Below are 144,179 nucleotides of genomic sequence, written 5' to 3' on the forward strand. Positions count from 1 at the left end.
AGCAATCCTTGAAGGGAAATTGCAGATGTAGGTGCATAGTGGGTAGTGTTAGCAAGTTACTGTATGACCCACAAGTCTGTCCCGGTTTCTCAGTGATTAGATAGGATGTCCATGGTTTCAGCCCTATAATGTCCCAGGACAGTTTTTTCTTACCTGGGAACAGCGTTTACAACGCATGCTTTAGATCTTTTGCCATTATAACGCAGTCGTTACAATGACCGCGTTGTGCTACGTGAACCATTACACCGCAAGTCGTTACATTGACTTTCTGTAGGGGGCAGAAGGTGTTGGATTTACAATCCAACACCTTCCCTGCTGTTGCACAAACTGGAGTAGGATTAGTAAATTATACTATTCCTAAATCCAGCCCGCCCCCTACAGCAAGTCGTTGTAATGGCTTGCCATGTAACGGTTTGCATTGTAACAACGTGGTCGTTGTAAAGACTGCGTCGTAAGGGCATGCAATCTAAAGCATGCGTTGTAAAGAGATATATTCTTCGTTACCTTCTCTGATGCAGCGAGACTCTGGTATGATGTGCTTCCTAGATGCACTGCTTGCATGTGGTCTTACCTTCTCTCCTAGCTCTGCCGGTGGAGCCTCAGATGCTGTGGATGTTCAGCAAGGGTGACTGCAATCTTCCCAGGTGAAATTCAGACTCAAACCCAATCCTCTACTGAAACGCTGATGAGAGCCTACCCACAGGTCACTGGGTAGCCCCTACAGGCCCCTGGCAGGTCTAAGGGCATGGGCAGGGGTGGCCGGCACAGCTTGTGGGCAGGGTGGGCGAGGTGGCGGGGAGGGAGGAATGCGGGCTGCTTTAAAACAGAAAACGTACCTTGCAGCTGCTGCCGGGTCCCACATTCTCTCTCCTGCTCACCTGTGTCCGACTCCAGGTCAGAACAGGAAGAAGGCTGCCAGGCTCCCAACCCTAAGCCAATCACAACACTTCAATGTAGCATTGTGATTGGTTTGAGTGCCGTGACACGGCGCTCAGCCAGTGGCTAGAGGGGTGGGCATGTTCTCCATGCAGGCTGTAAAGCAGCCTGCACGGAGAATAGGGGAGTGCGCATGACTAGCCAACCAAACAGTCATTGCTAACACAAATGTTCTACCACTCCTCCCCTGCAGCTCCGCCCACCACCTCATGTACTGCCGCAGCTTAAGGAAAAAATAAAATGATAATAACATTCCGTTATTATCATTTTATTTTTTCCTTGCTTTGCTGCTCCTGGTAGTGAGGCAACGCTCCTCCGCCTTAGTGGAAGAGCCGCCACTGGGCACGGGTGGCACCAGCATCACGATTTCCAGAGGTACAGCGTGATTCTTAATTCTGGGAGGGGGTTGTGCTTCTTTTTGTGCATGCAGTATGTCAGATTTAGAGGGGGAAGCAGGGAAGCATACCCTAGCGATTGAACTGACTTCTGCAATGCCCCTCCTAGTCGGGGGTGACCATGGGCAGCAGTCACACTTAGGATCTTCATTACAGCACCCCAAGGCAAATCTAGAGAATGCAGGAAGACCTACTACATCCCTAAAGTCAGCTCCTGCAATTAGGCCTAGGCAGTAAATTCCTTTCCGCTCGCAGAATTTTCGGAATGTGGGTAATTTTGCGTTCCGCAGAGAACCCAAAATTGGCCAAAATTCTGCGTTCCGTGACTTCGCAAATTTTTTTACTTGTTTGCGTTCTCAAAATGCGTGTTCACAAGATATTTCCCCCCGAGCACGCAAACAGCAATTGCGAACAGGAAAAAAGCATCGCGAACAAGCAATTCCGCGTGTTCGTGGAATTTTTGTGTGTTCCCAGAGATTTTTTACCGTTTCTCGGAGATTTGCGTAATACGATTACGCAAATTCCGCCCACCCCTACTTGCAACCTCATTCCTGGTTGGCGATGACCATGGCAGGAAGTCAAGAATTGCAGAACATAGCAAAGATGGGATTCTGTGAGACCCACTCCTGCACTTGGGTCAGCTTCAGGGATGTCCCTCCAGGCAGGTCACTTTTCTGGGCAGTTCCCTTTTCCAGGTCACTGCAACAGTCCTTCTCCTTGGAGTATATTCCTGCAGTAGAGATGCCCCTCACTTCCTTCTGTTGGCAGACCCGGTAGACTATTCTCCAAGGCAGACCCAAAGCTCTCCTCTAGCAAGTAGCTGTAGACTTTCGGGTAATGCTTCCTCATCTCTGGGATACTGGCTGTCCACCTCACCAGCCCTGTCAAGAGTATTCCTGACATTCTATGGAGTGTCAACTCTTCGGTCAGTGAGAGATTGTTGAAGCATGTGATGGAGTTTCAACCCTTCTCATATAGTTATTTTCCAGACAGAGAATGTTGATTTCACTCTTACAGTTTTTGAACCACTTTGAAGCAGGCTTCTAAGTCCATGTATCCCTCCAGTCCAGAGCAGGCACTATCTTTGTCTTCAGGGGATGTTCTCACAGCAGGGAGTAATGACAGGTATTTTCAGGGAGAGCAACTAAAACTAAAGCAAAATGAGGAGTGAAGCCCTTTAGACTGTGGTTACTGCACCTCTGGGAGAGATAAAAGGGAAGCCAGGACCAAGGGGTTCATTTTTCACTAAAACGGAGACAGATTGGTTTGTCTTGCGCTCCAAAGGAGACCACTGGCTCCATCTCCACAGATCACTCATTTATTCGCTATCCTCCCAAACCCTAATGTCTGGAGCTCTACAAATGCTTCAGTAATCCCAGCAGCACATTTGTCTGATCTGGGGGTGGCTAACTCGCCTCCATCCTGTGCAATGCTTTGCCTGAGTAAATTGAGAATGGGCACTACTGGTCTCATGACAACATGCTCCATGCCATACAGATTCACCAGTCACATAATACTCTTTGCACACATACCATACACTCAGAATGCCCGCGAAGGGTCTGCTCATGGCACTTTAGGCGACTTCTGGAGAAAAAGGTTGGTACGCTTTTTACTCATCACTAGGGATCGGAAAAGGCTGGTCTGATCCTAGAGATTCAAAAACAGTATGTTGCCTCCACCGCTAAGCACCTATAACCTGGCCCAAAGACAGAACTTTGTTGTAACAAGCATTGACAAAGCAAATAGGTCTCGCTTTTGTAAACTATTGACTTGCTAAGCTGTGCAGCTTAATCTTTAGCCAAGTTTCATAGCATCCCGATGCTGTCTGGAATGCCTAAAAAATAAAAAAAGGTATTTGATGCAGCTTCTTTTTGTTTCTTTAAGTTACCGATCCTAGTTAAGATCGGTATTTTAAAAAAAAAGTGTGAACGCTTTTTACTTTAAGCCATTGAGAGGGAAGCAACACAGAAGCAGAAACAACAAGGAAGGCATGGGTGGGAGAAAGCAACACCAAGGTGGAAGCAACACAGAGAGCACTGTTGAGGGAGATGGAAGCAATACAGAGGTCATGGGTGAAACAAGAAACACAGTAAGCACAGGTGGGGGAGGGCACCTATGGAAGAAAAACAAACAGGCCAGAGGGAGCTTGCGGTAGGTCACTGGTGAAATTCTCCCATGAGGTAGGTCCCTTGGGGTAATTCTCTCATGGATGACCACGCTAAAATTTAGCGTTTCACTGTTTCCCTCGAGAAGGTGAGGACATCCCCCACATTGGGTCAGTTATTCAACAGCCTGCAGGTACACCTTTTAGTGTACTTAGTGTTTGGACACTGTTTGTCTCAATTCCTGCCCCAAACACTGTGTAGATTAGTTATTTTTTCGTCCTGATGGATTGCCCCAGATCACTTCTCTTGACTATATGACGGCATGAAGCATGTTGGCCTTATCATAACTCCCCAGTGATCATTATTTCCGCTGGTGACACCACGTTTATGATAAGAGAGGCATACTCACAAATTAAAATTTGATTTGAGACTTGCCTTGTCTTTTTTAATTCACCACTCACAATACCAACACCCACGTTTGTCAATCTACACAAAGGGCCCCTAACTTGCACTTCATATCACAGCTTTGGAAAAAGATCTCCGATAGTGAGCCCCTTGAGGGGGCCCGTCGGGCATTGCATCGCCGACCTGACAAGGAGCAAGCCCCATGATGAAGCATGGCTCCTGCAAGGGTGTGTGAGAGCCCAATTTCCAAAAAGGAACCTTTCCCCACCTAGTGGCCCCCTTTTCCCTACCTTAGGAACAGCATACCTCATATTTCAAGAATTACGGTGGAGCATGTATCCTGGACCTTTATGCACTCTAGGGGGCATATTACCAACAACTAGCGATAATTATCGCTATGTTGGCTTAGCGGCAATATTTTTATCGCCGAACTGCGGCGATTTTTATCGCTTAGGAACCTTGTTATTATCAAGGCTTATCTCCTAAGCGATAAAAATCGGCCGAAATGCATGAATATCGCTGAAAAGTCAGCGATATTCATGCATTACCGAGCTAATGCTCTTAGCCATGTTATCCACCTCCCATTGGATAACATGGCTAAGAACTGCTCAGGGGCAGGTGTTAGCTTTTGGAGATAATCGCGATTTGCGCGAATATCTCCAAAAGTTGGTAATAGGAGATAGCGATGTTAGCGACTGTTTCCAGTCGCTAACATCTTGGCACGCCCACTTTGCATGTCATTAGTGATAAATTTCACTGACATGCAAAGCGGGGCCCAAGATGGTCGCTATCTCCTACTAGCTGTCGCTAACTGGTGTTAGCGATAGCTAGGTAATAGGGAGATAATTTTATCTCCGCTTTCTTGGCTTATAAAGCCAAAAAAGCGGAGATAAACCCCCTTGATAATACGCCCCATGGTCCCTTATTCTTGTGACGGGTTGGAATCCAACCCATAGCTATTGCAAGTAGTTAGACATTAAAAAAAATCTTCCATCACATTTTTGTGGGTTTAATGCATTATTAGCAATACATCACCAGCAGACATTGGCATGCCCAACTTCTTAAATCAATAACCTAGTGATGTGAGTTATTTGTTAGCCATACTTCGTTTAATCTCTCCTTTTTAGAGTGTGCTTCTACTGCTTTCTTTTTGAGAATATTTGCAAAAGTCATGTAACTATTAGAGGGCAAAAGTCAAAGCGTGGAAATTGGAAGGGATAAGGGAAAGTACTAGACGATTTTTTTTATTTCTCTGTTCTTCTAACAGAAGGAACAAAACATAATGACGCTTTTGCATTCCAACAGGCAACCTGGGACCCCGAAGTAACTGCCGGCTTCACAGTGAGGTCATCCGTGTTGAAATAGCGCACTGAACTCAGCTCGTATATTTTATCGCTGTCTTCTCCGCGGGCTTCAAGTACTTTTTCTTCTGTGAATGGCCACAGCCTGATTTACTGGGATTCTGAAGAATAGATTTTATATCAAAACTTACCAAAAGATCACCTGCGCCTCGCTTGATTGGTTTAGCCTGATTAATGGGATAGCTAGACATCTTAATGTGCAAGCATTTGGGCTAGCAATTGGTTTTATTACTGGTAGTAAAATTTAGCAAGAGTCTACATAGGAGATTCTAAAGCAGAAACAATTGAATGAGAGGCGTATATATCTTATGAAAAGAATAAAAACCTGCAGGCTATTGAGTACTGTACATTAATGGAGTTTGTAAAACGGAATTAAACATTTCAATGTGATCTTTTTTTCACATCGCCTTACAGCAAAATCTTATTTCTAGGTTTCACCCGAGACAGTGCTTGAGCTGTTGCTTGTTAGACTATTTTGTTACTTATAAGGAGCTAAGAGGCCACCAATTGCTTATCATAGGTTGGCTTCATTGTCACTCTCATTTACACTATGTTGGCGCATGCAGCATTTACTACCGCTTCCTGTGTTTGCCCCGCCCCTGGAGCATGGCCAACATACCTTTGTCCTTTCACTGCTCCTTTAATAGGGTGCTACTTTTTTAGGTTTTGCCTCGCGAAAAGATGCGCTTTGCGCATCTTTTTTGCGCAGGCAAAAACCTAATGAGAACTGTAGTGTGGGTTTGGGTCGGCCCTCGTCATTCATTGGCTGGCTCCATAAATGGAGCCTAGCCATTGGACGAGGGGCCTGTCCGTCAATGCCGGAGGAGACACGGGGGCGTTCCCGAGATTCTTTGGCTTTTGGCTACGTCAGCCGAAAGCCTCTTCTCGGGAACGCCCCCGAATCTGGTCCGGGATTGAGGGCACCCGCCGGGAAAGGGCATGAAGGTCAAACCAAGCTGCAGGGAGGTATCGCCGGCAGCCCGTCATCCGAGGAGATGGTTGGCTGCAGGGAAAGTAGGAGGCATGAAGATTATACCGTGCTTACTTTGAGCAGCTGAGCTGGTTGCAGGGGTCCACCAGCGCTCGTATGTGAAAACCCGCACTTATTATTGTTTTAACACCAGCCTCCATCCAAAATAAGAGAGAGAAATGGGGTGAAGACTGATAAAGAAAATGACGGTAAAACGCTGACAAAGGGAGAAAGCAGGGATTAAAAAAACCCATGCATGAGTGAAATAAATGGGCAGGACATGTATGGTGGTTCATGAAAGAGATATGAGGTGGAATCAAGGTTAGACAGCCTTGGTGTTTTACCTGTCGCCCACCCAAAATTGCGTGTGCAGAGTGCAGAGTGAAGATTCAGAGTGCAGAGTGGAGATTCAGATTCCAGAGTGCAGAGTGCAGAGTGCAGAGTGGAGCTTCAGAGTGGAGCTTCAGAGTGGAGCTTCAGAGTGCAGAGTGGACCTTCAGAGTGGAGCTTCAGAGTGGAGCTTCAGAGTGGAGCTTCAGGCCTCAGAGTGCAGAGTGGAGCTTCAGAGTGGAGCTTCAGAGTGGAGCTTCAGAGTGGAGATTCAGAGTGGAGCTTCAGAGTGGAGCTTCAGAGTGGAGATTCAGAGTGGAGCTTCAGAGTGCAGATTCAGAGTGGAGCTTCAGGGTGCAGATTCAGAGTGGAGCTTCAGAGTGCAGATTCAGAGTGGAGCTTCAGAGTGGAGCTTCAGAGTGGAGCTTCAGAGTGGAGCTTCAGAGTGCAGAGTGGAGCTTCAGAGTGGAGCTTCAGAGTGGAGCTTCAGAGTGGAGCTTCACAGTGGAGCTTCAGAGTGCAGAGTGGAGCTTCAGAGTGGAGCTTCAGAGTGCAGAGTGGAGCTTCAAAGTGGAGCTTCAGAGTGCAGAGTGGAGCTTCAGAGTGGAGGTTCAGAGTGCAGAGTGGAGCTTCAGAGTGGAGCTTCAGAGTGCAGAGAGGAGCTTCAGAGTGGAGCTTCAGAGTGGAGCTTCAGAGTGGAGCTTCAGAGTGCAGAGTGGAGCTTCAGAGTGGAGCTTCAGAGTGCAGAGTGGAGCTTCAGAGTGGAGCTTCAGAGTGCAGAGTGGAGCTTCAGAGTGGAGCTTCAGAGTGGAGCTTCAGAGTGGAGCTTCAGAGTGGAGCTTCAGAGTGCAGAGTGGAGCTTCAGAGTGGAGCTTCAGAGTGGAGCTTCGGAGTGCAGAGTGGAGCTTCAGAGTGGAGCTTCAGAGTGGAGCTTCAGAGTGCAGAGTGGAGCTTCAGAGTGGAGCTTCAGAGTGGAGCTTCAGAGTGGAGCTTCAGAGTGGAGCTTCAGAGTGGAGCTTCCGAGTGGAGCTTCAGAGTGGAGCTTCAGAGTGGAGCTTCAGAGTGCAGAGTGGAGCTTCAGAATGGAGCTTCAGAGTGGAGCTTCAGAGTGGAGCTTCAGAGTGCAGAGTGGAGCTTCAAAGTGGAGCTTCAGAGTGCAGAGTGGAGCTTCAGAGTGGAGCTTCAGAGTGGAGCTTCAGAGTGGAGCTTCAGAGTGCAGAGTGGAGCTTCAGAGTGGAGCTTCAGAGTGCAGAGTGGAGCTTCAGAGTGGAGCTTCAGAGTGCAGAGTGGAGCTTCAGAGTGGAGCTTCAGAGTGCAGAGTGGAGCTTCAGAGTGGAGCTTCAGAGTGCAGAGTGGAGCTTCAGAGTGGAGCTTCAGAGTGGAGCTTCAGAGTGCAGAGTGGAGCTTCAGAGTGGAGCTTCAGAGTGGAGCTTCAGAGTGGAGCTTCAGAGTGGAGCTTCAGAGTGGAGCTTCAGAGTGGAGCTTCAGAGTGGAGCTTCAGAGTGGAGCTTCAGAGTGCAGAGTGGAGCTTCAGAGTGGAGCTTCAGAGTGCAGAGTGGAGCTTCAGAGTGGAGCTTCAGAGTGGAGCTTCAGAGTGGAGCTTCAGAGTGCAGAGTGGAGCTTCAGAGTGGAGCTTCAGAGTGGAGCTTCAGAGTGGAGCTTCAGAGTGCAGAGTAGAGCTTCAGAGTAGAGCTTCAGAGTAGAGCTTCAGAGTGGAGCTTCAGAGTGGAGCTTCAGAGTGGAGCTTCAGAGTGGAGCTTCAGAGTGGAGCTTCAGAGTGCAGAGTGGAGCTTCAGAGTGGAGCTTCAGAGTGGAGCTTCAGAGTGGAGCTTCAGAGTGGAGCTTCAGAGTGGAGCTTCAGAGTGCAGAGTGGAGCTTCAGAGTGCAGAGTGGAGCTTCAGAGTGGAGCTTCAGAGTGGAGCTTCAGAGTGCAGAGTGGAGCTTCAGAGTGGAGCTTCAGAGTGGAGCTTCAGAGTGCAGAGTGGAGCTTCAGAGTGGAGCTTCAGAGTGGAGCTTCACAGTGGAGCTTCACAGTGGAGCTTCAGAGTGCAGAGTGGAGCTTCAGAGTGGAGCTTCAGAGTGCAGAGTGGAGCTTCAGAGTGGAGCTTCAGAGTGCAGAGAGGAGCTTCAGAGTGGAGCTTCAGAGTGGAGCTTCAGAGTGGAGCTTCAGAGTGGAGCTTCAGAGTGCAGAGTGGAGCTTCAGAGTGGAGCTTCAGAGTGCAGAGTGGAGCCTCAGAGTGGAGCTTCAGAGTGCAGAGTGGAGCCTCAGAGTGGAGCTTCAGAGTGCAGAGTGGAGCTTCAGAGTGGAGCTTCAGAGTGGAGCTTCAGAGTGGAGCTTCAGAGTGCAGAGTGGAGCTTCAGAGTGGAGCTTCAGAGTGGAGCTTCAGAGTGCAGAGTGGAGCTTCAGAGTGGAGCTTCAGAGTGGAGCTTCAGAGTGGAGCTTCAGAGTGGAGCTTCAGAGTGCAGAGCGGAGCTTCAGAGTGGAGCTTCAGAGTGGAGCTTCAGAGTGGAGCTTCAGAGTGGAGCTTCAGAGTGGAGCTTCAAAGTGCAGAGTGGAGCTTCAGAGTGGAGCTTCAGAGTGCAGAGTGGAGCTTCAGAGTGGAGCTTCAGAGTGGAGCTTCAGAGTGCAGAGTGGAGCTTCAGAGTGGAGCTTCAGAGTGGAGCTTCAGAGTGCAGAGTGGAGCTTCAGAGTGGAGCTTCAGAGTGGAGCTTCAGAGTAGAGCTTCAGAGTGCAGAGTAGAGCTTCAGAGTAGAGCTTCAGAGTAGAGCTTCAGAGTAGAGCTTCAGAGTGGAGCTTCAGAGTGGAGCTTCAGAGTGGAGCTTCAGAGTGGAGCTTCAGAGTGGAGCTTCAGAGTGGAGCTTCAGAGTGCAGAGTGGAGCTTCAGAGTGGAGCTTCACAGTGGAGCTTCAGAGTGCAGAGTGGAGCTTCAGAGTGGAGCTTCAGAGTGCAGAGTGGAGCTTCAGAGTGGAGCTTCAGAGTGCAGAGTGGAGCTTCAGAGTGGAGCTTCAGAGTGCAGAGAGGAGCTTCAGAGTGGAGCTTCAGAGTGGAGCTTCAGAGTGCAGAGTGGAGCTTCAGAGTGCAGAGTGGAGCTTCAGAGTGCAGAGTGGAGATTCAGAGTGCAGAGTGGAGATTCAGAGTGGAGCTTCAGAGTGCAGCTTCAGAGTGGAGCTTCAGAGTGGAGCTTCAGAGTGCAGAGTGGAGCTTCAGAGTGCAGAGTGGAGCTTCAGAGTGCAGAGTGGAGCTTCAGAGTGCAGAGTGGAGCTTCAGAGTGCAGAGTGGAGCTTCAGAGTGGAGCTTCAGAGTGCAGAGTGGAGCTTCAGAGTGGAGCTTCAGAGTGCAGAGTGGAGCTTCAGAGTGGAGCTGCAGAGTGGAGCTTCAATGTGCAGATTCAGAGTGGAGCTTCAGAGTGCAGATTCAGAGTGGAGCTTCAGAGTGCAGAGTGGAGCTTCAGAGTGGAGCTTCAGAGTGCAGAGTGGAGCTTCAGAGTGCAGAGTGGAGCTTCAGAGTGGAGCTTCAGAGTGCAGAGTGGAGCTTCAGAGTGGAGCTTCAGAGTGGAGCTTCAGAGTGCAGAGTGGAGCTTCAGAGTGGAGCTTCAGAGTGGAGCTTCAGAGTGCAGAGTGGAGCTTCAGAGTGCAGAGTGGAGCTTCAGAGTGCAGAGTGGAGCTTCAGAGTGGAGCTTCAGAGTGCAGAGTGGAGCTTCAGAGTGGAGCTTCAGAGTGGAGCTTCAGAGTGGAGCTTCAGAGTGGAGCTTCAGAGCAGAGCTTCAGAGTGGAGCTTCAGAGTGCAGAGTGGAGCTTCAGAGTGGATCTTCAGAGTGGAGCTTCAGAGTGCAGAGTGGAGCTTCAGAGTGCAGAGTGGAGCTTCAGAGTGGAGCTTCAGAGTGGAGCTTCAGAGTGCAGAGTGGAGCTTCAGAGTGCAGAGTGGAGCTTCAGAGTGCAGAGTGGAGCTTCAGAGTGGAGCTTCAGAGTGGAGCTTCAAAGTGGAGCTTCAGAGTGGAGCTTCAGAGTGGAGCTGCAGAGTGGAGCTTCAGAGTGGAGCTTCAGAGTGGAGCTTCAGAGTGGAGCTTCAGAGTGGAGCTTCAGAGTGGAGCTTCAGAGTGCAGAGTAGAGCTTCAGAGTGGAGCTTCAGAGTGGAGCTTCAGAGTGGAGCTTCAGAGTGCAGAGTGGAGCTTCAGAGTGGAGCTTCAGAGTGGAGCTTCAGAGTGGAGCTTCAGAGTGGAGCTTCAGAGTGGAGCTTCAGAGTGCAGAGTGGAGCTTCAGAGTGGAGCTTCAGAGTGCAGAGTGGAGCTTCAGAGTGGAGCTTCAGAGTGCAGAGTGGAGCTTCAGAGTGGAGCTTCAGAGTGCAGAGTGGAGCTTCAGAGTGCAGATTCAGAGTGGAGCTTCAGAGTGCAGAGTGGAGCTTCAGAGTGGAGCTTCAGAGTGCAGAGTGGAGCTTCAGAGTGGAGCTTCAGAGTGCAGAGTGGAGCTTCAGAGCGGAGCTTCAGAGCGGAGCTTCAGAGCGGAGCTTCAGAGTGGAGCTTCAGAGCGGAGGTTCAGAGCGGAGCTTCGGAGCGGAGCTTCAGAGCGGAGCTTCAGAGTGGAGCTTCAGAGTTCAGAGTGGAGCTTCAGAGTGGAGCTTCAGAGCGGAGCTTCAGAGTGGAGCTTCAGAGTGCAGAGTGGAGCTTCAGAGTGGAGCTTCAGAGTGGAGCTTCAAAGTGGAGCTTCAGAGTGGAGCTTCAGAGTGGAGCTTCAGAGTGGAGCTTCAGAGTGGAGCTTCAGAGTGGAGCTTCAGAGTGGAGCTTCAGAGTGCAGAGTGGAGCTTCAGAGTGCAGAGTGGAGCTTCAGAGTGGAGCTTCAGAGTGCAGAGTGGAGCTTCAGAGTAGAGCTTCAGAGTGCAGAGTGGAGCTTCAGAGTGGAGCTTCAGAGTGCAGAGTGGAGCTTCAGAGTGCAGATTCAGAGTGGAGCTTCAGAGTGCAGAGTGGAGCTTCAGAGTGGAGCTTCAGAGTGCAGAGTGGAGCTTCAGAGTGCAGATTCAGAGTAGAGCTTCAGAGTGCAGAGTGGAGCTTCAGAGTGGAGCTTCAGAGTGCAGAGTGGAGCTTCAGAGTGGAGCTTCAGAGTGCAGAGTGGAGCTTCAGAGTGCAGAGTGGAGCTTCAGAGTGGAGCTTCAGAGTGCAGAGCGGAGAGTGGAGCTTCAGAGTGGAGCTTCAGAGTGGAGCTTCAGAGTGGAGCTTCAGAGTGGAGCTTCAGAGTGCAGAGTGGAGCTTCAGAGTGGAGCTTCAGAGTGGAGCTTCAGAGTGGAGCTTCAGAGTGGAGCTTCAGAGTGCAGAGTGGAGCTTCAGAGTGGAGCTTCAGAGTGGAGCTTCACAGTGGAGCTTCACAGTGGAGCTTCAGAGTGCACAGTGGAGCTTCAGAGTGGAGCTTCAGAGTGCAGAGTGGAGCTTCAGAGTGGAGCTTCAGAGTGCAGAGAGGAGCTTCAGAGTGGAGCTTCAGAGTGGAGCTTCAGAGTGGAGCTTCAGAGTGGAGCTTCAGAGTGCAGAGTGGAGCTTCAGAGTGGAGCTTCAGAGTGCAGAGTGGAGCCTCAGAGTGGAGCTTCAGAGTGCAGAGTGGAGCCTCAGAGTGGAGCTTCAGAGTGCAGAGTGGAGCTTCAGAGTGGAGCTTCAGAGTGGAGCTTCAGAGTGGAGCTTCAGAGTGGAGCTTCAGAGTGCAGAGTGGAGCTTCAGAGTGGAGCTTCAGAGTGGAGCTTCAGAGTGCAGAGTGGAGCTTCAGAGTGGAGCTTCAGAGTGGAGCTTCAGAGTGGAGCTTCAGAGTGGAGCTTCAGAGTGCAGAGCGGAGCTTCAGAGTGGAGCTTCAGAGTGGAGCTTCAGAGTGGAGCTTCAGAGTGGAGCTTCAGAGTGGAGCTTCAAAGTGCAGAGTGGAGCTTCAGAGTGGAGCTTCAGAGTGCAGAGTGGAGCTTCAGAGTGGAGCTTCAGAGTGGAGCTTCAGAGTGCAGAGTGGAGCTTCAGAGTGGAGCTTCAGAGTGGAGCTTCAGAGTGCAGAGTGGAGCTTCAGAGTGGAGCTTCAGAGTGGAGCTTCAGAGTGGAGCTTCAGAGTGCAGAGTAGAGCTTCAGAGTAGAGCTTCAGAGTAGAGCTTCAGAGTAGAGCTTCAGAGTGGAGCTTCAGAGTGGAGCTTCAGAGTGGAGCTTCAGAGTGGAGCTTCAGAGTGGAGCTTCAAAGTGGAGCTTCAGAGTGGAGCTTCAGAGTGGAGCTTCAGAGTGCAGAGTGGAGCTTCAGAGTGGAGCTTCACAGTGGAGCTTCAGAGTGCAGAGTGGAGCTTCAGAGTGGAGCTTCAGAGTGCAGAGTGGAGCTTCAGAGTGGAGCTTCAGAGTGCAGAGTGGAGCTTCAGAGTGGAGCTTCAGAGTGCAGAGAGGAGCTTCAGAGTGGAGCTTCAGAGTGGAGCTTCAGAGTGCAGAGTGGAGCTTCAGAGTGCAGAGTGGAGCTTCAGAGTGCAGAGTGGAGATTCAGAGTGCAGAGTGGAGATTCAGAGTGGAGCTTCAGAGTGCAGCTTCAGAGTGGAGCTTCAGAGTGGAGCTTCAGAGTGCAGAGTGGAGCTTCAGAGTGCAGAGTGGAGCTTCAGAGTGCAGAGTGGAGCTTCAGAGTGCAGAGTGGAGCTTCAGAGTGGAGCTTCAGAGTGCAGAGTGGAGCTTCAGAGTGGAGCTTCAGAGTGCAGAGTGGAGCTTCAGAGTGGAGCTGCAGAGTGGAGCTTCAGAGTGCAGATTCAGAGTGGAGCTTCAGAGTGCAGATTCAGAGTGGAGCTTCAGAGTGCAGAGTGGAGCTTCAGAGTGGAGCTTCAGAGTGCAGAGTGGAGCTTCAGAGTGCAGAGTGGAGCTTCAGAGTGGAGCTTCAGAGTGCAGAGTGGAGCTTCAGAGTGGAGCTTCAGAGTGGAGCTTCAGAGTGCAGAGTGGAGCTTCAGAGTGGAGCTTCAGAGTGGAGCTTCAGAGTGCAGAGTGGAGCTTCAGAGTGCAGAGTGGAGCTTCAGAGTGCAGAGTGGAGCTTCAGAGTGGAGCTTCAGAGTGCAGAGTGGAGCTTCAGAGTGGAGCTTCAGAGTGGAGCTTCAGAGTGGAGCTTCAGAGTGGAGCTTCAGAGCAGAGCTTCAGAGTGGAGCTTCAGAGTGCAGAGTGGAGCTTCAGAGTGGATCTTCAGAGTGGAGCTTCAGAGTGCAGAGTGGAGCTTCAGAGTGCAGAGTGGAGCTTCAGAGTGGAGCTTCAGAGTGGAGCTTCAGAGTGCAGAGTGGAGCTTCAGAGTGCAGAGTGGAGCTTCAGAGTGCAGAGTGGAGCTTCAGAGTGGAGCTTCAGAGTGGAGCTTCAAAGTGGAGCTTCAGAGTGGAGCTTCAGAGTGGAGCTGCAGAGTGGAGCTTCAGAGTGGAGCTTCAGAGTGGAGCTTCAGAGTGGAGCTTCAGAGTGGAGCTTCAGAGTGGAGCTTCAGAGTGCAGAGTAGAGCTTCAGAGTGGAGCTTCAGAGTGGAGCTTCAGAGTGGAGCTTCAGAGTGCAGAGCGGAGCTTCAGAGTGGAGCTTCAGAGTGGAGCTTCAGAGTGGAGCTTCAGAGTGGAGCTTCAGAGTGGAGCTTCAGAGTGCAGAGTGGAGCTTCAGAGTGGAGCTTCAGAGTGCAGAGTGGAGCTTCAGAGTGGAGCTTCAGAGTGCAGAGTGGAGCTTCAGAGTGGAGCTTCAGAGTGCAGAGTGGAGCTTCAGAGTGCAGATTCAGAGTGGAGCTTCAGAGTGCAGAGTGGAGCTTCAGAGTGGAGCTTCAGAGTGCAGAGTGGAGCTTCAGAGTGGAGCTTCAGAGTGCAGAGTGGAGCTTCAGAGTGGAGCTTCAGAGTGCAGAGTGGAGCTTCAGAGCGGAGCTTCAGAGCGGAGCTTCAGAGCGGAGCTTCAGAGTGGAGCTTCAGAGCGGAGCTTCAGAGCGGAGCTTCGGAGCGGAGCTTCGGAGCGGAGCTTCAGAGTGGAGCTTCAGAGTGCAGAGTGGAGCTTCAGAGTGGAGCTTCAGAGTGGAGCTTCAGAGCGGAGCTTCAGAGTGGAGCTTCAGAGTGCAGAGTGGAGCTTCAGAGTGGAGCTTCAGAGTGGAGCTTCAAAGTGGAGCTTCAGAGTGGAGCTTCAGAGTGGAGCTTCAGAGTGGAGCTTCAGAGTGGAGCTTCAGAGTGGAGCTTCAGAGTGGAGCTTCAGAGTGGAGCTTCAGAGTGCAGAGTGGAGCTTCAGAGTGCAGAGTGGAGCTTCAGAGTGGAGCTTCAGAGTGCAGAGTGGAGCTTCAGAGTAGAGCTTCAGAGTGCAGAGTGGAGCTTCAGAGTGGAGCTTCAGAGTGCAGAGTGGAGCTTCAGAGTGCAGATTCAGAGTGGAGCTTCAGAGTGCAGAGTGGAGCTTCAGAGTGGAGCTTCAGAGTGCAGAGTGGAGCTTCAGAGTGCAGATTCAGAGTAGAGCTTCAGAGTGCAGAGTGGAGCTTCAGAGTGGAGCTTCAGAGTGCAGAGCGGAGCTTCAGAGCGGAGCTTCAGAGCGGAGCTTCAGAGCGGAGCTTCAGAGTGGAGCTTCAGAGTGGAGCTTCAGAGTGGAGCTTCAGAGTGGAGCTTCAGAGCGGAGCTTCAGAGCGGAGCTTCAGAGTGCAGAGTGGAGCTTCAGAGTGGAGCTTCAGAGTGGAGCTTCAGAGTGGAGCTTCAGAGTGGAGCTTCAAAGTGGAGCTTCAGAGTGGAGCTTCAGAGTGGAGCTTCAGAGTGGAGCTTCAGAGTGGAGCTTCAGAGTGGAGCTTCAGAGTGGAGCTTCAGAGTGCAGAGTAGAGCTTCAGAGTGGAGCTTCAGAGTGCAGAGTAGAGCTTCAGAGTGGAGCTTCAGAGTGGAGCTTCAGAGTGGAGCTTCAGAGTGGAGCTTCAGAGTGGAGATTCAGAGTGGAGATTCAGAGTGGAGAGTGGAGCTTCAGAGTGGAGATTCAGAGTGGAGAGTGGAGCTTCAGAGTGGAGATTCAGAGTGGAGAGTGGAGCTTCAGAGTTGAGATTCAGAGTGCAGAGTGGAGCTTCAGAGTGCAGAGTGGAGCTTCAGAGTGCAGAGTGGAGCTTCAGAGTGCAGAGTGGAGATTCAGAGTGCAGAGTGGAGATTCAGAGTGCAGAGTGGAGATTCAGAGTGGAGCTTCAGAGTGCAGAGTGGAGATTCAGAGTGGAGCTTCAGAGTGCAGAGTGGAGATTCAGAGTGGAGCTTCAGAGTGCAGAGTGGAGCTTCAGAGTGCAGAGTGGAGATTCAGAGTGCAGAGTGGAGATTCAGAGTGCAGATTCAGAGTGCAGAGTGCAGATTCAGAGTGGAGCTTCAGAGTTCAGATTCAGAGTGGAGCTTCAGAGTGCAGAGTGGAGCTTCAGAGTGCAGATTCAGAGTGGAGCTTCAGAGTTCAGATTCAGAGTGGAGCTTCAGAGTGCAGAGTGGAGCTTCAGAGTGGAGCTTCAGAGTGCAGCTTCAGAGTGCAGCTTCAGAGTGCAGCTTCAGAGTGCAGCTTCAGAGTGCAGCTTCAGAGTGCAGCTTCAGAGTGCAGCTTCAGAGTGGAGCTTCAGAGTGGAGCTTCAGAGTGGAGCTTCAGAGTGCAGAGTGGAGCTTCAGAGTGCAGAGTGGAGCTTCAGAGTGCAGAGTGGAGCTTCAGAGTGAAGAGTGGAGCTTCAGAATGCAGAGTGGAGCTTCAGAGTGTCAAGAGCAATGCCAATAGCTCTAACTTTAACAAAGGCAAAACCATTGCATTGTAAATGCTTGTTCTTCTTGATTAAGCACTCCACTAGAGCGCATCGCCTGCCCTCTGTGTTGTAGCCTCTCCTGTCTCACTTCATTCCCCCAATCCACTCTCGATGTTGCTTGCAGTCCTGCACACCCTTCCTTTGTGTTGATTCTCTCCCTTCCTCCATCAGTGTTGCTTTCCCTTCTCCTCCCTCCTTCTGTGTTGCTTCACCTCTGTTTTGAGACTCTACACTCACCCCACTATTTTTTTCTTTTTGTTTACCGATCCAACTCGGATCCGCAAACAAAATGGAAAAGAAATGCTTGCGTCATTTGTAGGCGTGCACATCCTGCAATCATGCACTTAGAGAATGATGGCAGGTCGCGTGTCAGACTTTTTTTCTTTGCATTGTGTTAAAAGCCATGCAGCACAGTATCTTAGTGCCAATAGGTCCCAAAGGCAACACAGAGCGCCTGGATACCCTCAAAGGTGATTAGGGCGCTATAAAAACACACATAACATAGAGGTGAGTTTATGAAACTCCAGCTTAGCCGCATATTTACTGACACAAAATGGACTGTCACATAAACAACACTGAAATAGAAAAAGACAGTTGATCAGAAACATAGTTTTTTTCCACAGTCACTGACAAGATGTCTGTTAGTAGGACGAAGACCCTAAAATCATACTATCTATAAAAAAAAAACATTATACAGTCGACATAAATACACTTTTTAATTTTGGTGACACACTTGGTGCAATAGCCTACAGTCCAAATATGTGATAAAAAGATTGATAGTCCTTTAGATATTTTGTTTAAGAAGGCTTTTTAAAAAATATTGTATGTGTGGTGATGACATTAAATCATCTGGCATGATCATTTTTATTTTGTTGCAACTGCAGGGCAATATTGTGGTGGTGCCAAGACCCAGTCTGAGCCTTTGGGCAGGTGTATGAGCTGTAGTGTCCTTCTGGAAATGTTCTAGTTGTTTTACTCTGTAACCCTACACTGTACACCCACCCACCACTGGTGTCACGAGTCAGGTGACCCAGTCAATAAATGGGGCGGAGCGCACGTGCTCTTGGCCATTTGTACCAGCCGACTATCCTGGTGTCTGTGTCTCCATTCATTATCCTAATGAGGGCCTAGGGCCCGACATCACATTGGCGACGAGGCAGGTACTTTTCCCGCATGTGCAGCTGCCTCTTTGCAGTTGGCGAGGGGGAGAGCTGCTCGTGCTAGGGGCACCCCCTTCCAGCTGGCGCAAAACGTGCCCAGCGGCCCGCGGGGCATGCCACCAGCTCTTGGGGCGAAGTTACGGCGACCGGGTGCCCACCCAGTCACTGCCTGCCGCCCTGGGATCCCGGCGAAGCCCCGAGGAAAAGGGAGGAGATAAGCGGACCGACCGGAGCCCACCCGCGTCGGCCGCAACTGTGACCCCCCAACTGTGAGGTGATCCACGCAGAGCCCACCCGCGTGGCTGCAGAGGCCCGCCGACCGAAGGTGAGCCCACGTCGGGGAGAAGCGATTCCCGCGAGATGAGGCCTGCGGAGCCCACCCCGCACACATGGCCGAAAGAGAACCCGTAGTGGTGTGAGTCCCGCAGCGGCTGGTAGCAGCTTTTGACCCCCACCCTGCTTGGCGCGTGAACTGGAGGCTGGGGGAAAGCAAAGCAAGGACCACGGGGAAGAGAAGAGGCGGACGAAGGTGCTGCTGCCTGGAGAGAGATCAGGTCGGGGGGAGGAGCAACCTCTGGTGTCCGTGCCTCCCTCCCCCTCCCGGAATCCAGCACAAGTCGGCCGCTCAGCAAATGGCGGCGTATGCATGGAGCGGAGCCCACCTGCACACTATTGTGCCACCGATACGGCTCTGAACAATGCCAGAAATCTCCGGCTGCAGCAAATGCCCCCAAGAGCGCCAATAGCCTGCCCGAAATAGTATGTGTACCTCCGCCACCCCAGCGCGGCGTGAGGGATGAGCCAACGGTGGTGGGGCGAGGCCTGATAAGGACAGACTCTGCCACATGATGCGTGGCGCTCCGCCAGAAGATTCAACCTGCACCAGCCCTATATGTCCCAAGGCCGAGCACTGGCCGAGTGCTGCGGTGCTGGGAAAGTTGTAGCCCAGAGGGGAAGGAATACGGAGCAGCTGTCCCAGTCCCCTCAGGACCATGCGCGCTCCCTGGCACACCGGTTGACATATGCATAAAATAAAACAAAAAAACAATAAGAAAAGAGCTTACCTGTAAAAGCTCTGCACGGACCCCAGCCTCAAGCAGGAAAGACTGGAAACAAAGCAGCACGACCCCAGCAAGCTGCACTCACCAAGAGTGGCAGGTCTTTTCTGTTTCCTTTCCCTCTACCCCCAACAAGGTTTCTTGCCCTGAGCAACAAGCAGCACCACGGAGCCGGAACCTAACGAGGTTGGTTCCTGAAAGAAGAACTATGAGCAACCTTGCCATCTAGTGGCCGTATGGACCAAAACAGCCAGGGAAAGGACTCCAGTTAAAAGAACAAGCCTTTGACAAACCAGCAAAGGGAATCCAATGTAAGGTAAGCCGGCAGCAACGCGGGCTGAAGACTGCAGTCCACACTAGGTGTTAAAACAATGAAGAACCCCAGCAAAGGATAACAGACTGCCCAACGCGGCGAGCAAGTGCACTGTAGCACAGAGACAATAAAGACTGCCACCAGTCCAGGGGAAGCGCCCTTTGCCCAGCACAAAGCCACAACAGTACACAGAGGGTGATGACTACAAACCCATTGTCAGTGCACAGCAACGCAGGACACATACAGCAGCACAAGCTTGGCGTATGGACGCCACACAGCGGCAAGAAAGCCCCTCCAGCAGCGCGCAGGAGAGCGTGCCCAAAAGAGGAGGTCTGAGGAGCGGTAACATAACCCTCCTGAGACAGCGAAGCACAGGAAGAGCGCAGACAAAAGAGCACCAACGCAGAAGCACTGCAACTGAAGCAAATGGCAATCCCAAGGATCACGGACAGCATGAAGACTCAAGAAGGTAAAGCCGACCACCCAGTCTGGTCGCAAGAAGGTAAAGCCGACCACCCAGTCTGGTCGCAAGAAGGTAAAGTTGACCACCCAGTTTGGCCGCAAGAAGGTAAAGCTGACCACCCAGTCTGGTTGCAAGGAGGTAAAGCCAACCACACAGTCTGGTCGCAAGAAGGTAAAGCTGACCACCCAGTCTGGTCGCAAGGAAGATGAAGTCGCAAGAAAGATCGTCTATGAAGAAAAGAAGAATGACCACCCAGTCTGGTCACAAGGAAGAGAAAGCCAGATAATCGCCTAGGAAGAAAAGGAGGATGTAACCAGCCAGATGGTCGCCAGCGAGGAGAGACCTGGCAGGAGTTCTGCTCAGAATGAAGAAGACGTCTGTGAACTGAGTGACCAAGAGAGCGTTCGGAAGAGGACCCGAAGAGACGGACGCAACACCTACAAGAATCAGAAGCAACAGGAAGCAAGAGAGAAGATAGCAACGACCGGTCCAGTCAGAATAGCAGAAGACAGTGTCCAAGAACAAGGACAAGACCAGAGGGAAGCAGGCGGAGTGCACGCTGCTTGGAAAAGCCTGGTCAGGAAGACAAAGACAGCAAGATGACCGGACTGCGTCGCGAAAAGGAAGATAGAGAAGGAGTGGCACAACGCCATGAAGGAAGGAGAAGAAGAAAGGGGTCATGTGGCACGACGCCATCAAGAACAACAACATCCAGAAAGGTGAGGAGAGGTGTGACAAGTCTACACACCCACCAGAAGAAGAGGTGACACGCACCACAACACCGCGTTCAGTGACTCACATGTCCAGGAGAACATTGATGACACTAGGAACAGAACAGGCATCTACAAACAAGTCCCCCGACGACTGGTCGACTGCAGGAGAGTACAGGCTGGACCATTGGAAACACCTACCTTTGGGATTGAGCGGAAGATTGGATGCGGAGAGCGCTCAGACATCCGGCAGAAGGAGAACTGACCACTCCACACCAGCCCGTGGATATCCAAGGGGCAAAGGCATCAGGGACACCGGTGGCAGAGGGTCCCGACAAGAGAGATGGATCCGTCGCCGTCTATCCTGCACGTCCTGGGAAGAAGAGGAACTTGTGCAGAAAGGCAAGAGTCAACAATCACCCTCCAGGTGGAGCTACGGACTGCGAGGTAGTAGTCTCATCGCCTCCTCCATTCACACCCAGACTGTGGAAGTTGGAGCAACGCTGCAGAGAACACCCAGCCCAGAGGAAACCTGAAGAAGAGGGCCTCCGGGACATCTTGTGGCAGGAGAACACCAGCAAGAGGGGTGTCCTAGTGAGAAGGATGTCCTTCAACCACTCCCTTCTTTGCAGCGTGAAGCAAAGCTGCCTACCATGAAGAAACCAGACTGACTAGTAGAAGAAAACATCCTTCAAGTCTACAAGCTAGTCATCCTGTTCGGCGTCACCCCAAAAGCAAGATCAAGGGACGGAAGAACACACCTCCATGGTGCAAATCCAGAAGAGCGGGCCCATCGAGAACCAGGACGTCGAGCCCAAGAGAACTAACATTTCAGCGGAAGAGCCTCCTTCTAAGTTCACGATATTGCATATTTATGTTTTTCCTCCCACAGGTTCGGACTTTGCTTTTCCACAATTCTTATTAAAGTTTGGGAGGAATGTAGTGTCCTGCTGGACCCGATCTAGTTGTTTTACTCTGTAACCCTACACTGTACACACACCCACCACTGGTGTCACGAGTCAGGTGACCCAGTCAATAAATGGGGCGGAGCGCACGTGCTCTTGGCCTTTTGTACCAGCCGACTATCCTGGTGTCTGTGTCTCCATTCATTATCCTAATGAGGGCCTAGGGCCCGACATCACAGGGGCGACAAGTGCAGACTGGGGCTGTGCACCTATTTCACTAGTAAAATGTGCTCTCTCCAGAGCCCAGGCCAGCGTGCTAACTTTGCAAATTAGACCAGGTGTTGCAGACAGTGCAGCATGGAAAAATGGTGCAAAAGATCTGCTTTGTGATTCTGTATTGCTCTGTCTACAGCCTCTCTGCCAAGGTGCTCAATATGAGGTAACAGTAATACCACAGTCTAAATTACTGATACCATAGGGTACGATAATTATAGGGTGTGCTAATACAACACTATTAAGGGATATCCCCTATGCACTCGTGAAATAGGTTGGTGCGGTAATTTCTGCAGGGTTTTTTCCCACACTCAGGACTACTCACCACATGCATACTGCCAGGTTTTCCACTAGAGAAGTTTATTTATAAAAACCTCGGAAGGTGAAGTTTTAAAACACATTTTTTTATAAGTGATCACACAGAATTTCTTGCTTTCCCCTGCCTCTGAATTACCAAAAAACGGAAACAGAGCCTACTTGGCGGAGTAAGTAGGATGGTGAGGATGCTGCAGACCTCATCATTTTATTAATAAATGGCCACATAGCCCCGTCTGGGAGCCCACAATGATAAGGATTTGTACCCCAACACTCCAGAAAACATATCTTCCCTGGAAATAATGCTCCGGTGCTTCCTAGACAAGCCATGTTTCTGTAGCAATGGGATAATATGTTTTACCGTGCAGGGATGGAAGTTCACAGCCTTGACCATAGAGTTACCTGTGGTGTAGAGAAAACATACTTGCAAAATATGTATTCCCCAGTACCTATCTCTATGTATTGAGCTGGTGGCATTGCCCAAAGGCTATGGCCCGGAGAAGGTAAGGGAAATATTAATTGTATCTCTGGTTATTAGTATCTCAGCTTTAGAGTCACCCTCCCCCATCCCTGTGCCACTTTAAATATGTTCAAGGAATATGTTTAAACTCATTCTAGTTAGAATATGCTTTAAAGAAAATGTTTCATGTTACTTGTTACTTTGCTTTATGCAACTTGAACATTTTTTTTAGCCTAAAGATGAATCAACATTGAATTATAATGTTTATTGTTTTCGTTTTTTTTGTAGAAAACAATGCTTTATTTTATGAGATTGTAGTGACATTTCTTAATAGAAAGAATGCCTTTTAACTGAACTTAGCAGTGCAAGCAGTTCCTATGCTTTATATTTCTAGTTTGAACATCACATGTAAAGTCTGTTTTTGGGAAAGTTTTGTATATATCAATGAGTCTGAAACGGTACCTTCCCCATCTTCACTTGATTCAATGTGGTACAGCCCTTACAGTACCGGCTGAGCGACAGGTACTGTTTCCCTGCAAGCGAAACAACACTTGCCTGAAACAAGCATCTGCCTTAACCATGCATGAGTGGTTAGAACAGACAGCAGTCTAGATGTCCGGATGGCCGAGGAGAGGAACACGAAGCTCTGGACGCAGACAGGTTAGGAAGGGGGAGGGGTTTTAGGGCTCAGGGCGGGGGAGATCAGGGTAGTTTTAAGTGCTGGGTTGTAGGGCTCACATACATCCCTCTCGTGGGGCTTATTAACACACACTCTCTGAGCAAACATGCACAGGAAGTCAACAATCTAATCATTGACAACAAGCTTTTTTGTTTGGTTTAAGAATTTTTTATTAAGTTTTCATAATCTTTATTTCGGTACATTAGAACCATAAAAGATACATAAAAACATCAACTAATATTTTTACAAACTAAAAATAGTGATACAACGAACAATTTATACAAAAGAAGCACGGGTGGGGGGTATCTAATCCTTACATTTTAAAACATTACCTTAAATAAGTTAAAAAGGCAGCAAGAATAAAAAAGAAATACATATGATATTCGAGGTTAGAATCCAAAGCCAATCAAGAATTCCAATGTTATTAAAACGTTAACGATTAATATATATTCACTTAATAATTCATAAAGAAGTGCAATTAAGAGTATCATCTCATATGGGATACGATATTGTTTTAAACAATTGCCTTGCAATACAAAAATTCTCTAATGTTTCAGTCCCACTTTTGTTCGTACAAAATTAGTTGCTAGCAAAAACCTGCTAATGCCAAAGACAGTAACCTGTCTAGTATCCATTTTTAAAATCCTCTCTGCCTCTTTGTATGATCTCACTCCTAGATTTAAACAGAGCGGTTGATCCATCTATTCCTAGCTACAACATAGGCAGGACAAAAGAAAAGGATATGCGGCTCACCTTCTTTGGCTGTACCTGAGCAGAAGGTGCATAAATCATCTGTCTTTTCAATGTGATTATTTGACCACCTTGCTACAATTGTATTTATGTTCAAAACACCATATCTATATTTCAGGTATAATGTTTGAGAAAGTGGGGTTTAAACCTCGTCCAAAAACTGCTCAAAGTAGGCACTATCTTTAAACAGAAGGAACTTACTCGTTAGAGTTCCATCCACTCGTTCATTTAACACACTGTATTCAATGTATGCCCAGAATGAAGATTTCAAAACCTTTTTCGAGTCTTGTGTTAATTAGGATGGATCATCCCAAAACTACGATAGGCCAATCCTTTTCAACCATAGACAAACATGGCTTAGCCATGTGATGCTGTTATTCTGATCCAATTCCATTATTTCTTTTAAGCTGGCCTTATAGTCTAACAACTCCGGTGTCGACCAAAGTCTTACCCAAAATATCAATTGTCTCAGAATCGCATGATGATCAATACGTTTCATGTTCAGATCGAGAATAATTGGTATTAGTGGTGTGCGAACGGGCAATCTTAGAAATGGTCTATAAAATTTGTTTTCGGCAACCTCGAAGACCTTTTCGCGCAAGGTTCCCCATAATTCAGCTCCATATAACGCTGCGGATTTTTACGTTTTGAGGAACGACAAGTAAAACAAAAGAAACAAAAGAAAGAAATAAATAACAACATTCTCTGAACAAATAAATATATTGCAAATGATATATGAATCTATAATAAGAAGAGGAAATGCTAACAGCAAGAGAAACAAAGTGAAGGAAAGAAAAGGAAAAAGAACTAAATAAAGAGGAAAATAAGAGGGATGGGAAACTAAACAGATGTAGGTGCATGTAAAGAGAGGTAGGAAGTAAAGGGCAGTCAAAGAAGATCTGATTTCATTTTCTATGCAAAAGTGGAAGAAGAGACAGTAGTAATTCTATGTTCATCACAGATAAAATTCCACCAAATAACAGAAGATAGTTTACAATTATCTTTCCAGTGCAACAGAATAACTTTAAACGCTAATGCAACAAATAGGTCAAACAATAAAGATATAGGATTTCCAACATCTAAATTGGGTGAAGATGAACTAAAGAACACATTTTTTAAGTGATAGTGGTATATCACAGTTAAAAACTTTCATACATATAGACCAAATAGAACGCCAAAAGGCCAAAACATTAGAACAATCATACATTTGATGCTTCAAAGTACCATTAAATTCAGATCAGGACCAGCATAGGGGAGAAGAGGAAGGGGAGAACTTGGATATACAAAGAGGGGTAATCACTGCTCTGTTATAAATAAAGTATAGCGACTGAGTAACACGCGCAGCGTTTTTTTAATAACTTAGACCATAGCTTATCCCAATCAGAAATAGAAACTGTGACAGATAGATCAGCTTCCCAAGCCAATTCGGTAGAAGATTTAGGTCTGTCAGTAACATGTAATGATAGTAATGTTTAGATATGTGTTGCTGTAGGCTTATGTTCATGAGAAATGTTATATAATGGTGTAGAAGGAGTAAGTGAAGTAGAAACAGTAGAATAATCAAAAGTATTTAATTGAGACTGTAAAGCTGTTGAAATTAATGTATATTCTTGAAGGAATGTGTCGGGTAAATGATACTGAGATTGTAGATCAGAAAAGGGAATAACAGAGTTGTGGAGAATGAGTTGATGGACAAAAATAATTCCCTTATATTTCCAATGTTTGTAGTAAAATGATTTCCTTTTATATTTAATGTATTTGTTGTACCAAATAGTGGAGGATAAAAAACATTGAAATGGGTCAAGGCCCTCCACGAATATGTTATATAGTAGGTTTTGGGAGTATTTTAAAATTGGATGATTAGATATGAAGGTACAATTAGCCATGTAAATTACATTACGAAACGAAAAATCTTTTAATAGGGAGTGTTCAAAAGTAATCCATCTTGGTATAGGGGTATCAACAAATTCATATGAGAGAGCAAAAAATTGTCTAATTAAGAATGCAGAATGGTAGGCTTTACAATCAGGAAACCGCACACCTCCCTCGGATTTAGGACGTTGAAGTTTTGAAAGGGAAATACGAGGGTGTTTTTATTCCATAAGAATTTTGTGCAAATGGAATTGATTCGTGAGAAAAATGAGAGGGGGATTCGAAAGGGCAACATAGATAAAGTATAAAGGATATGAGGAACAATCATCATTTTATTGGTGCCAAGCCTACCCCACCAGGACAAATGGAGAGGTGACCAGGAAAGTAAAAGAGATTGAATCTTAGTGAGTAATGCATGAAACGTGTGCTAAATAGTGATATGTAAGGTATCAGAGAACCAAATACCAAGGTATTTGATTTTGGTGGGGCACCAAGTGAAGTTAGTATCTTTGAACATATATTGATAACATAAGGTGTTCAATGGCAGTACCTCTGTCTTTGAGAAGTTCAACCTATATCCAGAAATACTGGAATACAAGTGAACCTCATCCAAAAAAGGAGGGAGGGAGGTAGGAGATCAGACATATATACTAATATATCATCAGCATACGTTGACATCTTAGTTTCTAAAGAGTTATATGTGAGACCAGAGATAAGCTTATTAACACGAATGCATTCAAGGAAGGATTCAAGGCATAAAACAAATAATAAGGGAGATAATGGACAACCCTGACATGTACCTCTGGGAAGGGGAAAAATTTAGAGAAACGATTATTTACAAAGATGCTACCTCGGGATAAGAATATAATAATTTTATATAAGAAATGAAGGTTGGGCCAAATCCAAACCATTGAAGTGTTCTGAACATAAACTGCCAATTAATTCAGTCGAAAGCCGTTTCGGCATCTAGGGAGAGTGCCGCCAAAGGGGATTTAATTTTTTTGCCAAGGGAAATGACATTAGCAAATATTCGAGCGTTATCAGCAGCCAGTTGACCTTTAATAAACCCGTTTGATCAGTTTTAACCAATAACGGGTAAATGGTTTTAAGACGAGGGGCAAGAATTTGAGCAAATATCTTACAATCATAGTTGATTAATGATATGGGGCGGTAGTTTTTACATAGGGAATGATCCTTATCAGGCTTGGGAATAAGAACAATCAGGGCTTCCATAAAAGAGCCAGAAGCTTTGAATTCTGCAATAAAAGAATTAAAAAGGACCAAGAGTTTGGGAGTGAAGATAGTGGAAAAAGCAGAATAAAATTCAACAGAGGCCGTCAGTTCCAGGTGCTTTTGACGTTTTCAGAGACGTAATAGCAGCAGTTATCTCCTGTAAAGTGACATCCCTCTCCAATAGATCAAATTCATCAGATAAGGTAGGAGGAGTGGGAAGACTAGAAAATAAGGAATCTAAATTTTGAGGAGAAGGATGCGTATCATCGGAATATAAGGAAAGGTAATATTCATGAAACATATTAGCGATGTCACCATCCGATGAAGCGAGAACATTGGTGGATTCATTTAAAAAAGGTCCTATCTTTTTGTGTTCATATTTAATTCTTAGGTAATTAGCCAACATTCTACCAGCTTTGTTTTGACCCCCATGATATTTAGATTTAATTTTAAGAAGAAAATTACAAGCGTCAACAGTAGCCAATTTATTAAGTTCAGACTTGGCCGTAATAAATTTATGAAGGGCAGAAGGGGATTTAGAGGTAAAGAATGTGTGTTCCAATAGTTTTAAGTGTTGTAATAATGCTGTGTACTTATTTCGATTAGTTTTCTTTTTCTTTGCAACATAGGAAATAGTGAAAGCACGAAAAGAGACCTTAAAGACATCCCAATTATTGGAAATAGAGGTGTCAGATGGGTTATTAAGCATGAAAAATAAATTAATAAACTTAGTAGCCTCAGCAATAAAAAGGGTATCGGACAGCAAATAATTATTAATCTTCCAGCGACTAAATTTAGGGGAAGTTAAGGAGAGATCTAAGACAGAGAGAACAGGTGCATGATTGGAGATGAAAATAGATCCGATTTCAGAAGACAAAAGTGAAGGGAGAAGGGATTTGCCAACCAAAATATAATCAATCTTGGAACGGGTTTGATGAACAATTGAAAAAAAAGTAAATTCAAGGGAGTCAGGGTTACAAGTTTTCCAAGTATCATATAATGAACGAGAGGCATTGGCTGATGAACAGGCTTTGTGGGATTTATCTGGATTAAATGTACACGTGGATAGTCTGTCAGAAAAAGGGTCTATCCACTGATTAAAGTCACCAGCAATAATAATGTTTGAGCAATTAATGGAAGAGAGTAAAATCTTGATAGAATTCCAAAAATCAGGGTCAGGTCTGACTGGGCCATAAATATTCAAGAGGACTAACTCTTTGTTATGTATGATTACTTTAGCCATTACCCATCGTCCATCAGCATCATTTTGTGTAGAAACAATATGAACATGTAATGACTTCTGAAACAATATCGCCACACCTCCCTTACTTCCAGATGAAGGAGAAAACACAACCTGACCCACCCATTATCGTTTTAACTTGAGCGATTCTGATTCATTACAATGCGTTTCCTGAATAAAAGAAACCTGAGCATTTAATTTTGATAGATGAGAGAGTATCTTTTGTCTCTTGATGGGGTGTCCCAGACCACGAATATTCCATGTGACAAAATTACACATATTGGAGGGTTGGGAAGGTATTACACGGAGGAGATGACACATTGCAATGGAACAGCTGAAAGGAAAACATCATAATCTAAGACGGAAGTAAAAAAAATCATAAAACAATAAACAGCACAAATAGACACATGCAACACCTGTAATATTATCGAACAAGAGAAGCGAATAAAAAAGAATGATAAACAAGCATTGGAAATGCAATAGGTCTCGCATTAGAAAAGTTGGAGTTATTGGTATTGTAAATGACATATGTTATTTATTTGTTGGTTTTTAAATTTGCTAAATTGATGGCTTTGTCATTTACAATGCCAATAGTTATAACTTTTGCGAATGTGACACCTATAGCATTTGGAATGCAACATGTTTTGTATTTACGTGACTTAGATGGCAGCTCTTGTCGTTAGGCCACATCTCTAGAGAGCAGGAGAGTGCAGCAGGGGAGAGAAGCACAGCAAAGCATTAGGTCTTGCATTAGGAAAGTTTGAGCTATTGGTATTGTAAAGGACACATTTTTTTATTTATGTGCTTGTTTTGAAAATAGCGAATTAATATCTTTGTTATTTACAATGCCAATAGTTTTATCTTTTGCAAATGTGACACCTATTGTAACACAATATGTGTTGTGAGGGTGAGTGAGGGTGAGGGGTTGAGGGTGAGGGGTTGAGGGTGAGTGAGGGTGAGGGGTTGAGGGTGAGTGAGGGTGAGGTGTTGAGGGTGAGTGAGGGTGAGTGAGGCTGAGTGAGGGTGAGGGGTTGAGGGTGAGGGGTCGAGGGTGAGTGAGGGTGAGGGGTTGAGGGTGAGTGAGGGTGAGGGTGAGTGAGGGTGAGGGGTTGAGGGTGAGTGAGGGTGAGTGAGGGTGAGGTGTTGAGGGTGAGTGAGGGTGAGGGTGAGGCTGAGGGGTTGAGGGTGAGTGAGGGTGAGTGAGAGTGAGGGTGAGTGAGGGGTTGAGGGTGAGGGGTTGAGGGTGAGTGAGGGTGAGGGGTTGAGGGTGAGTGAGGGTGAGTGAGGGCGAGTGAGGGTGAGTGAGGGTGAGTGAGTGATGGTGAGGGTGAGGGGTTGAGGGTGAGTGAGGGTGAGGGGTTGAGGGTGAGTGAGGGTGAGGGGTTGAGGGTGAGGGTGAGTGAGGGTGAGGGATTGAGGGTGAGGGGTTGAGGGTGAGTGAGGGTGAGGGTGAGTGAGTGTGAGGGTGAGGCGTTGAGGGTGAGTGAGGGTGAGGGGTTGAGGGTGAGTGAGGGTGAGTGAGGATGAGGGGTTGAGGGTGGGTGAGGGTGAGTGAGGTTGAGGGTGAGTGAGGGTGAGTGAGGGTGAGGGTGAGTGAGGGTGAGGGTGAGGGTGTGTGAGGGTGAGTGAGGGTGAGGGTGAGTGTGAGTGAGGGTGAGGGTGAGGGGTTGAGGGTGAGTGAGGGTGAGGGGTTGAGGGTGAGTGAGGGTGAGTGAGGGTGAGGGGTTGAGGGTGAGTGAGGGTGAGGGTGAGTTAGGGTGAGGGGTTGAGGGTGGGTGAGGGTGAGGGAGGGTGAGGGTGAGGGGTTGAGGGTGAGTGAGGGTGAGTAGAGTGAGGGTGAGTGAGGGGTTGAGGGTGAGGTGTTGAGGGTGAGTGAAGGTGAGGTGTTGAGGGTGAGTGAGGGTGAGAGGTTGAGGGTGAGTTAGGGTGAGGGTGAGTGAGGGTGAGTGAGGGTGAGTGAGGGCGAGTGAGTGTGAGTGAGGGTGAAAAGAGGGTGAGTGATGGTGTGGGTGAGGGGTTGAGGTGAGTGAGGGTGAGGGGTTGATGGTGAGTGAGGGTGAGGGGTTGAGGGTGAGTGAGGGTGAGGGTGAGGGAGGGTGAGGGATTGAGGGTGAGGGGTTGAGGGTGAGTGAGGGTGAGGGTGAGTGAGGGTGAGGGGTTGAGGGTGAGTGAGGGTGAGGGGTTGAGGGTGAGTGAGGGTGACGGTGAGTGAGGATGAGGGGTTGAGGGTGGGTGAGGGTGAGTGAGGTTTGAGGGTGAGTGAGGGTGAGGGTGAGTGAGGGTGAGGGTGAGTGAGGGTGAGGGTGAGTGATGGTGAGGGATGAGTGAGGGTGAGGGTGGGAGTGAGGGTGAGGGAGGGTGAGGGTGAGGGTTGATGAGAGAGGGTGAGGGGTTGAGGGTGAGTGAGGGTGAGGGTGAGTTATTAAGGTGAGGGGATTGAGGGTGGGTGAGGGTGAGTGAGGGTGAGGGTGAGGGGTTGAGGGTGAGTGAGGATGAGTGAGAGTGAGGGTGATTGAGGGGTTGAGGGTGAGGGTTGAGGGCGAGTGAGGGTGAGGGGTTGAGGGTGAGTGAGGGTGAGGGTGAGTGAGGGTGAGTGTGAGTGGTGAGGTTGAGTGAGGGTGAGTGAGGGTGAGTGAGGGTGATGAGGGTGAGGGTGAGTGAGGGTGAGTGAGGGTGAGGGTGAGTGAGGGTGAGGGTGAGTGAGGGTGAGGGGTTGAGGGTGAGTGAGGGTGAGTGAGGGTGAGGGGTTGAGGGATGAGGGTGAGGGGTTGAGGGTGAGTGAGGGTGAGGGGTTGAGGGTGAGTGAGGGTGAGGGATTGAGGGTGAGTGAGGATGAGTGTGGGGTTGAGGGTGAGGGGTTGAGGGTGAGTGAGGGTGAAGGGTTGAGGGTGTGATGAGGGTGAGGTGTTGAGGGTGAGTGAGGGTGAGGGTGGGTGGCGTGAGGGTGAGTGGGGTGAGGGTGAGGGGTTGAGGGTGAGTGAGGGTGAGGGGTTGAGGGTAGTGAGGGGTTGAGGGGAGTGAGGGGGGAGTGAGGGTGAGTGAGGGTGAGGGGTTGAGGGTGAGGGGTTTGAGGGTGGGTGAGGGTGAGGGGTTGAGGGTGAGTGAGGGTGAGGGGTTGAGGGTGAGTGAGGGTGAGTGAGGGTGAGGGTGAGTGAGGGTGTGATCATTGCAAGTCTTTTTCTTTCATGTGTTAATGTTTATTTTAATGTAATGTGTGTTTGTGTTTTTGTATGTGTATTGGTATTATAATTGTTTTAGTGAATGTTTTTAAACTGTGTTTTATTTGTGTTATGTTAAACTGTGTACGCTATGTATTCCCTTTACGTTTATTACGTAAGGAGGTTAGCGTTCTAGTTTCTGTTTGATGGTGATGTAATGTTTAGCGTGACGTAATTTTTGCGTTTGACGTGCGTCAACGGGGCGTTTTCCAGATTGGTGTGAATGTTCGTGCGGTAAAGGCGTGTTCTTCCTCGTTGTTGTTGCTGCGTCGTTTGACAGGTAAGATCTAAATTTTTTAACATTTAGTACATGAATTTGAATGTATTATTACTTGTGTGTATATACTTATTAGTAGTAGTGTTTTATTACGATGTATGATTGTTTTATTTGTATTGCGACTTGTGTATTTTCTACCGTTGACTTAGAATATACTTTTGTACTGTTGTAAAAGATAGATGCTGTAATAATTGTAATGTTTATAAATGTTACATATAGCAATGTATATTTTTGTATGTGTTATGTGTTTTAAATTGCGAACGTTGTAATATTTTTGGTATGTACTTGTTTATTATATTTGGCAATACTAGAATTTTTTGAATGGGAAAGTTTTGATTATGTATATAAGTAGTATATTTGTATGTGTATTCCTTTTATTATGTATTTTTTGTATGTATTGCTTTTTGATGTTTTGCATATGTGCGAGTTGGTGCAACATACTGTTTTTATTGGCTAAAATCCCTTTTTATAAAGCTGTTGAGTGTATTGTATTTTTATTGGCATTTTCCTTTATTTATGTTTTTTTATTAATATCCATTTGTAATGAATTTATTAAATATATTATTTGTCGAAAGTGCTACGATCGACAGGTAATTACTATTTTATTTTCATATTATTAACCTCATAGATGCTATTAAACATTCCTCCTCAGTGCTGCGCTGTCCATTGGAACTAGTGCTGAATGGACGTCCAATGGTCGTGCGCAGCACTGGGGAGGTAGTGCTGCCGTCGGCCAATGCACCGAGGCAGCACTTAAGGGGCTACACAGTGCCTTTGTGAGTTGTTACACTTTTGTCTATGAATTTGCTTTTTGTGATGTGAATCTAATTATTGTTTTGGGTCTTGCTTTGCTCGCACTTGGTTTCTGTCCAACTCCTTTCTTTAGAGTGTGTTTTTTATGTTATCAATGGCTGCTATTTAGTTCTTTTTTTTGCCATGCATTGAGTTCCGTTTCGCCGTACGTGTTTTTCGGTCGCACTTGCCTTGTGTCTGGCATTTTTCTTATTTATGCTATTACTGGCTCGTCTTTAAGTTGACTGTTCGCCATGCATTGACTAATGTTTGCTAGTGTCTTCCTGGTATGCAGTTCCTGTAGTTTCGTTTCGCCTGAGCTCGCACTCTGATGTTTATTTTTTCTCCGACTTGGCTTGTTTTTGTGTGGCTTGTTTTTGTGTGGTTTTGACCCGTATGTGACTTGTTTCGCTGCTATGCTTTGGCCTTTTTGTTTTTTTTATTGTTTTAGTTAAACGTATTATGTATGCACTGTTTATGTTCTCTTTGTGTGTTGTTTTTTTTTCTCTACATTTCAGTGAATGAGCTGCTACGATCGACAGGTAATTACTATTTTATTTTCATATTATTAAAGAGTGCCTTTGTGAGTTGTTACACTTTTGTTTATGAATTTGCTTTTTGTGATATGAATCTAATTATTGTTTGGGGTTTTGCTTTGCTCGCACTTGGTTTCTGTCCGGCTCCTTTCTTTAGAGTGTGTTTTTTCATGTTATCAATGGCTGCTATTTAGTTCGTTTTTTTGCCATGCATTGAGTTATGTTTGCGAGTGTCGTTTTGGTATGCGGGTCCTGTAGTGTACTTCCGTCTGAACTCGCCTCCTGTAAAAAAATATTTTTATGTTGCTGTTGGCTATTTTTGTTTTGCGTTTCGCCGTACGTGTTTTGTTTCGCCGCTTTGCATTGTCCTTTTGTCGTTCACATTGAAGTATTTTTATTGGTAGTATGTATGCACTGTTTATGTTCTGTTTCTGTGACGTTTGTCTGGTGAGTAATGTTGTAGTGCTGATGAGTGTTGGGGATGAGTGGTGCAGTGTCGTTGTAGAGTGTTGTCCAATGATTACCACCACAGTATAACTCTGCACCACAACAGTAGCACTGATCCTAACAACGGCATCACTGAGGTCCATTAATGCAACACGCAGCAATAGCACATTATCATTCTGCACCCCCACTGTACCATTGAGCAACATCAGATCATCACTCTGCCCCACTAGAGCCGTATTTAGCACACCCACAGTCTCATTTATACATACTACTGCAGTACTGTACAGCACCAAAGCATGCTTGTATAGCTGTAATTGTGTGTGCTACGTTAAAAAATGGTTAGAAAGCGTGCACTTACGGCCGGTGGTGTGTGTGACTGTTGAAAGCGTGGACTGATGCCTGTTTGTGTGGGTGTATGCCTGGTGAAAGGATGCACTGATGACTGTTGTGTGTGTACGCCTGGTGAAAGCGTCCATTGATAGCTGTTGGTGTGTGTGCCTGTTAAAAGCGTACATGTTTTGATTGTATGACGTTTGTCTGCTGAGTAATGCTGTAGTGGTGATGAGTGGTGTTGTGGTGGTAAGTGTGTGTGTGTGGTTGTAGTGTGATAGTGTGTTGTTGTTGAATGATGCTGTTGTGGTGGTGTAGAGTGATGTTGGTGTGTTGCTGAGTGATGTTAGTGTGGTGCTTAGTAATGCTGTTGTTGTGAAGTGTTGTTCTGTGCTAGTGATGAGTGGTGCTGTGTTGGTGTTCAATAATTACCACCACAGCATAACTCAGCACCACAACAGTTGCACTTCTCCCAACAACGGCATCACTGATGTCCACCAATGCAACACGCAGCAATACCACCTGCACCCCCACAGTACCATTGAGCAACAACACAGCATCACTCTGCACCACCACAGCCGTATTTAGCACACCAACAGTCTCATTCATACATACTACTGCAGTACTGATGACTGTTGTGTATGTTCGCCTGGTGAAAGCGTCCATTGATAGCTGTTGGTGTGTGTGCCTGTTAAAAGCGTACATGTTTTGATTGTATGACGTTTGTCTGCTGAGTAATGCTGTAGTGGTGATGAGTGGTGCTGTGGTGGTAAGTGTTTGTGTGTGGTTGTAGTGTGATAGTGTGATAGTGTGTTGTTGTTGAATGATGCTGTTGTGGTGGTGTAGAGTGATGTTTGTGTGTTGCTGAGTGATGTTAGTGTGGCGCTTAGTAATGCTGTTGTTGTGATGTGTTGTTCTGTGCTGGTGATGAGTGGTGCTGTGTTGGTGTTCAATGATTACCACCACAGCATAACTCAGCACCACAACAATTGCACTTCTCCCAACAACGTCATCACTGATGTCCACCAATGCAACACAGCAATACCACTTTATCATTCTGCACCCCCACAGTACCATTGAGCAGCAACACAGCATCACTCTGCACCACCACATCCGTATTTCGCACACCAACAGTCTCATTCATACATACTACTGCAGTACTGATGACTGTTGTGTGTGTATCGTGAGCATTGCTGAGGATGCGGCCCTTGAATGTGTCTGTGGGTAGTTTTAAATGCTGGAATTGTTGTTGCTGTGTGTGTACGTGTTGTAAATACAGAACTTTGCTGCGGATGCGTCCCTTAATGTGTGTGTGGCTACTTTTAAATCCTGTAATCGTTGTTCTTGGTGTGTGTGTACGTGTTGTAGAATGAGAAAGATGGTGGTTATCCCAATGAAGGCAACATAGGAAATCTTTCAATGAAGGCAACATAGGAAATCTTTAGTCTGTGCAAGCGTAGACGTACAATCCCCCAATTTTACATACCACGCTCTAGAGGGAGGCTGTGAAATATTAGGCATGGTATGTAAACTATAGGAGTTTTGTTAAAAAAGCATCACGTTTCCAGTGTTAGTATTTTCTTTCAGTGTTTTTTTTTTTTTTTTGGTTTGTTGGGGTTCTCGGGCTAACACCCGGCTCGCATCCTGCTGTTCAAAATTAGCACATCCCAAAAGCAACTTGACAAGTGATTACAATCTTGACGACGGCGCTTAAAGTACTCTAGCATCCTGTATTTTTGTTGACGAAAGCCTTGGAGTCTGTGGCCTGTGTGTTTATGTAAATGGAATTGAAGAGTGGTCCGAGCAGGTCCGACGTATTGTTGGGGGTTAGGGCGGGTTGCGAGGACTGTTTAGTCTCGTGGATGTGATAGAGGCTCTGTGATGTCACGCTGTGTAGAGGGAGGGGGAGGGAAATAGTAGGCCCGCTGAATGGGACTGAGTCTGTGTCTTTTATTTCGTTTATAATTATGTCAAAATATTAAATGTTTTTTAGGTGCAATGCTATAGATACAATCGCTAATTTTTGCGTAGCACGCTGTAAAGGGAGGGGGGGGAAATAGTAGGACCGCTGAATGGGAGTGAGTCTGTGTCTTTTATTTCGTTTATAATCATGTCAAAATATTAATTTTTTTTTAGGTGCAATGCTATAGATACAATCGCTAATTTTTGCGTAGCACGCTGTAGAGGGAGGGGGGGGGAATAGTAGGCCTGCTGATTGGGGAATGTACACGGCGATGTAGCTTGTAATTCGTCTGTGATTATTTGTTTTTGTCGACGATTTCAGTTTCAAGTCTTTCGTTTATTGTGTTGTGAGAGCCTGGCTGTGTGCAGGGACAGAGAGGGGAGGTGCTGGCGTCTGGGGAGGGGGAGTGGAATTGCGAGCCTGGCTGTGTCCGGGAAGAGAGAGGGGAGGTGCTGGCGTTTGTGGGTTGGGGAAGAGATGTCGAAGGCTGTAGAAAAGTTTGTTAACAAATAAGTATGTTTCATTGTCCCAAAAAAGATTTGTTTAGGTTAGAGTTCAAGAGGAAAATCATTTCTGCTGGGCAATAGGTCTTGTTATTGGTAAGACTTTCGTGTGGCAGACAGTTTCACGGAAGACAAGCAGTGCTAGAGTGGTGGGAGAGAGAGTGGGGAGGGGGCGGATCGGGAGGGGCGTCGTGAGGGGGAGTGGAATTGCGAGCCTGGCTGTGTCCGGGAAGAGAGAGGGGAGGTGCTGGCGTTTGTGGGTTGGGGAAGAGATGTCGAAGGCTGTAGAAAAGTTTGTTAACAAATAAGTATGTTTCATTGTCCCAAAAAAGATTTGTGCAGGTTAGAGTTCAAGACGAAAATCATTTCTGCTGGGCAATAGGTCTTGTTATTGGTAAGACTTTCGTGTGGCAGACAGTTTCACGGAAGACAAGCAGTGCTAGACTGGTGGGAGAGAGAGTGGGGAGGGGGCGGATCGGGAGGGGCGTCGTAAGGGGGAGTGGAATTGCGAGCCTGGCTGTGTCCGGGAAGAGAGAGGGGAGGTGCTGGCGTTTGTGGGTTGGGGAAGAGATGTCGAAGGCTGTAGAAAAGTTTGTTAACAAATAAGTATGTTTCATTGTCCCAAAAAAGATTTGTGCAGGTTAGAGTTCAAGACGAAAATCATTTCTGCTGGGCAACAGGTCTTGTTATTGGTAAGACTTTCGTGTGGCAGACAGTTTCACGGAAGACAAGCAGTGCTAGAGTGGTGGGAGAGAGAGTGGGGAGGGGACGGATCGGGAGGGTCGTCGTGAGGGGGAGTGGAATTGCGAGCCTGGCTGTGTCCGGGAAGAGAGAGGGGAGGTGCTGGCGTTTGTGGGTTGGGGAACAGATGTCGAAGGCTGTAGAAGAAATGCGACACGGCAGGCAGGGGAGGGGGCGGAGCGGGGGTGTGGGAGGGATGCGCCTGAGGGGAAAAACATGCAAGGCAGGCGGCTGCAGGCAGGCATTTATTTTCAAAACGTTTTTTATGCAACATAACTTTGCCTTTAAACACTAAATACATAATATTACTCTTATACTGTAATGGTATGTGTCTTTGTTAGCAGCGGGGAGAGGTGCGCCAAGGCAGGCAGGGGATGAGAGTAGGAGAAGGAGGGGGGAGGAGAGTAGGGGAGGCACGGCCTAGCGGCCGTGCAATCAAGAAGTGAGGGGGCGGAGCTGGGGGAGGCTGTGACAGAGAGAGTAGGCAAGGCAAGCGGCTGGGGGCATGTGCACGCGCTTTTAAGCTCATTGCGCATGCGCATTGAGCTTAAATTTCTCGTGCACTGCAAGGAATCGCCACGATTCCTTGCAAGTTGGTTAAAGAGTGGATAAGCCCCCATAGTCTCGCAAGCTCGATGCGCATGCGCATCGACAGGCGAGACCTAAAAAAGAAAAAAGGGAGAAGAAATAGAAGAAAAAGAAGGTAGATCAAGGAGAGAGTTCCAGATCTAAGAGCAAACAGCAAGAATTGAAGCATGGGGCGCAACTGCACAGACAGAAGATGGAACAACAGAAGAGAACAAAATAAAAATAGAATAGCTAACAGCCATAGTGAGAAAAGAAACAGTTACAAGAAATTCAGCGATGCTGGGAAGAGCCAGCAGCAGAGGTCGGAGAAAGCCTGTGAAGGAAAGATCTCAATTTAGTCGGATCATCAAAAGATTGTATAGAGCCCTCATGAGTTATTTTACAAAAACAAGGCTGAAGAATGCCATAACGAATGTTTAACTGCCTCATTAGGAGGCGGAGGGCCAAAAACTCCTTTCTCCGTGCATTAGTGGCATTGGAAACATCCTGTGACAGATAGATGGTATGGCTGGACCATATGAGACGATGTTTTGCTTTAGCTGCTGAGAGGACACGCATGAGGTTTGTGAATTCCAAAAATACCATGATAATTCCTAGAGGCCTGGATGCATTAGGTTGAAGACGACCTAGTCAATGCGCACATTGAATATTCAATGAAGGGACTGAAGAAAGTTCTAAGAGTTCTGACAAAAATTTCTTTGGATAAAGAAGCACATCCGGTCTTTCAATATTTTCTGGGAAGCCATACAGGCATACGTTATTACCTCAATTTCGATTTTCAAGGTCCTCAGTGTGTAGTTTGAGACAATGGATTTCCTGTTCCAAGATTGGAATTTTATTGGATACATCATGTAGATCACTAGCACGTTGTTCTAGATCAAGAACTTTAGCTTCCATATTAATCCATCTGTCTTCTATCTGTTGAAGTTTCTCATTTGTCGTAGACATAAAAGATTTTAACCCCCTCACTTCATCTTGAATAATGTCCAGCACAGGATTTTGAGATGATAAGATGGGAGAAGGAGGGTAATTTTGAGTTATTTTAGGCTAGGTACCTGTAGACGAGGCTCTAGCTGAAAGTGGCGCTTCATTAGCCATTTTGGAATGATGCGAGGAATTAAATGAGACTCTTAAGGAAGATTTCAGCCTGCCCATATGCCACAAGTCTCAAGGAAAAACAAAGAAAGAGCCAAAAAGAGCAAAGAAAAAGAAATATGACACTCTACGTTCACAAACTAGCACATGTCAAAAAAGGGGCAGAAGAAAAACAGTTGTAGTAAGCATTTAGTAAATCAAATGCCTAAATACGTTGGAAGCTGGAAAAACTTGACAAGAAAAAGATAGTATTCATCTTCCTAGTGCAAGAACGCAGAGGTCAACATTGAAAGCGAAAGGTAGCATACTTTATGAGAAAGCTCCACAGAAAGAGTGTAGAAACTGTTGCATTTGTTCGGAGAACATGGTAAAATGAGTTTCAACGTGAAAGGAGCAAAAAAATGCTGAGAAGTGCTTCACAGTCTAAATAGTTTTGAGAAAAAGAAGCATTCCTGTGGCGAAGGTAACATAACAAGCAGCAGGAATTTGAGGAGTGTGATAAGAGAATGAAGACCAGTGCTGTGCGTTTTAGGACATGTAAAAATAAAACGCCGGTTTACCTTAAAGAGAAAGAAGCGAGTGACGGACGATACAAAATGGCGGCCGCTCATGTCGGAAATGAAGAGAATTGCCTCCGGCGGCTCACCTGGGATCCAAAAGACCGTCAAAATGTCTCCATAAGCTGCCTCGACCCTTCAGCAAACAGGTTCCAGCATCCGCTTGCCTCAAAATGCGGAGAAAACGGCTTTAACGAACATAAGAGCTTCGCGCCCGAGCGGAGGTCAAATCGGAGCCGCCAACCTGCTGCGGCACGACGAGACCACCACCCCATTGACAACAAGCTTGACTTTCTATTTATCACTGAAACATGACTCAAACCTTGGTAGAAGCCCGACATAGCCTTGACCCTTCTCCCTGGATACACGATCCTGAGACGGGACAGAGCGGAAGGTCAAGGTGGGTGTTCGCCATTATCTTCCGTGATGGCTTCTAATGCAGCTCTTTTGACACAGATTCTAAAAAAAGTTCAGAAAGCCTATATTAATCCCTACCAATCTTTCACCGGCTGCTTACTGTACCACCCACTGGACTCAGGATCCTCCTTCCTAGCCACTCTTGGAGATGCACTATCCCCTTTCTTACTCCGATATGCCAATTTTACTGCTATTAGTGATTACAATTATAATGTTGGTGCCTCAGATAATCCAGAAGCAAATAACCTCATAGACATCTTAAAGATAATTGGCTTCCCTCAACTTGTGTACACTTCTGACCATACGGTGGGGGACACGATCAACGGGATTTGTACCAACCATCCCCAGCTTGTTCTCGAAGAACCTATTACCCAATGGTGGTTGGACAACTGTATTGTCCCCTTCAAATTACTAACCAACACCCATGATTCCATCACATACCCCACATATAATACCCCCACACTCTGTGTAAATGAGGCACAATGAAGACAAGCCCTAACCTCAACTCTGGACTTTCTGTCATCACCTTGACCCTCACAGGAAGGTTTTCCAATGATCTTACCTCGTTCAACACATGATTCACCAATACAGCCAATGAACTAGCACCCCCGCTTTGCCCCAGCAAATGCCTTTCTGCACACTGGTTCCCCCCGGCCATAGCAGAACAAAAGCTTCACTACAAGCAGCTAGAATACAAATGGTGCCAGGCCTATAAACTGTAGGATGTGTCCCACTTTAGAGAGACACAGATATCCTACCTCAAGCTGATCAAGGATACCAAGAAATCCAACTTCACCACTCAAATCGAGGAGGACCACTACGACCCTAAAGCTATCTTCAAAAATCTCAAAAGCCTTCCTAAGGTCTAAATCGCCCTTTCAAGAGAAACACCCCTTATCCCAGGCCCTTGATGATCAGATTTCAGCCTTTTTGAGGACAAGACTCACACCATACAACAGGGGTTCACAAAGCTCACTACCACAATTGCATCAAGCCATCCTTTCCTGCACGTACTTCTCTTTCTATGATACATGCCCACAGGCCATACTACACATGGCCGTAGACACTGTCAGTGTACCAATCAATCAGATTCTCAACGCATACTTAGCCTCAGCGGAAGTTCCCTTGGCTGGAAACTGGCATTTGTAAAACTCCTACAAAAAAAGACCTTAGCAGATCCCATCACCCTCTTGAACCTTAGACGCTTTCCCTTCTTATAAAAAATACTTGAAACAATTGTAAATTGCCAATTCATCTCCTTCTTAGACAATTTCAACTCACAATACATCTGGCAATTCAGTTTCAAACTGAAACACCCTACTGAGTCAGCCTAATTGAAGTATCTGAAACCATCAAAATGACTCTAGATGCTGGCAAGAACGCTGTGTTGATATTGCTTAATCTCTCTGCAGCATTCAATACCATTTTCCACTCCATACTCATTCATCGAATCCAAGAAACAGAGATTTCCCACAAGGGTCTATCCTGGATTAAATCCTTCCTGACTGGCAGGAGACAAATGGTTGCCTTAGGACAATTTTAGACAGCAGAAAGATCAATCACAATGGGAGTGCCATAGGGCTCATCCCTTCGCTCTGCCCTATTTAATATGTATAAGGCCCCCACCTTCCCCTGATAGTCTCATATGGAATCGCTAGGGCATCCTACTCTGACAAAACACAGCTGAGTCTTTTCCTTTGACAAAAGTTCTTTCAACTCCAAAATCAACTTTCAAAACTGCTTCTCCAATATCATCCTCTTGATGCAAAACAATCACCCCAAATGCAACACAGACAAAACCGAAATTTACCTTTTCGGCAAATCAAATCTATTTTCCTCTAACCAATAGTGGCCCAACTCCATACCCCCACCGCTTGCCACTGTGGAAGTGGCATACAATATAATGGTCAAATTTTACACTGCCCTCTACTTTTATCCACAAGCCTTTCCAGTGGCAGGCATGTATTTTACCTTAATTAAATCCTCCCACCGAACTATTTTACTTCCTCCCTCTTGCCGCCAGTCAGACCACCTCCTTCGTCATAATTACATCACTACTTGACTACTGCAATTGTCTTTAATGCAGGCTGCTCCAAACAGCTAATCCATAAGCTACAGATGGTTCAACATGCTGCTGCACGATTGGTGCTGCAACTCACCAAGCAGAGCTCCACTTCAGAAGCTCTGAAAAAACTCAATTGACTACGCATCTACAAGAGAATCCAAATTAAGATCCTACTATTAGTCTTCAGATCCTTCAAATCCTCTGGATCCAAATACCTCACTACCCAGTTCTGCCACTACAGGTCCCAGAGGACACTAAAATCTTCCACAGCCAATCTGTTGAAGCCTCCACCCCACAGCCTGAAATTCTTGGGGGGAAGTCCTTTATGGTGCTGCTCTAAATCCTGAAACTAACTCCACAGCTCTCTCTGATACATTGATACTGAAGAAAATGTAAAAAAATGTCTAAAGACCTGGCTCTTTCCTGCTCCTGATCCACTCTGCCACTCCAGTTGCGGAGCACGGCACGGATGCTTGCCGCCTGGAGCCCGACGTGGACAACTGCTGCATGTTGTGTTGCCTGCAAGCCCACCGGAGGTCTCTGACACGCCTGAAATCACCACCGCTGGAGCACTGCTGGTGCCGGACGGACAACGCGAGCCCCACTGCGGAGCTGTTCCTGCCTGCCTGCAACCACCGCCGAGACCACCCCGATGTCCCGCTCACCTGGGGAATGCTCTCCCTGTCCTGCCCGGTGAGCACCACGGCGACACCAGAAGAAGTTGGCGCCTGCCGCCAGGGTGAGCACGGTGCCCCCCCACCCCCCATCCCACCCCCAGCGGTATCGGGGATCTGCGATCGGGAGCCAAGCAGATGAGAGGCGTTAAAAGGGATTTAAAAGCGGGCGTCCGTTGTGTGTTCTCTGATGTAACAAGGCTGCCGCTTTAGTTTGCTGTCGGGTAAAGGACAATAATAATCATATTAATTGCTGCTCGAGGCTCACAGCTTCTAACCAGTGGGAGTCGCTGAAATAGCCTCCTTTTGTCGACCCAGAAAGGTTGAAAAGCTGAGTGTGCACACACTGGTTCTTACTGAAAGGTGTAGAATTTACAAAAGAGGACACTGTCGCCTTCGCCTGTGATTTTTTTTTTTTTTAAATATATTTTTATTGCAGGAATTAGTGAATCGTTACAATATCGACCAGCATTGTATCATAAGCAATATCAACAGAATAAGACCCTCTGGCCCCCCACCGTAAGTTCCGAACACAGCCATCCGGCCCACAACCCTGGGGTCGGGCGGCGAAATGCAATGGGGGATCAGTAGGATGCTTGAGCTGGTCCGGATAATTCACTGTCCGTCATCTGCTTTTCTAAACAAGCCTATAAACCCAAAAGAAACCCCCCCCCCTCAAAGGACTACTAATCAAAAGAAAACCCACCCAACCCCACCATCAGCGCCAGGGAGCCACCTACACAGGATCTGCCATGGGACCCACGGGGAAAGCAATAGAACTATCAGTACAAACGTTTACCGGGACTCGGGGCGAGTCGCTCCTTCACCTTCGGAGTCGCTGGGGGCACAATAATCCCTGAGGGCCTGCACTAACATTTCCCACTCCAACGCGGCCTCCTGCGCCTTCTCATTGCGTTGCCTCCAAGCTAGTTGATATCTCAGCGCGCTCTCCCCCGCCGCCCATTTCAAAAGCTCACTGTGCCACCTGCTGCCTGTCGGACCAACTCGTGCCTTCCAGTTCCTGGTCACCTCTCGTTTAGCAAGGAGGAGCCCTAGGTCGACAAATTTACTAGAAATTTTATTCCTGGGGGTATGGGGGAACCAGTGCAGGAGCCCCACCGCCGCATCGAATGATAAGGATCTCCCTGTCACCTCCTCCAGGGTCGTCACTACTTCCTGCCAGTAAGATGACAGACCTGGACAGGCCCATAACATAGTCGCCTTCGCCTGTGATCTCTATCAGTACCACCACAACCCTGCTCTAATCCAGGACACCTTCGTGGAAACTCTCCTGGGAACAAAGAACATTCGCTCACGTCCTGCTTTCAGCCGGATGCCCCTTCCGTCACCCCCCCCAATAAAGGATCTGCGTGAATAGTGTCTGCCCCCAACTGCCCGCTTGCACACAGGCGAGAAGGGCAATCTGAGCATCCCCGGTGTACAACACTGCCTTGAAGCGCCTGAATGGTACAACATCAGTGCAGCCTGGTGATCATGATGAGCACACTGTTCCTGAAGGTATCAGCACGCAAAATCTTATTTTGAACAATCTTGACGGTTTCCCATAGTGGTACCTGCATGCAAAATTACTTTTGCGGAGACAGCAGTCCCTGCACTTTCCATTACCTAAAATGGCGGGGGCCATAAACAGGAGCTATAAATCGCCTCCACTGCCCACCAGATGACCATGAGGCTGCATACCAATGTGTTCAGGGGTCACCAAAACAGAGATAAGTCTCTCTCCTCACCTCCTTACATCTCAGAAGCTGTACTCTCTCCTCCCCGCCAAGCAACACAGATGATGGACTAACTTGACCCGCCCTGGATTAGAAAGGGAAACCAAATTCTCCAAAACACATCAACAATAGACAAAGGACTACTACAAAAGACTCTGGTCCCTGTATATGCTACTTTGGCGGCCATCTTTGACTAGTCCTCCACTTTGGTGGCCATCTTAGACTAGTCATCCTCAACAACTGCCCACACCTAAGTCTATCTTCATTCTCTTTTCTTCTCAGGCCTACACCACTGTAACCTCACACACTCAACTACGCACACCCCCCTCTCTGCTACCTACCTACCTACTCCCCCTCCATCATGGAACACATGGGCAAACACACTTACAAAATTAACTACCCAGCCGAGTTATCCAAAAAAAACGCCAAATGCTTCAAACACAACTTCCTGAAGGCACACCCTGAAACCCCGTTTGTGGACACCTATTTTTCACTGGTCAATGGTGCCATGAGCACTGATTTCATTCTCTACACTTTACGCAGAGCACAGTGGAGGAAAGCCCTCCTCTCCATTCTCTCTATCTCCACCACCAGAAAATCCGCTCATGGCCTAACACTTACTACCACACCATCCCAAACTTTCCCAGGTAGAGCCACCATCACTATCTATAACAACGGTACCATCCTATTCCAATCCACTGATAAGAACCTGGAACTGCTCGACAATTTATTCCCCACCTTCTTCGAACACATCTCTAACCGGAGCACCTCCTTTCCCAACTTCTCAAGCTACACAACCCCCCCACTCCCACTCCCACTTCCAATCCTCAATCTAACCTACATATCCTAGCACATCAGCTGAACGACACACACCTCTCCCATCCTCCCAGCGCTGTAGTCAGTCACCCACCCGCTGTAACTTCACCACACCTCTCATCCACGCGCGAAGACTACTCCCCATCATACATCCCCAGCGTTGTAGTCAGTCACCTACCTAATATAACCTCTCCACACCCCTCACCCAATGGCGGAGATTTCTCCCCCTCATACATCCTCCATACCCCCACCTTCCCTACCCCCCAACTTTCACCTCCTATGAGTCGCGCAGAACCCTCCATCGGCCGGATCTTATCCCCCGCGCCCCGCGGCAGGTCCATCTCCCACCCTATCTCCCCTCCCACGCTTACTCCCCACTACCCCACTCTCCAAGCCAGAGTCGCAGAACACGCCACCTCCCCTACCTCAACCCCTCCTCCTCGCTCCCCCCCACTCTCAGCCCCCAACACCCTCACACCCCCACTGTCTCCTGCCTCCCCCCATCCCTCAACTCACCTGCTTCGCCCCTCACCAGCTCCCCCACCTATGCCTCCAACATCCCCCTTCCCCATCCACACCCCGCTCCCGTATTCTCTCACACCCATTGGATGACACCCCACTCACTATTACCTCAGAGCCATGCACCAACGCTAGCATATCCCCCCCCTAGCCAGTCCCCTTTCCAGCTCCCTAATCAACGACTCGCCCACGGCGCCCATCCCCCACACCATCCCCAACCCACCCCTGGACATGATTATATTCACCCTCTTACAAGTCAAAGAAGAGCTCCACACCATTAAAGATCTTCTTACCACACTCACTAGACAACCCCTACCTACCACCGCCCCCTCACGCAACAAGCCCCCCACCCACCCCACATACCCTCGCAAATCATACTCCCCGCGTTGGCCCTCTATCCCTGCCCGCAATCACACACGCCCCCGTCGCGCTCTCAACCCCCTTTCGGACCACGACCTATGCACCCTCCTTCGCTCATTCGGCCCTGGTAACTTAAAACACACAACCGCTACACACCTCCCCATTCCCACAATCCTCACAAATCCCCTTAGGCCCCCCACGCTGAGCAACAGAAGTTCCGTCCCCAATGATCTCAGAAAAGTCCCCCTCTCCCTAGAACACTCGATCACCCTTCTCTCCCCCAAACTCAAATGCATCCTACTCAACTGTAGATAGGCCCCGAGACACTCCTCCGACATCGCGAGTCTCATCATAGCACTGGACCTCGACCTAGCCATTCTGACTGAAACGTGGCTAACTGAAACTTCTACGCCTATAATGGACATACTAGTCCCCCCCAACTACCACATCATTAGGCTCGACAGGACCGGCAAGACGGACGGTGGAATTGCATGCATGTTTAGGAGCAACCTCTCTGTTACCAAAGTCACCTCCCCCTCCCTCACTTCCTGTGAACTCTTCTGCCTCGATATCTCCAGCGAGGGCAAACCTGTATGCTCTCTACATGTCATCTAGCACCCACCCGGGGACAACCTCACCTTCACCCAACAACTCATGGACACAATCTCATCCAATGCCGGTCGGCAGATCAATCAAATTTACCTGGGTGACTTCAATCTCCATTGGAACGATCAGAAAGACGCAGTGGTGAATAGTCTCAAAACCTTCCTCAATGCGCTTAACCTCACCCAAATCTGTAACAGCCCGACACACGACAAAGGCTCGATCCTCGACCTTATCATTGCCAAAGAGAACGCTACCCAATTGGGGTCGATCCAACCCTGTGACTGGTCAGACCACCACATTATCACTTTCTTCATCAACGAAAAAGTAAAACCTAACACGGCTCAACCCACCAAATCCAAGATCTGGAAAAGGGACATGAAGAATCTCAACCCGAACTCCCTGCCTTCTCACACTCGCAGTCTCCTCCTACCCCCTGCGGGTACCCCTGATGTTCAATCATTGACTGACCTCTATCTCGAGTCTATGAACTCAATAATCAACTAAGCTGCCCCCCTGCAACTGAAAAGAGTCTCCACCAAGAATTTGAACCCTTGGTATGATGGCAGCCTCAATGAAGACAGACGTGCTTTGCGAATGGCAGAGCGCACTTGGAGATCTGACCCCTCAGCACTGCACCTTAAAACGCTAAAGAACAAGAGAAATGCCTACTTTAGGAAAATCAAGCACTCGAAATCAGACTTCTTTAGCCTCCAGCTGGACCAAGCAAAAAACCGTCCAAGAAAACTGTTCGATCTAGTCAAATCTCAAACGAAGATGCAACCCTCACAATGAATCAGCGCAACAAGCGATATTCCACACTGTGAAGACTTTTCTGCATTCTTTAAGCTAAAGACCGACAACATAAGAAGTGATCTCCTCAATGATGCAACCCGATACTCCAGCCCCATCAGCCTGACTACCACTCACCCTAAAAACAACGCAGCATGGACATCATTCGACACCTACACTGAAGAAGCAATTCACAAACTGCTCAGCACCGTAGAAGCCCTCTAATCATTTCACTGACCCCCTACCTGCTAATGCAGTGAAAGACTTCACCCCCCTGCTACTCCCACTCTGGACCAAAATCATTAACAGCTCCCTGCAACAAGGCCTCATCCCAGACTCCCTCAAGGTGGGGCAAGTCACACCTATACTCAAGAAACCTACAGCTGACCCGGCGGACCTAAACAACTATCGCCCTATCACCAATATCCCCACCTTGGCCAAGCTTCTGGAAAAATGTGTACAACTCCAACTGACAAAACACATTGATCAGTTTGACCTCCTCAACCCTCATCAATCAGGCTTCCAAGCGAAACACAGCACGGAAACGGCTATGACTCACATTATTGATGACGCCCTCCAAATTCTTGATCGCAACGATTCCTGCCTCCTCATCCTTCTTGACCTCTCCTCAGCTTTTGACACTGTCAAGCATGAGAACCTACTGGAGCTGCTAAATACCAGAATGGGTCTATCCGGGACTGTTCTCAAATGGTTCACTTCCTTCCTACATAACCGGTCTCAAAAGTTCAAGATCAACAATGTGCTGTCTTCACCGGTGCCGGTAACTTTAGGCATCCCACAAGGATCCTCCCTATCCCCCACATTGTTCAACCTTGTCATGGAACCCCTCACCACCTTGCTTCAAGCATCTAATGTACACTTCCATATGTACGCCGATGACACTCAACTTTACCTCAAGCTACAATCCCCGGAAGACATCAAGCTTCTGAACTCCACACTCATAAACACCCAATCATGGCTGGCCGATAATCACCTCAAATTAAATGCTCTGAAAACTGAGTTCCTTCTGATCTCACCTCCCACGAAAATTGCCATCACCCAAACTTGGCTCAATCAGCTAACTGCGCTCAATGTCCAACCCACCATTGTGGATTCTGCGAAATCCTTAGGCATTACACTTGATGCCAAGCTCAACATGCAGCAGCACATTAGCATAGCCACCAAAGGAGCTAACTTCCAAGTCAACACTTTGAGGAAACTTAAACCTTTCCTCCCAGCTAAGGACTTCCAAACTGCTGTACAGGCCCTAGTCATCCCTCGCATAGACTACGGAATTGTGACCCTTAGCAGACTCCCCCTTTCAACAACCGCTCCCCTAAGAGCCTCCTTGAACTCTGCCGTGAGACTCATCACTGGCTCTAGGAAACACTCGCATTTATCCCCTGATTTAAAATCCCTGAACTGGCTGCCCTTTGAGGCCAGAATACAGCTGAAAATAGCCGTTATGACACACTCGGCCGTACACCACAAGTCACCCAGCTACCTCACCCAAAAGCTGACTATATCTGGAGGCTCGAGATCCAATAGAAGTACAAAAAATCTACTCCTGAAACCTCGTAGATTCCGGAAGGAAAAAACATGCAAACGCTCCTTCTCAGGAATGGCGCCCAGGATCTGGAATGCACTCCCTCCTGAAACCAGGCATATCTCCTCCACTGCACTTTTTAAGAAAGAGGTAAAAGCCCTCCTTATGGCCAAGTTCACCTGAACTCTTCTGCTGCTGGAACAGAGACTTCTGCATCATCGCTGCAGTACTGATTACCTGTTTGTCTATTGTAGTATATTTGTACATGACTGATATCCTATTATGCTATTTCTCTTACTACCGACTACTATTCTATTCCTAATAGTTGGTTCCAACTACCTTCCTGCGGCCCCTACCCTATGTTCCTGCAAGCTTTAAGAAAGAGGTAATAGCCATCCGTTTGGCCTATGTTCACCTGATCTCTATTGTTGCTGGATCTAAGACTCTGCACCACTTTGGTTTTATTAGTTACTTGATCGTTTACTGGTTCTCATTTATTTACTTGATTGTTATCCTACTCTACTATGCTTTCACATTTTACCCAATATTGTATTTAATCACCCTCCTGTTGCCCCTACCCCTGTTTCTGTAAAGCGCTCTGATATCTGCAAAGATCTTGTTTGCGCTATATAAAACTTTGAATAAATAAATAAATAAACTGTTTCTTCCTACTTCCTTTTGCCTCCTGGTGGCATCACCTCAGGATTTCTGTCGGTCCCTAGATTAGCATCAGAATGCTCAATTGCGAGTGACAGTGTGCTCTGTAAGTGCGATATTCATTGATTGTTTGACCTTCAAGCATCTGTCATTGGGACTGTCGCGTCCTGCCAGTTCCCCAGACTGCATGCCTGCTTGACCTGAACAATCCTTCTGATAAGATGTTGTCTTGTCTTTCACCAAATTGTGAGATGGTATAAACTGATGTATACTGTGCAGCCCCTGCTATCTCTTTCCCCTTCTCCCCACCCCGTTTTTGTGATTGATCAAACTGTTGATGTTTATTTTCTTGAATGCCAATAAACAAATTTAAAGAAAAAGTAGGAGATAGAGGGTTTTAAAAGTTACACTGGTTTCTACCTGTAAGCACTGCAATATATGTTTTGACTGTGTTACATGATCCTTGACTGCATTAGGTGGGGCTCCAAATAGGCATTTAGGGTCTTTCCTTCATGCCTTCCTTCCCCCTGTTTTCTCTGGAACACTCTTTGACACAATGCAAACCTTTCACCATTTACCACCCTAGTCCTGATTTTTACACTTCCATAATAATGTATTCTGGTCCCTGTAGTAATTGAATTACTTGCTCTTTTAAGAGAGGGTCTTTCAGAAATTTCCTGTTTGATCTGATCTGTTTCATTTCAGGTTTTCCTTTCTGCCTTCATTTGCCTTCTGGCTTGTGTAGCCTTTCAGTTTTCCAATAACAGTCCAACTTTCACTCTCTATGCATAGCTGTGATACTCAGCTAATTGCTCTCATGTGGCTTATTAACTGAACCTGTGCACCCCCAACTCAGTTGACTGCTATAGCATCCCTGTGAGCTCACACATCCTTGTGTTTTCAACCATTTTGCTTGATTCTACTTATGCCTAGTCTTGCTTGCTGCTCTGGGTTAAGGCCAATTGCTTGCCCCAGCGTGCTTTGCAGAATTCCAACCCCTTCTCTTGGATTCCTTGATTCCGATCTTCTGTTCTGGTTGCTATAGGTCTCTATCCTTCCTTAAATTCTAAAAAACTTTACTCCAGTTAACTGTCTGCTTTCCAGTTTCCAATGTGATTTACTATTTATTTTATCTTTAGTTTGTCTTTCTTTCTGCACTCTGTTTTCATGTTACATTCACTATTAGAATACCATCACACTTTTCCACAGGTGCTTTTCATGTATCCAGTCATGTTTGCTGATCACTACTTCTTTGAATTCAATCCTGTTCATGAGCCCTGTTGGTGTATTTGTTGATTTCTACCCTGACCTGACTTTTTAGAATCCTGTCCTGCGTTTCCTTGAACCCTGCTCATGTATTTGTTTAGTTTGGTCTCTTCCCTATATCTTAGAATCCATTTCTGCTATTCCATGGACCCTGTCTCTATTCCCATTATTGTATTTCATGTTTGAATTATCATTTTTGGAAGGCACCAGTAACCTCTGATGCTTGATTCCTCATACAAAAAGACAAAGGGATCTATTAGTATGTCGGGCGGATCGCCACCGCCCGCATGGTGGTGGCGATCCGCCCTCCATTTACCACCACCCGCATCCCATTTCCCAGGCCATATTAGCATAAAGAGTTGATTGGGTGGAAAATGGGCTTGATATGGTGGCGGTGTCTGCAATACACCACCATCCATATTAGGATGCAGGCGGTGATGTGCCTTTCCATGGCGGTGTTGCGGCCATGGAAAGGCATGAGGTGCTTGAATGGGGGGGGGGGCCATTTGCGGGCCCCCAGGGTGTTGGTGGGGTGGGGGTACACATGGGGGTACATATGGTACCCCACTGCATTTGCATGCACATCGTGGCAGACACGCACGGTGCCTGCCACATTGTGCATGCAAATGCACAAGGTGCATCCACAGCATTGTGGCGGGTGGTGCTGTGAGCCCCACCCGCAACAATGCTGTGGGTTGGGGATGCCACTGGCATCCGAATTGCCAGAGCGGAACCGCTTCACCATTGGCGGCCGGTCCCAGCACCGCTAGGGTGGCGGTCGGATGAAAGTCCGCCCGCCATCCAAATAGACCCCATAGTCTTTGGAAATTATTGCTGCATGCCTTATTGTGATTTGTTTTATTTATAAAAGGATAATTATACATGGAGCATAGCAACTATCATTTATAGGAAATGTCAAGTTTTTCGTTATTTACACACCCCATTGATAGATCTGTATAAAAGTTGGTATGCCCTCGCCAGCCCAAATCAGATGGATTTTTGTGAATGTTTTGTGTAGATTCATCAAACAAAAGTTATTTAAAAACAAAAAATAGTAGCGGACCCACGCGCGTGACCAAGATGGCCGCGTGAAGACTTAGCTCCGGAGACCCCATCCCTCCTTCGAATATATCCTGACATATATCCTGGGACCTGAGTCCGGAAATTGGCAGGGGAATAGAAGCTGTGCCACCACGAGAAATTTGGGAGCAAACCGACCATTCTAGACCGCCGAACCACCGTCTGCTGTTTTGGGGCCTATCCACCGTCTGAACCGGGGAACACAGTGAATGGTGGACCCGACCGCTAATTGAACAACATCGGATTAGGAAAATGGAAGTTCCAGTCCGACCCCATCCCCATAATTGACACTCTACATCTCAAGCTCCAGGAGATCGTGGAATAGAAAGAAGGCTAGTCGCCAGTGGCGGCTGGTAACATTTGAAAGTGGTGGGCGGAAACTGATAATCATGCTGCACCGTAGCGAGCGAGCGTAGCGAGCGAGCCCGAACCCCCTAAGGATGGTTCGGGGGGGGGGGTTTCCCCCCAAGAAAATTTTGAATAAATAGTGGAAAAATGGTGCATTTTCAAGCAAATTTGAGAAAGCCGGAAGGTTAATAAAGCAATTGTGAAAGTGCAGGTATTACATTATTAAAGAGCTGTCATATAACATAGGTAGCTGCTTATTCAGTATAACCACAAAGCTTCATAACAGACTTCAATATACAATGCTGAGAACCTCACAGACTGTTTTGATTTAAACTGCAAACAACAAAAGAACCAACTAAACAGGTTCAGGTTGTCAGGCTTTTTTACCAGGTGCTGTAAATAAAAATATAACAATTTATTTTTGAGACATTGGGTAAATCAAACAAAGACTGGGGGGGTGAAACATAACGGTACCATTTTTACCTTGCAGTATTCAATATCTAACTGTTGTATGTTAGGATTTTAACTTATGAACTGCAAGTGACAAAATTATTTCTTTGACAAATGCAGTGACTCACTGACCTATTTACAGCATTTTGTGATCTGCATCAGGTACATGTTTGCGCCTGATATATTTTTACTACAGGGCTGCGATCAGTCTGTTACCCAAGCATTGAAAATGTAATAGTTCGCGCCTTTGATTAAGTTAAAGGCATTTGCTTTGCTAATGGTATTGTATAGCAAAGCAAATGGCTTTAGCTTAATGAAAGGCCTATATTAATGCTGCTCTGCAAGTTGCAAGGGTGAACAGTGCGCCCCTCTATTAATTTTACATGTAAGCTAATGAATGAATGATTACAATGCTGCCTTGCATGCTGTGCTGTAGTACACACTGCTTCTTCATCAATATAAAAGTTAAACTAATGGATGAATGATTATTAATGCGGCTCTGCAAGCAATGGAGGGCCCCTCCATTAATAATCCATTTAAACTCATTCAAGGATGAATATCGAAGCTGCCCATCGGCTGCAGATGACACTGGGCCTCGTCATCAGTACTAAAAGTCAAGCTATTCAATTAATATTAATGTTGCACTGCAGGATACCCTGGATGAATGACTAGGACAGTGTGCGTCATCATTAATATTGAAGGCTAATCAATGATTATTACATGTTCTCGTATGAAAATCAGTGTGTCCAGCCAATGAAAGCTATTGTAATCAATGCATATTAACGCTGATGTGAAGGACGCCCCACTCCTTCATGAATAAAGCTGGCTAAACCATGAATATTTATTCGCTCTTCGGGCTGCACTGGCCGGCGTGGTGCCCCTTCGTGGTAGAGGGCTGTGAATATTCGAGTGACCAATGAGGCTTAATGTTGCACTGGAGCGGTATGCCCATTCACTATAAATAAAGTCAGATGCATCAATCGATATTAATTATATGATGGCTGCACAGGAAGGGTATTATCAATAAATAACAAAACAATGCATAGCAAATCATGTTTTCAGGATGCAAAGGGACAGTAGTGTGCCCAGATAGTAAAAGAAAAGCTGTGCTAATCATTGGGTATAAATGCAGCCCTGCAGGGCACACAGAAAAACACTGTCATGAATAATATTTTAGACAGAACAATAATATGTATTCTGCTCTTCAGATTGTCTAGAGAGGACATTGTGCCCATCACAAATATTAAAGGTAGGCTAATCAGTGGATAATAATGCTGCTCTGCAGGCTGCATTAAAGGACGCATCAGCCCATGCACTAGTATTAAAATCAGCCAAATGAATGAGGATATTCATTCATTCAGCCAAGGCTGCACAGGGATGAAACTATGTTAAAGTCAAACAATGCACATTCTTCTCTTCAGGCAGTGAAGAGACATGATTACAGTCACTAGAATAAAAGTTAGACTTATGGGTGGCTGCAGCGGCCACTGTGACTGGTGCGGTTATGCGCTCGCGTTTTTTGTCAACGTTTAATTTAACCTAAATAGACATTTAATTCGAGGCAAGGCGCTGGAGAGAGTTCAAGTTCCGCTTGCCTTGGATGTATTGTCAGATTGTGTGTCTGCTGAGACAGGGCTGGTGCCAACACGAAAACAAACATGAGGGCAGCGGAGGGGGTGGTGTCACTCACTGGAGAGCATTTCTGCTGCTTGAAATAAATTGCTGTGGGCGACGGTTGACCTCTTTCACATCAGGAACAGGGATGATCATGTGAATCATATCATCCCTGTTCCCTCGGTTCAACTTCAAGGAACATATAATGCATTATATGCATCTCGAACAGTCCAACTGGAGCTTCCTCGGCTGCCGGGGAAAAAGGACCACCACGTCCCCGAAGATTTCTCCCCGAGCAGCTCTCCCAGGAACTCCCCCTGCTTCTTCAGAAAGTTGCTGAGCATCTTGTAGATAAAGACACATCAAACATGGTCACTCTTTTAAATGACTTAGTCAGGTGCGATTTCCCCATAAGTAAATACATTTAAAAAAACAAGCATTTACAATGCAATAGATCTCGCATTATTAAAGTTTGAGCTATTGGCATTGTAAATGGCAATGCCTTTTATTCATTTGTTTTTAAAACCTACAATCCGTGCATAAACACGCACTTTGAACATATAGTCCTTGCTTACAATGAGCAAGGCTTGCAGTAAAAGAGACTGCCAGCCTTGCTTCTCATAAGCATGGACTATAAGTACAAATCGCTTGTTTACGCACCGATGCAAATGAATAAAAGGCATTGTCATTTACAATGCCAATACCTCAAACTTTAATAATGCGAGACCTGGAACACGATTGACTATTTTACTTCTGAAAAGTATGTGCCAGCCCATGTTAAAATCTCTCTCCTTAGTACATTATGTACACAAAGGAACCCTTATTTTAATTGTTTTGCACTGCAGCAAGTATTTTGTATTGCTATCATTAGTGCTCAAGTGTGAGTGCCAAACCTATTGGCTTTACAAATGTTTGGTGCACAGTGAAAGCATAAGAGAGGGAGAGTGAGGTGGAGTGTGTGTGTGGAGTGTGTGTGTGTGTCATGAGTGCCATGAGTGTCTAGTGTGTGTGTGTCATGAGTGTCTAGTGTGTGTCATGAGTGTCTAGCTTGTAACGGTATCTGGGCCTGTCAGAGGCTTTAAATTAAAGACTGTAAATTAAAGGCATAGGCCCTGTAGAGTCCCGAGGGAGTAAGTAGTGATGCCTCCTCTACTTCTGACATCACGCTGCCCCTCCCTGTGATGCGAGGGGTCAGTGGGAGTCAGAGCTGGATTTACTAGCACTCTCCCATTCATTCCCCTAGGTGTTATGACGTCAGAGAGGGCAAAGGTGTATGGGTTCGAGGATGAGCTCCAACAAGCATGCTGAAAGCACTCCATCAGCACTCATCAAAGCTTAATTTGGACCGGGGCTAGACTGCTACAGTGTAGGAACTTGTCCTAGGTGGCCTCAGTGTGTGTGCAGAGTCTCGGGGTGCTAGGGGAGAATGAGATTCTGGTATGTAATTCTGCGTGAGAGAAAGAGTGCAGATCTAGTGCTCTTCATCCAATACTGGGTCACAGTCAAATAGAAGCATTCTAGAATGTTATTTTGCTTGATTGTATCTGGTTCTGATCCGAGGCCTTCTGTGACACTGTAACATTTTAAAGGATTCCCCCGGGGAAAATATCCAAAGAGGGGTCTTAGTCCAGCACATCCCCTGCTTTTAATGTGTCTGGTTGGTTTTGAGGCCTCCTTTACTGAAGCGTCCATCCACTGAAAAAACAAGGAAAGGTGAAGCAATTTGCCTGGAATCACAGGGTGCTAAGCCAGTGCCAGGACTCCTGTCTGATTGCCTAGTTCGAAAGTCAGCAGCTCTGTAATGACCCATCCTCTCCCAGCCAATAACATCGAGGGATTCTAGACACTGAGTCTGAGCACAGCCATCGCTCACCACAGCAAGAGAAAACATACCAGAGGGAGCACTTTACACAAGCACCAGTTAAATAATACAGGGACGCATTCATATTGTGAACAAGGGAAGGTAAAGCGATTTACCTGGAATCACAGGGTGCTGAGGCGGCGCCTGGACTCCAGTCTCATTGCCTAGTTCCACAGACAGCAGCTCTGTAATGACCCATCATCTCCCAGCCAATAAAATTGAGGGCTTCTAGGAACTGAGTCCGAGCACAGGCAGCGCTCAACACATCAATGAAAACAAACTTGTGGGAACTTTTTACAAAAGCACCAGTTACATAAGACAGGGATGCATTCATATTGTGAACAAGGGAAGGTGAAGGGATTTGCCTGGAATCACAGAGTGCTGAGATGATGCCGGGACTCTAGTCTGATTGCATAGTTCCAAAGTCAGCAGCTCTGTAATCCATCCTGTCCCAGCCAATAACATGGAGGGCTTCTAGGGCACTGAGTCTGAGCACAAGCAGTGCTCACCACGTCAAGAGAAAACAAACCAGAGGGAGCGTCTTACATGAGCACCAGTTACATAACACAGGGACGCATTCATATTGTGAACAAGGGACGGTGAAGCGATTTGCCTGGAATCACAGGGTGCTGAGCCGTGCCGGGACTGCAGTCTGATTGCCTACTTCTAAAGTCAGCAGGTCTGTAATGACCCATCCTCTCCCAGCCAATAACATTAAGGGCTTCTAGGCACTGAGTCTGAGCACAGGCACAGCTCACTACAACAAGTAAAAACAAACTTGTGGGAGCTTTTTACCTGAGCACCAGTTGCATAACACAGGGACGCATTCATATTGTGAACAAGGGACGATGAAGCGATTTGCCTGGAATCACAGGGTGCTGATCCGGTGCCGGGACTCCGATCTGATTGCCTAGTTCCAAAGTCAGCAGGTCTGTAATGACCTATCCTCTCCCAGCCAATAATATTGAGGGCTTCAAGGCACTGAGTCTGATAATAGGCAGCGCTCACCACACCAAGAGAAAACAAACCCGAGGGAACGGCTTACACGAGCACCAGTTGCATAACACAGGGACGCATTCATATTGTGAACAAGGGAAGGTGAAGCGATTTGCCTGGTATCACAGGGTGCTGAGCCGCCGCCGGGACTCGAACCTGATTGCCTAGTTTTAGAGTCCGCAGCTATTGTAATTGCCCATCCTCTCCCAGCCAATAACATCGAGGGCTTCTAGGCACTGAGAATGATCCCAGGCAGTGCTCACCACAGCAAGAGGAAACAAACCAGAGGGAGCGCTTTACACGAACACCAGTTACATAACACAGGGACGCATTCTTATTGTAAACAAGGTAAGGTGAAGCGATTTGCCTGGAATCGTACTCGACTGTGCTTATGAGCAGCAGAGTAACCTTAAGTGGGACAGGCATGGACGAGGGTTCCATAGGTAAACAAGCTCTTGGCATTGCTGTGGGGAGGGGGAAGGAGAAATGTGAGTCACGGCTGCCAGGCCGTGAGGTGTGAAGCAGTGGGTGGGGAAGCAGATCCCTTTGAAGCTGCTGGACAGAAATGCGAGTCACGGCCTGGCGCCGTGAAGTGTGAAGCAGTGGGCGGGGAGGCAGGAGCAAGCAAATGGAATGGGGAGCCTTTTAAGAGCAAGGCAGGCAGTGGCGGTTCTACCATGGGGGCGTTTGGGCGCCGCCCCCCCTGTTTTCTCGCCGTGCGAGAAGAAGGCAGAAACAAATGGTAGTTATTTATTTATAACTACCATTTGTTTCTGCCTGCCATTCTCGCACGGCGAGAAACTAAAGCAGTCAGCAGAACTTGATTACTCGAGGCTCAGGGCAGGGGGGAGTGGCTTGGGGGAGTGGCTTGCCCAATGTTGTGAATACGGACTGTTTGGACAGCCTGAGAGGCTGTCCAAACAGACAGTATTAGCAACAGTGGGCAAGCCGCTCCCCCAAGCCTCCTCCCACTCTCCGTTCTGCAGCATGCAGACCAGGAGGAATGACGTATTTAGGGCAGCCGGCCGAACCAATCAGCGCCGGCTGCCATGGAGGGGAGGGAGGGGAGGGAGGCTGCCTGCAGCCTTCCGTGACGAGAGCCCACACACGTCAGACGCGGCGGCATTCAAAATCCAGGACGCCAGTAAGTTTTTTATATTTATACTGTATGTATTATTAATGCAGGTCGACCACTCCTTAACAAGTACCCTGAGAAAAGTACTAACTATGCAGATCAGTGCACCTGAAAGAAGTCTGAACAGTGCGGGCTAACATTAGAGGACTCGGCTCCATGGCGGCGGGATGGGGGGATAGGGGTGGGGGCGCGGGTGTGGAAAAAACTGAGGGGAATGTGTATTGTAATCTGGCCTTTTCGTGCTCCTCGCCGTTAAGGTGCCGTGGTGATTGAGATTGTGGTATGTCGACTCTGAGACTCATCTTGCGGTTCATAAAGTGGTTATGATTGTCTACTAACAGAAACTAGGTTCCTGCACCCGAAGTTGCAGCACTGACTTTAAAATATTCATAGTGTGTGGTCTGTGTCGTCAGAGTATTGTCAACTTTGATTCCTTTCAGACAGCTAGACCCACTGCCTCCATGGCTCGAGTGATTAAATTAAGCCGAATGACCGTGTCTCTTTTCAGCTGTGAGCATCCATGTAAGCAGGCTTTCCATGAAACCAGCGGGGAGAGGTAGGTACACGTCGTAGACCGCGAGGCAGGAGGTTTTATTACGTAACAAGGAACTCTCCTATTTCATAATTTATTTCACAATTTAGTAGTTCTCAGCTAAATCACATTCATTTTGAAGGAAGCGCCAAGTTGAGCAGGTTCAACTGCCATTTCTAATTCAAGCTCAAGTAATCCCACATTATTTCCGCCCTAATTACTTTTGACCCAGCGTTTCTGTTGTTCCTCCATAATAGCTGTCACAGTTGTGCCTGCGCGGTCAGGATTAAACTAAGTAAACTTTGTTTATCCACCGTCCTAGCAGTTTCATGCATGGTGTGTTGTTTAAAGAATTAGCTGGTAGCGCTGCAGCGACACAGACCTCTGCCAAGTTACTTCCTCTAGACTAATACCCTGTGCTGGGCGCAGCCAGCCTGCATCCGGAATTATAACTCATGCCCACAGCAGTGGTATGCGTCGCCCCTGGCTGCAGGGTTCCGCCTTTTCACCGGTGTCATTTATTGTTAAGACACAAAATGTAAAATAAAAAAATCAAGCATGCTGTGCTGTTGACTGAAATAGACTGGCTGAAGGTGTCGCACATAACGCGGGGACATTATACAGCCTTTGTTATGTCAGCCTTGAGTGGAGAGCGGGTGCCAATACAGGACAATAAGATATGGACTTTTCTCCACCGCCAATTTTACGCCTCACCAATTTCAAATGTCACCAGCCGCCACTGAAGGCAGGGGGATAGAAGCGCGGTCACGAGGACGTGCACTTCTTGAAATCTGGATCGTAAAAGTCAGCTTTGTGGATGGATGCCATTAGGTCTCTCTGCGAGACCTAAAAATCAGTATGTTCACACTACAACGTATTGGAGCTTATTATTCACGACCTACACAGGTCCTGAAAAAGGAATTTCTGAGTTCTATTCCAGGGCAGAACATGCCAAAATGTCCTGAATGTAGAGATATGCACGATTCACAAGGCTCATCTGCGTACAACCATCTGATGGACAACAAAGTGAAAAACCTCAAAACCACTCACCATACTGGCATAATGGCTAAGCTAGCGTGGCCGCCCTAAATGTGTAAATTAACTGCTGCAGTACCGAGGCGGCTGAGCTCTGCTCATGAGCTGAGCACTGCGAAGTGTGTACCCAACACAAACTACTGAAATCTAGACGTGCTGAGGTTGCTCTGCTGCGTGATTAGTTTGTGGGACTGTAAGGCCTGCTGAGAGGGCTCCCGTCTCAACCAATCAATATGTACGCTGTCCCTTTACTGCGGCTGGAAATGGTAGATTTTTTTATTTTTTGCTGAAGCTCATCTAATTTTGAAACGAGCAAATATCTTTTGAGACCGTGGCAATTTATTATTTGTCATTCATTTATATATCGGATATGAGGCAGGAATGTCTGTGAAGGGAAAGCATCTGTAGTAAGAGAATTCTCGAGTGACATTCATTTAAACTCAAGTATTATAAAGGAAATGATTCTGCAGAATCATGCAATAATTACTGGAAGTTTCTTATTTGAAGTCAGGACTTTAAAGAGGAAGATCTTAGAACTGTTGTGTGGCATTCACTCTAAGTCAAAAAATAAGCGTATTCCCTCGCCTCCCCTCCCCCCCCCCCCCCCCCCACTGGGTTAGGCTAATATACATACTGTACAGTAAGTAAGATACAGATTTCCCCAAACTTGACACACGCATGCCTTTCCACCCACGCAGTCCCACCATTTCAATGTTTCTGTGCGCGGGGCCTGGTGTTAAAAGGCTGATTCATCGGAAAAGATAGAGTGTATTACACTCTATGTATGCACTTCTCAGTGCTGATGCAATACATTTAATGGGAGAGTGGCACTTCTCAGTAGCAGACAGGTACTCGAAATGTGAGCACCTGCACTTTTATATGTCCATTTAAAGCTCTGAGACTCGTGTACGTAAACTGCCATATATTCGTAAACAATGCCTTGCATGTTAATTGGCCTACCAGAAACCATGGTCTTTTAAAGCCCAATTTAATACAATAACTTAGCTGATGTAAACACAAATCTGGGCCGACCAAGCATTGCTTCATTTTAAACACGCACAAAGTTATCACACTCTGTGAATGACTGTGCTCAAATACATGTTTTTTCTATCACTGCACACAAATCTAAAGATGCCAGCCCAGCCACACCAACAAAAGTAAGAATATCGGGTCCGAAACCCCTGCACTTTCTGTCCCCGGTGCTTAAAGGGTGTTCAGGTGTTGGTGGAAATACATGTGAGTGTGATTCGAAAATTTGAGCAGCCAGCATTCGCAGTGAGATCTGTCGGTGCATCTCTCTCTCTGAACTAACGATGACGACACGAACCCGGGGAACCACGCTCTGCTCGGAGCGCACAATCCGTGCTGTGCATTGCTTATTCCAGCTAAATCCACAGAGCCGGGATCTGCAGCGCTGCTCCTCGACTCAAGCTCAGGACGTGCCCGTAAGCCCCCCAACACCCCCAACTCAACGAAGCTGCCCTCCTGACCCTGCCCGCGAGCCCCACCTGACATCAACAGTTCAAGACTGCAAACACGGCCACGGGCCACCGACGAGCCACACTCAGGCGAGGGCCACACTGACACTTTGGCTAGCGGCACGCACGGGCACAGTCACTATAAAAAAACTTACGTGGTCCGGACCGCCGTAGCAACTGGGCACTGACTGGGCACACAACACAACTGCACTGGTCAGCAGCAGCAGGCAGGAGCACACCACAACGACGACGAACTGCGGAGCAGCGGGACTGGTCACTCACGCGTTGACTCTCAGTGTTTAGTTCTACAGTCTACTTTTCACTTACTACTACTTACTTGTTGTAGTTGTGTTCTGGCACGCGCCATGCATGGTGACGTCGAGACAGCGTTCAAATGGCCAATCACCTCGATATGGCTGGATATAGCCATATGGTGATTGGCCATACAGTGCGGCCCCTCAGCTGCCAGCCAACACCCACGCGCGGCACCATCCTGCTGCAGCAGCCAATCCTGGCGCAGCGTTACCAGCAACACTGCGCCAGGATTGGCTACGAGCAGGATACTATCTGCCCTTTTAGAGACCGGGGGCCCCGGGTCCCTGCCTGACAGTGCCTGTGCTAAAGAGGGGGGAGGGAAGGTCTACCACTGCAGCGCATGCGCGGGCCAGTCAAAATTGTGAGTACTCCTTCATTCCACATGCGTAGTCTGAGTCTCACTCTCCGACACTGCTCCCTCTGCCTGTGCACTGCCTGTCACTCTGCCGCAGCCCCGCCCCCACCCACCACGGCCCACTTCCATATACCATGCCCGATTCTGCCGGGCTTGTCCCGGCCGGTAGCGCGCAGTGCGCTCAGAAATTTAATCAGACAGAATGCCTTTGAGAAAACATTCTCAAATGCATGTATTGATGTAGTGCGGTCGTCCATGGTTAGTGGGGCAACGCCCCAACGCCCCCAATGGACGCACCGCCGCTTTCATCAAATCGGCTAAATGAGTCACGGGAGGTGTGACATGTGCCCTTGAGGTGTGAAGTGGTGAGACCTGGATAAGACAAACGCAGCCATTATACGGGGCCTGAGGGGAGCATCGAACGCCTGATCCTAGCTGATCCGGAAGAAAGTGAGCGGTCTCTACGGACTCGACTGCCCAGATGGCGTCGAAGTCAGACACCGAGAAGGCCCCTTCCAGATCCGGGAGAGGACTGAAGAACATACAAACTAATAAACTCGATCGATACACACAGCCCAAAGATTCTCCATTGGAACAGAGAAAGACCCAAACACCCGGTGGGGACTCGCTGAGTGAGGCGGCGGAGCCAACACTGGCTGATGTCATGAATGTTATAAATGAGGTCCACACCGCGATGGTGGAAAAAATGGACGCATTGGACAATAAACTGGACACTGTCAAGCTAGACCTCAATCTGTTGCGAGCAGACCATGCAAAAACAAGTGAGAAAGTCAAATCACTTGACATAAAGACTTCCAGCTTGGTGGATGATATGGCGGAATTACAGCGAGAGGTGCGTGCCCTGCAGGACGCATGGGAGGATACCCGAAGGAAGCTGGATGACTACGAAGGATGGAATTGGCACAATAATATACGCATACTTGGCGTACCGGAAAAATCGGAAAGTCAAACACCCGATCTATTTGTGGAAGACATTGTCCTTAATCATCTAAAACCGGGAGGTCTCAGTAACTTTTTTACGATCGAGCAGGCGCATAGAGTGCCAGGTGGTAGACCGAAACCGGAAGCGCCTCCTCGCACGATGACTGCAAGGGTATTAAACTTCCACAATAGAGACGCAATATTACAAGCGGCACGCTCAGCTGATCCATTGCGGTATGAAAACGCCACGCTCTCTTTCTTTCCGGACTTCACCCAGGCGGTGCAGAAACTGAGACAAAGCTTTCTCCCCGTAAAAAGGAAACTCAGAGACAAGGGCCTGAGATACTCTATGCTGTTTTCGGCGAAACTCAGAGTGGAGTTGGAGGGGAATGCATGGTTCTTCGATAACCCGGAGATAACATCGGACTAGGTAGACAGTAGAGTGCCGGAACGTTCTGAGGAGCGACATCAGGAAGCGACGGAAGAAGGACAAGAGGGAGAATGACACCAACTACGTGGACTGTTGAACTGAAATCATGAGCAGCTGAGATGGCTTAGGTACTCGCTTGAGTGGTCTTACTGGAGGGACACTGACATTGATCCTAAATCAGGAGGAATTTTTGGGAGGGGGGAGGGGCTAAGCGATGGTTCCTCCTCGTTACTACCTTTAGGTAATTAGATTAGGGTGGGGCGACAGGCACACTGCGAGTTGGGGTGGGTCATTGGCCTTATGCAAGGGTGCAGGGTGGAGGGGAGGGATGAGATGCGGGGGGACATGATGTTTGTAAATTTTTTTGATTGCAAGAGATTGTTCATAAAATACTGTTTATGTTTACATCGGGTGACACAATCGCAGCGTAAAGTGAAAGGAGAAGGGTAAATGTCTCCGAGTGGGCAAGGATCAGGGATGAAGGCGCTAATCTGGAATGTTAATGGCCTGGGATATAGAATCAAGAGGGGGATGGTGAATCAGTTTATAAGAAGACATGCCCCAGATGTTGTTTTGCTCCAGGAGACCAACCTGATTGGTAATCGATGTATGGCCCTACATAGAGGCGGATATAAGTTAGTGGTGCATGCTGGGTTAACGACTGGTTCAAGGGGTGTTGGCATACTGATTAAGAACTCCTTTCCCTTTGCAATACGATCTACGTGGGTGGACCAGAGAGGAAGATATGTGGGTGTTTCAGGACAGCTGGAGGGTAGAACGGTGACATTCCTTTCAGTCTATGTACCGCCTGGTCTCCAGTCCGACACTTATCGTGATTTGAGTGCGGTTTTTCTCACGCTGCCCTTGGGCCCTTTGATTCTGGGGGTGACCTTAACACAGTATATGATGGGGAGTTAGATAAGCGGATACTTAGACAGTCCCAAAGGTGGCTCCCAGTTTTTCTAGAAACGCTGGGGTTGGTGGATAGTTGGAGAGTTCTACACCCCATACAGACGCACTTTACTCATGTGTCTGCTGCGCATAATAGTATGTCGCGATTGGAATATATCTTAATACCAGCAGCTGAAGCAGTAACAGTCACAGAGGCCAGATACCTGGGTAGAGGCATATCAGACCATTCTCCCCTATGGGTGTGACTGGATAATGGGCGCTCTGTGGCCGGTAAAGTTGCTCTCATTAATGCATGGCATTTAAAAGACCCGCGCACTAAGAAGGAGGTTATCCGAGCTTCAGATCATTATTTTTGGGAAAATGAGGGTAGTGTCACTTCAGCGGGAACACTTTGGGAAGCATACCAAATGGTGATTAGAGGCGAGGTCCTTTCCCTGGTAGCAAGGAAGAAAAGGAAACATCAAGAAGATATAGTTAGAGTGGAAGGCGAAGTGGTGACACTGGAGAAAAGAGTGGCTGAGACCCAAGTCAGGAAGGTCTCCATCTTCTAAAGTTGCGACAAGACGAGTATAGGAGTCTCGCCTGAGAGAGAGCAATCAATCAGAATAATATCACACAGAGCCGAGTGTATGAGCATGGAGAAAAGGCAGGGAAGCTGATTGCAAGGCTAGAGCGAGGGAAATGGGCATCTAGGCTAGTGCCAGAACTGGAAGGGAGTGACTCTAATATGATCACAGATCCACAAGAGGTGGCGGAGGAGTTCTCAGAATATTATAGTAGGGTATATACCTCGATCAGTACATACTCCGAGGAAGAAAACAGTGAGATGATCAAAGACATTGGTATGCCGATGCTGTCAGAAGATGATAGGAAATATTTAGACTCCCCCTTCACAGATGACGAAATAGCGCAGGCTATACATGGGACGAAGTCTGGGAAAGATACTGGCCCCAACGGGATACCTATTGAATTATATAAATTGCACGCCCAGAGGCTCGCACCATTTCTTCGCGCCATGTTTCGTGAGAGCCGGGAGGAGGGCAAACTGCCCTACGACCAGCGCGTGGCCAACACTGCAGTAATTCACAAGTCAGGGAAGCCCAGGACGCAGTGCTCCTCCTACAGACCTATCTCACTGCTCAATGCTGAACCTAAAATACTGGCCAAATTGCTGGCCACGAGACTGTTTAAAGTTATCGCCACCCTGATACATCCGGATCAATCAGGATTTATGCCGCTTCGAAACACTGCCTTAAATCTGCGCAGATTACATAGTGTCCTCGGTCGCTCCTCGACTCTGCAGGAACCGGCTGTCCTGGTGTCTCTCGACGCCACAATGACATTTGATAGAGTTGAGTGCTCCTATTTATTTGCTGTATTGAGGAAAATGGGTTTTGGGGAGGAATTTATTGGTTAGGTTAGATTGTTGTATGCCAATCCCTTGGCCAGAGTAGTGGTTAATAATTGTAAATCAGTGTATTTCCCCCTTGAGAGGGGCACAAGACAGGGTTGTCCTTTGTCTCCGCTTTTATTTGCACTGGCACTAGAACCCCTGGCGGCGTGGGTCCGATGGGACCTGACGATACGAGGGCTGCGTTGGACGTCGGAGTGGGAAGACAAAATTTCACGATATGCTGATGACATTCTGCTGTATCTTACTAGGCCCAGGGCCTCTCTGATTTCTTTTTTTGACATATTGGCAATTTTTGGTAGGTCCTCCGGGTTCGCGATTCACTGGTCAAAATCTGTATTATTTGGATTCCGCAGTCATGCCCCTTGCAGATTGAGCGGGTGGGTTTTACGTACTTAGGAATTTATATAACGTTTGACTCGAAGCTTAGATTTACACACAATCTGGGTTCTCCTCTGAACCGGTTTACAAAAGATGTGGAGCGCTGGAAGGCTCTCCCGCTATCACTACTAGGGAGAGCAGTGCTGTTTAAAATGATGTCACTTGCACGGTTCTTATATGCCCTTCAGAATGGGATGGATCCAGTTCCGATATCCTATTTTAAAGAAATAGAGGCGAGGCAGAGAAATCTCCTCTGGGACGGAGAGCCTAGAATAGCATTTTCAAAGTTGACCCTACCTTGGTATGATGGAGGTATTGGACTCCCAGGTCTGAGGAAATACTACTGGACCTCCCAATTGGCTGCCATCAGTCAAATAATATATGGTCTCCTAGGAGATCCTGGCTATGCCATGGATCGTGAGCAAGCACCGGGAGGAGACATAAGCAGGGCATTATATGCTAAAATTGGGAGATTCCCATTAATGGGACCCACAGCGCATGCTGTGAAGGTGTGGCATATTGCCAATAAAGCATTGGGCTGGGAGGAGAAATTAACGCTAGCAACACCTCTGTTTAATACTGAACAATTGGGGAGCCTGTGGAAATTGAAGGGCTTCGATGAGTGGGATCTAATTGGTATTTCCCAGATAAAAGATGTCTGGGGCAAAAATGGGATGCACACTTTTGACGCTCTGAAAGTGAAGTATAAGCTGCATGATAACGAACATTTCCGCTATCGGCAAATCAGACATGCTCTCCTTGCCCGTGTCCCGGGGGGTGAGATGCCACCTGAGGCTTCGCCAGTAGAAGAACGAGTTTTAGATGGACACCTCCCCGTGAAAACTATTTCCCTAATATATAGAAAGCTGGTTAATCAAATGGAAGACCCATTAAGGAGACTTAGAGATCAGTGGGGGAAGAAGGTATGGAACTGGATGATGAAGACTGGACGGAAGCAGTTTCCTCCCCTAAGGTTGTGGCTATCCAGATGAGATTACGACTTGTGCAGTTAAAGATCCTCCATAGGGTATATATTACTGGACCTCGATTGGTGCGGATGGGGCGGGGAGAGAGTGCTGACTGTAGGAGAGGATGTGGCGAACTTGGGACCTTTGTCCATGTCCTGTGGCATTGTGAACAAATACAAGATTACTGGTCGAAAGTTCATGAAGCGATGGCGGTGGTGCAGGGGAAAGAGGTGAGACTGGAGGCCCAAAGATGCCTATTGAATGTGTGGGAACTCACAGATCTTAATACATATCAGAAACAGTGGGTGACACTGGCGTGCATGGTGGCCAAAAGAAATATAGCGCAATTGTGGGGGGCATCTCGAGCGCCCGATATTACGAAGTGGGCTTAGGATTTAGACTGGTGCATGCTAAGGGAAAAATGTATATGTCGCCAGGGGTGCCCGGGCAAGTGGGGGAAGATCTGGGGAGAATGGAATGACTATAGGGGAACCACCTGAAATAAGACTTGAAGCAGAAGGGTCAGAATCCCCTGGATCCTAATTATGGAATATCATTGTATTACATCCTATGTCGAGACGTTGTCACCCTGGTACTGAAGAAACTGTATTTTCACCCGACGTCTGTTACGTTGTTTTATTTTGCATTTCTAATAAAAACAAATAGTTTGTCATTAAAATCTCTGACCTGACCATATTGCCAGTGTGACAGTGAATATATATTCACTGAAAAACCATAGGTTCCAGGGATATTATATTTAGTTGGACATTTCACTCCTACAAAACCATAGACATTTTGCCGTTATAGTTAGTTTACCTAACTATAACTCACGCCCCCAATGCACTGCTGATGATGTCACATATCACATTATTCATGATATGGTCAGTGACATCACTGATGACATCACTGATGACATCTCAAATGACATCACTGATGACGTCACTGATGACATCATCTAGTGAATGTGTGTTTCTATAAAGTTTAAATATACATTATATATGTGCCAAGGTGTATTGAAGAATGAGTGGGTGTATAAGTGTCTGGATGGAGGATTTAGTAGCTGTGTGACTGACTGTTTAGTGAGTTATTTCATTTCATTTCCTTCGGCGGAGGACGCACGCCACGCCACGGACGTCTGAGCAGCATTATCTTGCTGTCAACGAACGCTTATCACCCTGAATATATATTTTTGGAAGTAGATCGCCAATGCCTGCCAACGTATACCACGCATCACTTTTCACGGGCTTTTGATATTCTATAAAGGAGGATTTCCGCTCCACTAATAGCAGTACATCAATTCCTGCTATTAATTACTTTCCCTTATAGTTTTCTTAACATCGCCAGAAATCTATATTCACGTTGTTTGCGATGGACCCACATTCAAGCCTTTTGAACAAGTAGTTGGCCAGATTTAAGTGAACACCTACTACCTGTGTCTCTAAGGTTGACATCCAAGCTTTTAATATCTCCTATCCAGCATATGGCATCAGTGTGAGCCAAAACCTATCTTTTATCAGGAACAAAATTCGGATTGAGTTGTGATTTGCTGACCTCCACTTGAAGATATCACCTTCTCTGATGTACTGTTATGAAATAGAGTCTCATTTAGTACCTTCGGTGACTCCTGAGGAAGGCGTTTTCTGCCGAAACGCGCGTCGAGTTCTCTAGTGTTTTCCAGCAATTCTGGCATTGATTTTATGTATTTTAAATTATATTATGTAATTTGTGTATACATGTAGTTATTTATTTTTGTATAGGTTTATGTTTGCATATATGTGCCACTTCATCATATAGTCTGATTTGTGTTCAGTTTCTATATGATTTTTAATATGTCAATTAAAAACATGTTTTTTATATAAATTTGCATATCTTTTGACTGTTCCCTATACAACTGGTGCTGGTTGATTGTTCATCTCATTTAGTTTTACGGCCTAGGTTTTGTATTCACATATGTTTAGTGAGTTATTACATGTGTCTTATTGAATGCATGCATTAGTGACTAAACTGTGTGAATGTCTGTATCAGTCTGTCTGCTGTTGTATAAGCTGCTTCATGCGTTGGTTAGTAGCTACATGAGTGTCTATATGGGTTATTTATTGGTTGCCAGAGTATTTGTATGGGTGCCTGAGTGTGTGTGTGGGTGAGTGGGAGGTGTGTGACTCTGTGCATACATGTTTGAGTGATTGATTCACTGGCTGTATGGGTTCAAGAGTGAATGTGGAAACAGCTGTATTGGTGGGTCAGTGTGTATATGGGTGTGTTACTGAGTGAATGGATGTCTCAGAGGTTCATGTCCAAGAAACTACATATGTAAAAGGCAGTGTATGTGAGAGCTAAAGTACATAAATGACTATATGTGAGAGTTGGTGATTGTGAGAGTGGCTGTATAGATGAGTGTGCACTTGTATCAGTGATTGTATAAGTCACTGCATTTGTATCTGTTTGAATAAGTGATCTGTTGTGTGTATAACTCTATAGGTCAGTAAATGGAAGTGTGATTGATTATTTGCATGACTGACTAGGCGTGTGAGTAACTCTGGATGAGTGCTGGTGTGTGAGTATCTGTGAAGGTGTATGAGTGTACATGATAGTGTTGTATTGATGAGTGACTGCATGTATGAGTGATTGTATGGGTGAATGAGTAGATGTGTGTGTAGTCCTAAGAACCAGTGAGTAGATATGTAGTACGTGGTATTGGTGTGTCTATGGTGTCGAAAATTGTATTCTGTATTTTGGAGTAGGTGTATCAAACGTTATATTAGGGTGTGAGGAGGTGCATCAGATTATCACATGGATTATATCATCAGTGATATCATCAGTGTTGTCACTGACCATGTCATGAATGATGTAATTTGTGACATCATCAGCAGTGCATTGTGGGGGCGCGAGTTATAGTTAGGTGAACTAACTATAACAGCGACATTTCTATGGTTTTGTAGGAGTGAAATGTCCAACTAACTATAACGTCCCTGAAACCTATGGTTTTGTCAGTGAATTTCTAAAGTACTTGGGTTTTGACTAAGGGTGGGCGTAGTTCGCGAAGTAGCGCTACGTGAAGCAACGCAAAGTGCACTTCGCACTACGCGAACTTCACATAGCACTACGCGAGCTGCATAGTAGCATGTTCGCACTGTGCAAGATGCGTTTTCAATGATTGCACAGTGCGGACAAGCATCCGGCACTGTGCAATCATTGAAAACGGCATCTTGCACAGTGCGAGCTGTAGTTTTCTGCTGCTGGAGTAGATTTTTACTCGAGCGGCAGCTTTCTCAACGCGAACTGGTAGTTTCTCATCGCGAGCGGGTGCGAGCATGCGCAACCACTCGCAATGAGAAACCTGACCTCCCACGTTGGGAATCTCGCCGGGATGTAATTTTGCTTGCTCTCGATCGCGAACATGATGTTGAGGACCGCGAACAAGCAAAAAATGACTGCTGCACTACGCTACGCTGCACTACGCGTGTTCGCACTGTGCTACGTGCAGCTCGCGTAGTGCAAAGTTGTGCAAACTTCGCGAACTATGCGAGCGTAGCGTAGTGCTTCGCCCAGGGCTAGTTTTGACAGAGTGATTGGTTAAGGACATGGCACTGTGTGGGTAATTGAAGAAGTGCATATGTAATAACAGGGAGATTAGTAATCTGTATAGGTAGCATTCAAAGGAATGTAGAAGTGCATGAATAAGTGCCTGGATAATTGCATGAATACATGGGTAGTGACTGGATAATTAGAGTACTGCAATGTCAGTGCATGGTGAATTTATAAGTGTTTGGATATTGGTGCGGTGATTAGATGAGGACATGGTACTGACTCGATGATTGGAGGAGTGCACGGGGAGTGATAGTGTGATTGCTGGAATGCATGGATACTACCTGGGTAATTGGGGGAGTGAATCAGTACTGTGGAGGTGGTTAGAGAACTGCATGATTAGCACACATTGATTGTAGCACTACATGTGTTAGAGGCTGGGTCATTGCGTAAGTATATGGGTACTGACTGGATGATTAGAGTACTCCAATGTGAGTGCATGGATAGTGACTGGATACTCTGTGTGCTGCAAGTTGACAGCATGCTGCTTGGGGTTTGGCACAGTGATTAGATAAGGACATGATACTGACTGGATGATTAGAGGAGTGCACAGAGAGTGACAGTGTGATTGCTGGACTGCATGGGTACTACCTGGGTAATTGGAGGAGTGAATCAGTACTGTGGAAGTGGTTAGGGGACTGCATTGATAGTGCACATTTGATTGTAGCACTGCATGTCTTAATGCCTGAGTCATTCTAAAAGTACATGGATTGTGACTGGATACTTAGATTGCTGCAAGTTGGCAGCATGGTGAATTTATAAGTGCTTGGGTTTTGGTGCAGTGATTAGATAAGGACACAGTACTGGCTGGATAATTAGAGGAGTGCACAGAGAGTGATAGTGTGATTGCTGGACTGCATGGCTACTACCTGGGTAATTGGAGGAGTGAATCAGTACTGTGGAGGTGGTTAGAGGACTGCATTGATAGTGCACATTTGATTGTAGCAATGCATGTCTTAATGCCCGAGTCATTGTACAAGTACATGGATAGTGACTGTATACTCAGAGTGCTGCAAGTTGACAATATGATGAATTTATAAGTGCTTGGGTTTTGGTGTGGTGATTAGATGAGGACATGGTACTGGCGGAATGATTGGAGGATTGCACGGAGAGTGACAGTGTGAATTCTGAACTGCATGGGTACTACCTGGGTAATTGAATGAGTGGATCAGTAGTGTGGAGGTGGTTAGGTTAGGAGACTGAATGGATAGTGCATGAGTCATTGCATGGATCCATGGGTAGTGCTTGCATACTAACTGGGTGATTGCATAATATAGAATCAGTAAATCATTTCTCATGTACTTATAAAATCACATATTTATTACCTTTGCACTCCTGCAATCAGTCAAGCACCTCACAATAATTCAGTAAACATACATACAACTATATAAATACCATCTGAACACATAAATGAGTCATTACATACCATCTAGTTAAGGAGATAAGTATAACATTCCACAAAGGGTAATATATGGTGGTTTATTTTTTAGTTACATCTTGAACATTCAATCTACAAATATGCAACATCTTTAAACTATACCTCACAACAGCCTTAAGAAAGAAGAGCATTTAACAACACATTTAATGATCATTTAAAAACAAAACACATATTTCTTCTTTGTAGCTAAAATTATTTGGCATCATTCAACTGTACCTTTGATTAGACTACAAAAAGAAACTCAATTAACAGGACCTTATTTGACCATTCTATGTTTAATTATATGCCATAATTTAACTTTACCTTCAGTACAAACTAATAACAGAAACTTAATTATTCACACCTTATATGATCATCTTTCAAACAGCACAGGTGTGCCACATTTTACCAAACTAACTATAATTATGCAGTATCATTAAACTATACCTTTGTAGAGAGAAGAAAAAATTATGCTTAATAAACTACACCTTATATGAACATCTTTGAAAATACACATTTGTAGTGCATGTTCAACCAACTATTAAAAAATAAGAAGCATCATTCAGCTATACCTTTGAACAGACTTAAAAATATATATATTACTGTACAACCTGTTTTTTAAACAAACTTCAAGTACAATAAAAATAACCCCAATATACATCTCTACATGTAATAATATATTTCAAACAACACAGTTTTAGAATAATGCAAATCTATTTTAAATAAACCTCAAAAATATATAACTCGCCTTTTAAATAAATCTATTGAATAAAAAAATCTCACACACTCAGACAGGATTTTCATTTACACACAGAGACTATAGATCACCACACTCTCAAAGGTAAAACCAGTAATGGCAAAACAACAGTGCTAGCCTTTCGCTCAAGCTCATTGTACTGTTGAGCTTTTGAGCGTCGCGAAGGCGGTTGATCCACTTTGTTCCCTGAAACATTTGCTCTTCTTAGCCCCAATATAATATTCCTAAAATTATTTTTTTTTTTTAAAAGAAAGGATTTTGTTAATTACTTCCTGCTAAATCTGTGTTCCCTTAACCCCTTGCGTGCTGATGACAGAACGGTTCCGTCATCAGCATCGGTTGAGCTGTGCTGATGACGGAACCATTCCGTCATGACTCCGCCCGCGCAAGGCGGAGTCAGCACAGGCGGAAAGTACGCCCCGCACGCAAGGGGTTAAGGCATTTTACAACTGAATCTCTGGCTCCTCTTAAAAGATGTATCTCTTGCCCCTTATCTACCAAACAATGCCCAGCACTGACTCAGATGAGGCTTCTGCCCCAATGGCAAACTTGCACAATGAGTCCTTTACTAAAATGGTACACCTAGAGATGAATCCTGTATGCTAGAGAGTCTTTCACAATTTATGTCTTCTAAATGCCCCCCTCCAGACGAAGACGTTACCCACCATTCACAGGATGAGTCGGATTTAAGAGGCAAGAGGTTGAAGAAGAGCAAACATGTAGACAAGAGCATGGGAGGTCTTGGCACCTCGTTGAATAAAGGAGGTCCTAGCACCTCGTGGAGTAATGGAGGTCCTCGCACCTCGAATCGTACAGGTGTCCTTGGCGGGTCAAAAGATACAAGTGTCCTAAGCGACACGCATAGAAGAAATGCTTGTTATAGCACTGGAGATAGTGATTCAGATGATTTTGACTTTTTAGATGAATATGTCCTCGATCTAAACGAGGAAGACCAAGACTTCAAGGATAGATTTGAGGATGCACCATCCTCCTCCAAGGACGTGATCCTTAATCCCTTGGGTGAAGAAATGCTCTCACCTCAGGTTCTGAAACACCCTCGGAGCTCATTACAGATACAATAGGATCTGGAAACTTTGGGTACATTGGTGCTTGGAAAGGGACCTGGATCCCTTGGAGGCCCCTATTGTTGACATAACCAACTTCCTTGTTGAACAATTTGAAAGTGGCTAAATTACAGATTCATCAATTGTTTTAGATCTGCTATTTCAGCTCATGCCCTCGCCAATGGCAAGACTATTAGTAAAAATTTCACCACCTGTAGAGTTGTGAACTGTATACGTCTAAGGAGACCTCCTAAAGCCAGATATGAAATGCTTTGAGATGTTAATTTGATTCTCAATCTCTTCAATAATTGCCTCCCAATTCTCTCCTTAACAGGAAGAATCTTTCTATTAAATTTGCTACACTTTTATGACTTATTTCGTGTAGAAGAGCTTCTGATAATAGAGCTCTAGATATTACCAGCCGTTCTTATAATATGTTTGGTGTCAAATTCGACATCCATAGAAGAACTAAGACGATGTCTGATTCTATATTTTATCCACGCTTTGACCTTTGTCCGAATCTCTACGTTATTCAATGCATGAAAGAATACGATCGTAGAATGTTTCATCTCCGTCCTCAGGGTGTTAATCAATTGCTTATTTCCTTTGTTAAACCCCGCAAATTAATTAGCTCCTCTTCTATCGCTAGATGGAAACAAGACTGCTTTGCGTTTAGCTGGTATTGATTAAAAAATAATTCAAGCTCATTCCCTTAGAGGTGCTATGGCCAGTAAATACCTTTGGTCTGGAGGTAAGTTGGATGGCATCCTGAAAGCTGCTGACTGGTCTAATACCAGTACCTTCACATGTCACTATTGTAAACCTATTCAACACATGTCTGATGTTGTTTTAGAGAGCTACCAACATGTATAATGTAGCCTCCGGTCTTGTAATGAAATTGCGATTCTCATATTAACATGACTAGAGAATCTGGATTTCATTAAAGACTTGGAGGCTACATTATCCCTCCCTTCTACCTCTGGTGGCATTTCAATTGCCAATGTTATCTAATACATTTCATTGTAATTCTCTTTATATTATGTATTACCAATTTGTATTTATGAATATTTGAAAAAAATTACCTTTTATTCTTGGACTAATTACCTTCTCTTTTCAGATAATCCCTGATTGAGGGTTTTACCACCTCATCTTCGTTGGATTTTACTCCATGGAATACTTAATCTTCCTCCTTCTTCTGTCTTACTTCTGAAGACTGTTCCTAAGTTTGACATCTCAAGGTTTTAAGGTCTTATCTCTTGATCATTTCATTCATTCATTTATTCATTCAAGAAAACTTTATTTCGGTAAAAGAAATACCATAAAAAGTATGCTGACAAGATTTAAAAACAAGATAAATATAAAAACAGAGTGAGTTAATTAATACAAAATTAATATCTAAAACAACTTCCAAGTGGGCACAATTAGACATAAATCATACATTTAGCCAATTTGAGAATTACAGAGTGCTGCAATATGTTTATCAGCACGGTAGATGGTCACAAGCATAGAGCGTCAGCCCATAGAGCAGAAACGCTTAGCCTCGTGAACTCCTTCTTTATGAAAGTAAGCCAGGGGATTTTCAGTGCAATGGGATAAGTCAGTATTTCTTCAAGTTCCTGTCTACATTTTATGAGCTCTGGTGTCACCCAGAGCCTACACCAGAACCTGAGTGGTTTTAATGCCAGCTCATCAATTGATCTGATCCCCAGGTCCAATCTTAACGGAAGGAGTGGGGTACTAGGTGGAAGACCTAGGAGCTGTCTTAAAAATTAATTCTCAGTCCTAGTAATTTCAGATCTGTTGCAGTGTCCCCAAAGTTCTCCCCCATACATTATGGCACCCCTTGCTTGCGATTTATAAACTTCTATGGGGGGACCAATAGGTTTGTTACTGGACTTGTTGGAAAGTTTCAAAATTCCTCCAGACAGTTGGGCCAATTTAAGTTGCGACTTGGTTTGCTGGGGAGTGGGACCCCCAGGACAAGTTCTTATTGATGGTGACCCACAGATAATCAAAGGTATCCACCCTTTCGAATCTTGTTGTCCCTAGAATTGGATTCGGTCGGGTTGTTCTAAGGGGATTGAAGATCATGAATTTAGTTTTAAGAGAATTGATCTCCAATCCCCGGGCGGTGCAAAAATCCTCAAAGCCATCCAATGTTTGCTGTATGCCCATCAGGGACTTAGAAAGTAAAAGAGTGTCATCAGCGAACATGATGGCAGGCACCCTGTCGCCAGCTCACCTAGGGGCATCGTTGTCCTGCACTCTGTTAAGTTGCGTGATTATCCTATTGACAAAGAGGCAGAACAGGGTTGGTGCGAGCACACAGCCCTGCCTTACCCCCTGCCAACGGGAAATCGGGACGACAGGGCCCCATTTTTCCCGCATCTGACCTGGGCAAAATTGGCCACATGCAGCCTCATCAGAACAGATAGAAGGTAGGTAGGAATGCCCAGCTCAAGGAGTACACTCCGGAGCTTCTCCCGCAGGACTAGATCGAATGCGGAGCGGAGATCGACGGATACCAAGTAGAGGCTGCCCCCCTCTATTCTCACTGTTTCCCAGTAGAGCATTTGTAAGCGAAAAATTTGGTCCATGGTGGAGGTATTCTTCCTATACCCTGCCTGATAGGGACTTAGAATTTCAAACTCCTCTATCCAGTTTGTAAGCGATCCAAAATGAGTCTCGCAAAGATTTTCTGGGGGACGTTGATTAGGCTTTTAGGTCTGTAGTTGGATGGGCACAGAGGGGAGCCCTTTTTGTGTATTGGAACAATCTCTGCCCCCAGCCAAGTGCAGGGAACCGCCATGCCTCTCAGGACAGCGCTAAAGAGATTCTGAAGATAGGGACCCCAGGTTTTCGGTTCGTGCCTGAAAAGGTCGCCCGGGAGTTTGTCAAGGCCTGGTGCTTTGCCTGAAGTAAGTTTAGTGGTAGCATTGGAGAATTCCACCACTGTAAAGTCAATCACCTCTGACTGCGTGTTAAATACAGGGTTAGTTAGTGATCGTCAGAGAGACCCTCCATGGAATACAGGGCCCGATAGTGACCTTCCCAGACTTCTGCCGCAATATTGAGTTCAGTGGCTGTTTTCTGCTCGCTGCTGCCATTATTTACAATGGACCAGAATTTACGTAAGTCTTTAGCAGCTAGCGCGAGTGTAAGACTGGCCCACTTATCATAGTCCCATTCTTCCTTTGCACACTTTGTTATCTTTTTATAGTGTGCCCTCCTTTCTTTACTTAAAGTTCTGTTATTATCCTTTATAGCCTGCAATAAATCCGTTTTAGCCTTCCTGCAAGTTGTGTTGTACCAAGAGCAATGAGGGGCCCTGCTCCCCTTCTTAGGAGGCTGGGGATTGAGTACTTCTGCCAATTTAGAGACTCCATTTTAATAGAGCAATCCGAGGGCACAGGTGGGTTGGATAGAGCAGCAACCTCCATTAAGGATGGAATCGCCACGCTGTAAAGTTTAGCAATTTGTTCCGGGTACTCCATTAATTTGTGCCATCTAACTCTTCGCCTGTCATTTGATAGTGTAAGGTTACCGGGATTAGCCCCGGGAGATAATGCACCACTCTTAGTAGTGTTAGGCAGACCCAGTTCCAGTATTAGGGCTTTATGTTCGCTATCAATTCTAGTGGGAACATTAAAATCAATTACCTTCGGCCATAGCCTTGTCTCAACCACAATGTAATCAAGGTGAGATGTATGGCCAGGTTTGTTATACGTAAATTTAGCTGGAGTATCAGAGGGGGAGCGACCATTGCATGCTCGTAGGGAGTGAGTTAGAGTAAGTGCCAAGATCAGTGTGGCTAGCGGTGTCCATGCCCTGGCCAGTGGAGCCTGAATCAGGTGTATGGACCAATGCTCGTCCTCTGCCTCTAAGACCACTTCACTCAAACCCACAAGAGGCTCGCATTGGCAATTAAGATCCCCCCCACCAGGACATAGGTACAGCTCGGGATTGTATAGATAAAGTGGGACTGGTCCTCGATAGTGTTGGACTCTTTGGTTATGCTAACAGGGCGGGAATAAACATTAATCAATGCTAACTTAAAAGCATTGGGCAGGCCAAGGACTACACACTGAATGTCTTTAGAACAGGTGTTTAGTGGCTTTGCCGTGCAGCCTAGATGAGTGCCGATCCAAATGGTCAGTCCCCCTGAGGGGCTGCCTCGCACTCCCCAGACTGCCGGGATAACGAACAAAGCAAATCCTGCCGGATATTGCTTCGTCCGGGCCCAGGTCTCTTGGAAGAGGCACACATCACATCCATCCACAAAAGATCCCCATTCAGGGCAAGTTATCTTGTTGGTCAGGCATGCCAAGTTTCAAGATAGGATTGTGAGTTTCTCCACCCTTGCATCCACGTCCAGGCTTTTAGGTATCTCAACACTTGTCTCCCCCACAATAATTAGTACGGGGGCGGTGGAAGGCCTACCGGGACTAGTAAGTGGGGCAATGTATGGCCTTCAGGGTCTGAGTCCAGTACGGGCTCCTTTTACCTATCAGTAGGAGGTGGACTACCACTTAAGAAGACTGGGAACGGAATGCCCACCTTACTGTGTAGAACACTCCCTCCCCCTGCAGAGCTGTATAACTTATTGATCCCAGCGTCCACCTCCCCCGCTCTATCTCACAATCTGCCCAATTTTTATCCCCAGATGTAGACTGCAATTTACCACTAGTCAGTCAATCCACCAAATCCAGGCAGCTATATCTATTCTGCAGGTTAACGTCCAGAGAAAATTGGGGTTCAGGGAGCCTGCCCAGTCTATGATCCCCAGCTACCCGACTGCCTGCAACATTCCTGGGTCGGTCATTGCCCAGGCCAATGCATAGTGGACCTGGGGGATAAAAATGCGACAGGGGATATGACTGAATAGCTGACACAAGGCTGGCCTGGTGCCACTCAGAAATATATTTCACCGTCCGTGTATCACGGATATTTATCAGGATACAGTCGCCCTTTGTGTCCTTTACTCTATGACCCACCCAGGACACTCTGGGACAAACATGAGTTCACTAGTAAAGTGTGGTGAGAGGGGTCTGTTCTAATTAAGCCAATCCATAACCTTATTCTTTAGCGCCAAATAGGATTCCTCACTATCATTCCTCAGCTCTGGTACTCCAGCTAGAGCCACTATGTATGGACTAGATTCAGGGGGGAGGTCAATTCTAGTGATTGATGTTTTGTAAATGGATTGGTGGTGTGGGGATACAAACACCCCGCGTTCTTTTGTAGATAATATTTTTCTTTGGGAGTTTTGTTCCCGACCACAGTTAGTAGCATTCAACACTGGCCCTACTTTGGCCGATGCCGCGCTACCTGCCCCTGTTGCGCTAAACTCATCCACCACAGGCCTCTGTCCGCCCGTATTATTTAAGTCGGATGGAATAAGAGGGCGGTCAGATGCTAGCGAGGGTGATTCATATTGGGGGGTTTGTTCATCTCTCGGGTGGCTTAACCTGACTGGAATCCCGGAATTTGATCCTTTAAAAGAGGCTGATTGTTGTTGCCTCATGGCCTTTATCTGTTGCCTTTGTTCTAATTGGAACTTTTTATATTGTGATGTATGCGGCTGCTTGGGTCTACATTAAAGGAAAATGCATATTGTAAGCCTCCGTGTCTTTAATAAAACCAGATTCTCTAGTAATGTTAATATGAGAATCACAATTTTCCTCTATTTTGCCATACAAATACACATAAGCAACAAATCTTGTTGCTTGCCAGAGATTTTCAAATTGAAAAACACATTTCCATTGGTCATATATAATAACACTTTTCAACTGACTTTTTCACCACTTCTGCTTAAGGCCAATTTCCACAGCAACAGCTCATGCAACATTCAACTTAACTGTCAGGTCAAAAGTTCACCACAGATGCTTTCTGCTGTACCTTTCAAAATTCTTTCACTAACCAATAGGAAACATACTTTTTAAACAAAATAAAATGCACCCTATTTTTGAATGTATAATCTGCTTACAAACAGCATCTTCTCTGCCATTTTAGATATCTCTCATTCTACCAACTGACCACCTCAGCTAAAGACATCTTTTCATTACTTACAGAGATCCCTTCAAGATGCTTTTAGTGTGGATTGTTGGGCACAGCTATGTATTTTGGAGCAAAAAAAGCAGAGGTATTGACAAAGACCTCGCTTTGCAAAATGTAGACATTACATGGATTGGACAGAGAGGATTAAAGTGGCACCAATTGATGCCTTTAGTTAAAACCTTTTTGCATCTCCAACCCCCTGAACTCATGATTGTGCACTGTGGTGGCAATGACCTAGGTACATTGAATGGGGTAGGTCTGGAGATGCTAATGAAGGACACCTTTGCAGAATTGATGTTGCTTTTCCCCCAAACTGCCTTTGTATCTCTAACATACGCCAAAGACAGAAATGGAAGCTGTCAAATCAATTTTGTCCCCAGATTGAGAAAGCTAGAAAAAAATGTCAATAAAGCTGTTTCTACTTACCTCAGAGACCATAGAATGGGCTTCATATATAACAATCTACATTTCCATATGGAACGTATCTACAGGAGTGACTGAGTACACTTCACTGATGAAGGGAATAGAGTGTATCTCAGCAACATAAAGCTCTGCATCCGCACTTACATGTAGCTGCAACAACTCATAATAAACACAAGGGCTCTTTTTAGAGCCACCCAATAATATAGGTTTATATAAAAAAATCTTAATTATTTTTGCTTGGAGTCGTGCACCCAGAGTGACTTAGAGCAGCAAACCCATCGCGTTCACACTAGGGGGGTGTGCGGAGCACCGCGCACCCCTCATGTTCACATCAGATGCCGCGCTAGGAACCATGCACCCCTCGCATTCACACTAGGGGGGCCACGCTGAGCATCGGGCACTCCTCGCATTCACACCAGGGGGCTGTGCTGGGAGCCATGCACCTCCCGCATTCACACTGGGGAGCCGCTGTTGAGGTTCAAGGGGGCCTGGTGCCTTTTGTCTAGTTCCCCGTTCAGCGGTTTTAGCTTAAAGTGCCAAGTGCATATGCAACTTTATGGATGCTCCCTAGGGCTCGCTTTAAAAGGGGGCTGCCAACAGGAAACAGGTGCTTGGTTTGGTCATTGGTCCCTTGCTGTGTGTTTCCTGTTCCTGTGGTTCTACCTTGTTCCCTTTCCTTCGAGCCCTGTTCCAGCGGTCTTTTCTAGTGCTGGGTTTTGATCCCCTTCTTCCCTGTTACCCTGTTTCTTATTCCTTTGGGCATTACTGAACCCTTATTGGGGACCTGTTTTTGATATTCGGTGACGTTCTGGGATTCGCGGCTGCATTTCCTATGAGTTCTGGCGTCCCGTTATTTACCCTTTTTTGTATCCAAACCATCTTGTTGTACGTTGTGTTTGCTTGGTTTCACGAAGGAGCTGAATAACGGCCGTTTTTTGTGCTACCTTCGTGTTCTTTTTTAGATTCCAGGGGTTTTTTGGTTGTCTTTCGAATTCCCTCAATGCCTTTTTTCCCCTTTCCCTTTTTTGTCTTATGATTGTGAATTCCACCCCCTTTGACATTCTCGGTGTTTCCCGAGGGGGCGTGGTTGGTCTGGGGTTACGCAAGAAACAACCAATACGATTGCAGTGGAAGAATTCCTGTTTCGTATTAAGCCACTCCCATTTGTTAACTGGGGTAAGCAGGGAGGTCGGTGGTTCGTGTGTGTACTTGGCACTGGTATTATTAGTAGGGGTGTGTTTAATCTTGTACCTTTTTTCATTTATACCAGTCTCGTCTGTGTCAAGCCGTCAGCTGCCAAGAAGCCAGAGGAGACGAGCTATGTTCCCCAAGACCTTGGGTTCCCTTGTTTTGTTACCCACCTTCTCCCTGTGTCGTGTTCTCCACCATTTGTTTTGGTCGCGGGTGTTGGGGGTCACGGTGAGGGTAGAGGATTGGGACGTTCTTCACTCCTGCGGTGTTGGGCTGGTCGGTATCGGAACAGAAAACAAAGCCCACAAATTAATACACCACTCGAGTGAAGAATGGTTGAGGAGGCAGCGGGGGGGGGGGCTTCTACGATGCAGGGATTTATGCAGGCCTTAGCACTCATGCAGGGTGAAGTCCATTCCCTGCGTCAGGAGAATCAGGAGTTACGGGTGACACGGAGTGAGGTGAAGGAAAGCACTAAGAGAAGAGTGAGGGATCCCTCAGTAAAGGCTAGGCCCCCCTTGATTCAACCAGCCACATTTAAATATGAGAGGAGTGGGGGGCAGAGTGGGTCTTCTTCTCCTTTGTCAGTTACAGTGAATACTCCTGTGCGGGTGCCTCTCGCAGCTCCAGAGAGGTTTTCCGGGGACAGTAGCAGATATGCTATTTTTATGAACCAGTGCCATTTGCACTTCATGTGTCGACCAACCGTTTTTCCTGACGATACTACTAAGGTAGCGTTTGTGATTTCATATCTCTCGGGTACTGCTGCTGGTTGGGCGGTCCCCTTAGTTGAAAGCAATGACGCTGTGTTAAGTAGTTTCACAGCCTTTAAGATTCAGATGCATAGTCTGTTTGCTAAGCATGCGTTCATGCAGGCAAGCGATGTTGAATTGTTAAAGCTACGGCAGGGGAAGCAAGATCTTCTGGGTTATGTGGCTACTTTTAATCGCCTAGTAGCAGAAACACAATGGCCCATGGCAATAAGAACCTCTTTATTTTATCAGGGCTTGTGCGAGGACTTAAAAGATATAGTTTCACAGGTTGTAGACCCCCCCCGAAGATTGTGTTAAGTTCATCGTTTTGGTGGTAAAACTCAACCATCGAATGAGTGAAAGAAAAGGGGAAAAGATCAGGTTTCAACCCCTAAGACAACTGTAACCAAGAGAGAAACATCCGAGAATGGGGGTGTAAAAACAGATCCCGAACCTATGCCTTTGGGTGGGGTGCGGGGTCCCTTATCCAAGGAGGAAAAGGAGCGGAGGCGCTTGTTGCAGTTGTGTTTGTATTGTGGTGGACACTTCGCTCGAGAGTGTCCAGTGAAACCGTCCGGATACCGGTGAATAAGGCTGTGGCTTTCGTAGGAAGGGGGTGTTAGAGACCTTCTGTTGTTGAGAGTGAATTTTGTAATCCATATGATGTACAAGGGGCGGTTCAAAGAGTCCCGCATCATTTCACGGTATCGGCTTGCTTTGCTTATTCTTCAAGTGGTAGAGCTTCCTTGTCGGTGTTATTGGATTGTGGGGTCACAGGGAACTTTATGGACATCGGGTTGGCCGAGAAGTTGATGGTTCCCTATGTGATGAAAAGACAACCTGAACCCGTGAGGGCTATTGACGGCACGGAGCTAACCTCTGGGTTGATTGTTCGACAAACCGAACCCCTGTTGATGACATTCGATAATGGGCATTCTGAGACAGTATGTTTCGATCTGATAGCCACACCAGCTTTTGGGGTGGTACTCGGGGTGCCCTGGTTACAGGCCCATAATCCCAGAATCGATTGGGCACGGAGGTTGGTCACGTTTGATTCGGAGTATTGCCTTCTTCACTGTTATTATGGGGCGACTGATTGGGTTTCTCGGTTGTCTTGTGCAGCGAGTGGTTGCATTCAGAACAGTTTGCCTAATTCATTTGTGGCATACAAGGAGGTGTTTGATAAGGATCAGACGAGTGTATTGCCACCACACAGGACTTTTGATTGCCGTATTGATTTGGTTCCGGGGGCCATTTTGCCCTGTAGTAGGGTTTATGCGTTGTCGTAGCCGGAGGAGAAACATCTACGGCAGTATTTGGATGAGATGTTAAAGAATGGGTTTATTCGACATTCTTCTTCGCCTGTATCATTCTCCATATTTTTTATACCGAAGAAGGAGGGTGATCTTGCTTGCGTGGATTACAGAGCGTTGAATAAAGTCACAATAAAGAACAAGTACCCATTACCTCTCATACCGGTGTTGTTAGATCAGCTGCGACATGCCAAGGTGTTCACAAAGCTTGATTTAAGAGGTGCTTACCATCTCGTTCACGTCCGAAAGGGAGACGAATGGAAAACGGCGTTCCGTACCAAGTTTGGTTTGTTTGAATATTGTGTTATGCATTTTGGTTTGTGTAACGCCCCTGCCGCTTTTCAGTTTTTTATTAATGAGGTTTTGCGTGGGTGTTTGGATATCAGTGTGATTGTTTACATTGATGACATTTTGTTTTTTTCCCCGTCCTTTGAGGAACATGATGCTCATGTTTCGCAGGTTTTGTCTAAGTTGTTGGAACACTGTTTATTTGTCAAGCTGGATAAATGCACATTTGGTGCGACACATGTTGAGTTTTTGGGATTCTTGATTTCTGAAGATGGTATTAAGATGGATCCCTGGAAGATTGAAGCTATTGTCAACTGGCCCATACCCACATGTGTTAAGGATATACAGGTGATACTTGGTTTCGCCAACTTCTACAGGTGTTTTATCAGTCATTTCTCTGATATTGTTTCGACTATGACTTCATTGTTGAAGAAGGGAGTGGTGTTTGATTGGACGCCTGCAGCACAGTTGGCTTTGGAAAGATTGATCGGGCTTCTTACATCTGCTCCTGTGTTGATGCATCCTGATCCTGCCCTTCCGTTTTATGTAGAGGCGGATGCGTCCCAGCTAGCCGTTGGGGGCATGTTGTGTCAGCGTGACAGTGAATCTGGGTTGATGCATACAATTGCGTTTTTTTCAAAGAAACTACTACCGGCTGAGCAGAATTATACGGTAGCCGAGAGGGAGCTATTGGCCATAAAGCTGTCTTTTGAGGAATGGCGCCATTATCTTTGGGGGGCTCGTCACCCCATTACTATCTATACGGATCATAAGAACTTGGAGTTTTTCCGGTCCGCTAGGGCTTTGACTCCCAGACAGATGATATGGGTGCTATTTTTTAATAAATACGATTTTACCATCACGTATAGGCCAGCTGCTCAACAGGGGAAATCTGATGCATTATCTTGGATTTATGCGGATCCGTCACAGGGAAGCATGATGGAGGAGTCCTGTTTTATGATTCCCAGTGATAAGATCGTTGGTTGTGCCTCCATAGATGAATTTATGGTTAAAGTGCAGGATGAAATGAAACAGTTGGATCTGGCTCCGTGGCTGTCGAAACCTGGGATCACGTTAAAGGATGGGTTAGTGTATCAGGCAAAGAAGTTGTTTGTGCCCCCTGAGTTGCGTACACTGGTTCTTACATATTGACATTCATCGTCCTTGGTCGGGCATCCGGGGGTCAATAAGACCAAAGAGCTGTGAATGCATTGGTTTTGGTGGAAGTCTCTAGCCCATGATGTACAGGTATTTGTGGCCTCATGCCCGGTGTGTGCTGTTAGTAAGTCCTCGCACATGTCTCCATCTGGGTTGTTGCAACCTTTGCCAGTGCCTCCCTCCCCCTGGCATACGGTCAGTATGGACTTTGTGACCGATTTGCCGCTTGATTCAGGGTTTACGGCCATTTTAGTTGTAGTGGATTTATTCACTAAAACGTCCCACTTCGTTCCCTTGCCAGGGTTGCTTTGGTCTAGAGAACTGGCTGATGTGTTTATGGCCCAAGTGATTCGATTGCATGGGGTGCCTACTGCCATCATTTCAGATAGAGGGGCACAGTTTGTTTCACATTTTTGGTCTGCTCTGTGTCGGTCATTAAAGATGGAAGTGCGTTTGTCGACAGCTTACCATCCACAAAGCGACGGGCAAACAGAACGCTCCAATCAAACCATGCAGCAGTATTTGCGCTGTTTGCTAATGTCACTGACGGGCAGTTGGGTACAAGCCCTTCCTGTGGCTGAGTTCCCATATAATAACAGCATGCACTCAGCTTTAGGCATGTCACCGTTTTATTGTTCGATGGGGTTCCATCCGAAGGCAATTCCTATTCAGCCATCTGAGAGGGTGCCAGCAGTGGATTCCCTGAGTAGGGGTTTGATTGAAATCTGGAAGAAAGCCCAACAGCAACTATTTGAGTCCAAGAAAGCCATGAAGGTACAGATGGCCAGCTCCTCTGTAGGCAGTTGGGGATAGGGTTTGGCTAGCAATAAAGAATGTGAAGTTACTGGGGCCAAGAAAATTACAGCCTCGGTTTGTGGGTCCCTTTCCTGTCCAGAAGGTGGTGAATCCAGTTGCGATCAGGTTGACTTTACCGGCTGAGTATAGTATTCATCCTGTATTTCATACCACTTTTTTGTACCGTATGTCACCACTTCTCAAGAATTGCCGCCTCCTCCTCCTGTTTTGATTGATGATAACGTGGAGTACGAGGTTAAAACTGTTTTGAATTCCAAGCGGATGAAGGGAAGGCTGTATTACCTTATTGACTGGAAGGGTTATCCCCCAGAGGACTGTTCTTGGGTTCCGGCGAGTAGGGTGCATGCTGCCCGGTTGGTTCGTCTGTTTCATCGCCTACACCCTGGGAAACCTAGGCCTGTAGGAAGGCTTTCGGGAGGGGGTACTGTTGGGGTTCAAGGGGGCCAGATGCCTTCTGTCTAGTTCCCCGTTCAGCGGTTTTAGCTTAAAGTGCCAAGTGCATATGCAAATTTATGGATGCTCCCTAGGGCTCGCTTTAAAAGGGGGCTGCCAACAGGAAACAGGTGCTTGGTTTCTTCATTGGTCTCTTGCCTTGTGTTTCCTGTTCCTGTGGTTCTACCTTGTTCCCTTTCCTTCGAGCCCTGTTCCAGTGGTCTTTTCTAGTGCTGGGTTTTGATCCCCTTCTTCCCTGTTACCCTGTTTCTTATTCCTTTGGGCATTACTGAACCCTTACTGGGGACCTGTTTTTGATATTCGGTGACGTTCTGGGATTCGCGGCTGCGTTTCCTATGAGTTCTGGCGTCCTGTTATTTACCCTTTTTTGTATCCAAACCCTCTTGTTGTACATTGTGTTCGGGTGGTTTCACGAAGGAGCTGAATAATGGCGGTTTTTTGTGCTACCTTCGTGTTCTTTTTTAGATTCTAGTTTTTTTTTGGGTGTCTTTCGAATTCCCTTGATGCCTTTTTTCCCCTGTCCCTTTTTTGTCTTATGATTGTGAATTCCACCCCCTTCGACATTCTCGGTGTTTCCCGAGGGGGCGTGGTTGGTCTGGGGTTACGCAAGAAACAACCAATACGATTGCAGTGGAAGAAATCCTGTTTCGTATTAAGCCACTCCCGTTTGTTAACTGAGGTAAGCAGGGAGGTCGGTAGTTCGTGTGTGCACTTGGCACTGGTATTATTAGTAGGGGTGTGTTTAATCTTGTCCCTTTTTTCATTTATAGCGGTCTCGTCTGTGTCAAGCTGTCAGCTGCCAAGAAGCCAGAGGAGACGAGCTGTGTTCCCCAAGACCTTGGGTTCCATTGTTTTGTTACCCACCTTCTCCCGGTGTCGTGTTCTCCACCATCCGTTTTGGTCGCAGGTGTTGGGGGTCACGGTGAGGGTAGAGGATTGGGACGTTCTTCACTCCTGCGGGGTAGGGCTGGTCGGCATCGGAACAGCCCAATGAGCACAGCACTAGGGTTGCGTCTCCCAATTCTTTTTTTTTAAATATATTCACCTGGGGACCCCATCCCCGGGGCCTGGCCTCATTGTTAGGGACCGTGGGGGAGCCCCAATACCCCCACGGGCCCTACCGGCTCCCAGCCTCCTGCGGGAGCCGGCATTGCTTTTTCACACGGGGAGCTGTTGATATGCAGCTCCCCGTGTGGAAAAGCAATAGAGTTTGGATTTTGGAAGAGAAAGCAGGTTTCTCTGCTCTTGCTTCCAAAATCCAAAGCAAGTTTGCAATGACAGTGTGGGAGCGCACAGCTCCCACCCTGCCATACCAAACAGAAGTGTCCCGGGGTGGGCACCCCTGGACTCTGCAGGAGCTGACCCTGGGGGTGGCGTTGCCAGGGCCATCAAGGGCTCCTGGAGGGGCCTGCGCAGACCCCTCCCAACTAATGCACAGGAAGTGTTGGTCCCTGGGGCTCGGGGGTACGTAACAGACCCCCAAATTTACATGATTAGTGCCCCAGGGAGGTGGCGATCCCCGGGGTGTTTGGGAGGCTTCAGCCTCCCCACACAGGTTTAATTAATAAAAAAAAGGAAGCCCCCCGGGGGGGTGGCGGTCCCCAGGGCTGCGGAGGGCTGTCTGCCCCACGAATATTTTAGAAAACCCCTGGGGCTTGGAGGGCCCTTGGAGGCCCTGCCACAAATTAAACAAGCCCTGTGGGGTGGCGGTCCCTGGGGCTGAGGGAGGTCTGTGTGCCTTCCCGCAAATTATAAACATAGCCCCTGGTAAATGGAGGCCCCCGGGGCTGCGGGGGCCCCCGTGGGCCCCGCTAATATATTTGGGCAATGCCCCCGGGACCTGGCCCACCCGGGGGCCCTTAATTAAATTAAGCGGGATTCACGACTCAAGCGCGCATTTCGCCGAAGTTTGAAAAGTTTGGAAAAAATGAATTTTTTGGACCTGGGGTTCAAAGTCAAAACAAGTTTTATTCGGTATATAAAAAAAAATATCCATAAGGTTATTTCATCAAGTTACAATCCCCTAATATCTCCCCACATAAATAAGTTTAAAAATATTCATATTTCAGCAATAATATATAAACACAGCGACGGCTCGTGGAGGGAGTTACGGTGGGGCAGGAGGGTGGGGAGGGGGAGGGGCAGGGCGGAGGTTGCTAAAAACCGGCATATGGATAATTGCAGGTAAGTAAACTATTTAATTAATAAAACGAATTTCGTAGCTCGCACTGCATTGCATTTTGCGATGCAAGGCGCACTACGAAATTCGTTTTATTAATTAAATTGTTTACTTACCTGCAATTATCCATATGCCGGTTTTTAGCAACCTCCACCCTGCCCCTCCCCCTCCCCACCCTCCTGCCCCACCGTAACTCCCTCCACGAGCCGTCGCTGTATAAACATCATAATAATCAATAAACATTTCATGGAGTACATAGAACTACAATAGCCTTAAAAAGGGTACATGAAATATTTAAAAAAATAACCAGCATTTAGTAAACTAATCAGCTTCATAGACAAGTGATTCCAAATATGAAAGCTTTTTCCGTTGTTTAATAGCTAACTGAGCAAAAGCAATTACCGCGTTGCAAGTCGCGACATGATCTAAATTATAAATAAAGTAAAAAGCAGTTTTACAGGAGTATAACTTGTTAGAAATAAACAGTGGGCGTAAGATTAGTTTCCTGAGGTCCCTATAAAAGTTACAAAATATAGTACTAAGTGCAATGCGCTTTGGGCAGATTTACCATCACAAGGGCACATTGGGAGGTGTGCACTCCATTTGCCCATCCTAGGGATTGCTATATGAAAGTGCAATGTTCTTATCCTTAGTCTAGTCAAATAGAATCTGTGTTGTGTATTCCTGATAAATACAAGATAGGGTTGGATGCCCAAAGAAATGGACCCTTCACAGTATGATCTGACATTTGATTTGGCACACAACCCGGCTTCCCTTTTTATTTCCCTAGACCCAAGGAGTCTAGTTTTAAGCTCCCCCTTACTGAAGTTTCCAATAATCATTGGGTCTCTAAAAGCAGGATTCACATCACACTCAATTAGGAGATCATGGACATATTTTAACCATGGTATTTTCTTCACATGGTCAAGACGTAAACAGTCATATATTATCTCCTTGGTAAAGTGAGTTTCTTCCTTTGTCCAGATTCGATGCCATAAGTTTATAGTAGATACACTAATCAGATCACTTATAAAGGGGACATCTGTTTCTCTATGGACAATGTAGGTAGCCGTGGAATTAGGAACAGATAGCACTCTACGTAAAAATGTATTTTCCGTTGTTTGCAATATTGAGGTATCTGCCATCCCCATAGCGCACCATAATAGCATACCCCAGATATGCATTTACTCCCATAAAGTTTTAAAATCTCTCTCACAGGATTAATACCTATTTTTTGTGAGATTCTAAAAATAGCCTCACTTGTCCTTAAAAATTTCAGTTTACTTAAATTAATATGTGAATTCCAAATACCCTTACAATTAAAAAGAAGTCCTAAATAGGAGAAAGTTGAAGTCCTTTCAATTGGTGCACCATTTATGAAGTGGGTACTATGTTTAGCTGTGCTTTTCCCTCAAGTCATAACCAGAGTCTTAGACAAACTGATCGCTAGATCTTTATCAGTCATAAACTTTGTAAAATTATCGATCAAAAGCTGAAGGCCATTTGCAGGCCTGGAAATCAGGACTGCGTTATACGCATATAATAATATGTGTGTTATACTTTTACCTACAATGGGGGCATCGGCATTTAGACCCTGCAGTAAAAGATCAACTCTGTTTATATATAATGAAAATAAAAGTGGTGCAAGGACACAGCCTTGTCTAATCCCTCTGGTAGCTCTAAAGTGCGTTGTGCATTCCCCATTTAGTCCATATCGTATCTTTGATGTTAGATGGGCATAGATTTGAGACAAAAGGCTAATGATGTTATATTGGGCACCCATCCCTTCCAGTGTTTGCCATAACATGGTATGGTTTACTAGATCAAACGCGCAGGAGAGATCAACAAAGCAAAGGTGGAGAGAACCCACCTGTGCACGGGTATATTTCCCTATAAGCAAGTCCAAGTTTATGCATTGTTCAACTGTACCGATTCCCTTTCTAAAACCGTATTGTGATTCAGTTAGTATATTCTCCTCCTTCACCCAACACTCCAGCCTGGCAAGCAGAACTCTGCCGATAAGTTTGAATGTGGAGTCTAGGAGGGAAATCGGCCGGTAACATTTAGCACTAGCTCTATTGCCCTTTTTGAAAATTGGGACAATCACACTTTCAGCCCATGTTGCTGTCAGTGACAGCATTTAAAAAGTTAACTAAAATAGGGGACCAAAACTTAATATTATGTTTAAAAATGTCTATTAGGACCCGGTCCGAACTAGCAGCCTTCCCACTTGCACTATCTTGTAGAGCAATTCCAATCTCATCTACAGTAGTAGCATCAATTTTACTAATTTTTAACCAGATGATATTGCCACCCTCATCCTTGATATTGCGGCATTTGATGGGGTTGAAAATTCCCTCAAAATGCAGCAACCAATCTTCTGGTAACACCACTGTATCAATCCCTGCCAAAGAGGAATCTTTAACCAGGGGTTGATCTATGGTTTTCCAGAAGAGAGTGTGATTTTTAGTTTCAGCTGCCTGGACTAGATTTTCCCAGGCAATCTCTCTTATCTCTATTTTCTTTTCCTTGCATTTTCTAAGGTCTCTAATTTTTTCCCCATTTCTAGGTTTAACCTTCAATTCATCTTTCAATACTCTATTCAATTTAAAGCATTCCTGGTTAAAGGATCGTGGGCAAAGAGCTTTTTTATTTCTATAGTTCTTGCTTTCTAATCTCAAAAACTCATCTATACCTATCGAAATATTAAAAGCGGTAACAACCTTAGCATTATCAGAAGTTTCATCTAAACAGGTTTTAATGTTTTGGTTTCTACTTTCAATTACATTTTCCATACAAAGATCAGGGTTGACACCAGACCACTTAATAGAAATCCCTTTTTCGCCTTGGGTTCTTATATCGACTGCCAAAGAGCCTTTTTTCTGGTAGAATATAAACCGGATTTTAACGTTAAGAGCAGGGGATGGTGGTCACTAAATAAACTATGCGAAATAATACAATCGTTCACAAAGGGCCTACTGGAAATGGTCAATACATGAAGATGATCTAGCACCCTCATATGTATATAGGTCAGCAGCCCCATCATTGTCACCCAACTTCATTACTTCCAACCCGTATTTATACATAACACAATAAAGCGATTCACCAAAGGGAGTGTGTAGGAAATGGGTGATATGGTCCCCTGAGTCATCCTTATGACCACATTGGTCCGATGTCGATGCCTTGAACAGTTCAATGTTAAAATCTCCTCCCCATATCAGTATATACTCATCCTCCAACCTATTCAAAAAGGTATTAAGTTCTTCCTCTAGCATAGTAACTATTCCCACTCTAGTGGTGTTGAAGATATTATTATAGTAATTAACAACTGCAATATTGTGCTTTCCTTTTACACTTAATAGTAAAAAATGGAAGTGCTGTGAATTAGTAAAGATTTTCTTTAGAATCAAAGGGGGGGTTACAGAAAGTAAAACAGCCAAGCCTCCGCTAGCTCTCCCAGCTTTGGATGGAATTGCTTCGGTAAAAATGGTATTAAAACCATTTACATAAAAAGGATCTACAAGCCAGGTTTCCTGTATTAGAATCAAGTCCTGATTTAGTATTTGGTTTAGCCATAATCAAGAAGACTTAATCAAGAGGAAGAACTGTCCGTACATCTTAAGGAATGATAGTGTCTTGACGGACAACTCCTTGAGTGTAGCTGCAGTAATTTTTCCTTCATGACTGTGTAGTAATCGTGCTTATGAAATGAAACTGTTAGAAGGTTACATAACCTTTGTTTTTAATCACTGTTTTTAATCATTGTTTTTATTTTCTTTATTTTTAGGAAGGAAGGATGGGGCCCATTCACCAGAACTCCCCTGCATGGGCTGCCTACCCTTTCTCTCTTCTCTTTTCATGAGCACGGGAAAACTGGGGCACCACGGCAATTCGAAGTGTGGTAAAGGCAGTGTCCTTTTTTGTTGTTGTTGTTGGGATCATATGCGCATATATATTGCCATCAGTCTGTTTCTCCACTACAGGGCACTTGCCAACAGGGCCGGTATGGCCTCTTACAGCATATTGCACCCTCACCCATGTTCTATATAATATTTTGTTGGGGTGTTATGCACATATTTCTTACAGCCTGTTACTCCGCTACAAGGCACTTGCCAGTAGGGCCAGCATGGTCGCTTTAAGGAGAGAGCACCCTCATATTTGTTAAAAAATAATTCAAAATATGTTTGAGGCTGCATAGATTTATTGGGTTTATCATTACACCATTATAAAGACAATAATCTAGTAGGGTGGTATTCACGTCTGTAATTCACAGCAACCCCACATTGGGTCAGAGGCTGTTTTTGCGATATGCCACAACCGTTTCTGCCTCATGCTGCAGGAACTTACATCAGCACCAAAACACACTTTTATTAGTTATAGGGCGGATTAAGATTGCCTCATCATCATGATTTAACCCAGCGCAATGATATTCAACTCATTGATCATGCGCATGGTGCGTTTGTGCTCGCACTAGCAATTCAACTTTATTGTTCCGAGCACAATACGTAGAGCTATGCGGAGTGGGTCTGCAGAATGATTTCCATAAATAGAATCCCAGCATTGCTGTGGTAATTTTATGCCCTTGACAACAGTGGTTTACCAATGTAGAGGAAACTGCGTGCACTTATTTGTATTTTTGACATGAAGGTCGCATGTATGTTCGTACCTCCATTACAACTCGTATGGGTATGAGGTTATGTCCCAACTGTATTTTGAATGTACTAGAGTGCCAGTGATATGATTTACAATAGTAATGTATTGAACGTATTGTCCACTCTAAAATGTGGGCCGTTTAACAAATACAATGTCCTCTTCCAGTGTTCACTGCCACCCACAGTATTTATGTTTGCTGTCAATGGTGGTTTCTCTAACACGTGATCAAGCCCGTTGGCGAAACGCGTTGTGTGAATAAACAGCAATTTATCTGTAACGACATTGGGTCTGTGATTTCTGAGAGCTTGTGGATTAAAAAAGTTACCCTGATGCGTTGATATTGCCGGTTTTCTCTGCCGGCGTGTCCGCCACTCTCCGTGGGTCCCTGGGAGTCCGGAAGGAGTTGTTTTTCTGGTATTATAATTGAGGACTTCATTACTGGACCGGCCACAATACTGTTTCCAACATAAGAGAAGCAGAGGTGCAGTCCGGACATTAGTGCGTATCTACAGGTAAGCGGGAATCAGATTTTTCTGTCCTTGAGGAGGTGGGGAGCCCAACGGTGGCTGGACGTCGCTAACCTCGAGCCTTTTGGGGCAGCGCGGGATTATGACATACCGCAGAGCCTGAATGCACTAGAAGTATTAATTACTAATTGGTACCAGAAAGAGATGTTAAAAAGCAATAAACTCTGTACTGCAGCACTATAAGAGACTTAGGGGCCAGATGTAGGTAAATACCATTTACCGATTCTAAAATACCGAATTTTACTGTTTCGGTATTTTAGAATGGGTAAATGAAATGTAGGTATTCATTCGGTAATTTTTACCGAATCGGTAAAATTCGGTAAATGCAGACTCTGTATTTACTGATTCGGTATTCCCCATTCATTCGTATGGGCCCAGAGGCCCATAGGAATGAATGGGAATTACTGAATCGGTAAATACCGAATCGGTAAGAGGGGGAAGACCTACAAGGGTGTCAGGGTGTCACATTGACACCCTGTTGAACCCCTGAATAGTGCATGGGTGCACATGTGGCACTCATACATGCCTCTGCCACATGGCACTGTTAAAAAAGCATAAAATTGCTTTTTTAACGGTTTTCGTTATTTACCACCAACTTGTAGTTGGTGGTAAACAATAAATCTTTACAAGTGAAAAGCACTCACTTGAGTGCTTCCTACATTAAAAATTCAGTAATTTACCGAATCGGTATTTAAGAATTCAGTAATTTACCAATTCCTTAAATTACCGATTCAGTAAATTACCGAATCCTTGAATTAGGCCACTACATCTCAAATGCTTAATACCGGTCGGTAACAGCCGAAATTTGGTAATTTCGGCGTAACCGACCAGTATTGGGCTTCCTACATCTGGCACATACTGAGTGTGGGATCGATAGAGGCAGAGAGTACCGACCACTAGTAGGGGGAAACACGTGATCCAAGGAGCAATAAGAATACACTGCTGTAACACAGTCATGGGCGAGGATGAAGAATGTAAACTAGCAGCAAGGACCATGTTCCCTAGGAAAACTGGTCCAATGACTAGCGGAAAGAAAACATAAGTCAACCACAACCCAATGAGGACAAACTACGCAGGTATGAAAAATTGAAAAGGACAGAAATCACAAAGTGGTGGGAGGCAACATCATTACAGCACTACGTTGACCAGGATATGGTTCCTAGGGGACTCAGAATATTCACAACACCACCATATGACAAACCAAACCCAAAAATGTTAGAAGAGTGGTCAACTAACTCCGCTCTGAGATCAAGGAGAATGCTCGAAATACTTATTAAGTATGCCTGGCTGGACCGTGAGGTGATTTTGGAGGAAATTAAAGTACTAATAGAGGATTTGATGAGAAGTATGAATAAAGAAACTCTGGACAACGCATTGAGCAGCGTCAAAGGGAGACTAGTCAAACATGGGGATGACATTAAAACACTAAAAGAGCGAAAGCTGAACCACATTGATTATGATACTGGACGCATTCTCACCTTTAGTCACAAATACGATCACTTGTACAAACAAGGAAATTCTGAGTCTGAGAACGCGAGTACCACAAAGGAAATGCGGGATAATGAAGGAACACTATGGTGGAACTAGGCCTGAATGAGGAAGGGGCAGTACAAGACAATACTCCAACACAGTTATTGATTGATTTAGATGTCACAACTGATGTGTCTGCTGACACTAATTTCAAACCGAAATCATGTTTTCTGCCCTCATTACCGCATGATAGTATAGACACATTTCATGAGTGTGTTAGTAAAGCACTCAATGAAGCTAGACATAGCAAAAACAAACGTACAACCAGAGGAGAGTCCAACCTTGCTTTCAAGCAAAGAGAGGCCCTCAAATATTTGATGGAGGATGACAGTATTGTCATCCGCCCAGCAGACAAGGGGGGCAACATTGTCATCCTAGACCATGAACAATGTCTCACGGATGTATGACAGTACGACGCGTACCGTCACAACGCGTGCTTTTACAACGCGTCCCTTACAACGCAAGTCATTACCACGACTTGCGTTGGGGGCGCGGATTGAGAATAGTATAATTTACTATTCTAACACCAGTCCCCGTGGACACTAGGGAAGGTGTTGGAATAGTAAATATACTATTCTTAATCCTCTAGCGCCCTCCAGCGCAAGTCGTGGTTACGACTTGCGTTGTAACAGACGCCTCGTAAAAGCACTGCGGAGTAAAATCCGTGTCATAAAGGATGTTCCCCATTTCTCACGGAAGCGGGCAGACAACTTGAAGACACAAAATTTTACGTAGCAGTGAGCTTTAACCAATATAATAACAGGATCACTACCCTCTGGGAACTACTCACGCAATGAAAGGACAAGGGGATATTGACATGGGAGGAGTAAGGGTATCTCAAACGAGATTACCCGGTCCTCCCAGTTCTCTATCTCCTACCCAAAATACACAAGGACCCCATTAGACCACCGCGCAGACCTATAGTATTTACAAAGGGGAGTGTGGCTGAACATGTTTCAATATATATAGATCATTTCCTGAGTGAATATGTGATCAATTTGGACATTTACATCAAAGACACCAAGAATTTCTTCAAAAGAATAGAAAGCCTGGAATGGGATATTGACAGCATGTTCATCACTTTTGATGTACATAGCTTGTACACTATCATCAACCATAACCAAGGTTTGGAGGCATGTAGACACTACCTTGAGACCAGATCCATCAGGTTCCTGGAACATACCCAGATGCTTCTCATGATGACAGAGTACTGATTGACAAATAACATTTTTTTGTTCAACGGGGCTCTGTTTAGGGAAGTGAACGGTACGGAGATGGGATCGTGTTTTGCTCCCAGTTCTGCCAACCTGTTCATGGGGAACTGGGAGGAGAGCATTCAGTAGAGAACAGTAATGTTGAGTCCACAGGTGTAGAGTACAGTGGTCCACAGTAGGGTAGAGTGGCATTGAGTGCAGCGGTGTTAAGGGACGCAGAGTAGAGTGCAGTGGTATGAAGTGTCATGGTGTAGACAGCAGAGTTGTAGAGTACAGTGGTGCAGACTTGAGTAGAATGATATAAAGTGCAGTGAATTATAGTGGTGCAGAGTACTGTGCAGTGGCATACAATGCAGTGGCATAAAGTGCCCATGTGTGGAATACATTGGCGTACAGTGCAATCAGAATAGAAAGGTGCAGAGTACAATAGAGTGGCATAGAGTGCAGTGGCATGGAATAGAGTGCCATAGAGTGAGGTACTGTACAGTGAATTGGGGTAGGGAAAGGTAGCATAGAGTAGAGTAGAGTGGAGTACAGTACATGCCATAGAGTACAGTGGTATACAGTAGAGTGGCATTGTGTAGAATGGAGTGGAGTTGCGTGGCATAGAGTGGGTTACATAGAGTAGTGTGGAGTGGTGTTTAGTGGCATAGAGTAGAGTGGAGGAGCACACAGTAGAGTAGAGTGGACTGGCTAGAGTGCAGTGACATAGAGTGCAGTGGGTACAATTGAGTGGGGTGTTGAGTAGAATGCAGTGGGATAGAGTAGAGTAGTGCACAGTAGCGTAGAGTGGCATAGAGTGCAGTGGTGTAGAGTGCATTGGAGTAGAGTGATGCAGAATGTAGAGTGTCTCAGAGTGCACTAGGGTACAATTCAGTGGAGGAGAGTGGTGCAGTGAAGAGTAGAGTGGCTTAGAGTGCTGTGGTATAGAGTGCAGCGGTGAACAGTGTAATACGTATATTGCCGTGGCATAAAGTAGAGTGGTGCAAAGTAGAGTGTCATGGAATGCAGTGCAGTATAATAGAGTAGAATGCAAGTGCGTAGAATGCAGTGGCATTGAGTGAACTGGCGTAGCATAGAGCAGCGCAGAGAAGAGTAGCACAGAGTGCAGAGGCGTAGAGTGTAGTGATAAACAGTATAGTGGTGCAGAGTACAGTAGAGTGGCATAGACTGTTGTGACATAGAGTACAGTGGTGTAGAGTATAGTGGTGCAGAGTAAAATGGCATACAATGAAATGGCATACAGTAGAGGAGTGAAGAGTAGATAAGAGTGGTGTACAGTGCAGTGGTACACAGTAGAGTGGAGTGGTGTACAATAGAGAGGTGTAAAGCAAAGTGGGGTAGAGTAGAGAGGCTCAGAGTGTAGTGGCTCAAAGTGGAATGGTGCGGAGTAGAGTGGTACAGAGTAGAATACAGTGGCATAGAGTCCAGTGGTGTAGAGTACAGTGGTGCACAGTAGAGTAGAGTGGCATAAAGTGCAGTGGTGTAGAGTGGTACAGGGTAGAGTGCAGTGGCGTACAGTAGAGTGGTGTAGTGTATTATGTAATAAGAACCCTCCACCTGCAGCCCTTAAATATTTATTTTATATTTCAAAAGTACTGCAGTCTTTCAAGAGAGTACTGGGTACTTCAAATACATTTTAAAAAATGTATAAAGCAATATAAATCATTGTATTTACCTGTACAGACTATGGTAAAGCGCCTCATGTCTTCCCATAGCTTAAAAGCAATATACTAAGCAACAGCTCATTGGGAAACCCACAAAACAGCCAAAGTGTGATCTAAACAATATGGATGCTTTTCTTTGCAAGGGCTTTCATTATCCAAAAATATAGTGTTTTGTCATTTTTGTCATCACTATGTACCGCAGTATAAAGTGGTTCAATATATCACTAAGGTTTGTCGCTTATTACTAAACAACTAAACTGATTTTCATGAAACATCAAACAAGATCCTTTCCAGTCCATAATCTACATTCCTAGGCAAGTTTCATGAAAATCCGTTCAGCTATGTTGTTGCTATGTCAGCCTATGGAAAATGCATGATTCAAAAAACATGTTTTTGGACCCCCTTTTTGTTTTCACTCCCTTTGGCTTATCACCACAAAACTATACAACACCAGCCAATGTGGGAAAAGCAATAGGTCTGCAAAATTTCATAGCGATTCATCAAACGGTGTCAAAGTTATTAGCAAGCAAAAGTCAGAGGAATTTCTCTCTGGGACTACTAACTATAACTACAGACTGGCTAGAAACGTACACATTTGTAATGTAATGGTACTACCGATATAGTGGCTCACATAGTGACTCTCAATGAAGTTACTTGAGATGCAGTGATGTACATTTGCGTTTGTTAAGTAAGGAAAAATATTTGTTACAATGTAATCACAATTTCCTAATTTTGGACAAAATTATCTAAACATTTTCAGCTGTAGTTTAATAAAATTCAAATATTACCAAAAAATGACCACAAGAGCTTTGCTGCTCAATTCACATGTGTTTTAGTGAATCTAAACTGTAATTTTGATAATTATTAACAAAAAGAAAATAGGCTGGGGTACCTTATCTCGCTCAAAATGAAAAAAAGGAACAGTAAGGTGCAACTGAAAAATCAATTATTAAACGGAAGAAATAGGACACATCAGGGTATGTGCTCTAATGAGCTAACACAATAGCAGGTGAGCTCTTCAGAATATAGTTACCTTATTAAAATCCCATCCTGGCGCTGTATATGGAGGTTATTAGTGAATACTCAATTAAATCAAAACTGAAACTTGAAAATGTAAGTCAAAATAAGTTTCTATTACAAAAAATAGAACATCACTACGGCCATGCATTCTGGCCGAGCTCCAGAGTCACTGAATAGTAAAATCCAAATGAATTTTCTGACTGTTCAACAAACACACACATAGTTTAGAAATAAAAGGTATTATTAGTCAGTTTTACATACGTTAACATTGCGTACCTTGCTTAATTTAACCATACAGTGCATTTTGCAGCCCTATACATTAATTCAACTGCTTTCAATGACTCTTATGGCAAGTATACCTTTTTTTACCTCTTTTTAGCTCAGATGTTTACAATCATTTTAGGTTATCTCTGAAAAATACAAATTAACACGTATAATATTTGATTCTTGTCTTGTTGGCCTTCTTATTTTATCTATACTTAGGTGCTTTTACATCAGTATAATAGTTTTCGTTCCTGTGGTCTCAAAGTTTTCATTTCTTATGAGATGAATTGAAGACGATCAAGGAGCCCAAATTTGATGGACAGAATGTTGAGCAATGTCAAACATTCACGTCAGAACAGAGATCTGGGCCTAAATTCATTGTTTTTTTGCTCCTCGTGCCATTCCAGTTTAACCCCAGCCATATGCAAATGAGTCTTGACCCTGCTCCACAGGAGAACAGTCCAGTCTGAACTGCTGGCCTGGTCCTTCCTTGACTGGAAACAAGCATCCTTGGACCGGTTTCAGGGTGTCACCTCTCATTGGCCAGGCTCGTTTGACTCCAGTGGCATGGAGAGCATGGAATTATAGCAATAACATGGAATTAAGCATCCCTAAAGGATCATAATCAAAGAACTAGAGGTTAGAGTAAGGAAGTCTAATAATAGTCCCAAAGGGCTGGATTCAAGCCAGGTTTTCTGAATAATCACGAATAAGCACTGGTAAATAAATGCATATAATGTGGTTGCCCATAAAATCTAGCATGGTTTTGGCCCTCCTAGCTTTACAACGGGCTCCCCTAACTTAGAATAGGGTACCTAGAGTTTATTCTGAGTATACAATAGCAACTGACTATATTATACAAATCACTGGTGTGTTATATTAATTTCCTATTCTGAAATTAACATTAGCACAAAAAAATTAATTTTATTCAAGAAAGTATAAGTATTATCAATCCAACAGGCTACTACGATAAGCTGCTTTGTACTACCTTGGACCCAGACTTGATTTCAAATCTACAGAAACAAACTAAAATACACAGTTAGTTTCCTGACACAGTGCCTAATCACTACAAAAGGAATAGTTGTTCTAGTGATAATAAGGGTAACTCAAATAAGGAAGACTTATGCTGGAAATCCCATTGCTCGGCAGTAATAGAATATAGTTTGCTTGATCTATGCAGAGGGAAACTAGATTCACTTGAAGGTTAGGTCAAGCGGATTCATTGTGTGAGTGGGACCTGCCGTGTGTCTTTGAAATGAGTATTGTAATTGGTAGCTAAAATTAGACTTGAAAGAATTGTGTATGACCCATTTGGAGTTAAGAGTTGATAGTGGAGATTCTCTGAGAGCAGTTAATGAGCAGCACTGACAGAACCAATTCAAGTTGACAGAGGTTGATACCACAAGCAAACCAAAAAAGAGATGCCATAAGTGACATTTAAAAAAAATAAAGCCAAGCTGGGATACACATTAGCTACTTGGAGATTTAGATTTAAATACAAGTACAATCTTTTTTTAAATATGAAATTATAGAGAAGTAAACCAAAAGGTAGCTGTACCCCTGGTGAGCTCCAGTATTTCATTAGTTTATGCAAATTATGTAGGCGCCCTAATTCAGGCTGGGTAGACTGTGGACAAGAAAGACTAGTGAGTGTAATGTGTAATGAAATAAGAAAACAAAAAATATTTATGAAGTGTATTATACACCTACATTATGTCTAGATGCAAAGCCACTAAACTAAGTGTCTACTGCCACCTGGAGTGAAACAAAGAATAATAGAAGAGGTGTGTCTTTCATTTTTTTCTGATTTCCTGAATAGCGTTGGAGTTACTCATAACCATTAGAAGTGTACTCCATTGAGAAGAACCAAATAATACCAGATGTTATTTACCCATGGACTATAATTCATAATGTGATCATGCTGCTGGGACTTGATCTTTATGGAACATAAGATTCACAAGCATTATAAGACCACTTTATAAGAAAGCTTTAAAAATTAAACATAGTACTTTGAAATTGATGGACTTCACCTGATTCTGATCCGATGAGATGGTCTAAGGTTAGTTATAGAGCAGCTACTGAGACTTTCTAAGGTTGGTTATTAGCAGGATACTTAAATATCCATTTTTGAACCCTCTGAAGTCGATTCATGAGCCTCTATCAAATGTAATCAATCCCAAAAAAAAAACGATGTGTCCTCTAGTGGACATCGTAACTTTTGAAAATGCAACTGACAACATTTGTCAAATCTGAGCGATAAAAGAAAAACAGGCTTTGCTAGTGTGTCTACTTATTTCTCCACAATGAAGGACATTCAATTAAGAAATCAATGATTTTTCCCAGGAGGAAAGCTTGACAGATGCACCATCCTCGACAACCTCTCCAACCTCAGACTGAAGCAACTCGTCACCACCCCCACCCACAGAGCAGGACTCACCCTCGACCCCATCTTCGCAGGAGGGACTAACATCCGTTTCAGCCACACCACACAGCCCCTCTGGACAGACCACTACTGCATACACTTTACTGTCAACACCACCGCCGGACCCAAAGCGGGCCGCGCCCGCCATGAAGGAACTGGAGCAAGATCACAGAGGAACACCTCAACACCACCCTCCTCCATGACCCCCAATCACCGCGACCGACGCCAACTCTGCAGCCAATGAACTTCACCGCTGGATCTCCAGATGCGCCGACAAGCTTGCACCCCTCCGCCGCACTGCAAAACAACACCCCCTGAAGGCTGCCTGGTACACCACCGAACTCCAAGAAACCAGGCGCGCCTGCCGAGGCCTCGAGAAAACCTGGTGAAACCTGAAAAACAGAGAAACCTGAACAACCACAAGGGCACCCTAAAGGAATACCACCAGCACATAAGAGCCAGCAAGCGGACCTTCATCGAGAACAAAATTTACAACGCAACCAATGTCAAAGAACTCTTCAACGTCATACAGCAATTCACCAAACCCCCCAGCGAAGCCATTGACGTCACATCATCCCAGGAACTCTGCAACAAGCTCAGCTCCTACTTCCATCTGAAAATTAAGGCCCTCTATGACAACTTCAGCGAACAGACACCAGACACCACCCTCTTCCCGACCTCCGACAGTAAGCCGACCATCATGACCTGGAATCTTGCCACCATCAAACACATCACCATGACCATGAGAAACACCTACTCAGGAGCCTCCAAGGACCCCCGCCTCCCACACAGCTACCACAGGGCCGTCGCCATCGTACCCGAACTAGGATGAACCATTGATGTCTCCTTCAACTCCGGCATTTCCCAGATGACTTGAAACGGGCAGAAGTCAAGCCACTCCTCAAGAAACCCACGGCCGACCCGATGGACCTTAAAAACTACTGGCCCATCTCTCTGCTCCCCTTTGCTGCCAATGTCGCTGAGAGACTTGTAAACACACAGTTGACCTCCTTCATCAAAGAGAACTCCCTCCTAAACCCCTCCCAGTCCATATTCTGCAGGAAAGACAGCACTGAGACCACCCACCTCGCTGACATCCGATGACATCCGCATGCTACTCAACCATGGACACACTGCGACCTCATCCTCCTCGACCTCTCTGCAGCTTTTGACACCGTCTCACACTGCACACTCACAGCCAGACTTCATGATGCCTGAATAACAGGAACCGCCCTCAACTGGATCTGCTCCTTTCTCTCCAGCAGAACCCAAAGTATCAGACTCCCTCCCTTCATCTCTGAACCCACAGAGATCAACTGCGGGTACCCCAAAGATCATCACTCAGCCCCTCATTCTTCAACATCTACATGGCCCCCCTCGCTGCCATGGTAAGACAGCATGGGCTCAGCATAGTATCATACACAGACGACACTCAACTCATACTATCCCTCACAAAGAACCCCGAAGACACCAGACTCAGCTTGAAATGAAGGATGTCGCAGCCTAGATGAAGGACAGTTGCCTGAAGCTCAACTCAGGGAAAACTGAGGTCCTCATCCTTGGACCCTCCACCTCCGCCTGGGACAATACCTGGTGGCCCTCCACCCTCGGGAGCCCACCGACCCCCACAGACCATGCACGGAACCTCGGCATCATCCTCGACTCCTCCCTCACCATGACCCGCCAGATCAAGGCCGCCGCCTCCACACATTTCAACTGCCTTCGCATCCTCCAAAAGACCTTCAAATGGATACCCCCAAATGCAAAAAGACTGTCACCCACTCGCACGTAACCAACAGACTGGACTACAGCAATGCCCTCTACACCGGAATCAACAGAACCCTCCTACACAAGCTCAAAACCATCCAGAACGCCGTGGCCAGACTCATCCTTTGGACACTACAGCACGAACACATGACACAATACCTACGAGTCCTCCACTGGCTCCTCATCGAGAAGAGAGTGACCTTCAAACTTTCACCCACGCCTACAAATCCCTCCACAACATCGGCCCCAAGTACCTGAACAATAGAGTCTCCTTCCACGTACACAAAAGAAACCTCTGCTCCGCCGATCTTGCCCTGGCAGATACCCCAAGCATCCACAGAACCAGAGCAGGTGGGAGATCCTTCTCCTACATCACAGCCAAGACCTGGAACGAGCCCCTAGTCAACACCAGGTACTCCCCAAACCTGTACGCCTTCATGAAAAGCCTAAAGACCTGGCTCTTCAACTGAACTGGAGCTGCTCCCCCCCCGCCCCACAGCGCCTTGAGACCCTCACGAGTGAGTAGCGTGCTTACAAATCTCTGATTGATTGATTGACTTGATGAATATAAGGTAATAATAACATTTAACGATTGAAAATGATATGTTTACCAATACCACAGAAGATCTAGATGTATTCCTTAGAAGAACGGTTAGGTTCATGGTGGAATAGTGGACATTTAAAAATCAGACGTTTAAAAGGCCTATATATGGAGAATATTGGATTATTGTCAAATATGGGGCCATGGGCCAGATGTAGGTAAATGTCATTTACCGATTCTTAAATACCGAATTTTACCGATTCGGTATTCAAAAATCGGTAATTGAGATGTAGGGAAAAAAATCGGTATTTTTTACCGAATCGGTAAAATTCGGTATCGGACTTTCAGAAATTACCGAATCGGTATTTACCTAATCGGTATTTACCGAATCGGTATTTCCCATTTATCCCTATGGGCCAAAAGGCCCATAAGAATGCATTGGAAATACCGAATCGGTAAATACCGAATCGGTAAATACCGATTCGGTAAATACCGAATCGGAAAGCAAGCAAAAGTGAAACTTAAGACAACAGCCAATCAGGTGCAACCACCCTCCCCCTTCCTACCAGGAAGTGGCTACACAGGCAGCTGCAACTAATTAGAAGGTTCTGGAGAGGCAGTTGGAGCAGAGAGACTGGGAGCAGCAGCAGACAGAGTTTGTGGAGTTTTAAACCTTAAACATGGCAAGCAGCAAGGACACAGAGCAGACAGAAAGAAAAAGAAAGCTCAAATTCAGCAGCATGGAGCTCCAGGTCCCTGTGGAGGAGGTGGTAAAGGTGCACCACAAACTTTTTGGAAGGCAGTCCCTCTCTGTGCCTGAATCAACAAAAAGGAAAATTTGGCATGATAGCCTTGAGAAAGTCAATGCAGTGGGAGTGACCTCCAGAGTCACAGAAGATTTAAAAAAGAGGTTTTATGACCTAAGGAGCCTCACAAAAAAAAAATTGCAGACCACCACAAACAGGCCTCGCAAACAGGTGGAGGAAAGAACACAGCACCCCCCTCACTGACCTGGAGGGGATGGTGGCCACAACCTTGGAGCCAGAAAGCGTCCACGGACTGGGAGAAGTGGACAGCTCGGCGAAAGCTGCAAGTAGAAAAGGGAAGATGCATGCACAGCAATCCCCCTCACACCCTCATCCATCCCTTACCCCTTGAAGCTAAGTTACCCTAGTCCCAGTGTGTCTGTGCAAAACAGTAGCAATGCATCATGGTACATGTAGTCAGTTAATGAAAGACCATGTCATACAGCACAGTTACCACCAAGTTAGGCAAATGATTGCAGACATAATGAAGGGCAGGCAGCATGTAATAAGTGCAATTTCATAAGTTTAATAGTAGTGGCTGTGAGACATTTGCACCTAGCTGATATGCGCTCATATGTCCACAGGTCACACATCCAGAAGGAAGTCACAGGATGCAGAAGGCACGGCACCCGAGAGGGATGAAAGTAATGAGCCTGGTCCCAGTGCATCACAGGACACAGGTGTACCGAGTGGGCAGCCACCTTCCCAAGAAGCTGACATCACTGAAGAAATGCAGGCATCCCCAAGACCTTCACAGTCCCCACTATTGTTATCTTCACCTGAAATGCCAGCATCACTGGAGATTGAAAGTGTCTTCCAAGGCCTGGAGGGATCCATGGTCAAGATTCAGAGGATGCAGGGTAAGGGCATTATGTCCTGTCAACGACAAATGCGCAACCGCAATATCAACATGCAGGAAATTGGTAAGGGCATCAGGGAACTGGTGGAAGTAAACAAGAACATGGCTGCAGGGATACATGACATGACCCAATCCATGCAGCAACTGTGCACAAAACTTGACTCTGAAATTGCATCAAGGCGCAGGGAGAAGCAGCGTGCACAGAGAACTGACAAAGCTATTCACCACCTGGCAACAGCCACATCCCTGCTATGCAGGCGTAGCATGAACAGTCAGGAAGTCCTGACTCAAAAAAGCAATCACCTGACAAGGGGCATAGCCAGAATGACCGGTTGGCTAGAGGCTCTAATTAATGCTCAAACTGCAGGAACTGCTGCTATTGACATGCAGGAGAGTGAAGGTAGCACCAGTAGGAGCAACACAGCAAGCGTCCTTGTTGTAGAGACAAGGAGGAGCAGCAGGCGACAGGGTGAGGCTACAGGCCAAACACCCAGGGAGCAGAGTGAGCCACATACACCTGCCAGTGCAAAGCTTGGCTGCAAATGAACAGTTAATAGCATGGGCTACTGCCATTGGACATACAATTTAGAATTTATAAAGTCTGTGTTGCACATTTGTGCCATTGAAACCTGCGTAGTGACAATATACAACTACGGTGGGTGCATTCAACACCTGTCTGTGTGTGTTTACTCACTGTGAGCATTGCAGTTAAATGCTTACTGGTGCACTTTTGTTCAATAACATACCTCGATATATACTTAATTAAACAAAATTTCGTGCTTTCAACATAGGTCTCAGTCTCATTACTTACTCAGAAATAGTTGTGTGTAATCTCCTCACGTCTGTATCTGCCGTCACTTGATGTTGACACTCCAGCAGGTTGTGTTTCAGGCACAGCAATGTCGTCGTCATGGTCCTCATAGTCTGACAACTCCACCTAAGTACCCTTCTTCACAGCAAGGTTGTGCAACATAGCACAGGCAGCAATGATCTTACAGCAGGTGATGGGGGTATACTGCCTTGCACCTCCACTCTTGTGCAAGCACCTGAACCTGCTTTTCCAGATACCAAAGGTACGCTCCACGACATTTCTTGTGCTCTTGTGGGCCCGGTTATATCTCCTTTGGCTGGGTGTTGAGGGGTTGAGGTAGGGGGTGGATATGAAGGTGCGGAGGGCATATGCACTGTCTCCTAATAGGAAATGGGAACACATTACTCACATGCATACATGTACTTCTTACTGCAATAGGGATTATAGGGGTCGCACACTGTGTCTTACCTAGGAGGTATCCTTCACCAAATTCCCCTGCAGTGAGCCGTGCATAGATGCCGCTGTTTTGAAATATATAGGAGTCGTGTGTACTCCCAGGGAATTTTGCCACAAGGTCAGTGATGGCGCACTTTGCATTGCAAATCACCTGCACATTGATGGTGTGGGTGGACTTCCTATTCCTGTATATATATTCGGTGGCAGCAGGGGGACAAATGGGAATGTGCGTGCCATTAATGCAGCCAATTATATTGGGAAATCGTGCCATCTGGTAAAAGTCAGATTTTGTTTGTACCAGTTCAGCATGGGGTGCAGGAAAAGATATATAATGGTCCCTCCTCTGTAACATGGCATCAAGGAATTTGTGGAAAAACCTTGACAGGCTGCTCTGGGTCACCCCACCTACCGCAGCAACCACACTCTGGTAGCTCCCAGACGAAAGCAGGTGTAGGCTGCACAGCACCTGCACGTGGGGTGGAATAGCGTGTGCCCTTGGGATAGTGTGCTCCAACAGTGGTTGGAGGTCCCTGATGAGGTCCGTGATGGTGTCTGTGGCCAACCTGTACCTCTGGAGTATCTCTGCCTCTGTGAGCATGAACAGGGCGATCCTCTGTCTATAGACCTGCTCCTCTCTCTGCCATTCCCTCTCTCCTTCCTCCTGTAGCCGTAGCCGTCTTGCAATGACATAAAATGCCGCCATTGTGCAAGAAGAATTGCATTTTGGGTCCATTTTTATAGGTTGCCCCTGGTTACCACCTGATTTCAATCCATGGTAAATACCGACTCTTAAATACCGAATTTGAAGCAAATTCGGTATTTCAGAGCTTACCTACATCTCAAAATTCAATTTTATCACTTCTTATTTACCGATTTGGTAACTCTACTGATTCGGTAAAATTACCGAATCGGACGATTTTCGGACTCCTACATCCCAAATGCTCAATACCGGTCGGTAACGGCCGAAAATACCGATTTTCGGCCGTTACCGACAGGGTATTGGGCTACCTACATCTGGCCCCATATGTTGTACATATGGGACTTTAAATAATTCAACTTTATATCTCTTTATCGTTTTCCATATACATGAATACCTTTCCAAGTAGTTCTGTATCTATATATTTATTACTTTAATCCTACTGTAGAAATAATAAAAAAGGTTTTAACTTTCTCCAATACAGTTCTCGAACTCTCATCCTATACCTCTCTCAATATATCCTCTACCTCCACTTTGACTCATCCCAAACATCATTGTACTACTATGATCTGCCTACTAACCACTTCTAGACTCTTTCCTGCTCTGCCCTCCTTTGACTCATCCCATACCTCCTTTTACTACTATGATCTCCCAGATCAACACTTGCTAGACTCTTACTTTTGTCCATCCCTCTTTTAACTAATCATAAACTTAATTTTACTATTATTATCCCCCTAATAACTCTTTTTAGACTCTTCCCTCCTCTGTCCCTCTTTTGACTCATCCCAAACCTTATTTTACTACGATCATCTCTCAAATAACCTCTATCCCTCCTTTATCCTAAGAAATTCTGACTAAAAGAATCCCATAAACACCAGTCAAATTAACAACTTATGTTTTCCTTTACTAATTCCCCATTAATCCATTTTGGTTTCTAAAGTAGCGTGCTACTCACAAAAATGCACTTCAGTGCCTTGTTGGGGTGGTAAGTGCCATATAAATACAATTACAATTACAAATGGAGATACAAACTCAACCTTTCAAAGGAATTGTAAGAGTACATCACTAACTAGTGATAATAGCCCACTTTTTCATATGGTTCCCATAGTTTTTTTTTTCAGGATGCTACTGGTATTTTGACTCATTCTGATAGCACTAATTAGTCTCTCAGTGCACACAAATTGCATGTTCTTTCCAAGACAGGAATGCAGAAAGGCTGGTTTCTTTGTAGGACCTCACAGGGGTAGCAGACCTAAGGAGGAGCAGGTTACAGTCACCTTCGTAAGAGGGGATAAAAGGAATGTGGAATTCCAGCTGGGCACATTCCTTCAGTGAAATCTTCAAAAGAATAAGACAGGATGAAAGAGAAAAATAGTTTTGAGCATGTCTTCCATTAAAGCCTAAGAGCAGAGGCTACCAAATAATTTTAGGTGAGACAAGCCTTGATATTCCACTGAAGTGAATCAATGTAAATTGGCAAAAAAATGGCAGCCCCATTTGTTAACATTACTAGTGTAACCTTATGAAAGCTTTAAACTGAACACTCATTTAGCAGGGTCTTTGATGTAAAGGGTTTCAGAGAACATCATGACATTTGAGACAGGCATATTTTGGCTGCCTGGTGTTTGTGAGTCTGGGTCACAGAGGAAGAAGTCAGAGTTTTGTGTGGCCTATCTGTCACTCAGCCCAGACCTGTGACGTCCAAAGCGCGAAGTACAGCTGGAAGTCTGAGAAGACAGACAGACTGACGCAGGCTTGAATTGTGCAGGACTTGAAAGCGGATAGAAACACTGTTGGTGGGAATGTGACCAAGGCAGACCAAGACTTGTGTGTTTCTTTTTCTACAAAAGGGTCAGTGTTGGTTCTTCCTTGGTTAGTTGTTCCAGAACATAAAATAGCACCCAAGGACCTCCTGCAAGCAGACCAGTTGACCAATTGCAACTGGACTGCCACTGGACCAGGTGAAGATTGGTTGTTGGAACTGGAAAATGAGTGGCAAGGCTAACTTACACTTACTGTGAAATGGTATTCCAAAAGAGGACTGTCCAGAAGAAGGTGAGGACTTTGGAATCAACACTAATGATTGTACTAGTAGCTTAGAAGGAGAAGGTCCAGTGTAATGGGTGAGGCAGACTCAAAGACCAGAGAGATAGTCTGCCATGGCAACGCACGCCAGTGACACACCCAACTAAGGGGTTGATTCCGATCGGGGTCGGAAAGCACTCCGACCGATCCGGGTCCGGGGTGTTTTCTGACCGATCCGGACTCCTGCAGTCTGACCGAGCGAGTACTATGCGGCCGTATGCTGTCAGACTCGGTTCAGTCGGACTCTCATAGAAGTCAATGGGAGCTGGTCGTACAACGCGTACATGGGCTCCCATTGACTGAATGGGTACGTATCGCACAAAGGCGCCCCCTACAGTAGGTACGCATCTGTGCCATCTGCACCATACGTGCCTGTGTTGGGGAGACCCATGGGTCACCCCCTGAGTCCGAGCCGTAAGGCTGTGGGTGACAGGGGGTCCGACGCGGACCCCCAAAGTCCAAATACGGGAGCTATTGCGAGCCGGACGCTCCGACTCGATCCGGCTGTCCGAATCGAGCATCGTCCTAGCTCGGTCGTGAAACGTCTCCATTGCTCGCCACGGTTTGCTTGTAACCGAGTCGTACGGAGCGGTTAGGACCCTGAAATGATTCGGACGGAGATTTCGCGCTTGTTCGCATCGTACTTTGACGTCCGGACCCGTGTACGACTCGAACGGAAATCCAGCCTCCGAATTGGATCTGCTAATGCCAAACCCAATTCGGTGCCCTTCTGACCGAGATCGGAGTCGGCCCTACAGTCTCTGAAGTTGCCTTCCTTCTCAGTCCAGTGCTGTTGAGTGGTATACGAGGCTGTCTTACAGAGAAAATGTTTAGGTTGCTAGGAGCAAGTTTAGCATGGTAGTGGACAAATGGGTCCTACTGGACAACTCTACTACCTACAACTAGGAAATGAAAAGTTTTAGAATCCTCAACAAGAAATCTGAGCAGGCAACAACTCTAAGAAGGAGAGTACGTGTTTGTAAAAATCATTTTACTCCCACCCCAAAATTTGGAAGCTGGGATGGTCCAAATGCACTAATGAAGAAAAAGTTAAATGTTCCTTTTCTGTATTGCATGGTAGTCAAGGAATCAGGCAGGGAGTGGGAACATGGGAGTTCATCTTCTTACTCTTACCAAGCTGTTGTCAAACTGATATGAAACTCAAGAATGGCATAGCCGTATCACCACGGGAAGGTACACTATGGGCCACCAGACTGAATGTAATTGGGATGATTTACAATAAATAAAAAAATTAGTCACCCTTAATGAAAGTCGGAGAGTTCTCAGCAATCAGGTTAGAGCAGTGGAGTTTAAACAAAATATTGCCAAAAATATAATTATACATCAATTATGTTGCATTTATATCATGATGACAAAAATATAGGGGCATATTATCAAGGGGGTTTATCTACGCTTTTTTGGCTTTAAAAGCCAAGAAAGCGGAGATAAATTTATCTCCCTATTACCTAGCTGTCGCTAACACCAGTTAGCGACAGCTAGTACGAGATAGCGACCATCTTGGGCCCCACTTTGCATGTCAGTGATATTTATCACTAATGACATGCAAAGTGGGCGTGCCAAGATGTTAGCGACTGAAAACAGTCGCTAACATCTCTATCTCCTATTACCAACTTTTGGAGATATTCGCGCTAAGCGCGAATATCTCCAAAAGCGAACACCTGCCCTGAGCAGTTCTTAGCCATGTTATCCAATGGGAGGTGGATAACATGGGTAAGAGCATTAGCTCGGTAATGCATGAATATCGCTGACTTTTCAGCGATATTCATGCATTGCGGCGATTTTTATCGCATTTGCGATAAACCTTGGTAATACCAAGGTTTATTTGCGGTAAAAATCGCCGCAGCTCAGCGGTAAATTTTTGTCTCTAACCAAGCAATAGCGATAATTATCGCTATTGCTTGGTAATATGCCCCGTAGTTGTTTTAAATATTGAGGTAAGTATATACTATTTTGTGTTTTCTATATTATTAAAAAAATATATAATATTGATCCATGTAATATTATTTTCTATATCTTGGATATATTTTTTTATGTATGTTTATTTGATTGTTTATGTTATTTAAATTGGTAAAAAGTTAGGAGTGAGATCTTAGGTGTAAAGGAGAATTGGGTGGCTAATAGTTGTAATTTTTAAGAGGTTTTAATATGGTATTATTATGATTTATGCATAATTAAAAAACATATTCTTTAAAAAAATACATTATAAATTGAAAACAATTATTTTTATATTATTTTACTGTTTTTATTTATGTTACATTTTTGTTCGCTTATAATGTTTTTTCTGCAGGATGTAGGGTATGTATGGGAACAGGGTGTAAAGATTTTTCAATTTGTAATTTGTTTTTCTTATTTATTTATAATCCATTTTAATATAATTATTAAACAAATTAAAGATTTAATAGAGGGAAATCTTTTTTTTTAAATTAACGTTTGCAGTTTATGTTTTTTATATATTTTGATATATTTCTTACTTATTATAAAAAATGTGGCCACATTGTAGGCTTTTTTATATATTATATACTTCTTTTTGCATTATATTTTCATGGATCAATTCTGTGTATTGAGCTCCAAAAACGTATACAAAGTACAGCCTACTACCTGGAGCAAACATGTAAGAGAAAATGTTAAAAAGAAAAGAAGAGGGGAGCGAGAGTGACAAGCACAAAACAGTCATAACCACCCATCCTTCCCACCCCTTTCAATCATAGGACATAAGGACAGTATGCATGTCTTCCTTTATGCCATTAAAACCCTCTGATAGGCGCAAAACTAATTTTAATAAAGGGAGCACTGAAAAACAGGTTTGGAGACAAAAGGTGCTATGCTCTTATAATGACATTTATATAAAATTTCAACATGAGCAAAAGCAATACAACAGCTTACTGTAGTGTAGCGCTCCAGTTGTTACGCAGCTGCGTAATGACGTGGAGTGTGTCAGGGTGTGATTTATTGAGCATGCAGCTGGGACATAGTTCGGATGTGTTTCCCGGCGCTCTCCCTAGAATAATAGTAAATAGTCCTGTTAACCAGCAACTAATGTCCTGTGGTCCCTGGGAAAACACCTACATTACAGTGGTGACGAGGCCGGGACCCGGCAGCAAAAAAATATATATATAAAACTAAGACACGCCAGCCACCAAGGACCGAACCCTAACACCCCGCAGGGACGGAAGCCACAAGAGAGGCAACACCAGGTGAAGAACATAGGGAGAGTGCGGCAGAGGACAGCACTCCAGCCTGGAGTGCAAACCCACGCCCGCATACAACTGCAAACGGCAGGGCAAATACGGCCAGAGTGGGGACAAGTACAGGAGCCCCTACAAGTCTCACGACCACCATAAATCTGCTGACTGTGGGTGAGAAAAGAAGGGGGAACTGCCCACAGTGAGTACCACGGCCCGTGCGCAGAGCGAAAGAAGAGGGAGCGAGCAACCCCAAGCACTACACCTTCAGGCCCAAATCAAACACAGCCCACGTATCGAGGGCCCTGGCGGAGCACGCGCTGCAAAGCGAAGGGGGCACGTCCAGCCCTCAGCAAGACCGAGCACACTCGAGCAGTCCAGGTGCACCAGGCAGCCCTAAGGGAGAGGAAGCGCAACCAGAAAGGCGGGCGGAAATGTGTGCCCGGCCTTCATCGCTCACGACGCCGGTCCCGTTCCTCCCCAAGCCCGGGGACCCTGTGATGAAATGGGAGGACTGGAGGGAATCCTTTATGAACTACCTAGAGGCCTTAGAAAATGAGAGCAGGGAAGCGTTTCCAAGCAAGACAAAGAGGAGAATATTACTCCATAACCTAGGCCCAGAAGGCATAAGAGTATTCCAGAATCTAGTCCCAGCACCACGACAAGCAGCAGATGACGACGGGTTCCGACATGCGATAGAGGATTTAAACAACCATTACAGACCAGCGGTATGCACATCCATAGACAGATACAATTTCCAACAAAGGGAACCGGCGTTGGAAGAGTCCATCGATGAGTATGTCGCAGCCCTGAAGAAACTAGCAATCACATGTAAATTCGGCACCTTGCATGATGAGTTCATCAAAGACCAAATAGTCATGCACACCACGAATACGGCCATCCAAGACAATTTGTGGGTAAACGGTGATGCCACCCTGAAGGAAGTCATCGCCATGGTAAAGAAAGCGGAACTATCCAAGAGGTGTGCGGATGCGGCTAAAAGAGACGTGGCAGCAAGGCCTATGGTCAACAGGATCGCCAACACGGAACCACCAGAGAGAAGCAAGGCAGCTGCTGTGCAAGTGAAGATGCAAATCAAATGGACACCCTGGGCAGAGCAGGGAAGAAGTCTAGCCAAAGATAACAAGAAAGAGTGCTACCGATGCGGCAGCTCATCCCATGCAGCTTACAACAAACGTTGTCCAGCCTTCCACACCAAATGCATGGTCTGTGGAATTGTGGGACATTTCAAGAAGTTATGTCGCCGCAAAAAGAAGAGACCGACAGTTAAGTACATAGCCCAGGAGTCAGGTGCAGGAGGAGATGAAGAAGAGGAAGAGGAGGAAAGCGTGCTGTGCGTAAAAGAGCACATCCTGGGCATTGACTGCAACCGCTCCACGAAACCGCAATGTGACCTGGTGGTAGGGGGCATACCGATAAAGATGGTGGCAGACTCAGGGTCCCCATACACCATAATACAAAGAACAGTGTGGGACAAATGCTTCAAATGCAACCTGGGACCTCAGCTAGAGCCTCCAGACATTCGGCCGGTCAACTACACAGGTGAGCCCATCCCCAAGGTAGGATTTCGGATCTTGAACTTCGAATTTAAAGATCGCAGTGTGGAGTGTAAGCTGTATGTTGCTGAAAAGTGACCCTCTGTGCTCGGATGGATGGATCAAGGTGACCTGGGCATGCAGCTGGACCCAGGAGGTGCCACACAAGTTTTGATGACCGGCTCGGAATGCCAACCTGACATCACCAGATTAAAGGAAGAATTCCGCACAGTGTTCGGGGGTAAGGTTGGGAAGCTGACGAAATTTACACACAAGATTGACCTCGAGGCTGATGCAAAACCGGTATCCCACAAGGTGAGGAATATACCGCTGGCCATCAGAGAAGTAGTGCAACAGGAATTGCAGTGGCTGGAAGATAACGGCATCATGGAACCGATAAGCTGTGCGGAATGGCTGGCACACCTGGTGGTGGTGAGGAAACCCTATGGTAAATTCGGCTTATGCGTAGATCTGAGGGAACTAAACAAGAACATAATAGTGGAAAAATTCCCCCTGCCCAGGATAGACGAGATGCTTGTAAAGACCAAGGGGATAAGGTGGTTTTCCACCATCGACCTCACCTCAGCCTACCATCAGATATCCCTTCACCACACGAGCCGGAAACTCACATAGTTCATAACACCATTCAGATGTTATCAATTCCGCAGGATGCCGTTCGGGCTGGCGTCTGCAGCATGCGTGTTCCAAAAACTGATGCACAGACTGTTCAAGAGCATAGAGGGAGTACAATACTTCCAGGATGATATCTTGGTGATGGGCAAAGATCAAGCAGACCACGACAAGAAGCTGTCAGAAGTGTTGCGGATCCTGGAACTTAATGGACTCACAGCGGAATGGGAGAAGTACCGATTTGGAATGCCCTCTGTTACTTACCTAGGCCATGAAATTAGTAATCACGGCATCACACCCAAAACCGCCAATGTTAGAGCCATCTGTGAGGCGCCACCTCCGAAGAGTAAGGAAGAAGTGAGGTCGTTCCTCGGGATGGCAGAGTACAACAGTAAATTCGTGCAGCACTTTGCCACCAAGACTCACCATTTGCGTCAACTCCTATAAGACAAGACAACTTATGAGTGGATGGACGAGGCACAAGGAGAGTTTCAAAGAATCAAGGAAGACATCAGCAAAGCTGTCCCCCTCCAAGGGTTCGATCAACAAGAAAAGTCCATACTCACTACGGATGCTAGTGAAAGTGGTCTGGGAGCCGTCCTCATGCAGGAGAGGAGAAATGGTGAGTTGGTCACCATCAGTTTTGCGAGCAGGACACTTTCGCCCACAGAACAGAAATTCAGCGTAATAGAAAAGGAGATGTTAGCTGCTGTATGTGCCATGGGAAAGTTCCATCAATTCATCTGGGGTACCAGGTTCATACTCAAGAAAGACCACAAACCCCTAGTCAAAGTACTCACGTCTAGTGGGCATGCGAATGCCACCCCATGCATTGTCAAAATGACCTTAAAGCTGTTGGATTACAGGTACGACGTGGAGTACATTCCGGGAGCAAAGAACAAAGTGGCAGACTATCTCAGTCGAGCTTCCACCATGGAGGAGGCCCCCCATACGTGGAGGACGAAGACAACAGTGTCGCATTTATGGAGGACCATGAGAAAGTAATAAGTGAGCAAGAGTGGGAGAGAGCGTATGAGGAAGACCAGGACATTGAGAAGGTGAAGCACTTCATACTCCAAGAATGGCCCGAGAAGAAACACATGAAATCAGAGCAGAGGAAGTTCTTTGAAGTGAGGGAGGATTTATCAATAGGAGACCGAGGCATATTTGTATTCCGAGGTGAAAAAGTAGTTCCCCCTTCTTCTCTGACACCGCACTTGATGGCCATATTGCATGAAGGGCACCTCGGCATCGTGAAGACAAAAACGAGAGCGAAGTTGATGTATTGGTGGCACACGATGGACAGCATGATAGAAAAATATGTCCGGGAATGTGGACAGTGCCAAGGGGCTGACAAGTCACAAACCTTGATGCGCCCTCTCTGGGGACTTCTCTTTCAAGGGGCAGCACCAGAAATGAGTATTTATGAACTTAAGCACTTGTTGTTTTTCTCTAGAAAAATCAATTTCTTCAAAAGCCGTAAAGGGGTTCTGTGCAAATGGTTTGACTGAGGGATGTGTCACCCAATGCCAAATGTATATATTGCATACGCTTGGTCTCAGTGAGCCCATAGTCTGTCTTAAGCCTATCAAAGGGATAATCGCTTCGGTCTCATAGAAGGTAGCTACTCTTTTACACTCTGAGGTCTGACAGGTGTTAAAGCTTTTCCCCTAAGGCCTGAGGTGAAGTCCGGATTGGTGAGAATAGGTGTCATTGTGAGGAAAGTGAAGTGAGCCTGCATCGTTCTGCCACTCTATTCCCACACTGCCTGTGTAGCTCCTGTTATAGGACAGGAATACATGCCCCATGCTCTATGTTTCTTAAGTAGCCGTGGGACTTTCCAGATGTGGGTACCCGGTATCGCATGGTCAGTGAAGCACCAGTGCTTCTCAGATTCTTCTCTGTTCCACTCCAGCATGTTGCGTAACTGAGATGCTTGATAATATTGGACACCAGGCCTCCCTTCACTGTGAGTCTGCAGGACAGCTTCTGTGCAAATGTTGCCTCGCTTCCCCCCACATGAACCGATCAATTTCAATTTGCATTGCCTTCAGTGTATTAGGGGGAGAACACAAAGGGAGTGTCTGGAAGAAAAACAAGATTTTACAGAAGGTGTTCATTTTCGCCGCAGCAAACCTCCTGCACCAGGACAGTTTCAATTTTTGCTACTTTGAGAGGCCATGTCTGACTTGATGGAGAAACATGCGATAGCTCATATCCGATGTTGCCATCCAGGAAACCGCTTTCCATGGAGGTGGCGCAGCATACAAGAGTCTGCAATATGCTTGGCAGGACCACTATGGTCTCGCCAAGCATATTAAGAGTTTCCTCTCTGCCACTGTTTTCCTTGCGGTTCCACCGCCATGAATACCGTGGCTGAGAGGAAACAAAGGCTGCCTCAGGCCCTGTGGATGCACACAGGTGTGCATGCACACCAGTTCCTGCACAACATGAATGTTACAGTCCGTGCCATGCAGGAACCTTGTGTGGCGTTACCATTGCAGTGCTTTTTTAATATCACTGCCACCTTTGAAAGAGGCACCGCTGCAGGAACCACCATGCTGCCCTCCAGACCACTTTTAAGTTGAAAAAGGGCAGGCGGGTGGCGGCGACTCTTGGCGATGCAGGCGTGCGTAGGTGGTGTGCCGCCCGCCCCCCTGCACTGCCAAATGTTGTAATTGGGCCCTTAGTGTTATAGAAACATTCCTGTTCAGGGATAAAGCCTACCTGGTCTGGGTGTATCGAACAAGCCATATTGGGGTGCAATCTAGAAGCTAACAAACTTATAAAGAGATTGTCATCGATGTTAATCAAGGAAATTGGCCAATATAAGCTACACTGCTTTTTGTTTTTCCTGGTGTCAGGTATGACTGCTATAGATGTGTGCAATATTGATGCTATCAGTGTGCCAGTGTCTGCAAAAGTGTTGTACAGTTTAGTCAGTATTGAAGCAAATATCTGGCAGAACGTTTTGAAGAAGTAAGGTGTGAAGCCAACCTGACCTGGGAATTTGAGGGGTTTCAATCTTGCGATGGATGGAATGACTCCTTCTATCCTAATGGGCTACTCAAGGGTTGCAGCTTGCGCTGGGAATAGTATGGTGACATGGGTTACCTCACGGTAAGGGGCTATTTCTGCATCTAAGTGTGTTTGTGATAAGTACAAGGTCCAATAGAGTTACCCAAATGTGTGTGCAATATGATGAATTCTTGGTATTTCTAACCCAGTCCACTACAGAAGTTACGCTCTCTTTAGCCACCATTTTCGTTGGGCTAAAAGCAGCGAGTGCTCCTCTTTATCCGGATCTGATATGTTGTGCAAGAGCTGTCTACAACTTTCCACACTTTCGGTGCACCAGTTCTCTTTTGGGTCACTTCATGTTCTGTTATCACCCTATTCAGACCTTCCCTCTTTTTCCTTCTGGTTTTGTTTTTTATGGCAGAAATGGCTATCATTTGACCCCCCTAATCACTGTTTCGATGCGTTCCACATGAGAACCTGGGAAACCTCTCCTATAGTTGGCAGTTATGTATTGGGTTATATTTTGTGAATCCCCATTATGTTTGCTTTGTTTTTTTAATAATGCTGTCTCTAAGTCTCAATGAACCTCCCAGACATTTGGAGGAGAATAGACACTGGTGCATTATCAGAAAGGGACATTGCAGCTATGTCTACCACCTGGACCATAGTTCAGAGGGCTGGAGTGTCTACAAATGGTGTATCCTGGCATACGTTTTGTGAGATGCAGAAAAGAATGTGTAGTTCCTCTGGGTGGGGTGAGCATACCTCCACAGATGACATAGTCCACTCTCTGGAAATCAAATTTTCCCTTTCTTAGGGAGGGCCCCTGGTTTGGCCAATGCACTGCCCTCACTTGTCCATGTCATTATCCATCACCAAATTAAGATTACACCCGACCAAGATGGCCCTGTCTGGGGCATATAGGATGTCAGTAAGGGGTCCTGCAGGAACTGTTCTTGGCAATCATTAGGAGTGTAAACACTATCTAATGTAAAACGCTGGTCCCCTAGTCTAATGAGGTGTGCCAACTTTCTGCCCTTGATTTCAGGTACTTTCTCTGCCACTTCTACGCTGAACCCCCTAGAGATGGGTATGGCTACCTCCTACTTCTTCGCAGGAGTAGCAGACCGATAATGGTATGGGAAACATTTATTTTGTTTTAGGTCTAAAACAGTCCTTATGGAGACCCTGTGTCTTCTGAAGTAAGCAAAAATCTTAGCACCCTTGCTCTAGCACTGAGATGATTGCTAATAGTTTGGCTGGAACACGAACATTGATACTCTCTACTTTGATATCAACGGTTCTGGTAGTTCAGTAGCTAGGCATATGCTAATGTGATTGAGGGGAAGATTAAGAAGCAAATGTTCTAACTTCTGAGTGGGCAATGTGTCCTTGCTTTGGGTCCTCAGATTGCACATGTGATGCGGCCATCAAATTCTCCCCATTAATGTAAAACCCCAAAGTAATAACCAAACCCCAACAAGAACATTATAACATAACAAAATAGGAGACAATAGCTACTGTCCATTGAGTGAAACACAAACCGGGGTGAGGCTATCAATCTTTTGTAGCTAACAAGTGCCATCAGACTGCCCCCTCCGCCTGCACCAGCTATATCTTACAGACAGTGAACCTCTATCCGCAGGTCCTACTCACATCATACCACACACCTGGCATCAGATTGTCATGTTTCTTGGCGGCTAGTTCCTTCAGACTGCTGGTCCAGCACTACCTGTCTCTCTTGCGACATTGTGTCTGGATTCGGTTGAATATGGCCCGGGGATCCTGAGACCTTCTACCATGTGTGTTGACCTCATAAAGAGAGCCGCTCTATGAGTTGTGGTGAAACCCGCGTCTCTTCTTCTGTGACATTGAGTACTCTCCATGACTCAGAAACTGAGCGGATCAGCTGACATGTGTCCTGCCCCTCAACCCCTTCGACGCTCATGACGAGCTCAACTCGTCATAAAAGTTGCTGAACGCCCATGCGGGGCTAATTCCCCTCCTGTGCGGGGCGTTCCATTGAGTGGGCAGAGTCGTGACGAGCTCAGCTCTTCATGAGCACAGCTCCACTGTGCAGCATGACGAGCTGAGCTCGTCACGAGAACAGCGGCGCTGTGAGCGGCCCTCCTTCCCCCGCACCGCGGGGGAATTAGGCCCGTGTGGAAGGGGCTAAATAGTATGGGTGGCCCCAGTCTTAGGAGGTGTCTTTGCTTCTGAGGTAGTCAGTGACTGGTCTGAATCCCTAGGCTTCTGTAGCATTATTAGCAAGAGGTCTTGAAACAACGCTAAATTATGACCTTGAAATATTAGGGGTTTAGTGTCTTGAGCTTTTCTGAGAACCTTCTCTTTCATCTAGAAATTTTGGACGCACACCAAAATAACTGGGAGCCTTGAGTTGTTGCCACTTGGGTGGCCTACCCAGTGCGCCCTATCAATCTGAATGTCAGGTGGGGGCACCTCGTTCCCCAGAATCCCCATTTGGGTACACATTAGCCAATATTATTCATAATATCCTTTACTTTTCAGTTTCTGGAGCACTTTTTATATTTTATTGAGCTTTGGCTGGTGCGAACAGATTATGTCTTTTCGTCATTATATATTTTATTTAGTAATTTACACACACACAACCACACACACAGCCGCAACCACACACACAACCACACACAGACAACCACAACCACACACACAACCACAACCACACAACCACAACCACACACACAGCCACACACACACAACCACACACACAACCACACACACAACCACATACACAACCACACACACACAAAACCACGCACACACACAACCACACACACAACCACACACACGACTACACACACAACTACACACACAACTACACACACAACCACACACACACAACTGCTCACACAAATGCACACACACAACCACACACACACACTCAACCACACACACACACAAACACACACAACCACAAACACGCACACAACCACACACAACCACACCCACAACCACACACACAAACACACATACAACCACACACACACAACCACACACACAACAACACACAACACCACACACAACCACAACCACACACACAACCACACACAACCACACACACAACCACACACACACACAACCACACACACAACCACACACACAACCACAATCAGACACACAACCACACACACAACCACACAACCATACACACACACAGCCACACACAACCACCCAGCCACACCCACAACCACTCACAACCACACATACAACCACACACACACAACCACACATACACAACCACACACAACCACACACACAACCGCACACACACAACCACACACAGCCACACACACAACCATACACACAACCACACATACAACCACAAATACAACACACACAGACAACCACAACCACACACACACACACACACACAAACACACAACCACACACAAACACAACCATACACACAACCACACACAACCACACACAACCACTTACAACCACACACACAACCACACCAAGCATTGGCATAGCCAATAGGTCTCGCCTTTGGGACCTTATCAGTGTTTAGCCACGCAACAGTTGATGTGGTTGCACCAAGGATATTGTGCTGCATAACTAAATACTTAGAAGGTTCCAAAAAGGAGACCTATTGGCTATGCCAATGCTTTTTTTTGCTTGTTGTGCCATGGTGCTATCATATACATTCCACCATGGTATATGATTTTTGGGTTGGTGCCTTTGATAGGAACGGTGCAGTCTGTCAGTTCAAGTACCTTCAAAATAGCCCATGCAAGGAGTAATTTGTTTACATGTGTTTGGTAGAAGGGTGATTTCATTAAAAGGTTATTGCTCAGCTACTTCAAGTACTGGGACATTTGCAAGGTCATTATTTTTTTAATTTCCTTGGCAAATGTGACCTTTATTGGCTATTCCACACTTATTGTGGTTTTTTGGAGGTGTCAAAAATCAAAAATAAGTGTTGAATATTCAACAAAGGCCACATTCGCCAAAGAAATTAACAGATACCTTGGTTAAAGGGGTAATAACACCTCTAAATAGTTGTATATGGGTATATATTTTTACTTGTTTAAATTATTGCTTGCTCAAAGTCAATGATTAGTTTTTGTGTGTATTAATTTTTAGTTTGAGATTTAGATTCAGCCATTATTTCATGGTATGTTGTACTTTGTTTATTTGGTAAAACTGCACAGACTAACAGTATGTTTCTGTTGTGGTATTCTCCATGGGTTGTGAATATTTATGTGCAGGGTGGAGGACATGATTTGAACAGTTCCGTCCATTGTCTAGTTGTAGCTCTGAGGGTAATATTAGTAGGTGATTGTTAGATGCAAAGAGAATTATTTTTCTTTCAGTGTCAATGTTGTCATATGAAAGGAAAGTTTTGTTGGTGGATGGTACAGTTAGCTGCCTCAGAGCTCCCAGGTGGGGGGATCACCAAATTGGTATTTATCCCTGAAAAACCCTGCCATCCACCTCTCGTAGCAGCACACCACCAGGGTGCCGCAAGCTGCATTCACGGAGACAAAAGGATCTGTATTCTGGACTTACCGGCGCCGAGGTGCTCCGGAAGAATATTTTCACACTCTGACACCGACCATCTTGGATGTTTTTTGAGGAGACACCACTGTGCCCTGTTGGGAAGCGGGTCCTCGATTTACTCTGCCAGGGGATCGCCCAGCGAGTCCTAAGTTGGGCTCGGGGTGCCCAGGTGAGGAGCCGACCCCTGGGCCCGCTTTGCCTCCGATGCTGAGCCCTCCCTTCCGACCGCAGCTGATGCCGGAGCTGAGGCCGATGCTGTTGAGGCCATTTTCTCCTGTGCTCGTCTCGCCGCCCGTTTGGGCCTACCTCTGAGGCCGGTGCTGAGCTGCATCTCAGCCTGATTTGATGCCGGCGCTGAGCCGGCCCTCCGCACACAGATGAAGCCGAGCTGAAGCCAGCTGTCTGCTGCCGATGGTTGAGCTCGCCCTCGCCCACGTTTTTGATGTTCTGTTCTCACGGCGCCCTGATGAAAACCGGCTCGCCTGCTGCTGTGACAACAGCTAACTGCCTGCCTCTTACTAACGGTGAGCGCAGCTGACACCAGATTCTAGCAAGCGGTGAGCGCTTTGCCATATTATTTAGTTTTATCGGGGTGGACTCAACCATTTGTAAAACACTACTTTGTAGACACCCTAGGTCGGAGGTTGCTTGTGATGGTCATCTAAACTGCTTTTGCACTGTTGTATTCATAGTGAGTCTGCTGACATTTCATAATTGAATATATCCTAAATTGCCATATTCATAGCGTGTGAAAGGGGACTGATCCTCACCCACATAGTAATTGAAAGAGGACTGCTCCGTTGATTCCACTGAAACAGAAAGGTGACTAAGCCAGAACCCTCCCAAGACAATAGAAAGAGGACTAAGCCAGACACCACCTACAACAACAGAAAGAGGACTAAGCCAGAAGCCACATACAACAACAGAAAGAGGACTAAGCCAGAAGCCCCTATAACAACGGAAAGAGGACTAGACCAGAAGCCCATATTTCAACGGAAAGAGGACTATGCCAGAAGCCCCTACAACAACGGAAAAAGGATTTTTACAGTGGTCATGTGGACATGGGCTTTTGTTCTACAGCCTCTCCTACAGCTTTTTCAACTCACTGCTCTGGATACCCACTTGCACTATTCTTAGCTAGTGAAAGTGGACCGACCACACCTGCCCTTGCACTTTGCTTCTCCCAAATCATCTAAGGCAGGCCATCTTGTCACAGTAGCACCTTTCCGTTGGCAAACCTTGATTGTAGAGCAGACCTGCAGATTCATGTCGCTACAGAAACCGACCACTGGGGCTGCAACATCATCACTCTCCCCAGCATGGCTGAGCCCTGCTTGACCTTCACAGGAGCCAATTATTACACGTTATCTACCCTCTGAATCTCTCCAAATCTGCCTCCAAAACCCTTAAACACTCCATCCTGAAAAGTAATCCGGAGACACTGATATCAGACCATCGGCTCTGCGTAAACCAGGGCACTGTCATCAACGACCTCATTTTCCATTCCAGGAAAACGTCTCGCTGGCATAATGCCTTCTCAAGCTTCCTCAAAGTACAAGAAACAAGGAACATCCCTCACGGAAAAAACCATCACCTTATGCAATAGCGGCACTATCCTGATTCAAGGGCCTCCCAAAAACCTCATAAAATTTGCGGACCTCTTCACCCTCCTTGAAAAACATGTTAACAACCCACCTCAGTTCACGCTCCCGCGGCTCCTCCTCGCGCCCACTCTGACAAGTATACCTGGCCCCTCACCAACCACTCCTGCCAGTGACCTAGTCATTGGGTGACCCGGCCCTGTCACTCTGTCACCCACGAATGCCATCCACTGCGTGCCCTTACCACAGAACCTAGACCTTCTAGTGATCCCCACTCTGTCGAACTCCGAAATTCTCCCTAGGACCCTCCTCACATGTCAACCCAGCCCCGCCATCATGATTCCAGCACATACCACCAGAAGCATCCTTAAACTCTTAACCTCCTGCTATCGGCCTACTGTAACACCTGCTAGGGTTCACAACACTGGTATGGAAACGCTTAATTTGACCCAGAACTCTGGTCTAGCTAGCCCCTCCCATAGGGATGCGGATCGACCTAGCCCCCCTCACTCCATCCCAATGGCACGCCTCCTACCAGCCCTCAGCCTGCCTGAACCCACCTCTAGGCTACCTGCACATACCATCAGAACCGCTCCCTGGCAACTGGACCCCGGCCTACCAGAACATACCTCTTTTAGAGAGATTGATATTCTCCACCGCAGATCCTCCGAGTTAACACTGAGCATCCACAAATCGATTCTGGACCTAAAGCACCTCCTTCACATCACTGAACTCTTCTTCTCTAATCTATGGCTCTCACAGAATGCGACCCACATCCCCCTCACGATGCCCCTCCTCCACCCTCTACCACTATCCCTGAGACACTTGCACCCTCATAAACAAGCCTGCCACCTCTCGGAAGAGGAAATTCTTGCTCTCCTCTACACCTACAAACCTACCCCTGACACGTCTATTCACTCAGAACTCACAGAGGAAGAAATGACTGACCTCCTCAGTAGCTACGACTCGGCCCTGACAAACCCATGCCCCTTAGACCTGAGGGGAGAACACTCAATCTGTACAGTTGCAACCAACCCTAACAGATCTGCAACCCTCCGCATCAGAGGAGTGGTCAATAGTAACCTAGCTAATGTTTCCACCTCCGCTTCTACCTTCAATCAACACCCACGCCTACCCCTACCTAGCCGGCCTGCTTATAAACTGCCGGTCAGCTGTAAAGCATGCATCTGATGTCGCCGACCTCATCCTGAGTCATAAATCAAACTTAGTGATCTTGACTGAATCTTGGCTCAAGGATTCCTCATCGCCCTACCTTGACCTCTTAGTCCCCCCCGACTATAACATCGTAAGGATGGACTGGTCCTCAAAGAAAAAAGAGGGTGACATTGCCTGTATCTACCGCTCTAACCTCCTTGTTACGGAACTGCAGGTAGACCCCACGGACTCCTGCGAATACCTCGCACTCGCCATCTCCAACAACACCTCACAGCTGTGCAAACTTCAAATTTTTTACCACCCCCATGGCAAGAACGACACCTTTACGGACCTCCTCAAGGAAATCATCACAGCCAATGTGTCCCCAAACTCTAGCAACATTTTCCTTGGCGATTTTAACTTGCATTGGAACGATCCTAACGACCCTCAGGTCAATGCCATCAGAGACTTCTTGGCCGATCAAGCCCTTACCCAAGCCTGCTCCCTCCCTACTCATTCGATAGGTGCCACCCTAGACTGGATCATTGCCAAGGAGTCAGCGGTCAAACTGATCTCCATTGATCCTTGTGATTGGTCACTATCCTCCTGCCCAGCACCCACAAATTATGGACACCTCAACCTGTGATTCGCAAACAATGGGTTAGGGACAGCAAGAACCTCGACCACAAGAAACTGGCAGCACGTTGTGAGTCTGACCTCCCCACACCCGACAGTGCACATCGGTCACCACTCTAGCGGACCATTAATCCTCCACTATATCCGACATTCTCGATGACCTGGCACCTCTAAAATAAAAAAAACCCATATCAAGGACAGAAATCCCTGGTTCAGTGGATCCCTCAACAAGGAGAGGAGATCTCTTCGTTAGACGGAGCAAATCTAGAAACAACACCCATCTGCGGCACATCTAAAACTTCTTCGACAGGCCAGAAAGGCCTACAATAAGAAAATCCTTAACACAAAAAAATAATTTTTCAGAACCGAACTGGAGAACTCCAAAAATCTACCTTGCAAGCTGTTCGACTTGGTCAAACACCAATCCAACAAACTAGCGAAAACCGCCAAAGAAACACCTAAACCCCTAATAAAGTGAGGAATTCTCCTCTTTCTTATGTGACAAAATCTCTGGCCTAGGAAATGAACTTTAAACCGCAACCCACCACCAAAATCAAAATCAGCCAGCTCCACCTCTTCCCTCCGCGTTGTCCTCCCTAACCTCACCCAAAAATCTAGCGCACTGGTCCAACTTTAAAATCTATGACGATCATGCTATCTCGAGAATTCTTGCCTCCTTAAAAATGAACAATCACTTTAATGATCCTCTCCCCTCTAACTGACTAGCTGCCGCTTCTCAGGCTATCATCCCTTCCTGGACCGCAATAATCAACGCCTCCCTCCTACAGGGCTCAATTCCGGATTCGCTCAAGACTGGCCAAGTTGTCCCCATCCTAAAAAAACCCACGCTGGACCCTGCCTCCGCTGAGAATTATAGACCCATATCCAACATCCCACTCCTTGCCAAAGTTCTGGAAAAATATGTGCAACAGCAGCTAAGCCTACACATCAACAACTTTCAACTGCTAGATGACTTCCAATCTGGTTTCAGACCTGGGCACAGCACGGAAACCACCCTCCTCCACATTGTGGGTGACGCCCTCCAAGCCCTAGACCTAGGCAAAACCTGTCTGCTAATCCTCCTAGACCTCTCCTCCGCCTTTGATACGGTGAACCACGAAATTGCCTACCAGCAGGGGACATAATTGCGCAGGAAGAAGCGAATTGAAAATAGTAGCGTAAGCCAAAGGAGGTATGATATTGTCATTATTCCTGTCTTTTCAAGCTGAAAGTAATTTAGCAACAACAATGGAGTATTACAGAATATACCATTGTATCCCAATACAGAGTTAGGACACAAGAGAAAACTAAAAACCATATTCCTTTAACGCTGACTACCATAACTCTTGGAAGAAAAGAAGACGTTTTTTACATACACTACCGGCAAACAAGAGGTATGTTAAAAACAGTAGGATTCGCTAATAAAACTGAGTAAGTCTAATAATATGGAGTAATAACCCGATATTCCTTCCCCTGTAGGTAACAATTACAAAAAGACCTAAATAATAGGAAGAAGCAGGAATAAATCGGAAAACAAACAATAGAAGGTAACGGGTCAAGAAAGATGATATAGGCTAGATATAAATTATAAATGTAATGGTGTACTGATACCAGCGTATCTCATTACAGAAATTATTCAGATGACTGTAAAAACAAAAAATGAGATGTGGAAGAAGTACAAGGCTAATATGATATAAGGTAAAGATATGCAATCAGTCAACCCAACATTATTAATTTGCCTGGCATGACTCTCTGGGTGGGAGGTTTAAGGTGGTGCTATCAAAATCGAACACATACAACCCCCATTTTTCCGTATATATAAGGGAGAAAGGAAACTAGTACCAAGAGCCCATATACGAGAAATGAAATTGGGAGGATAATAATAAGAGAAAATGTCTTGGTGAGATCAATATGAAAGACATGAATTGAATAGTGAAACAATAGTATAAAAACTTGCATAATAAAATTTGTGACTATGTCTGTAAAATTACAATGAATATTTGTATAGACTGTGTAGAACTTGGTTTGAAATGGTTGGACACAATCAGTGTTATTAGTAATGTGATTAGATTATATAGGCTTAATCTATGTTGTATACAATACTTATATAAGTATGTTTATCTGCAGGATTTCCTTGAAAGTGGCAACCATCCAGTGCCAGTGTTAGGAGAGACGTATCTATTCTGTCTTGAAAAAGATGGTCAAATTTTAACCTAACCATCGAAAAGCGTCGACACCCAGAATCACATAATCAAGGGATAGAGCTTTTTCCATAGACATGGAAATTAGAGTGTGTCCTGTACTAGTCTCTTATATTTGGGTTCCCTGATATGTATACATATGACAAATAGGATTGTCTGTTTTTTGTTCTTTCCTCTGTCTTTCCTTCTTTTTTGATCACAATTGGTTTAGAAACCTTTTAAAAAAAAGTATTGTTATTTTATTGTTATGTGGTGTCTATACATATGTATTTGAATGCATTTATTATGTATTATTTTTAAACTTTGCAAACACAAAAAAACTTTTTAAAACTGAAAATAAAGAAGAGTTTTAGAACTTACTGATTGGTTTGTAACATTCACTTCTAATATATGGGCTAGAATACTGTAAATCACATACCATCTGGTAGTGCGAATCTGGTTCACAAAGGGATCCCCTCCTTTTTACTATTTACTAGTACTCTAATCCCCTGGTTTGCACGGGGTCTCTCTCGAATCATTATTCATTGATTGCACAGTCCTGTTGGATTGGAGAGTTCATAAAGAGGGCCTGAGATATAACATACATAGTCTCTGGTTTCTACTATCAATATATGAAACTATCTTTGTTCCGTTGATTGAAATTACTATACAATGGATAATTTCAAGACCTTTGGGTTCACCGAAGAACAGCTAAGTAGGCTGTTGAACCAAAACCCACTAGCAGGGGGTACATCGATGTCTAGCAAAAAGCAGTCATGATGAGTTAATCAAAATTCTCAACCTAAGAAAAAAATTAATAAGAACAGAACTCCATGCAGAATTACTGACAGGATACTTAAGAGCTGGGGTAATACCATTAGGATTACGCATCAGGAATGAACCTGGACTCTTCACTGATGACAAAAAATTCTTGAAGATCTGGACACATATTGCCAATCGTTGCAGCATATTCTTATAATTGAAACAGCACAAGAAGTAGTGATATTAGAGCGGAAATAAATAGAAGAACTAGAAACCGCACTTACAAAATACAGCAGTGGAGGACGCCAAAAAGAAATTAGCTGAGATAGCATTAGAGATAGAAGGCTACGAGGAATATTTAACAAATAAAAAATCACTAAAGTTAAGATAAGATATAGAAAAATTTAGTGCAGAATCTGTATATCGTTTCTCCAGAAAGATTACTATACTAATAAAAGAGATACCAGATGGGAAAAACCCCAATTTCCGAGACAAGTCTATTCAAGAGGAGGGAATAAGAGAATTACTTTCTCAGAAACCTCCGGGTCTAGTGAAGATGAGGAACATGATAATGGACAGGCAGGGAGATCTGTTCCCAATTTCCAACAAGAACCCCAACATTTTTTAGGGGGTCGCCCCTACAGGGGCCAGAAAGGGTACCGGAACTACTATCTAGAAGAACCGATGAGGAGCCATCCACCTCCAAATCAGGGAACACCCAATTACCTGAAAACAAGAAACTCACGATACTGGAGGTGAATGAATTCCCTATAATTAACCTGTCAGACAGGTAACTAACCAAGGAGGAAAATGAGGTTTTGAGATTTGGCTTTAGTTTTGCGCCCACGGCCCCCCTAACAGATTTGAGTTTGAAAAAGATATGAAAAGCTTCTTTAGAAAAATCAGATTGAATAGGTTTTTCTCAGACAAAGAATACCAGCCTGCGTCAAGTACGACAGGCTTCAAACCCAAATCCACTTTTACTCCCAACCTAAGCCAGGTAGAAAAAAATGTCGAGTTGAATGAGAGAATTGTGGAAATCGAAATTAAGACAAGCCTTGCTTCCCATCAAGGACAAGCCAGCAATCTCTCAAAAAATCATAGAACAGCTTTGAAAGTTTTACGAGAGTGTGACCAAATAACAATAAAGCCCGCAGACAAGGTTGGTGGAGTAGTAGTCTTGAATAGCAATGATTATGACAATAGAATGAGAACCCTTTTGAATGTAACGGAACATTACATATCAGTTCCATTTAACTCTATCGACAAATAAAAAAGATAGGTGGCCCACTTTTTAAATTACGGCAGGGACAATGATATGATCTGTGACGATGAATACAGGTTTTTATTCAATACCAACCCAATAATCCCAGCAATATATGGATTGCCAAAAATCCATAAAAATGTAACAAATCCCCCTATGCGGCCAATTGTCAGTAGTTTAGGGTCACTGTTAGAGCCCCTGAGCAAATATGCCGACTTTTTCCTAAGGCCAATTGTACAGAAACAGAAGTCATACCTAAAAGATACGCCCATACCATCTCAATATTCGAGGGACAGAGCTTCGACAAGGTGACCCAAATATGGGTCACCTTGGATATCGAGGCTCTTTACACGAATATTCCCCAGGATGACACAATTAACGTCATGTCTCTGATATTGGACGAGGAAGATTTGAAAGGTGGTCACAAAGATTTCATCCTTGGTTGTATAGAGCTAGTACTAAAAAATAACATCTTTCTGTACAAGGAGGAGCTCTTCAAACAGGTGAAGGGCACCAGTATGGGGGTCACATGTGCCCACAGCCTGGCATGCCTTTATGTAGGGCATTTCGAGCAGAAGCACATCTACAATGAGATGGCACCATACTTTGCAAACGTTTCTCGATGGCACCATTTCATTGACGATATCATCTTCGTCTGTAACGGTGCCACCGAGGAACTTTTGCTGTTCTTGGAATGGTTAAACATGGGAGATGAGAATTTAAGGTTTACAGCACATTATAGTGATACCAGCGTAGATTTTGTGGACATTAAAATTAAAGATTCAGATAGTGTTTTGGAAGTTGAGCTCTTTTCAAAGCCAACGGACAAAAACACTTTGCTCCAGTACAATAGCAATCACCCACGTTCACAAAAGGACAATATTCCTTTTGGAGAATTTCTAAGGCTGCGAAGAAATTGCAGTAACCTAAATGACTTTTATTACCATGCAGAAAGCATGGATAAAAAATTAAGAGAAAGAGGATACCCAAAAAAACTCATTAAACAATCGTTGAAACGTGCAAGGTTTTATGACAGGGACCATTTGTTAGATATGAATAAAAAGAAAAATAACAAGGTCCAAGATAGAATAGTGTTTGTAAGTCAGTATTCAGGAGTGAGCAATAAAATAAAAAACATTGTGAATCGAAATTGGAAAATTCTGAACAATGATCTCACTTCTCCAATAGCGAAACCTCTGTTTTCGTTTAGGCGGAATAAAACAATTAAAAATGCCTTAGTACAAACGTACAAAAATCCTCAAAGCAGCATGCAAAGTACTCTTAACAACACAAGAGCTGTAGGCAACTACAGGTGTGGTTCTTGTTCAATTTGTCCAAATTGCATAGAAAGGAAAACTTTGAATTTTAATGAAAAACTTTTGTCTTCCAAAACACTCAATAACTGTAGAAGTAGGAGTGTTATTTACTTAATCATCTGCCCTTGCTGCTGTGGATACGTAGGCAAGACTGGCAGAGAGCTTCTTATAAGACTCTTGGAACATAGGTCTTCTATTAAAAATAAAAAAGAAAATGCACCTCTAACTGATCATTTTCTTAAAAACAACCATGGCTAAAATGATTTTACCTGGTATATTTTGGAAAAGGTCAGTATCAGTCGAAGAGGGGGTAACCTAGAGGCAATAAGGAAAACACGTGAACAATGGTACATCTGTTACCTGAATACGATTGATAAGGGCCTTAACACTAGAGAGGAATGGATGAACCTAATAGTGAATCAGTAACAAGAAATAAGATAAATTACCAATGAAACTTTCAGACAAAAGATGAGAAATTAAAAGAGACTAATAATGTCATTCAATAGTCCGTATTTCAGAAAATAATTAACCACTGTAAAAGGGTGAGATAAATAAACAACTACCCAAAGTGGTTCTTATGCAGGTAAGGAGCTTGTAACAATATAAAAAAATGTATCCACAGTATCCCGGGACATGGGACTAATACGAGTTACGGAAATGTGGTAAAAATTAAAAGGTAAGCACAACCCATAATGCATATAAACAATGGGGGCCGTAAATATACCCATTACAATTATATAGAATGCCGTAGGGCTTTTAGGCTTGGCTACGGTCAGGAAAACCACGCCCAAAAATACAAGTAAGTGTTCGTTTTGGAATATCTGACCAACCAGAAGAGTTGGTGTCTCATAGAGGCTTGGATGTGGTTAGGATAGCCATGCCCAGTAATACAAGTGAAAGAGAGGCTTGGATATTTTGACCAATCAAATTGGGCAATATTTTTAACTTCCGGGCGAAGAGGGTTGAGCCTACGGGTCAAGAGAGGAAGAGCGGGAACTCTAAATGGATGCACCTGGATTCAATTGGGTTGCACCAATGAGATGAGGGCTTTTGAACACATAAATATACAGACAGAGACACTAGAGTCAGAAAGCTGTTTTTTCGCGATACGAGCCGAGGGAGGACGAAGGATTAGACCTGGACGTAGCCGCTTGGATTTTTGAGGTAAGGAGGATGATGTCTCACGCAAAGGATCGCCTAAACATAGAAGTAGGAAGGGAGTTAAATGTAAAGTAATTCTAACAGTGGGAATGGTGTCTGTTTTTATTATTTTTAAATTAGAGCATTCCAAGTTGGACCAGGAGGCACAAAAATCTACCACCCCGGGGACTGAAAACAAGAGGGAAGATTAAAACTACATTCTTTGATTGTAAGTAGTACATATATGCGACAAAAAGAGTAGGAAAAAAACATTTATAAAAAATTGCCAACATCCTTTTATTCCGTTTCCTTAACTTACAGCGAGGAAACAAGAAGGAAAAACTGTTTAAAATTGCCTACCAGCAGGGGACATAATTGCGCAGGAAGAAGAGAATTGAAAACAGTAGCGTAAGGCAAAGGAGGTATGATATTGTCAATATTCCTGTCTTTTCAAGCTGAAAGTAATTTAGCAACAACAATGGAGTATTACAAAATATACCATTGTATCCCAATACAGAGTTAGGACACAAGAGAAAACTAAAAACCATATTCCGTTAACGCTGACTACCATAACTCTTGGAAGAAAAGAAGACGTTTTTTACATACACTACCCGCAAACAAGAGGTATGTTAAAAACAGTAGGATTCGCTAATAAAACTGAGTAAGTCTAATAATATGGAGTAATAACCCGATATTCCTTCCCCTGTAGGTAACAATTACAAAAAGACCTAAATAATAAGAAGAAGCAGGAATAAATCGGAAAACAAACAATAGAAGGTAACGGGTCAAGAAAGATGATATAGGCTAGATATAAATTATAAATGTAATGGTGTACTAATACCAGCGTATCTCATTAAAGAAATTATTCAGATGACTGTAAAAACAAAACATGAGATGTGGAAGAAGTACAAGGCTAATATGATATAAGGTAAAGATATGCAATCAGTCAACCCTGCATTATTAATTTCCCTGGCATGACTCTCTGGGTGGGAGGTTTAAGGTGGTGCTATCAAAATCGAACACATACAACCCCCATTTTTCCGTATATATAAGGGAGAAAGGAAACTAGTACAAAGAGCCGATATAGAAGAAATGAAATTGGGAGGATAATAATAAGAGAAAATGTCTTGGTGAGATCAATATGAAAGACATGAATTGAATAGTGAAACAATAGTATAAAAACTTGAAATTATGTCTGCATAATAAAATTTGAGACCATGAATTTTTGTATAGACTGTGTAGAACTTGGTTTGAAATGGTTGGACACAATCAGTGTTATTAATAATGCGATTAGATTATATAGGCTTAATCTATGTTGTATACAATACTTATATAAGTATGTTTATCTGCAGGATTTCCTTGAAAGTGGCAACCATCCAGTGCCAGTGTTAGGAGAGACGTATCTATTCTGTCTTGAAAAAGATGGTCAAATTTTAACCTAACCATCGAAACGCGTAGACGCCCAGAATCACATAATCAAGGGATAGAGCTTTTTCCATAGACATCGAAATTAGAGTGTGTCCTGGACTAGTCTCTTATATTTGGGTTCCCTGATATGTATACATATGACAAATAGGATTGTCTGTTACTTGTTCTCTCCTCTGTCTTTCCTTCTTTTTTAATCACAATTGGTTTAGAAACCTTTTAAAAGAATATTTTATTGTTATTTTATTGTTATAAGGTGTCTTTAGATATGTATTTGAATGCATTTATTATGTATTGTTTTTAAACTTTGCAAACACAAAAAATCTTTTTAAAACTGAAAATAAAGAAGAATTTTAGAACCTACTGATTTGTTTGTAACATTCACTTCTAATATATGGGCTAGAATACTGTAAATCACATACCATCTGGTTGTGCGAATCTATTTCACCAAGGGATCCCCACCTTTTTACTGAACCACGAAATTCTCCTAGAACGCCTAAAACTAAGGATGGGATTGGAGGGCACCATCCTTGAATAGTTTAGATCCTTCCTCCAAAACCACTCACAGAGAGTCCTCATCAACGGTGATCTATCCGCCCCTCTCTGGTTTCTGTTGGAGTCCCCCAAGGATCAACCCTCTCCCCACCCTCTTCAACCTTTACTTTGAACCTCTCACCGAGGTTCTTCATGCTGCCAACATCTCCTACTTTATGTACGCTGACAATACACAGGTATACATAAAAATATCTTCCCCTGAGAACATTCTCTCCCTAAACGAGGCCCTGAAACTGACAGTCCATTGGCTCACTGCCAACCAGCTGAAACTTGACGCAAATAAAACCGAATTTCTTCTGATCTCCCCTCCCAAACCCAATCCAGACATCCACGAATGGATCAAGACCATCACGGCACTAAACTGCCCTCCTACCATTGTTGACTCGGCGAAATCCCTTGGTATAACCCTTGACGGCAGCCTGAATATGCAAGGTCATATAAACTATTTGGCTAAAAAGGCTAGATTCCACCTGAGCTACCTAAGAAACCTAAAACCCTTCCTCGATGTGTCTGACCTTAAAACGGCAACCCAGGCCCTAGTCATTTCCAGACTTGAATATGGATGCTCTACTCTTGCAGAGCTCTCTGGCCCCATTGAAATCCTGCCTCAACACCGCCGCCAGACTCCTAACGGTCTCAAACCAAATTTGACCACATCTCTCCCCACCTCAAAGCTCTGATCTGGCTTCCCCTAGATGCCAGAATACAATTTGAACTAGCCTGCATTACTCACAAAGCTCTATACTCGAATTCTCCTACATTTCTCGCACAAAAACTTGTGATATCCGGAGAAGCCAGAAACTCCTGATCTGACAAAGACCTGCTGCTGCAACCAGCACCCTTCCGGAAGAAAAAAACCTACAATCGGGCCTACTCTAGATCCGCACCAAGAATCTGGTACTCTCTTCCACCCTCCATCAGAAGACTTCCTTCCTTGGCACACTTTAAGAAGAAGACCAAAACGTTTTAATGGGAAAATACCTCATCTAATAAATACTTTTCAATCACCTCATCGACTTGTTCCACCCTCCTCCTCTGCATTATCCACGACCTCCACAGAAGATACATTTTTCTGCACTCCGGGGCATCCCCCCAAGAGCTGAGACTGAGTGTATATTATACCTACCTGCTTTAATTTTTAGCTGCTTTAATTTGTATCCTACATGTAGCTTGGACCTTTGACGTTGTGCACCTCCAGTATAATGCAGCCCCCTTGTATTTTTTATCTTCCTGCTTCAATTTTACCCCACATGTAGCTTGGATTTAAGACTGCGTGCAAGGTCACACATTAAATTAGGCAGATAAGAAACTGTCGCTCAATAATAAGATCTGAAATCCTAGCTGCAAACCGGCACCATTATAGCGGTGAATTTGACTACATTACCTTGGAATTAGCCAATTACACTCTTGGAGCTGGTCTGGTGAACCTGGATCAACACATCAACACACCTCTGCTCCAAGTGGGTCAATAATCCAGTTCAATTTGCCAGAGAACAGTGCAGATGATTAGCGTCATTGGGTCTATGTCCTATTTAGTGGAGACAGCACAAGGTGAACTAAGGCTGCACAAACCCACCGGGGAGGGAGGTGTCGTATGGGTATGATGGGAGGAGGGATTGTCTCCCCAAGCTAGGGTGGTCAAGTTGACTAAGATAAGCATTAACGCTAAGAGATCTGAAGGTGCAAAATTGTCAATCGCTCATAGTGAGATCAGGGCTGAGATGGGCCAAACCCTAGATTTTGCTGAACCACTATTAGAAGCTAATAAAAGATTTAAAATTCTATCCTGGAACTTAGCAGGTGTTTGATCAAAAAATCATTCTGAGGAGTGAGGGAACTTTATGGATGATTCCGACATATGCATCTTTCAGGAGACTTGCGCCATGGACCTGGTTAAAATAGTGAGTTGAACACAGTTTTGGAGTGAGGTCTCTCTTTCCGAGCAGGTCGGGCTGTTGGTGGTCTTATTATTTGAATAAAAACACATTTGAATTGTTCCTTCAAAAAGCAAGATTTAATATCTAAAGTTATATTGGCTCTGAGACTTTCAACTGCTTAGAAGTCTATTCTTTTGGTAAATGAATGCAATAGATTCACCTCTCAGACCTAGGATTTGCCTACTATTCTAGCCCTGGACGAGTTGCTTGAAAATATGGAAGATAATAGCTGTTTGATACCTGCTGGGGACCTGAATGCCACCTCTGAACAATTTGAAATTAGGTTAAATCTCACTGAGGAAGAGGAGGAGGAGCATGGGATCCCTCGATTGAGCCAGGTTAGCTTTGCCAGACACAAAAAGTGGCATTTCAAACAGCATCTTTTGCTTTAAAATATGGCCTTGGAGCCTGTAATGGGTGCACTAGTTCAGACCGAGACCTCAGTTATACTTTTAAACGGGCAAACTGCCAAACAAGAATTTATTGTTTTTTAATAGATATACAAAATTGGCATTTTTTAATTGACATAAGGCGGGTAATAGAACATTCAAACAGCGACCATAATGCCTTGACATTAGAATTGGATTACACTTTTATCAATTATAGGCACAAATAGCGGGGAATCAACTTGCCCCTGTAGGAGAGTAGGGTCTGCAATCCCATGATCACCCAGATTTTTTGCTTTTGTTTCACTGGTTTACGACTTTCTCTGGCTGTGGGCCTGCCAATCAGACCCACAGCCTGGCTGTTCTCTTTCTAAATTACGAGATGTACCCTAGGTGCATTTACCAATTGGTACTGGGCCACCTTATCAGACCCCGTAACGCAGGGCATAGGTGTACCCAGGGCCGCCAGGGGCTGCAGCATGTATTATGCCACCCCTGGCTGGCCTCCTAAATTTGACACAACTGGCTGCATGACAGCTGGGGCGAAGTCGTGTAATCACCCTTTGCTTTAGGTATAGTAGCTCTATATCTAACCATACAATGGACACCCGAGTTCCTATCAGTCACTCCTATGGCAGGCCTTGACAATCCTGAAGGCAGAGTGCATGGGCTCGTGTGAACTGCGTTCTGGCCCGAGCCGAGCCGGTTGCAGCTTGCGGAGAAAAGACCCAATGGCTGTTCCATGATAACGCGTACCACATCGGTAACTTCGGTGCCGCGTTATCAAGACATGTCGAGTAAGGTGTCATACGAATCGGGATGCTGCCCTCTCACCAACTCTGGCGACGAGGTTAGCATTCCGCCCTTCTAGAGGGACACGACATGTACGTAACTGTGAACCCCGGTTAAAGTTAACGAAAGCCTCAGCTCCACAAAATGGATGCTGCCACCACAGACACAAGTCTGACCTCCTGCTGCTGGGAGTCCTTCCAGCGAGGAGCACTTGGACAAAGGGTTTCCTGTCGAGGGCGGTGTTCGCGCCGTCCCAGACAGGGTTTGTGTATTCTGGGTAGGTAGGGCTTTTGCGAGAAGGTGACTGCGGAGTGGCACCCCGGTGCTCACTACGCATCTGCCGGTTAGAACCAGTTCCAGGGGCGACAGCCCTGGCCTGGGGAAAGTCCGGCAGGGGAGAGGGGCGTAACTACCCCCCTTCCTGGTCCCACCCTTAGGGCAGGACCTAGTCATGTACCCACCCCTTTCTTTAGAATAAAGGCCGGAGCGGGGACCCTTCCAAATTAGATCATCTTTGAATCAAGAATACTTTCTACGAAAGGACTTCAAGACTCTTCTCAAGATTTCTCCCTTGTGGCTAAGGAGTAGTCACCCTGCATCAGCGGGCACCATCTAAGAACTCTGCGGTTTGCTGTAAGTCCTTCCTCAAGGAATCCGACGGCCCAGCTCGACGAGAACCGGCTTCCCTGGCACCTCTGACCTCTACCCACGTCATCAGCTCAGCTGTGATCTGTGGGTGCGACGAGACCTCGAGGGACCGGCCATCATCAGAACCTGCACGCTCTTAAAAACCAGCACGACCATCGAGGTAACTCTCTGGTGAGTGCTCTGGGGTCCGAGAAGCCCCGACCCTGAGCCGCTCCAGCACCGAAGTGCAGTCTCCCAGCATCTCCACGATCTGCGTGGGGCCCTTCTGCTCGCTGCTCAGCACGTTGTCTGGTCACTAGCCGCTGGCTCGTGTCCTTCTGTGACGACACCCGAAAATCAACACTGCCGGTCTGGTTGCTCCAGACTGGCCCTTGCTTCCATCTTTTCGAGAAGCACTCCGGACCCTCCTGGTCCACTCAAGACGCCGACAGCGACATCCGTCGTGGGACAGCTCGCACCTCCACCGTGGTCGCCGACAACGCCTCCTGGTCCGTGAGACTGCAGAGCCTAGCGTCGCCCACTCACCTGGTCGAGGTGACGGCCAACTGGTGCCTTCCTGGTACCCTCTGACTACTGGCTAGTAGTACGAACTTGGTCCCCTCTGCTTTCAGGTTTTCATCAATCTCCGATCCAGGCTTGGATCCCTACGAACTATTCATCACTGGTCGCCGGCCAGCAACTCCTTTTTCTTCCGGCTCCTGGCTCGTCAGCGAAGACCCCGACGCCCGTAAGACTTGCAGCCGCAGCCCTCGTGGCTAGGTAACTCGGCATTTCAGTGCCTGCATAGCCTCCTTACTCTAAGGTCCCGAGTCCCTCGCTTCCGACTTGCCTTAACCTTTCCGTGTCCCCGGACACTTGTTTTAAACTGTGCACTTGAAGTATTTACTAAAGAGATTTGGTTGTGCTTAGTACCCTGTCCTCATAAAGAGTACAGGGCTGTTGTGATTCTTAATAAATATACTGTTTATTTTCATAACACTTGTGTGGTGTCCTTTCACTGGGTGTTCAAGGGGTACATGTGTGGTAAACAGCTGGCTTAACGCGCCCTCTCGAGTCTTTAGCCTTAGACTGCTCGAATCCACGCTACTAGGATAGCTGGTCTATAGGTTGACTTACAACCAAACACCATAAGGGTCGTTGGAACGATACATAGCGGTCGCTAGAATAGCGAACGTTGCATATCGGGCCAACTTCTCACATTGGTGGGCAGCGGTTGGGATTTGAGCTTGCTGTTGTTTTACCACACGTATCCTAAGAATATCTGGTTGAAAGATCACACAAGTACTGTTAGTACATATAACTAAAGCTTAGAATACTCTGAGTTCTACTGAACCAGCTGTTGTAGCTCCTCAAGGCTTAGCACACCTTGGCTACAACTCTTAGCAAGGGAAAAGTAGGTAAACACATAGTGTAGGTAGGTGCATCACTTACACCACACTAGAAGCAGTATGTCGGTCACAGGAGGAAACACTGAGTCTCCCCTGGTGTCAGTTGACCCTCCACAGGTCATCCCGTCAAGATATACTGCGCTTAACTTCCATGAGTTACGACAAGTATGTACCTCTAGGAAAATTAAGCAAGGGGCTAACCCCACCACCTCCTTTCTGATTGGTCTCCTAGAGACTTATGATGCCAGAAAGGCTGAGAAGCTTCTTAGCCCTTCTAATCCAGAAGGAGGCATGCCTCCCCTCGAGGGAACCCGGAACGATCCTGACCTCATTCACCTCGCAACCGAGAACGAGGATGTGGAGGAGGATGAGGATGAGGATCTCTCTGGGGACGAGGCAGATAAGGGACAGGTAGAAGTCGGCAGACTGACACGGTCCAACTTAAGCAGACATGATAGTGGTACTGGGGGACCCCCGGCGCTACTGTCAGGTACGCTTAACATTGGGAATGGACGAGTTAGGTCTCTATCAAGAGGCTCTAACAGATCCGTTCGAACCAATGGCTCTCGCAACTCTTCTCAGAGAGGGATGACGTCCCCTCAGAGGAGAGTGTACGAAGCTAAGGAAAAGGCAGCTAATCTGAGGATCGAAAGGGAAGAACTTGCCCTGGCCAAAGAAAAGCTTGCTTTTGCTAGAGAGCAACAGTTAAGTGGGGCAGTCCCCACTGGTGGCAGCAATATACCTAGTAATAGGGAAAAGAGTTTCGATACGAAACACCTTGGGAAGATAGTGCCCCCCTTTAAACAAGGGGACGACATCCACAAATGGATTACTGCTTTGGAGAGGGCCTGCACTGTGCAAGGTGTTCCCCAGAGTCAGTGGGCAGCTATCTTGTGGCTCTCCTTTGAAGGCAAAGGAAGAGACAAGCTTCTCACCACAAGGGTAGAGGACGCTAACAATTACCAAGTCTTGAAGAATACACTCGTTGAAGGGTTCGGCCTAACCACTGAGCAGTACAGGGTGCTGTTCAGGGATACCCAGAAAACGCAGTCTCAAGATTGGTCTGATTTTGTCGATTGTGCCACTAAGGCTTTTGAGGGCTGGTTGCTGGGCAGTAAGGTTACTGATTACAAAGGATTGTATAATTTGATGATGAGAGAACAAATTTTAAACAATTGTCAGAACCAGTTGTTGCATCAGCATCTTGTCGACTCGGATCTGACCTCTCCTCAAGAATTGGGGCAGAAGGCAGACAAATGGGTTCGTACGAGAGTTAAACAGAACCAGGGCCAGAATCAAGGTGGTCAGAAGAAAGCAGACCAGAAGGGTAAAGATTCTAAGGGGGAACAAAATGACCAGAAGTCTTCGACAGGTCCCCAACAACCCAAAGAGGGTGGGGGTCAGGCTCCCCAAAAGAAGAAAGAAGGCCAATCCAAACGATGGTGCCAGTACTGTAAAAGTAAATCTCACTGGTTTAGTGAGTGCACCAAGAAAGGAGGAGGGCAGACTCCTGCCACTGCAGCCCCTAAGGCACCTGTGCCCCCTAGTACAGTCAGCAGTGGTAGTGCGCCTCCCAAGGGTTTAGTAGGGTTAACCCTGGGTTCTGAGGGGCGTGACAACTTAGTTGGCACACTCACTCAGGCTGTCCTTGTCAGTACAGGGGACGTGGACGTGTCCCCTGACGTAAGCCCCAATACGTTGGGCAAATACAGACAGACGCCTTTTATAAATGGAAAGATGGCTCAGGCCTATAGGGACACTTGTGCCAGCGTCACCATGGTGACGCCTAACTTTGTGGACCCTGGACAGATCATGCCAGGTACAGAATTCCTGGTGACCAATGCAAGCAATGTCACTACCAATCACAGTATGGCAATTGTAGCTTTCTCCTGGGGAGGGGTAACTGGCCAAAAGAAGGTTGTAGTTAGTCCAGACCTCCCAGTGGATTGTTTGTTGGGCAATGATTTGGAGTCGTCACAATGGTCAGAAGTGGAGCACCGGACTCACATGGAAATGTTAGGTTTGCCAGCACATGTGTTCGCTGTGACTAGGTCACAGGTCAGGAGATGCCCCACTGAACAGGTGCTGGATCCTGGAACAACGGACCAGACACCTCCCAAGAAAAAGAGCAGTAGGGTTAAGGCTGCGCCTTCCCCCTTGCCCCAGGTCGAGGATCAAGTCTCAGAGGAGGCTGACCTACAGGAATTGAGGGAAACTGAGCCGAGAGAGTTCGAACTTGATCAAGTTGAATTCTTGGGTTTAGGGGGACCCTCAAGGGAAGACCTGGGGAAGGACCAGTTAGACTGCCCTTCTCTTGAACCCCTCAGACAGCAGGCTGCTGCTGAGGCTGCTGGGAACGCCACAGGTACCCACAAGGTATACTGGGAAGATGGACTCCTGTACACTGAGTCAAGAGACCCCAAGCCTGGCATGACCAGGAGGCTGGTCGTCCCCTTGTCTCAGCGTGGTTTCCTACTTACCTTGGCCCACGAGATTCCCTTAGCAGGTCACTTAGGCCAGACGAAAACGTGGGACAGGCTTGTCTCGCACTTTCACTGGCCTCATATGAACGAAGATACCAAGGAGTTTTGCCGCTCCTGTGTCACTTGCCAAGCCAGTGGTAAGTCAGGTGGCACGACAAAGGCCCCCCTTATACCAATGCCTGTGGTGGGGGTGCCCTTTGAACGGGTGGGGATCGACATCGTCGGTCCCATGGAACCACCGACAGCATCAGGGCACAAGTTTATACTGGTGGTAGTGGATCATGCCACCAGGTATCCTGAAGCTATTCCCCTTAGGACCACTACAGCACCTGTTGTGGCAAGAGCCCTAGTTGGAGTATTCTCCAGAGTGGGCTTCCCTAAGGAGGTCGTCTCCGACAGAGGTGCAAACTTTATGTCGAGCTACTTAACTGCTATGTGGAAGGAATGTGGTGTCAACTACAAGTTCACTACACCCTATCATCCACAATGCAATGGGCTTGTTGAGAGATTCAACAGGACCCTAAAAGGGATGATTCATGGACTACCGGAAAAGCTTCGGCGTAGATGGGACGTCCTGATCCCCTGCCTCTTGTTCGCCTACAGAGAAGTCCCACAGAAGGGGGTTGGCTACAGCCCTTTTGAACTTTTGTACGGGCATCCTGTAAGAGGACCCCTGTGTTTGGTGAAGGAAGGATGGGAGAGACCTCTCAAAAAGCCTGCAGCCAACATAGTGGACTATGTGCTTGGCCTCCGCTCGCGGATGGCTGAATACATGGAGAAGGCATCCGAAAACCTTAAGGCCAGCCAAGAACTCCAAAAAGCTTGGCATGACCAAAAGGCTGTCTTGACTGTTTACCAGCCCGGACAGAAGGTGTGGGTGTTGGAGCCAGTGGCCCCAGCAGCACTCAAGGACAAATGGTCCGGGCCCCACACCATCCTGGAGAAAAAGGGAGAGGTCACCTACCTGGTCGACCTGGGAACTCCCCGGAGCCCCCACAGGGTGCTTCATGTCAACAGGCTAAAAGCATATGTCGACAGGAAGGACATGAGTTTGCTCATGGCCCTAGATGAGGGACAGGAAGAGGAGAGTGACCCTCTCCCCGACCTGCTCTCTCAGAATCCTGACGATGGCTCGGTAGATGGTGTTGTCTTTTGTGGCAGCCTCTCCGACCATCAACAGAGCGACTGTAAACAGGTTCTTCAGTCGTTCCGACATCTGTTTTCTCTGACACCCAGTCAGACCGATTGGTGCACCCATGAGGTCGACACTGGTGACAGCTTGCCCGTAAAGAGTAAAATCTACAGGCAGCCTGATCACGTCAGAGACTGCATCAAAAGTGAAGTGCAGAAAATGTTGGAGCTGGGAGTCATTGAACCCTCGGATAGCCCTTGGGCTAGTCCCGTAGTTCTAGTGCCGAAACCTCACACCCAGGGTGGTAAGAGAGAGATGAGGTTCTGCGTAGACTACAGGGGTCTCAATGCAGTCACTAAGACTGACGCCCACCCAATACCAAGGGCAGACGAGCTTATTGATAGGCTGGCTTCGGCCAACTACTTAAGTACGTTTGACCTGACAGCTGGGTATTGGCAAATCAGGTTAGCTGAGGACGCCAAGCCTAAAACCGCATTTTCAACCCCTGGTGGGCATTATCAGTTCGTGGTGATGCCCTTTGGTCTGAAAAATGCACCTGCCACCTTCCAACGGTTGGTGAATCACGTCCTTACTGGGCTGGATGACTTCTGTGCGGCGTATCTTGACGATATTGCTGTCTTTAGCTCCACCTGGGAGGATCACCTGGTCCACCTGCGGAAGACATTGGAGGCGCTGCAAGCCGCAGGCCTCACTATCAAGGCCACCAAGTGCCAGATAGGGCAGACACAGGTTGTATACCTGGGCCACCTTGTAGGTGGAGGTCAGGTTCAGCCGCTGGAGAGCAAGATACAGTCAATCAGGGACTGGGCTCCTCCAACCACCCAGACTCAGGTTCGAGCTTTCTTGGGCCTGACTGGTTACTACCGGAAGTTTGTCAGGAACTATGGTTCCATCGTGACACCATTAAATGAACTGACAAGTAAGAAAATGCCAAAAAAGGTTCAGTGGACAGCGAGCTGTCAAAAAGCATTCGATGACCTAAAGCAGGCCATGTGCACGGCGCCTATCCTCAAGAGTCCGGACTACTCCAAACCATTCATTGTCCAAACAGATGCTTCTGAGTTGGGTGTGGGAGCTGTTCTTTCTCAACTGAATTTTGATGGTCAAGACCAGCCCATTGCTTTTATAAGCAGACGGCTGACCCCTAGAGAGAAGAATTGGTCAGCTATTGAGAGGGAGGCCTTTGCTGTGGTTTGGGCCCTGAAGAAGCTGAGGCCATACTTGTTTGGCACTCACTTCAAGATTCAGACCG

The sequence above is a fragment of the Lissotriton vulgaris genome, chromosome 2_1 (assembly GCF_964263255.1).
Source record: "Lissotriton vulgaris chromosome 2_1, aLisVul1.2, whole genome shotgun sequence".
Taxonomy (NCBI): Eukaryota; Metazoa; Chordata; class Amphibia; order Caudata; family Salamandridae; genus Lissotriton; species Lissotriton vulgaris.